Source organism: Bubalus kerabau, chromosome 18 (genome assembly GCF_029407905.1).
Source record: "Bubalus kerabau isolate K-KA32 ecotype Philippines breed swamp buffalo chromosome 18, PCC_UOA_SB_1v2, whole genome shotgun sequence".
Classification (NCBI taxonomy): Eukaryota; Metazoa; Chordata; class Mammalia; order Artiodactyla; family Bovidae; genus Bubalus; species Bubalus kerabau.
Window position 1 is genome coordinate 25,818,264 of NC_073641.1, and position 143,277 is coordinate 25,961,540.

A 143,277-nucleotide genomic window follows, 5' to 3' on the forward strand; every position below is an offset into this window, starting at 1 on the left:
TAAAAGAGGATCATGCCCTTTAAAAGAGGATCTTGCATTACTCCTGTGAGGTACACGACATCAACAAGGCACCCAATGGAGGGTCACAAAGATTTCAATTTCAGATGATTGTTCAAGTTGGATAGATGTAAGAGTGGTCCTGAGAGAGACCTCTCACCCAAGCAGCTGAAGATGCCCCTTCCTGAGAGAGGCTTCCAGCTTGGGAAAGAGGAGCCAAGACTCCCGCAGAGCGGTCGAAGCAGGTTGTACGGAAAGTGGCCAAATGCTTGGAGAGGTGGCTGGGGCTTCCGTGGGAGAGACCTGGGTTTTAGGGGATTTGGGGCTGTAGAGACATGCGACCCTCTGTTGTAAAGTCTATGTTCAGGTGCTGCTGCCTGAGAAAGTGCGGGGTACAGGTATGGAGAAGGGCTCTAGGCTTCAGACAAAGTGAAGTCAGCACCAAGACGGCTCTCCTCCAGCCCTTCCGTAATCTTGGGCTATTCTGGGGAGTCCCCGCTGGAATTCTACATCCCCACCAAATCCTACATACATGGCGGGGCAAATGCTGGGCTCTGGCTTTGGCGATGGACGCTCCAAGTTTGTTTCGTGCCTTGTGGCTGGGGGAGGAAGAAAATGAAATCAGAATTGTTAACTTTCCCATTCCCGCCGTCCGTAGGCGGGAAGGCTGTACCCAGCGTTAGGGACCAGTAGGGGATGTCCTCCCCTTCTCTCTTGTCTGGCGCGGCCGGGAGGCTGCGGCGCCAATGCCAGCCTAAAGGGCGCTCGCGGGCCTGGGCCCCGCGCTCCGGTTCCCGGGGGAAGCCGCGTTGCCAGGTTGGGTTTAACGCCTCCGCCAAAGTGCAGATTGTCCGGGGCTGAAGGCGCCACCTCTGGCGCTCCGGCGCGAGCCGCCCCTCCCGCGCGGCGTCCCCCTCTCTCCACCAGGCCCTCCCTCCTCACCTCGACTGTAGTTCCTTAGCCCCACCCCGACCACGCGCCTCCCCGACTTCTGGCCGGCCTCAGAGCCTCCCGAGCGCTGGGTGTAGAGTCGCCATCCCGGCCCGGGCCGCCGCCTCCGAGAAGTCGGCGCGGGGCTCCGGGCCTGAAGCGGACCGGGAGGCAGGATGCAGGAGTGTGGGGCGACCGCTGCGGGTCGCCGGGCCTTCGACAGCATTTGCCCCAACAGGATGCTGGATCCGCGAGGCCGGCCCATCAGCAAGCCCGGGAAGCCGGAGAGGAAGGTGGGGCCAACGGGCCGGGGCCGGGCGGGGTCTGCACGCTCCCGGCCCCAGGGCTGACCCGCGCTCACCGTTTCTGTGCCCGGCTAGTTCGCTCCTCCGCGGAAGTTCTTTCCCGGTAGCAGCGGCTGCAACCGGGTATCGGTGTACGAGGATCCCCCAGACGCCGAGACCCCTGCACTGCCAGGTGAGCACGGTTGTCCCCGCTCGACCCCTCGAGTTCCCCAAGTCGGGTGGGTGGGGCGCGCGAGGCTCAAAAGAACCTGGGATTTCGGAATGTCTGGCGGCGATGCCCGCGGCTAGCCCTTGCGGGGAGGCTCAGGGTCCGCCCGGCGCGTGTCTCGGGTTCTCGCCGCGCAGCGCTCACCACCATAGACCTGCAGGACCTCGCTGACTGCTCCTCGTTTCTTGGGTCCGACCCGCCGCCTGGTGGTGACTCAGCCGCCTCACAGGTACTTCCCTGGTGGAATGCCCCTGCCTCTCAGCCCAAAGTTCTATTTCCCGAGTTTCCTTAAAGAGCCGTTTGGGGAGGGGAGCACAGGAACACCTGGTTAGCAGGGAGAGATGTCCTGCAGGAATCCGAACCGCGAGAATAGGAACTTCCTCCTCCCTCCTAGTATGTTAATGGTGACTCCATTCTCAGAGCTGTTTTGACCAACTCTGCACAAGGAGGGCTCCCCTGCCAGACGGGTCTCCCGTTCTCCTCCCCATCTATTCCTTGGAGCTGCGATAGAGCAACTCGGAGGTTGCGCACCGAGAGATCAGGTGGGTGGGTGGGAGCACAGTTGCGCTCTGGGCACCAGATCAGCGCGTCCTCTCTGTCCTTCCAACATGCCTTTCCGGGTCATTCATTAACTATTTTCATTCCCTGGATGTCTAAGGAGTGTGGAGATTGGAGAATAACTTATCCATCAAGACCGGAAAAAACGAAGAGAATTTACATTTGGAGGAAGCCGGAAGAGTAACAAAGGATTTGAAGAAATCTGACTGAAAACGTTCTCTACAGAGATGGCCCTTCAGCAGATAGGCACTTTATAAAAGTCCTTTTCACCCTCTGCAAAGGCTACTGTCACTCCAATGGGGGAAAGAGGCATTTCCCCCAAGAAAACCTATCCTCTCACTTCCATCTCATTCCTACCACTCACCAGGGCTGAGACCAGAAGCCTGGCTCACTGATGGGATATGAAGTGCCCAGAAGGACAGGAGGTCCTAGCTAGATGGCATCTACAAAAAGAGCCAGTTTCAGGTTCCTGGCAGCAGGTGCTGGGGACATGACAGTATAGAACTCTCCAGAGGATATGACCACCTCCTAGAACTGTGATTGGGATGGTGGAACAAAGTGTCCCAGGGTCTAAGTGCCTCTTAGAATTGGGCCAGAGCCCAGGGAGACTTGGGGTAGGTGGCCACTGAGAGCAGAGACTAGGAAGGCAGGAAGAGTGGGCGTTGCCCTGCAGAAGCTATTTATTCTCTTGTTCTCTTAGAGTCTGGATGCTCAGATTAAAAAAAAAAAAAAAAAACAATACAGGAGCATCATTCAACTGACCCCGGGGGGTTACATAACTCCCTTACTCCAACATGTTTATTTTGCAAGAGAAAAAGCAGGCTTTTGCTGAATTTTGGCTTATATATACAGAACTTAAATTTGACATCATGTTCTGTTTTAGTTTTTTTTCCCCCTGCTGTTTGTGTTGGAGAAGTGCCAGGTTTTTATCTAATTGGGAAGATAGTAACAGAGTAACCACAGAAATATCATTGAACTACCTAGGATTGTGGCCCTAGTGGCAAAGAACCCGCCTGCCAATGCAGGAGACATAAGAGACTCAGGTTCAAACTCTGGGTCAGGAAGATCCCCTGGAGGAGGAAATGGCAACCTACTCCAGTATTCTTGCCTGGAGAATTCCATAGACAGAGGAGTCTGGCAAGCTACAGTCCCTAGTGTCACACAGAGTCAGGCACGACTAAAGCAATTTGGCACAGCATGCACCAAAGATTAAGCCCACAAACCAGAGCCCACGAACCGAACCAAAGTCAGCCCATGTCTCGAGTTTCAGAGAGTTTTAAGGGCAGAGCTCTTGCCAGATGGCCCAAGAGATCCAGCAGTTGTCCTGGGGAAGGCAGAGCTGGTGCAGAAGGAGATACATCCCCAGAGGAAGACTCTCCAGGGGAACCCTCTGGCCAGTACACACTCTGGTTATATTTCTCCTTCCTGTTGGGGAAAGTGGACACAAAGAGGAAGTGCTCTAGAAGTGTTTGGGGTCCAGAATGGGCCAAGACCTGGGATAGCACAGGAGAAAGCATTTCCTGGGCACCATTCCCTTAGATGGCCTCCAGTCTTCTTGTGGTAAGAGCTTTTCTCTACTAAGAGGGAGACATTTTAGCCCTTGGAAAATGCCTCATTTCTGACTTTTTCAACCAGGGAAGAATCTGTGCTTCAGGATCTATCTGGGGCCCTCAGTTCTTCCTTGCTAAGCTGCCTTCCCTTTACAACGTCAGATTTCAATTGGTGCTAGACTTCTTCTCCCTGAAGGAAATGGATAACGTGTACATTCTTTGAAGTTAGAGTCAGATTAAGATCTGACTTATTCTGGCCTGGAGAATTCCATGGACTGTGTAGTCCATGGAATTGCAAAGAGCGGGACACAACTGAGTGACTTTCACTTTCACACTTCAACTTCAGATTAAGCTCCTCTTCTCAGAAGTATCTGAATGGTTAAGATGGGCTTTTGGGAGACGAGTAAGATTAACCCAGAGGAATTAAAAAAAAAAAAAAGATGATAGAACAAAGATCATTAGAACAGATATTTCTGGTGGGCGTATTAGACGCATCTCAGATCATGCCCCTTGAGGGACCTCTTTCCCCTTCCCCGAGCTCTTCATTGGAAGCCAGGCTTTCCTAAAAAAAAAAATAAATAAAAAAATAAATAAAAGCTAGAGGCAACGAAGGGTAGAGGAAAGAGGATTTGAAATAGGCACCAGCATTCTGGAGCAGAAGCTCCAGTTTCACTATTTCAAAGTTGGGTGCTTGGGCAACTGGATTTCTCTGAGTTCAGTTTCTCCATCAGGGGAGGAATCACTTCTTGATCTCTGCCAGCTTCCTGAACTGCTGTGAGAATTAACAGAAAAAATCAACGTAAAAGAGTTTTGTCAGCTCTGTCCTCGAATTAAGGGAATAAGAAATTTCCTGGGAAAAAAAAAAAAAAGAAATTTCCTGGCAGCCAGCATTTACCATACACGTCCGTTTCACTCACCCAGGCACATTGCAGGAACCCAGGAGAGCGTCCAGTCCACAATGTTAGAGGTGCATCACGCTGGATGGGAAAAGTCAACTCCAACTTTTTGAGAAACAAAACAGCAATAGGGACCACGCCGGCTGCGTGCTGAACAGAAGCACTTTCCACATAGCATCCTTAGCCCATCATATCTTAGCCGACCTTTTCCCTTTCTTGGTGGGGACGGGTGGTTTAGTTGTGATTGAGCCTTCTCGGGTTATGTGGCCTGGAGTTACTGCATTGGATGCTCCTGCACGCCTGCAGATCTTGGGAGCAAGGACGGAGTGTTTGCACACCGTGCTCCCAGCTCTTAGAGCTGTGGCCCCTTGGCCTGTGAGAGGTAAGTCTGAGCTGGAGGTCTGAGGCCCGACTAGGAACGCGTAGGGTTGGCTGGTAAATGGGTGATGAGGCTGCGCGGGACGGTGCCGGCTGCCGGAGGCCAGGCGCGAGGCGGCGGAGGTGAGCTGAACGCAGTTTCAGCGCCGGGCAGGACCCTCGCAGCAGGGTCCCCACTTCGTGCGTCCCTCTCCCGACCATGGCGGTGCAAGCCTCCTGGATTCCGCGCATCGGGCGGGGCTTTGATTTTCAGGTATAAGTTTCCATTGTGAACGCGTTTGCGCGTAGACCTGCCACCGAGTCCGGGAGGTTAGCTGACCATCTAGGAAGTGTTCGAGACCCGCCAGGCTTAACATTAACTAGTTTTCACCTCTGGTTTATTTCAGAGCCATTCCCTGCAAACGGCAACGGACTTCGATCTGCAGGATTTCAGAGACACCGTGGATAATCTCATTGCAGGCAAGTGCAGTTTCTGCAGTGAAATTAAAGCGGGGGTGTCCTCCACCCTTCAAATCCTACAAGTTCGAATTTCTAAACTGTGTACCTATTAACAACTCGCCAGCAACTCGTCAAAGTGTCAGGCTCTTCCATATTTAGGGGATCCCCCTCCCTTTTCCTTATGGAGAAGATGAATCGCTGGATCGCTATAGATAGCCTTTTCTCTGCTTGCCAGTGCAACTTCTGGAAGAGAGCCCAGTCTTAAGCTGTGACGTGGCTAGGAAGAGCCTGAGTGACAGGAGTGTGCGGAGTAGTGGATTTGTGTGACTTCAGACAAGTTTGCCCCTGCCACTGTGGAGGTTCAGTGTAGAGCGTCTCAACAGGCATTTATTGAGCGCCTGCTGAGAGTGTACAGGATATCAGGAAGGGCCTGGGAATCGTGGGGATTGCAGAGTGAGGGTTGATTTATCAATAAAGAAAAATCTCTATATAAACCCTACAGCCATCGTGACATTTTGTCCCTGTAGTTAGCCAGGCGCGAGTCTGAGGCTGCAAACCCAGCTCCCTCTCTTCCTTTTCATCAGACTCATCCTCTTTGATGTCGCCTTCCCTGGCGGGCGGAGATTTCCCGTTCTCTCCTAGCGACATCTTGCCGTTTGGTCCCTGTCTCTCCCCGCCGCTGAGCCCGCCAGAAGTGCCCCCGCCAGAGCAGTACTGGAAGGAGGTGGCCGACCAGAACCAGAGGGCATTGGGGGACGCGCTCATCGAGAATAATCAAGTAGGGACACTGGGCTGGCGTTCAGGAATCCTGGGTCAGGGGCAGGGCATGGTGCTCGGGGACGAAGTGGAGGCTGCAGGTGCAGAAATGTGCCCCATTGGCACGTAGAACCAGTGGATCAGTCCAAGTAGCTGCTATTCCTCCACTGGCTCAGTTTACAACGTCCCTAAGTGGGAAAAATCCTACCCACCGGATTTTTATTAGGGCCACCAATATTTATTGAGGGCTATATGCCTAGTATTGCGCTTACCCATTTACTTTTCCTTATTTAATACCCACAGACATTGAGCTAGATACTCTTACCAGCCTCACTTTGCAAATAAGGAAACTGAGGTACAAGAAGATTGAACTTCGGAGGCAGAATCTGTATCTGCCTGTGGCCCAAGTCAGCACTCCTCATCACTATACTGAGGATTCACTGAGAAACATTCTAAGTGCTTTGTAATAAAAACTGATTATTCTCACCAGTGTAAACGTTCTTGGGCCCCCAAGTTTCTGATTAGACGTGAGGATCTGGGTTCAGTTCATGCCGAGTGTACAGAGGAGAGAGAGCACGGGAGCCTACAGCTCAATGTTTGGGTCCCTTCCTGCAGCTGCACGCGACGCTGACCCAGAAACAGGAGGAAATCGCCTCCCTGAAGGAGCGCAATGTGCAACTGAAGGAACTAGCCAGTCGGACCCGGCACCTGGCCTCGGTGCTGGATGTAAGTGGGGCGCGGGCGTGTAGAACACTGCATAAGTCGGAAATACTCCTGTGTACCCTTCACCCCCACCCTGCTCCCAGTGTTGGGACTCGGAGAGGGTCGAGGGAAGGAGAGGACCGCTGGCAGCTCGCTGAGTCACTTGCAGGGGTCTGCCGAGTCGCGCTGTTGGAAGTTAGCCCAGGCCTCCTTCGAGAGCCAATCAGAGGCGAGTCTGGCTGGCCCCCAGGGCGGCGCTCCTCCTCATCTCTTGTAGAAGCTGATGATCACCCATTCCCGGGATCCCGGGGCTGCAGCCGAGCCCTTCCTGCTCAAGGCGACGGCCAAAAGGAGCCTGGAGGAGTTGTTCAGCGCTGCGGGACAGGATTGCGCGGAAGTGGACGCCGTTCTGAGGGAGATTTCCGAGCGCTGCGATGAAGCTCTGCAGAGCCGCGATCCCAAGAGGCTCCGGCTGCAGCCCGAGCCCCAGAGCCTGGACCGCAGGCCCGGGAACCTGCACGGCGCCTTCCCTGGACTGCGCACAGACTGCAGCCGGAGCACGCTGAACCTGAGCCACAGTGAGCTAGAGGAGGGCGGCTCCTTTAGCACCCCCATCCGCAGCCACAGCACCATCCGCACCCTTGCTTTCCCCCAGGGCAATGCCTTCACCATCCGGACCGCCAACGGGGGTTACAAATTCCGCTGGATCCCCAGTTGAGCTGGTATGAGGTCCTCCGAAACACTGCCTCTATGCAGATTGAAGCGCCTGGAAGCTAAACTCGGGTAGCTGAAACCTGGTTTCTCAGAACTCCCCCTGCAGGATCGATACCACCCTGAAACTTTTTTTTTTTTTTCAGGAACAAGAACGTAAAACGTTTTGATACTGATGCACTGTAAAGTTCTGTAAAATACTGTGTAGTCCCTCCCCTTTTCACAGCGAAACCGTGTGTGTGTGTGTGTGTGTGCATATATCAGTCAATTTTAAAGTATTTATTTTTAGCAGCTTTAAATTCTGTACTTTTCAGAGCTGGAAGGGGACCTAAAAACCACTTCAGTTTAGTTCAGTCACTCAGTCGTGTCCGACTCTTTGCGACCCCATGAATCGCAGCACGCCAGGCCTCTCTGTCCATCACCATCTCCCGGAGTTCACTCAAACTCACGTCCATCACGTCGGTGATGCCATCCAGCCATCTCATCCTCTGTCGTCCCCTTTTCCTCCTGCCCGCAATCCCTCCCAGCATCAGAGTCTTTTCCAATGAGTCAACTCTTCGCATGAGGTGGCCAAAGTACTGGAGTTTCAGCTTTAGCATCATTCCTTCCAAGGAACACCCAGGCCTGATCTCCTTCAGAATGGACTGGCTGGATCTCCTTGCAGTCCAAGGGACTCTCAAGAGTCTTCTCCAACACCACAGTTCAAAAGTGTCAATTCTTCGGTGCTCAGCTTTCTACACAGTCCAACTCGCACATCCATACAAACCATAGCTTTGACTAGACGAACCTTTGTTGGCAAAGTAATGTCTCTGCTTTTGAATATACTATCTAGGTTGGTCATAACTTTTCTTCCAAGGAGTAAGCATCTTTTAATTTCATGGCTGCAGTCACGATCTTAGCTGTTTTTAATTACATAATGCCCTACTTCTGCAGGAAGCAAAAGGAGATTGGAAGAAATTAAGTAATTTTCTACAATCACAGGCGTCATGGGAACCTTCTGAGTGTTCTCACTACTTTTTTCAAAGATTGTAGGTCCTGAAGCCAGGTCTTTGGGTGAACAGTTTCAATACATCACTCACTTCCCTTGATCCATGAAGAACATTTAATTTTGTTACTATTGAAACTTTTCATTGTAGCTGAAGGAATAAAAAATTAGGAGAGGTTAGGATTAAGAATTTCTAATCACTTGTCTCAGGGCAAGCAATAGAACAGGAAAGTGCAGATTCTGAGTCAATGGGTTTTGGCAAAAACAGGTGCTAAACACATTTGTTTGTAATGATCATTCTTATAATTTTGTAAGATTTATGATAAATATTTATATGAATAATATAGTTTTATTTGTCTAAAAAGAATAACCACAGAAAAAGCAAGCTTTCTTAGTAAAAAACATTTAAAGAAAATGGCATATCCCATGTGAAAAAGAATGTATTTTAACGTGTCATTTTTATTTTTTTTGGTAGAAACCAAGTGTGGAAATCTTGGTAAAAGTATTTATTTGAAATCCATGGATAAAACTAGGGTACACATTCATGTTTCATATTTCTTGGCTTCATCTTCTAAGAAAAATGGGGGTGTTACCTGATGCCTTCACTTTGCCTTTTGTTTATTCCCTTTTGAGTGCCATTCCTTTTCCTATTCTGTTGTGAAATTTTGTGAGTGGAGTATGTCAAGCAGTGATTTGTCCCCACCTCCACAGTCCTCATCATGAGGGCTACTTCTTGTCTTTGGGGGCTCAGCCTGGGCATGTTTCCAACCCTGTTACACCACATAGCTGGTTCTGCCACCTGAATGCTATTCTGAATGGAGTGATCAGGTAACAAACAGGTGAGCTGGGCGGGGTGGCAGAACCTGCTTCTCCAGTTTATCCTGTGTACTGTTATCTACACTGAAATGGCCATTTGGAAAACAAACAAAAAGGTGATAGAGCACATTTCCTCATACTTTGTCTAATAAACGGACTCAAAAAAATATACTGGATGGTTCAGAATTCTTTGTATCAGCTTAAATATGAAGTCACTGCAGTTCAGCATCAGAGGAAACAGAAAACAAAAACAAAACCCTTTAACTTGTTTCGAGAAACAGTCAGCTTGTTAAAAGTTCTTTTCCTCTCCACTCCTCAATTAGTATTTTCATAATGCATTAGCTTCAATGACAGAAAAGTTAAAAAACTATATGTATTTTTCTACTTGTCTTATGCCTCAAATTTAAAAAATTATAAGGCTTATCAAGAATTCCGTGTAAGGTGGTCGGTGGTTTGGGGCCCTTTCCTGCGCTGAATGAGCCCACACACCACAGCTTCCTTGACCTGGGGTTTTCCTTACTTCTTTGGGACGTTAACCACCCAATGACTGAGTGCTTATATTAGCAATGAAGGGAGCTGTGCCCACTAATATATGTCCTTATGTTCCTTCCATGGTATGAATTCTTGTTACTGCTTGTTGCTGGTTTAGTAGAAAACATCAGTGAGGACAGCTTTGAACCAAATCTTAGCCATTTTCTCCATGATTCTTTGAGCTTATATTCATCTGTGATCTAGCCTAGATCATGAAGACATGTTAGCCTGAAATTATCACAATAATTTCATTTCAAATAGGACCAGACACCATTCAAGATCTTGGGGAGTCAATCATGAACAAAACCAAGACCTTGTTATACAGAAAATAAAGCAGGGTTTAGGGATAGGATGTAACCAGAATCATTATTTTAGATAACATGGTTGGGGTGTTTCTCGAACACTTTCTATAGCAGCACAATCAGTTTAAAAAAAGAGGCACACACACTTTAGCTAAATTATTTTTAAGGAAATGACTTCATATTTGCAACAGTTAGATGTTGTTGTAAAGTAGTGGTTCTTAAACTGTAGCATGTATCAGAATCAGCTATGCTGCTGCATGCTAAGTCGCTTCAGTCCTGTCCAACTCTTTGCGACCCTATGGACTGTAGCCCATCAGGCTCCTCTGTCCTTGGGATTTCCAAGGCAAGAACACTGGAGTAGGTTTCCATTCCCTTTTCCACAGAATCACTTACAGGGCTTATTAAAACCCAGTTTGCTGGGACCTCCCCAGAGTTTCTGATTTAGTGAATCTGGGTAAAGTCTGAGAATGTCAGTTTCTTACAAGTTGCAAGGTGATGTTGATGCTTGGATCTAGGGCCACTGTTGTAAAGAAATTTTTTAAAGATCACTTTCAAAAAGATTAAAACAAACAAAAACCAGCTGACCTGATGGCATGCAAATAATTCTTGTGATTTAGGATTAAGTTTTTAATAATAAAAATCTTATCTTACATTCAAAAAAGGGCTATATTTCAAAAAGTTGGAAGTGACAATAATGTACTTTGAAAAATGATATTAAGTAACACAGAAGGTAGCTTCAGTGATGAATTAAATACCTTGAATGAAGGACTTGATGTTGAAAATAAGCATGAAGAGTCTGAATAAAATTATTTATGAAATGTGTTAAAGAAGCTCAATTCAACTGACCCTTAAATGTGCGCAGAGGGATCAGGACCTAGTCCTAATTCTTCTAATTAACTCAAAGTTCACATAGAAGAATAATATGTAACACTTCCAGTTGAAGGATTATAATGTCATTAATTTATAATATTAACTAATGATATTTTTGTGTCTATATATAACCTAAAGGATAAATAGATAGTACAATGATACTTAAAGACTTTAAAATTATTTGGAGTAATGATATGACCAATAAGGAATTAATATCCAATGTATATAAACAGCTCATATAACTCAACATCAAAAAAAAACAAGCAACCTGATTAAAAAATGGGTAGGAATGTGTTATGTTACTTCTATGGTAATAAAATAAGAAATTAGGAAGAAAAAATGAGCAGAAGAACTGAATATATTGTGCATTTTCCAAAGAGGAAATGTAGACAACCAATATGAACATTAGAAGATGCTTAACATCACTAATCAACAGAGAAATGGAAATCAGAACCATAATGAGATATTACCTCACTCCTGTCAGAATGGCTATCATCAAAAAGAACACAAATAACAAATCTGGGAGGATGTGGAGAAAAGAGAATCCTTGTGTTCTGTTAGTGGGAATGTAAATTCCCACTGTTAGTGGGAATGTAAAACAATCACTATGGAAACCCCTGGAGAAGGAAATGGCAACCCACTTCGGTATACTTGCCTGGAGAATTCCATGGACAGAAGAGCCTGGTGGGCTACAGACCATGGGGTCACAAACAGTCAGACACATCTGAGTGACTAACTCACACACTATGGAAACCAGTATGGAAGTTTCTCAGAAACTACAAATAGAACTACCATGTGACCCAGCCACTCTTGAATATGCTTTTAAAACCCCAAAACACTAACTGAAAAGGATTCATGCACCCAATTTTTCATAGCAGCATTATTTACAGTTGGCAAGACATGGAAACAACGTAAGTGTTGGAGAGAGAAACTGTGAGAGTGTGTATACAATGGAATACTCGGTTGTGTCTGACTCTTTGCAACCCTATGGACTGTAGCCTGCCAGGCTCCTCTGTCCATGGAATTCTCCAGGCAAGAATACTGGAGTGGGTTGCCATTTCCTTCTCTAGGGGATCGTCCCGACCCAGGGATTGAACCCAGGTCTTCTGCATTACAGGCATATTCTTCACCATCTGAGCCACTAGGGAAGCCCCTAATGGAACACTGCTGCTGCTGCTGCTAAGTCGCTTCAGTCGTGTCTGACTCTGTGTGACCCCATAGGCGGCCTCCTACCAGGCTCCCCCATCTCTTGGATTCTCCAGGCAAGAACACTGGAGTGGGTTGCCATTTCCTTCTCCAATGCATCAAAGTGAAAAGTGAAAGTGAAGTCGCTCAGTCGTGTCCGACTCCTAGCGACTTCATGGACTGCAGCCTACCAGGCTCCTCGGTCCATGGGATTTTCCAGGCAAGAGTACTGGAGTGGGGTGCCATTGCCTTCTCCAAATGGAGCACTATTCAGCCATTAAAAAGAATGAAGTTTTGCCATCTGCAACAGCATGGATGGACTCGGAGGGCATTATGCTAAGTGAAACAGATCAGACAGAGAAAGACAAATATTGTATGATATCACTTACATGTGGAATCTAAAAAATACAACAAACTAATGAATACAACAATAAAGAAGCAGACTTACAGATATAGAGACAAACTAGTAGGAGAGAGGGAATAAAGAGGTGGGGGGAGGGGAGCTACAAACTATCGGGTGTAAGACAGCCTCAAGGATTATACAACACTAAGAATAAAGTCAATCTTTTGTAATATTGGTAAATGGAAAATAACTTTGAAAAATTGTATAAAAATAGTTGAAAGAACAAGAGACTAAATTTCAATAACAAAGATTCAAATGCATAAAAATAGTTCATGTGCAAGCCACAATGTTTGCTTAACAAATGAAAATCAATATACCTTGCAGTTCACACTGATTTTCACTGTTTAAAATTTAAAGCAATATGTGAAAATTCCAACTGGCCACTTAACATGACATAATAGAAATAAGTTACATTTCTTTGCTTGCTCACTGTGCCAGTGTTCAATTTTAATCTCCTGTTGAAATGCAACAAAATGATACATCACAGGAATGAGTGACATAAACTCTGACTAACACAAGTTCACAAAGCTTAAAACATGAGAAACTTTCTCTCTCAAAGACATGTAGTTAAGACCCTGTTTGTTGAGGACTGACTGTATAATGGAGATTTTTCCCAACTATCAATGTTTCTAAGAGAATAAGAAATAAAAGTGTGTTGATTTGAAGCTTCCATCTGTAGTATTAAAATTCAACAATGATCATAGATTGTAGAACTTAGACCAACCAACAAAAGCTTTTTTCAGATAGGAATATTTTATCCCATTTATTTAGAATTACTCATCTGACATAACAGACAATTTACATAATAGACTTGTAATTGGTTTTATTTTGTTAAAGTGTCCAGACAATGTATCTTCTTAGTCCTGACACTTCAAGTAGACAGACTACTCCCATGGGCTTTAGTTTGCTACAGGAATAAAATGGCATTCCATTTTATCAGTTATTCATGAAAAAATTTATTTGAATCAAAACATAAGTAGAATCACTGGCTGGATGATTCTGTAGGTCACATGACTGAATTTAAATGTCAATCTTACTGTCTCCTCCTTAAAATAGATGCTGTGGGCTGTAATCTGTGTCATAAGTGATAAGCATGATATCTCGGTTTCAGCATAGGATTTTATGGGACAGGACAAAATTAGGGACATGAAGCAATCTATATGTGGAAAACACAAACAGATTTTCCGCAATTACTTCTTTCTCCTCCCCTCTCCCAGTTTTCTCTCTCATTTCTGCATCTAACAGAAAAGAGCACCAGTACTCCAATGTCTGCAGCAGGCAGTTGAGATAAGAATGGAGGTAATCACATTTGAGTTTTAAGGTAAGGGTTTGTTTTTTCACACATAATCGGGTGAGACAGGAGTTGCTAACATCTGCTAATGATGCTATCAACAAACCAGACTTTATGGTTTATGCTCCACTAATTTATTAGACTTCATGTTTGTCTTCATGTTTGTCTTCATGTTTGATGTTTCATGATCACAAGATTGTTGCTGTAGCTCCAGGCATCTTGTCTGCATTAAAGATAAAAAGAAAGGAGGGGTAGAAAGCTTCACAGATTGCTTCTGTCTCTTTGTTTAAGGAAGCAAAAAAGCATTTCCCAGGAAACTCCCAGGTGGGTTTTCACTCGAGTCTCAAAATCAGACCTGAGGCACACAGTTACCCTTACTTGCAAGGGAGGCTGGGGAATCTAGTTTCTCATTCTCCTAGCCACTATAGTGACAGGTAGGCAAGGGAGAAAGGAGTTGGGGAAAGCTCTTATACTATCTAACAGGATCTGTCACAGAGGTTTGATTGGTGTCACTAATGTAGAGAAACCTGAAGAGAAAAGACAGGAGAAATGTGTCCTTTAGACTCTGACACCAGAGCTCGGGCTCCCTAGCAGGGAGTGAGATGGGCTTCCATCCTCAGAGAGGATCCACGATAGTTCTTGGCCTTCCTTTGGGGACCTGGGAGCCTGAAAGTGACGGAAGCACTTGGAGGGCTGCAGCTAGAGCCCGAGACCTGGGTATGTGATGAGTCTTTAAGTGTGGGAGTCTCTGGGAATAAGATGAAAGAAATGATTGGTATTCAGGTCGGATTCTCCTTAATAAATTTTCACCTTCATCTTTTAACTAAAAAAAAGGAAATAAAAATTTTATGCAAGTAGAATATGCTCATTGTAAAGTAATTCAGATAAACAGGAAACCATAATGAAGTAAGAAGTGATAATCCTACCATCTAAAGATACAATTCTGAATATTTTGGTATATTTTCTTTCAGAAATTTTTAATATATATACATATGTGAATGTATAAGTATGTTTGTGTGTATTTAAAACTTGGATCCTCTATATATATGATTATTGAATAGCAGCAGTGGACCATTGTATAGAAATGGTCAAAGGTTCTGCAGTCACATAGAGATGGTTGATTCCTATTATGGTCCTGAGGGGACTGGTCAGCTCGGTGACTTGGGTCTTATTGCTCAATTTTGAAACCAGGACAATAGACATTGTGAGACTGATCGAGGTGATGCATCTCAAATGCTTGACACAGTGCCTGTTACCTGACAAACACTATAGTTATCTGTTTGTATTAGTTATCTATGGCTGCTGTAACAAATTGCCATAAAGTTAGTGCTTAAAACAACACAAACTTACTATCTCATAGTTCTGTAGATCAGAGATGGCTAAGCTGGGTTCTCTACTCTGGATTTCTTGGAAATCAAGGTGTTGGCTGGATTCTTATTTAGAGACTCTGGGAGGATTCCATTTCCAAACTCAGTCTGATTGTTGGCAGAATCCAGTTCCTTATGATGGCAGGGCCAAGGTCTGTATTGCCTGGCTTGCTGCAAACTGGGGACTTGTCTTTACTCCTAGAGCTGTCATTCTGGCCCTTGCATGTGGGCCCCTAAATCTCAAAGCCAGCAAGGTGTATAAAACCCTTCTCACTGGAATCTAACTCCTCCTTCTCTCTTGCTTCCAACTGGAGAAAACTGCCCATGAAGTAAAAATATAGGTATGCGTTAATGTCGAAAATGTGGGCATAGATTGCATTTGGAGAGCAAATGTGGTGTCCTTGCTCACGGCTGAATTCTGGAGCCTACTTGTCAAATGTAGGGATCTAGAGAGCAATTTTATTGAGTGCTGGAGACATTCACAACAGTTTCTTAACTCTTCTAGGCAATCCTGGAGAGGAAATCCAGAAACAGTAAATTGAATCCAATTCTTCCTTCCTAGTGGAATTCCCTGCCTCAAGGTATCTCAGATTGAGTTATAGAAGGAAACTTGCCCAGGTCCTGGAGGCATCTTAGTCCCTTGGGAAAAGATGCATTGATTTAAAAAGAGAGAACATTTTATGCATATCTCAATGTCCCACAATTCTGAAAAGCTTAAAAATGTATTGTCATGTGACCACAAGTCCTATTAAAAATGTTATTTAAAAGTTCTACATTTTTATTCTAACTCACTGGGTTAACTGAGTTTTTCTTGCCATCCCAAGTACCTAACAGATCTTTCTTTGAAAAAAATATATTCTCGTATTAACGAATCCATCTTCATCTAGTACCTCTTTCTTTCTGGAGTGAACTTTGATTCACTCATTTATGAGGTCCTGTGTATTATTTTCATCTAGTTGTTCATATTTTATTGCCACTTACATCTAGAATTAATCTGAGACCATTTGTAATGAAAACTTACATGAAATAGGATGGTTAAAACTGAGTACCATTGGGAATTCCTTGGTGGTCCATTCGTTAAGACTTTCACTGTGTGGAACCAGGGTTTAGTCCCTGGTCAGTGATCCCCAGGAGCTGCAAGGTGTGGCAACAAAACAAACAAACAAAGAAAATTGAGTATCATTCAATGTAAGGAAATCTGCATACTTGTGATAGTAATTTGCTTTGATTCAGTTAGCCCTGCACTTTAAGATCTATAGCCTTCCTTTAGGCAAACACCTGTTCAAACTTGCATGGTGGTGGTGGTGGTTTAGTCGCTAAGTCGTGTCTGACTCTTGCGACCCCATGGACTGTAGCCTGCCAGGCTCCTCTGTCCATGGGATTCTTCAGGCAAGAATACTAGAGTGGGTTGCCATTTCCTTCTATTTTCAATATTTACTTTTAGCTGCTTAACAAAACACAAGGTAAATCAGACATAACAATTATTTACATTTATTCATATTGTACTGATGCAAGGGAAAAGAAACACCACAGATTTACTTAGGATTTATATGGATAGCCAAGTAATAATTAGAAATTGCATTTAGGTATAGGATGTGGAAAATTCAATTATTTTTAAGTCATGCCATGGTTTAAAGCAAATACAGATACACTGTTCTGTGAGGGATAATAATGGTTTTGAGCACTTTCATAAGATCATGCCTAACCCTCAAGGTTTCAGGATTTCTCTTTCATTTATTTCTTTATAACAGAAATTCCTAATGTAGAAGATACCTCTTAGGGTTGCTTCCAAGCACATCATGACTCCCCTTTTCTGGGAAGAGATCTAAGGACACAGGACTGGTTCTGTTTGGTTTAGGCTATCACCCAACTCTCGCCCTTATCATCCACATCACCAACAATAGCTGATTGAACCAAGAGATTCTTTTTTTTTCAACAGAATTATTGTAATACATTTTACATACTATGTAATTCACTGATTTGAAATGTGCAACTTAACATTTTTTAGTGTATTCAAGGGTTTTGCCACCATCTCCACAGTTCAATCCAGCTCAGTCACTCAATCGTGTCCGATTCTTTGCATCCCCATGGTCTGAAGCACGCCAGGCTTCCCTGTCCACCACCAACTCCTGGAGCTTGCTCAAACTCATGTCCATCAAGTTGGTGATGTCATCCAACCATCCCATCCTCTGTCGTCCCCTTCTCCTCCTGCTCTCAATCTTTCCCAGCATCAGGATCTTTTCAAATGAGTCAGTTCTTCACATCAGGTGGACAAAGTATTGGAGTTTCAGCTTCAGCATCAGTCCTTCCAATGAATATTCAGGACTGATTTCCTTTAGGATGGACTGGTTGGATCTCCTTGCAGTCCAAGGGACTCTCAAGAGTCTTCTCCAACACCACAGTTTAAAAGCATCAATTTTTCGGCTCTCAGCTTTCCTTTTAGACCCAACTCTCACATCCATACACAACTATGGGAAAAACCATAGCTTTGACTAGACAGACTTTTGTTGGCAAAGTAATGTCTCTGCTTTTTAATATGCTGTCTAGGTTGGACATTGCTTTTCTTCCAAGGAGCAAGCATCTTTTTATTTCATGGCTGCAGTCACCATCTGCAGTGATTTTGGAACCCAGAAAAATAAAATCTCTCACTGTTTCCATTGTTTTCCCATCTATTTGCCATGAAGTGATGAGACCAGATGCCATGATCTTTGCTTTTTGAATGTTGAGTTTTAAGCCAGCTTTTTCACTCTCCTCTTTCACTTTCATCATGAGGCTCTTTAGTTCTTCTTCACTTTCTGCCATAAGAGTGGTGTCATCTGTGTATCTGAGGTTATTGATATTTCTCCTGGAAATCTTGATTCCAGCTTGTGCTTCATCCAGCCCAGCATTTCACATGATGTACTCTGCATAGAAGTTAAATAAGCAGGATGTCAATATACAGCCTTGACGTACTCCTTTCCTGATTTGGAACCAGTCTGTTGTTCCATGTCCCATTCTAACTGTTGCTTCTTGACTTGCATACAGATTTCTCAGGAGGCAGGTAAGGTGGTCTTGTATTCCGATCTCTTGAAGAATTTTCCAGTTTGTTATGATCCACACAGTCAGAGGCTTTGGCATAGTCAATAAAGCAGAAGCAGACATTTTTCTGGAATTCTCTTGCTTTTTCTATGACCCAACAGATGTTGGCAATTTGATCTCTGGTTCCTCTGCCTTTTATAAATCCAGCTTGAACATCTGGTAGTTTATGGTTCACGTACTGTTGAAGCCTGACTTGGAGAATTTTGAGCATTACTTTACTAACATGTGAGATGAGTGCAATTGTGTGGTAGTTTGAACATTCTTTGGCATTGCCTTTCTTTGGGATTGGAACGAAAACTGACCTTTTCCAGTCCTGTGGCCACTGCTGAGTTTTCCAAATTTGCTGACATATTGAGTGCAGCACTTTGACAGCATCATCTTTTAGGATTTGAAATAGCTCAACTGGAATTCCATCACCTCCACTAGCTTTGTTTGCAGTGATGCTTCCTAAAGCCCACTTGACTTCACATTCTAGGATGTCTGGCTCTAGGTGAGTGATCACACCACTGTGGTTATTTGGGTCATGAAGATCTTTTTTGTATAGTTCTGTGTATTCTTGCCACTGCCTCTTAATATCATCTGCTTCTGTTAGGTCCATACTTTGTCCACCTGATGTGAAGAACTGACTCATTGGAAAAGACCCTGATGCTGGTTAAGACTGAAGGCAGGAGGAGAAGGGGATGACAGAGGATGAGATAGTTGGATGGCATCACTGACTCAATGAACATGAGTTTGAACAAGCTCTGGGAGTTGCTGATGAACAGGGAAGCTTGGTGTGCTGCACACCATGGGGTTGCAAAGAATAGGACATGACTGAGCGACTGAACTGAATGGCAGTGATGATTCTTTCATGATTTTCATCTCTGAAACATTTTAATGACTTCACTTCATTATATATATGTGGAATAGCTTATTTAATCAACACCCTGTGGCTGGATATTTAAAAATATATATGAGATTATGCTCATTTCTATAATTCTCTCAAAAGTGAACAAAATGGTAGGAAATCAAGGAAAGTAAGGCATTTCTTCCAAAATTCAGATTTTCTGGCCTTTATAATGGTGGGACAGTTTTGAGTTCTATAATCTAAGATAAATATTGAAACCCGAGGCTTCAGAATAGCACAGTAAACAAAGCACTGAGAAATAGGAATTGAAATCATTTAATCTTAGGAAGCTTACAGACGACAATATATTTATATAAATGAATATCCCACAACACCTTGCATTTTCATGTGTCCCCTCTTGCAGACTGTCAATATTGAAACTATTACTGTGCTTGTTTCCTCTTCACTTTTAGTCCAAGAGCTCTCCGAGGGCAGAAATGAACTCAATTCTCTGTTTACCCTGTAGTGTGTGCTGTCTATTGAACAGGAGTTGAACATAATCATGATCTCTCAGAGAACTACAGAGCAGCCAGAGTTTAGTCCTGCCTACAGTATCTATGCTGATTTTCATCAGTGTCTAAAGGAATTGCCAGCCATGAGACTCTGTATGCTACTGTGTGTTTCCTAGTCCCGTGAAGAAGAATTTAAGAAGCTTTTCCTCTGCCTTACTCTAGTAAATCAGGTCATTGTGTATAGTATTACTGAAATGTAAACATTATTGTGTTGAAATTATGACCAAGTTGCTAATTTGAACTTTTTGAAATGTTAACTAAATGCTTCTGTATTTACACAGGTATATTTACTCATTGGATAAGTATAGTTGGAAGTGTTTCATTTAAGTGTGATGGTCTAACAGTCTTGTGCTTCAGCTGAGGGACAAGTTTTCCATAATAGTGAGACAATTCAAGTTTTCTGAGCAATTTGAAAAACTAATATCTAGGAGATAAAGCTATGAAACCTCAAGAAAAATTAAGAATGGTAGCCCCTGTGGCACACAGCCAATCCATGTACTCAAATTATGCTCTCAAACTTTGAAGGTTGTTCTAAAATTGTACTAGCTTCTTGGCAGTAAGGTAACAGTAAACTTTTAGGTTTTAGGACTCACACCTTCCTACACTGGACGACAAAATAATTTAGGTGGTTTGTACCTTGCTATAAAGTAGGTCTGATTCTGGTACATGTCAACTGGTGTTTAACAACAGGAAACAGAAAATGTCCTTGATGAGATCTTCACTTTTATTTGGCAGCAGGTAACAAAGTAAAGGCTCTTTTTTAGTCAAATCTCCTGTTAATAAAGACAAACATCCTACCTCGTCTCCTTACGTGTTGTCCCGGGGCGGGAGGCGGTAAGCAGAGAAACAAGTTTATAAATGCCTCAATTCCCTAGCAAAATCAAGTAGGTTGGAGCTGTGTGAGTTAAATATTACTTTAGAAGAGCTCCTGGGACTTCCCTGGTGGTCCAGTGGTTAAGACTCTAGGTTCCCCCAGCAAGGAAGCACAGGTTCGATCCCTAGTGGGGGAACCAAGATCCCACATGCTGCGTGGTACAGACCACACCAAACCAAAACCTCCTTCCTTTAATTCACTGCTGAGGTTTGTAGTACAGTGGCTGAATATAGTTAGCATTCAATAAATTTCAGCTATTAGTTGTTTTTTTATTAAGGAAATATCAATTTAAAAACTTACTCAAAAAGCTAATGGGTACACCTACAAATAACAATGAATTTAAAGAATCAAAGTGAAAAGAAAATGGCAAGTAAGAAGTCAAAGGTACCAGGATGCATATTATGTTGCTTTTTTTTTTTTAACCTAATAAGATAGTCCTGTAGTCCTGAAAAATTTAGTGGATTTATTACTTTTCCTTGTTCACAGTGCCACCTTCAGGAAAAAATTTCATTTTAATTTGGTGCAAATGCATTCTTATTGATTTGAGCTAGGTCAAATATCTGATGATTAGGCATAATAAAGACAATGTTAGTTTTAATTTAATCCATTATCATGAGAATGTCTGATTTTTTTCTGCCTGGCTGTGTTCAACGCAGAGTTTTAAAATTTTGATGTGGGGCATTTAAAAAATTGATTAGAAAGGGAATGTGAATGTTTCTAACTTATTTTCTTTCAGAACATCATACTTAGATCATAATATATAAATTATTATAAAGAAGAGGGTGGTATTGGAACCAAGGTGACTCCAGAGTCCAGTTTCTTAATATCTACATTATACTACCTCCTGGAATAACCTTTACTTGGAATCATAGAAATCAGAGCTATGTACCTAAGGTAGAGGCTTTAATTTAAACTTTGCTTTATATTTGGGAAAATTGAAGCCGAGATCTTGTTCAAAGTCTCCTGGACAAGAGAAATTAAATAAGAGATCTTGTCCAAGATCTCCTGTAGCTGAATCTCATATATTTACTACTTCCTTTGAAGTGGGGTGAATTATGATAAATCCTAATCAGAAGAAGAAGAGGGTGCTCTGGCATCAAAAATTAGGGGCTGGGATATGATTCAAAAAGTTAAGAAAGGAAGTTATGTTTGAACTCTGGAATCAGGGAAGAGATTAACTGGGTTGAGGAGGAGGGGCATTCAGTTCAGTTCAGTCGCCAGTCCTGTCCGACTCTTTGCGACCCCATGAATCACAGCACGCCAGGCCTCCCTGTCCATCACCAACTCCCGGAGTTCACCCAGACTCACGTCCATCGAGTCAGCGATGCCATCCAGCCATCTCATCCTCTGTTGTCCCCTTCTCCTCCTGCCCCCAATCCCTCCCAGCATCAGAGTCTTTTCCAATGAGTCAACTTTTCCCATGAGGTGGCCAAAGTACTGGAGTTTCAGCTTTAGCATCATTCCTTCCAAAGAAATCCCAGGGCTGATCTCCTTCAGAATGGACTGGTTGGCTCTCCTTGCAGTCCAAGGGACTCTCAAAAGTCTTCTCCAACACCACAGTTCAAAAGCATTAATTCTTCGGCGCTCAGCCTTCTTCACAGTCCAACTCTCACATCCATACATGACCACAGGAAAAACCATAGCCTTGACTAGACAGACCTTTGTTGGCAAAGTGATGTCTCTGCTTTTGAATATGCTATCTAGGTTGCTCATAACTTTCCTTCCAAGGAGTAAGCATCTTTTAATTTCATGGCTGCAGTCACCATCTGCAGTGATTTTGGAGCCCCCAGAAAATAAAGTCTGACACTGTTTCCACTGTTTCCCCATCTGTTTCCCATGAAGTGATGGGACCGGATGCCATGATCTTCGTTTTCTGAATGTTCAGCTTTAAGCCAACTTTTTCACTCTCCACTTTCACTTTCATCAAGAGGCTTTTCATGTGTTTGTTAGCCATCTGTATGTCTTCTTTGGAGAAATGTCTATTTAGTTCTTCGGCCCATTTTTTGATTGGGTCATTTATTTTTCTGGAGTTGAGCTGTAGGAGTTGCTTGTATATTCTCGAGATTAGTTGTTTGTCAGTTGCTTCATTTGCTATTATCTTCTCCCATTCTGAAGGCTGCCTTTTCACCTTGCTAATAGTTTCCTTTGATGTGCAGAAGCTTTTAAGGTTAATTAGGTCCCATTTGTTTATTTTTGCTTTTATTTCCAATATTCTGGGAGGCGGGTCATAGAGGATCCTGCTGTGATGTATGTCAGAGAGTGTTTTGCCTATGTTCTCCTCTAGGAGTTTTATAGTTTCTGGTCTTACGTTTAGATCTTTAATCCATTTTGAGTTTATTTTTGTGTATGGTGTTAGAAAGTGTTCTAGTTTCATTCTTTTACAAGTGGTTGACCAGATTTCCCAGCACCACTTGTTAAAGAGATTGTCTTTAATCCATTGTATATTCTTGCCTCCTTTGTCAAAGATAAGGTGTCCATATGTGCGTGGATTTATCTCTGGGCTTTCTATTTTGTTCCATTGATCTATATTTCTGTCTTTGTGCCAGTACCATACTGTCTTGATAACTGTGGCTTTGTAGTAGAGCCTGAAGTCAGGTAGGTTGATTCCTCCAGTTCCATTCTTCTTTCTCAAGATCGCTTTGGCTATTCGAGGTTTTTTGTCTTTCCATACAAATTTTGAAATTATTTGTTCTAGCTCTGTGAAGAATGCTGTTGGTAGCTTGATAGGGATTGCATTGAATCTATAGATTGCTTTGGGTAGTATACTCATTTTCACTATATTGATTCTTCCAATCCATGAACATGGTATATTTCTCCATCTGTTAGTGTCCTCTTTGATTTCTTTCACCAGTGTTTTATAGTTTTCTATAAGAAGACATACAGATGGCTAACAAACACATGAAAAGATGCTCAACATCACTCATTATCAGAGAAATGCAAATCAAAACCACTATGAGGTACCATTTCACACCAGTCAGAATGGCTGCGATCCAAAAGTCTACAAGCAATAAATGCTGGAGAGGGTGTGGAGAAAAGGGAACCCTCTTGCACTGTTGGTGGGAATGCAAACTAGTACAGCCACTATGGAGAACAGTGTGGAGATTCCTTAAAAAACTGGAAATAGAATTGCCTTATGATCCAGCAATCCCACTGCTGGGCATACACACTGAGGAAACCAGAAGGGAAAGAGACACGTGTACCCCAATGTTCATCGCAGCACTGTTTATAATAGCCAGGACATGGAAGCAACCTAGATGTCCATCAGCAGATGAATGGATAAGAAAGCAGTGGTACATATACACAATGGAGTATTACTCAGCCATTAAAAAGAATACATTTGAACCAGTTCTAATGAGGTGGATGAAACTGGAGCCTATTATACAGAGTGAAGTAAGCCAGAAAGAAAAACACCAATACAGTATACTAACGCATATATATGGAATTTAGAAAGATGGTAACAATAACCCTGTGTACGAGACAGCAAAAGAGACACTGATGTATAGAACAGTCTTATGGACTCTGTGAGAGAGGGAGAGGGTGGGAAGATTTGGGAGAATGGCATTGAAACATGTAAAATATCATGTATGAAACGAGTTGCAGGTCCAGGTTCGATGCACGATACTGGATGCTTGGGGCTGGTGCACTGGGACGACCCAGAGGGATGGAATGGGGAGGGAAGAGGGAGGAGGGTTCAGGATGGGGAACACATGTATACCTGTGGCAGATTCATTTTGATATTTGGCAAAACTAATACAATTATGTAAAGTTTAAAAATAAAATAAAATTAAAAAAAAAAAAAAGAGGCTTTTGAGTTCCTCTTCACTTTCTGCCATAAGGGTGGTGTCATCTGCATATCTGAGGTTATTGATATTTCTCCTGGCAATCTTGATTCCAGCTTGTGCTTCTTCCAGCCCAGCGTTTCTCATGATGTACTCTGCATATAAGTTAGATAAGCAGGGTGACAATATACAGCCTTGACGAACTCCTTTTCCTATTTGGAATCAGTCTGTTGTTCCATGTCCAGTTCTAACTGTTGCTTCCTGACCTGCATATAGGTTTCTCAAGAGGCAGGTCAGGTGGTCTGGTATTCCCACCTCTTGAAGAATTTTCCACAGTTTATTGTGATCAACACAGTCAAAGGCTTTGCATAGTCAATAAAGCAGAAATAGATGTTTTTCTGGACCTCTTTTGCTTTTTCCACGATCCAGTGGATGTTGGCAATTTGATCTCTGGTTCCTCTGCCTTTTCTAAAACCAGCTTGAACATCAGGAAGTTCACGGTTCACATATTGCTGAAGCCTGGCTTGGAGAATTTTGAGCATTACTTTACTAGCGTGTGAGATGAGTGCAATTGTGCAGTAGTTTGAGCATTCTTTGGCATTGCCTTTCTTTGGGATTGGAATGAAAACTGACCTTTTCCAGTCCTGTGGCCACTGCTGAGTTTTCCAAATTTGCTGGCACATTGAGTGCAGCAATTTCACAGCATCATCTTTCAGGATTTGAAATAGCTCAACTGGAATTCCATCACCTCCACTAGCTTTGTTCATAGTGATGCTTTCTAAGGCCCACTTGACTTCACATTCCAGGATGTCTGGCTCTAGGTGAGTGATCACACCATCGTGATTAACTATAGTTATTAAGAATTACATTTATGTACATATATACATATGTACATAATGCCTAGGGGCATTAGGAGGAATGAAATATATGAAAATCTCAAGATGAAAGGAATATGGTTTCTTTAAAAGGAAAGTTTACTGCAAATACAATGCAAAGGGGTGTATGGTTCCAGGTGAGGCTGGAGAGAAAAGGAGAGGCCAGATCATAGAAGAACTTTTGGCCTTGTGAAGATTCTGGTCTTAGGAAGACTTAAGCAGAGGAGTGACATGATCTCTCCTTAAAAGGGATCACTCTGACTTTACTATAACAAAAAATGGGTTAGAGAAGAAGAAAGGATATGGGAGAATAGCCAGACAGTCATGGCTATTGTTAGGGCCAGAGGTATTATCACTTATGGCTGCATCTCTACAGATTTGTAGCAAGAGCTTGGTCAGAGGAAGATGCTCACACACTTTGCTGAAGACATCTCAGAATGATGGGTTCTTGTCATAGTCTCATAACAGATTTGAACCACAGGACTTCAAATCCCAGACTTTCATCCCTTCCTTTGGAAACCTTTAGCCTTTTTCTCTCATCTTCTATGTCCTGTATTCTGGCCTGGAGAATTCCATGGACCATATAGTACATGGGGGTTGTAAAGAGTTGGACACGACTGAGCAACATTCACTTCTATGTCCCAGGTTTCACTTTGTTAGGTTGCAGATGATCCATAAATTGCTTTATTCATTTCTTGATATTAGCAGAACAAGACCTCTTAAAACTTACATGTGCTTTTTCTAAGAGAATGAATGAAAAGGATCATTTAAAGATTAAAATTCCAAACTATCTGTATGTTTTCAATGCGAATACATCCAGTTAGGGAAAGAGCATAAAATTCATTGTAATTTTTAAGCCTTTTTTCACATTTAGTTTACTCTTGTGATTTTATCATCTTTTTTTTTTTCAATTAAAAAAAGAATTTATGGTACCTCAGACTAAGAAGATGGTTGTGAAAAGTGAGTAAAACTTAGGAGGTAAAATTGACTGGATCTGGTAGTGGATAAAACAAGGAAAAGGAATGAGATATCAAGGATGCTGGCTTATATCACTGGATGGATTACAGCACATTCACTGAGTTAGTGAATATTGGAGGAGGCCAAGATTTTGGGGGAAGGTCTTTAGTCTGCTCTTAGTAAAAGTCTGTGGTGCTTGTGAGGCTTGTTTGTCTGGATTAGGTATAGGTAACTGACACCATGAACAAGGTTGAGATTACCTGTGGACAGTAGGTATAGTGTTAAGAGGAAACCCCCCCAGTGGTGGGCTGGAGCTGATCTGCAGTGCCCTCCTCTTCCCATTGCTGCATGTCATGTTGGTAACCTGAAAGAGGCAATGGTGGAAATATTTACAACACAGAAATTGGCAAAAACTTCAAATTTTAGGTCTTGCCCTGCCTCTCAACTGATTATCAGCATGCTATTTAAACCTTTCAAAAGCTTACTAAGAATGAACCAATAGTAGCTACTAAGAAAAAGGAAAACCAAGAAGACAAAGGAAGACCAAGCTTTAGTCTCTGGAAATGCCTTAATTTGTTAAGTAGAACAATACAGAATTTTAAACAAAAATAAATCAAGTAGAATGCTTTTGTTGAGTGTAACCTACTTCATTCTTACTAAAATGTATGTAATAAATAAAATTAAAAACTTAAATCAGAAGATTTAGAGTATAATAGGCCAGGTTGGTCCTTTAAACACATTATTTTAATTAGGATTATAAGAGGATATAATGGCTTAGCTGGAATTACATTGAAAATTTTAACCATAGAACAAGTTTCATCTATTTAGAATGCAAATTTTTAATGCACTGTATTGTTGAGCCTTTAAAATTCTTATCTGTCACATTTGTGTTAACTGACTTCTAATGTAGGTATCTAAATACTTATAAAATTAAAAAATAAATCTAGTAAACTAAATAAATTGTGCAGAGATTGAAATAATAATTTTGATCTTGTTAGTACACCATGGGCTAACTAAATTTCTCTAACATCTAAGTTTCCAGCCATCTGCAGATGTCTTGAACTCAGACTATGAAAATGACACAGAAGAGCAAACATAAAAAATCTATGGTTATATGAAACTTGGTTTTCCACTCTCATATTAACTTATCACTTAAGGGTATAGGTCTTCAATTTTATTTTATCCTATTTAAATCTGATAAATTAGCCTATTACTGTTGCATGGGTGCTGGCAGAGACAAAAGATTTTGTTTTTAATTAAAAATATTTTTGTTGAAGTATAACTGACATATAACATTATATTAGCTTCAGGTGTACAACATGATTTGGTATTTGTATATGTTGGGAGATGAGCACCACAATAAATCTAGTTAACATCTGTCACCATGCTATGCTGTGTGTGCTTAGTCACTAAGTCGTATCTGACTCTTTGCAACCTCATGGACTGTATCCCGCCAGGCTCCTCTGTCCATGGGGATTCTCCAGGCAAGAACACTGGAGTGGGTTGCCATGCCCTCCTCCAGGGGATCTTCCCAACCCAGGGATCGAATCCAGATCTCCGGCATTGCAGGCAGATTCTTTACCAGCTGAGCTACCAGGGAAGCCCCATCTATTGCCACACATAGCTATAATTTTTTCTTAAGAACAAAGGACTTTGTTATTCACAACACAGCAAGAGGCATGAACATCATATTTACATCAATTCACCTTGTCCCCAAATCCCACAGGGATGACGTGAAGGGTCCAAATAGATGCCTTTCCCCACAGTAGGTTGCATTAGAGAAGAGGGAAACTTAGTTGGGGAATCTATTTCTTTTACAGTGAGCAGAAGAAAGCCTGTTCTTTGTTCCAGATGGAGAGGTTACCCCATACCTCAAGACTGCTTGTTGCAAATTATGAGAAATGGTTTACCAGTCATTCATTCAGACTTTGCATCCCATCCTTAGCATATTCAACAAGACATGCAGGAATGTAAGAGACCCATGGGGGAATGTCTTCCAAGATAAATGTTAGGGTTTCTAGTCCTAATCAGTTTATTGGCATTTGAGTTGCATGGTCAGAGACAGCGAGATGATGACTCAGCTCAGTTCAGCTGCTCAGCCTTGTCAGACTCTTTTCGATCCCATGGACTGCAGCAGGCCAGGCTTCCCTGTCCACCACCAACTCCCAGAGAGTTGGTAATGCCATCCAACCATCTCATCTCATCCTCTGTCATCCCCTTCGCTTCCTGCCTTTAGTCTTACCCAGCATCAGGGTCTTTTCAAATGAGTCAGTTCTTCACATCAGGTGGCCAAAGTATTGAAATTTCAGCTTTAGCATCAGTCCCTCCAATGAATATTCAGGACTGATTTCCTTTAGGATTGACTGGTTGGGTCTCCTTGCAGTCCAAGGGATTCTCAAGAGTCTTCTCCAACACCACAGTTCAAAAGCATCAATTCTTCGGTGCTCAGCTTTCTTTATAGTTGAACTCTCACATCCGTACTTGACTACTGGAAAAACCATAACTTTGACTAGATGGACCTTTGTTGGCAAAGTAATGTCTCTGCTCTAGTTGTGACTTAAAGCAGAGTATTACCAAGTTGTTAGTGCCTACTTTAGTTGTTAATTGGTGAACAGTATGATACAGAGTACATCAAGGCTGTATATTGTCACCCTGCTTATTTAACTTCTATGCAGAGTACATCATGAGAAACACTGGGCTGGAAGAAACACAAGCTGGAATCAAGATTGCTGGGAGAAATATCAATAACCTCAGATATGCAGATGACACCACCCTTATGGCAGAAAGTGAAGAGGAACTCAAAAGCCTCTTGATGAAAGTGAAAGTGGAGAGTGAAAAAGTTGGCTTAAAGCTGAACATTCAGAAAACGAAGATCATGGCATCCGGTCCCATCACTTCATGGGAAACAGATGGGGAAACAGTGGAAACAGTGTCAGACTTTATTTTCTGGGGGCTCCAAAATCACTGCAGATGGTGACTGCAGCCATGAAATTAAAAGATGCTTACTCCTTGGAAGGAAAGTTATGAGCAACCTAGATAGCATATTCAAAAGCAGAGACATTACTTTGCCAACAAAGGTTCGTCTAGTCAAGACTATGGTTTTTCCTGTGGTCATGTATGGATGTGAGAGTTGGACTGTGAAGAAGGCTGAGCGCCGAAGAATTGATGCTTTTGAACTGTGATGTTGGAGAAGACTCTTGAGAGTCCCTTGGACTGCAAGGAGATCCAACCAGTCCATTCTGAAGGAAATCAGCCCTGGGATTTCTTTGGAAGGAATGCTAAAGCTGAAACTACAGTACTTTGGCCACCTCATGCGAGGAGTTGACTCATTGGAAAAGACTCTGATGCTGGGAGGGATTGGGGGCAGGAGGAGAAGAGGACGACAGAGGATGAGATGGCTGGATGGCATCACTGACTCGATGGACGTGAGTCTGAGTGAACTCTGGGAGTTGGTGATGGACAGGGAGGCCTGGCGTGCTGTGATTCATGGGGTCGCAAAGACTCGGACAGGACTGAGCGACTGATCTGATCTGATCTGATGATACAGAGGTGGAAAGAATATTAGAACTCCTAATTTTATAAGTAATCAGACTTTTGGGAGAGGAGTAACTTGGCTAAAATCACACTGCAAGTTAATGGCAGGACAAGAGTGTCTAGCTTGCACTAGAAGTCCACTGTTCTTTCACCCATCCAGTTTCTATTCTACTTCTCCAGAAATGTTCTCAATTCAGAACAATTATGGGGTACTAATTTACATTACCCCAGCTCAAATCTGGAGGATAAATCAGAATTCAGTTCATTTCCAATTGTAGATATGTAACTGTCTAGAGTAGGGCAGGTCCCTGTCAGGGGTAGTTTTTCTCAAACTTAAGTCTTAAATCAAAAGGTTGCATGGTGAGCACAGAATTGGAATATATGAGTATTCTAATGATATAATCATCAAACCAGAGAAGCCACATGGATTCCTTTTGATTTAGGATATTTCTATTTAGATAATGAGGTTGGAATTTTAGAATGTATTCACTCACATAATATTTACTGACCATCTGCTATGTGTCAGACATCTATTACGTGTAGGCTCTGGGCCCAAGGATAGTCTTCTCTTGACAAGTGCTTTATAGAGATGTATTATTCAAACACTCTTTTAAGTTAGACAGCTAAGTGCCATTACTTTATCTAAAAAGAAAAAAATTATCTTAGAGGCCTTATATGATTTCTCTTCATTCTCATCATAAATCTGTACAGTAGAAAATAATTATCACATTTTGCAAATGAGGAACTTGAGACTTACAGGGGCCAAATAACATTTTCAAGTCACACAATTAGCAAGTAGTAGGAAGGTCTTTAGGAGAAGGCAGTGGCAACCCACTCCAGTACTCTTGCCTGGAAAATCCCGTGGACAGAGGACCAGAGAAAATCCCATGGGGTCGCACAGAGTCAGACATGACTGAAGCAACTTAGCAGCAGCAGCAGCAGGAAGGTCTTTCTTTTGTGGCTCTATTGTCCTAGTTCCCAGGTGACTCAGTGGTAAAGAATCTGCCTGCCAAGCAGGTAACTGGTGTTCAATCCCTGGGTTGGGAAGATCCCCTGGAGAAGGAGATAGCAACACCCTCCAGTATTTTTGCCTGGGAAATCCCATGGGCGCAAAAGAGCCTGGGTTACAGTCCATGGGGCAACAAAGAGTCAGACATGACTTATGGACTAAACAACAAGAAATCCTAGTTCCATGATTTGGGAAAGATCCTAATCTCAAATCTGCAAATCAATTCAGCAAACATTTACTGAATGACAACGATGTACAAAGTTTACTATGTGCAAGGCAGTGAGCTATTCTCTAAAGAGGACACAGAGATGACAAAGCAAGATTCTTGAATACTTGAAGGTTACAATACAGTGGAGAACACACACACATACTCATATGTAAAAGCTGGAATTAAGTAGACAAGCAGTACAAAAGATATGCTATGGGAACATAAGGAGGAGAAAAAATTCCAACTAAGAAGATCTGAGAAGGCTTTTGGGAAATGGCAACTGAAATTTTATGATCAGATTGCCAGAAGAAGATAGGGAAAAAGAGCTCTAAGGTGAGGCTCCCTCAGCAAAGGCCTGAAGGCAGGACAGTGCTGGGCCTTAACCACAGCATGGAGGACTAGAGGTATTTTGGTGGGATTGTGGGAGATGATGCAAGAAAGGTAAAGAGATGTTAAAATCACAGAGGACTTGTATTTGAGCTAGAAAATTTAGAGCTTAATTCTGTGTGTAAAGAAGATCCTTTCAGGGATTTGGGGCAAGGGAGAAATATGATTAGCTCAAGATGATGCTTACTGCCTTTAAAAGCTTTGTCACTGGGTCTCCACTGCTTTGCCTAGTGCATGGTACTTGCTGGGTACAAATAAACATGTGACATGAAGGGAGGTGGAGTAGACTAGAGGTTGAATTATCAGTTAGGTTCTTGTAATCTTCAAAAAGAGGACAGATGGAATCAACACTACAGAGGAAAAAACTGTCTTTGATAGCAGATTTTAGTACATGATAAAGGGAGAGTTAAGGGTGACTTTGACTTTGCTCCACAAGGAAGATAGCAATATTGGGAACAAGGTGCAAACAAAAAGAACAGGTCATTTGGGGAGGATGGGAATAGGGAAAGATTCTCAATTCTGTTTTGGATTATGTTGTATTTGAAGTGCTGGTAGGATATCCAATAAAAGAATTTTCAGGTCTAGAGCCTTTAATGAGCCCTCTTTTCTTTGAGGGGGTATCATGTTCATATGCCTGACTTCATCTGTTGTGTTTTATACAGATTTGTTCTCATTTTGGTTTGATAGTTAACTTTACATCCCTTAAATTCGTGGGGAAATAACTTAATACCCTATGCAAGAGCTACCCTGCCGAGAAAGAGAAGGGGGAAATGAGTTAAGTGGTTGGAGGGGAAAGGATATGATTTTTATGCTTTCAGCTGCCGACTTTACTCTCCATCGTCATTAACTGGGGTATGGATGGCGAAAAACATTTTAAAGGGACAGACTGTTAAGAAATCATTCAGTAACGGGACAACATGCATGTACTTTTACTGCTAATTGAAAAATGTCGTGTAACCAGAGGTGACGGACTCTACTGGCTACTCTTCTGATTGACGCTTTTACAGAGCTAGAAGCTTCACAGGTTACGTTTTTAGAGTCCTACTGATAGTCTGAATTATAAGGGGATACACTGATTTCTTCCTCCGCCCTATTTTGAGCTATGTATTTTGGGAAGAAAGCACTCTCCGAGAGTTTATTAGTTCCCTCCCTTTCCCCTCACTCCTCCTCCGTAATGGAGAGAGCTGAAGTCCGTCTTCATTCAGTCTCGCACCCGCACACCCACCGCCCCCCTCCTCTCCGGCCCCACGCAGGCTTTCCCCTCACCCGGCGTGGCTCGTGTCCCCGGACCGTTGGCGCAAACACCAACCGTCCCTCCTGTACCGTAAGGCGCGCGCCGCGCGCACGGCGTGTGGGGCGGGCGCGCGGGCGCTGGAGCGCGAGCTGGGCTGTGGATGCGCTACCAGCCTCCAGCCGCGCGGGTGGAGCCGCGGTCCGAGCGCCGCGCCAACAGACCGTTGGAATTGGGGCGGGGGAGCTCTCCGGTTTGCGTTTCTGGGAAAGCAGTTGAAATCAGTGAAGTAGAAAAAGCAAGTTGCGAAACAGATAAGCATAGTAAGATCCCATCTATGTAGAAAGCTTCACAGAGCCGGATTATTTATGTTTAAGTCTGTAAATACGTTGGAAAAGGTCTGACGATGCTGAGGAAAGGAATAGTAGCTTGGGAGAGCGGGTGAAGGGAGCTTACTTTGTATATTGTACATTTCTGAGATAGTGAAAGTTGTTATTATTTAGAGTGAAAATGTGAAAAAAAAAAAAAAGAAGAAAATGTGATCATGTAATTAACAAAACCTGCTGCGTTTGGGAAGCTTGGATATCCTTTTCTTTCCCATCGGTAGAGCCCTGCTTAGACTCAGAGCACCAGCAAGAGATGAGCCCGGAAAAGCTTCTTCCCTCTCGCCCTTCTCTGTGCCTCTCTAAACCGCCTGTTTCCCCTTCACCTTCTTATTCCAAATCCTTCGAGGTGGACTCTGGCCTTTGCCAAGGGATCTTCCTCACAGCCTTTCTTATTATTACAAATCTATCTTCAAAATCCACTCCCAAAGATATTTTGAGGATAGTAAATTACACAGGCGCTGAACATTTGAATTAGCCCGTTATTCGTAAAACATATTTGACAAAAAGTTAAGATAAAATGTTTATAGAGTATGTATATATAGATATATATTTCCTAAACAGTTGCACCATAGTTTTTTTCTATTTGTATAACCACATGATGTTTAATTAAAAAAAATTTTAAGGTTTCATTTTGAACTAATTTGGCTTAGAAAAAGTTACAAAAATGGTGGATAGTATCCCATTATATCCTTCACTCAACTTCCCTAAATATTAACATTAAACATACCAATAATAAATGATTATAGCCAGGAAATTAACATTGCTATTATTCTATTAACTAATCAACAAGAAATTCACATTTCCACAAGTATCCAACAAATGTCCTTTCGTCACCAGCCACCGCCCCCCCCCACCCTCCCCTTCCCCGCCGACTAGATTTCAATCCAGGATCTCATAATGCATTTAATTGTCATGTCTAATTAGTTTCTTCTGACCTGTGGCAGTTTCTCAGTCTTTCTACCTGTTTGACACTTTTGAAGAGTACTACTGGCCAATTATTTTGAAATGTCCTTCAATTTGGGTTTATTTAGTATTTTCTCATTATTGAAGTTACAATTTTGGGGGGCAAGAATATCACAGAAGTAATGTCCCCTTCCAAGTACACAATATCAAGAGGCACATGAGGTTTATGTGTCATTAATGGTGAGATTACTTAGTGAAGGTAGTGTCTGCCAGGTTTGTCCAATGAAAAGTCATAATTTTTCTTTTTGTATTTAATCATAGGAGGCAAACATCCTAATCATATTCACACCAATTTTAGCATTCATGGTTTCTGACTGGGATAGTGTGTGATATTTGCCAAATGGTGATTTTTCTGTTTCCATTATCCTGAAGTTAAATTTCAATCTGAATATTTAAAATGCACAATAGCTTTTAAAAGGAAAATTTTGACTAATATTTTTCTACTTTACATTAGGGGGAAAAGGTATTTGGAGGCTGTGAGATATACCATGGAATTAGTGGCTACAGTGGAATTTATAAAGGTATTACTCATAGAAAACTGAATTCTAAATAATTTGCTATCCTTAGTACTTGTAAAAAACATGGGGTCTAAAATCGCAATTTATATGTATGTATAAGCTCATTAACTGAATTGGTTGTTACTCCCAAGTTTGTACCCATTCTTATAAATGGGAAAATGTAAAATGGTATTTAAAATAGACCAAAGATAAAAAGCCTTTAATACTATTACTATTTTTAGTTGGTATTGAAAACTAATCTTTTAAATCCACAGTACATCTGACTCTTATCCAATGATATTTCACTTTATTTAGCCTCCATGTTTGCTGAAAGGATTTACTGGAAGTTGGAATGAGTATCCTTTGAATGCACTGAAAGGAAAGTAGAATTCTTGTGGGTGAAGTTTAGAGATCTTTTAATCCAAGGGTTATTTGACTAGCAAGAATTTTGATGAATCTCATTTGAAGATTGTTACCCTGTGGAGCATTTCCCCTAACCTTTATCATTGTGGATAGAAAATTGTCTTAAGATTGGGTCTTAGCCTTGGTGCTGTTTCTCTTGCTTTCAGTGTGGAGGAAAGCAGGAGACTGAGTTTAGATTTTTTTAAAAAATCACTGACCTTTTTGACTATCATCATATCTGTTAACTCTCCCCACCCCCTCAAATGGATAAACTCATATGTTGTATTAGAGGGAAAAGATCCCCTGGAGAAGGGAATGGCAAGCCACTCCAGTATGCTTGCCTGGAGAATTCCATGGACAGAGGAGCTTGGTCGACTACAGTCCATGGGGTCACAAAGAGTCTGACACAACTGAGTGACTACACTTTCAATCCATTGTCAGTTGGGTGGAGGGGCAGGGAGGAGGTAGGTGATAAGGGGAGTGGGGAGCAGGCTTTCAGACTGTCAGAGGTTTCCCAGACGGTTTCCCCTCCTGCCATATGGACAGCTCTCCTCTCCTGGCAGCCTGGCAGCTCAGGTGTGGCAGCTGAGGCTGCACAGCCCATCTGGCTCCTTTTCGTTTTTCCCCAAGCCCCTCCTTCAACCCCCAATATCATTCTCTTCTTTATCACATATTCCCTAGTCTCCTCAGCTCTCTTGCTGGGTCTTCACTCCTTATCAGGTCACAGGCTCTTTCACCAACTCAATAACCGTTGTTTGGGAAGAAAGCTCATAAGATCAAGTGAGAGAAGCTGACCACTTAGAGCAAAGGAGAATTTCTTGAATAAATACGTCAGTGCTCCCCCCTTTCTTGTCAGCATAGAAATCTTGCCACATTTTCCAGTCAGTTTGAATAAGGAGGGAGAGCTGATGAACACGTTGGGGGAACACGCCTAAACTCAGTTGCTTACACAACGGTGATTATCGCCAAAACAGAGGCGGCCAGAGTTACTGTACCCCTCCGATGCCTCAAAGGCAGCATGATGGGGCTGGAGAATGAGAAGTGGGGGCAGAGGAAAAGGGTGCAGGGCCCGTTATTACGAAACATTTTTGTTTCTAGTATGGAAAGAACGTTAATTCACAGAACCCGCTTCTTTGCCCGCCAACCCCCTCGCCTCCTGCGGCTCTCCAGCCCTCCGCGCCCGCCGCAGCTCAGACCCGCCACTGCTCGCGGCAAAGCTTGGCGCTTCGGAGCGCGCCTCCGCGGACAAAGAGCTGGAGGCTGCGGGGCGGGGCCGTGGCCGGGAGGGAGGGAGGACCCAGGCGCGCGCAGGGGGAATCCCTCCCGGAGTCTGACGTCACCGCAGTTCTGGCCAATGAGAAGTCGGGTAGGGGAATTCCCGCTCCGGCGGCCGCCCAGCAGGCTTTTTAAACGGTACTCTGGGGACCAAGCTCTAAGAGAGGTGGGAGGAGTGGGAGGAAAATGGAGGTTAGGAGTGAAATATGATCGTCCTAGGGGACAAGACTCCAGAGATTTGACGATTAAGGGTCAAGACTGGCTTAGACTTGGGGTTTGACGATTAAGCGTCAAGACTGGCTTATTCTTGGGGGACAAAACCAAAAGCGGTCGAGGAGAGGCTACACTCGAGCCAGTAGGACAAACGCCTCCAGAGATGGAGTGGAAACTGGAGCGCGCCGCCCGGAGGAGGGTCCGCACTGAAGAAGAGATTCTGTGGGTGAGTAACGCCCCTCTGTTTCTTCGCCCCAACTTCCTAAAGGGGTTTCTTGTCGAAGTCACTGTTTGTAATACCTGTCTAGGACCAAGAGGTGGTTGAGAACTCTAAATCTAATATTGAATTGTGTAATTTATATTCTGGAGATGGTTGTTTGCTTTAAAAGTGAATGTAATTTGACAAGTGGAGGCTCTAGAAACATTCACACCTAATATTATGATTTTTCTAAATAGTTTGTATTCCAATATGTTGCCTATATTTTCAAAGGAGGATGTCATGCGGGTGCTCGACAAAGACATGAAGCAGAGGAGAGGTCAAGTTTCTCCCAAGGTGAGTGTCCAGTGCTTAATCGAGCTCTCTGTCTTAAATATGACTTTGAACAAACTAATTCTTGCTAAAGAAGATATTTGTTGGACGTATGAAATGATCTGAAAATGTAGAAAATTTGTACGTCTCATATCATCACTAACCTCAGAGTCTATATCTAAAACATTTTTGTAAGAAATTGAATATATCTGCCAAATAACGGTAATCATTTGTATCTAAATGGTACTTTCCAGTTTTTGCCTCTACAGAAAAAAAAAAATGAAGCTTGAATGTGTCAGGTAGGCAGTGCATCTCTAGCTGGCTGTTAAAATTTCTTTTTAACAGTTGCTAGTTGCACTCCCCTCTGTTGCATTCATAATCTTGCCTTCCAAAGAACCGGAAATGGTGCCATCTTGTGGTCAAGAGGAGAAGTGCATAAATTCACCGTCCTACTACTGCTACTGCTAAGTCGCTTCAGTCGTGTCCTACTCTGTGCGACCCCATAGACGGCAGCCCACCAGGCTCCCCCGTCCCTGGGATTCTCCAGCCAAGAACATTGGAGTGAGTTGCCATTTCCTTCTCCAATGCATGAAAGTGAAAAGTGAAAGTGAAGTCGCTCAGTCGTGTCCGACCCTCAGCGACCCCATGGACTGCAGCCTTCCAGGCTCCTCCATCCATGGGATTTTCCAGGCAAGAGTACTGGAGTGGGGTGCCATTGCCTTCACCGTCCTAGCTTAGTAATTTAACTGTTGATCCAGTTAAATTTCACCTTGAAAGTCTGAACGCAAAGGTTTTCAGCTTCTCTTGCAATCAGTGTGAAAATAAAACAAATCCAAAGATTTTCATCTTAACTTTAACACACAAATAGCTCTTTTACTTTATGGATCCCAGGTGGCATTAGAGGTAAAGTGCAGGAGACTAGAGGTAAAAAGACGCGGATTCGATTCCTAGGTTGGGAAGATCCGGTGGAGAAGGAAATGGCAACCCACTCCAGTGTTTTTGCCTGGAGAATTCCATGGTCAGAAGTGCCTGGTGGGCTGCAGTCCATAGGGTCGCACAGAGTCAGACACGACTGAAACAACTTAGCACACATGCATATGATTTAGATTTTAGATTCCTCCTTATCAGGATTCACTTTTTTTCTCTCTAAATAGTTCACATTCCTTTAGTCTTTACGCATCGATTCTAGTTTTAAATCCACCAGTTTTAGGGTTTTCTAGACCTTCACATTTTTCTGTATTTCATTGGTCACACAATAAATCCAACACATAACTTTCAGAATGCACTTTCAGAATGTAATGACTAATATCCTTTGTATCAGAAAACAAATGGCATTTAATTCCTTAAATTCCCTGAATACTTCATATATTTGTTTTTCCTGAATGTAGCTGAAGATTTGTCTTATGCCCAGATTTTGGATAACCATGACTCCTAGGTATTTTACTATTTAATACAAACGACTGGCCTTTTGGTCTGTGAATAAAAGTCATTGGAAAAACTGTAGTTAATTATAACTTTCTTAATTCACTTGTAAGCCATAACATATTTTCATATCTGAGCCTTAGTTTATAAACCTAAGTGGAAGTATTTTGAAAATTTTCGTTTTTTAAGTTTTTGAATAGATGAAAAAATATTGATTTTATTTCTTATAATATTTTTGGAGAAACAGGTTTTGTCTATAAGTTTTTAAAAATCTGACTTTTAAGATGAAAGTTCTGCCACTGTTTCATGTTACAAATTTAGCCTCAGTGACTTCATGGGCCATGATGAGCAGCAGTGACCTGAATCAGGTAGGCAGTGTATTGTTAGCTGGCTGCTTTGGGTCAATTCAGCAGCCACAACTGCCCTGCCACTTGCTTCTGGATAAATTCTTCTTGTTAACGAAGTACACCGGTGACCTATGTGTGATGGGTTGGCAGTGTATTGTTAGCTGGTTGAATATGTGAGTGCCATCAGCTAACATGCAACTGCTATCTTATTGCATGTATAATGAGCATCAGTAATGGGTATAATTAAATCTAAGTAATATGTGTGTGTGTATACTTTTTGCCATGAGCCAGGGCCTTCTTTACATAATGCTTATTATGACTTTTCAGTTATAATACAATGAACAGTTTATAATGATGAAGGAACTACTCGATAATAATCAACTATTACTTAATTATGTTAAAAATTTCAGATAATATTCTGGAGTCTGCATACTTGTAGACAGTATTAAAGTATTTGAGAAATTATATATTTTAAGTATAAAATTTAGAATATAATGACAATTTGGAATGGAAAAACTAAAATGTTTCCTCCAATTTTCAACTGAGTCTTCAATATTCCTTTCGAATGATTAGTTTCTTAATTTGACGTTAGAGTAGGTCTCAGTTACCATATGTGTATACAGCTAAAGGAAGAATTTAGGTAACTTGCCAAATGAGTCTGTCAACTAAAACATTTTCACTTGAATATGAAGAAAATTGGGGATTTAGGGGGGCTGGGGATGGGGTGAATTGTTTAGAAGACTTGTCTCCAGTCTTCATTTTCTGTAAAATCACAGACTCATACAGTGTGTAGAAAAGAGCATGAGATTTAGTTTGTGAAGGGGGAGAACTGACCATTAAATATAATTTTAAATATTTTCTCATTCCCTTGGAGCACATTTTGACCCATGGAGCAGTTTCAGGTTTGTGCTGGGTCCCAGACACACTGTGGTCGTGTAGACATTTGCAGCAAGTTCATGGAACTGACTTTGCTGGTTTGGTCAATTATTGTCACCCTAAATGAGATGTGAGAAATACATCACATTCTTTACTGCATTGGATTATAAGTTATTGGTAAAATAATTTAAATTCTTATTTAAATGTAAATGTTTTTAGAACCATGGGCTAAATAGATAACCTATGATTTGACTCTTAAGTGTTTTGCTACGTTCAAATCTTATCTCTTTGTTGTTGTTGCCTTGTATCATTCCATTTTCAGCATCTTTGTATTTAAGTGTCCTTTACATGTAAATATTGTTTTCATCTTGTTTTTTTAAGGTTAAATTTCAATATGTTATTTTCTATAGACAATCACTGATCTGTTGATAAAAAATAAAACCTACTAAATTTAGGAGGCTGGTCCTTTGTGTTTCGCTTTTTAAAAATTTTTGTAAAGAGCAAGACATAAAATGCCAACATTGATACTGAATAAACAGAAGACATAGTTGTTCTTATTACTGAGACCATGAGAAAGAAGAAAGAATGGAGTGCAGTAAAAATAAATGAGATCAGTGGGTAAGGAGGTGATTGTATGTATAAATTCAAAAAGAAAACGTTGCCATAGAAGTGAGAAGAAAGAGAGGGGTCACACTTGGGATGTCAAAGGAAGAGAATGGAAAGAGGGTTGAAAAAGAAGAGGGAGGCAGGCAACACTGGTTCAAAGTATTTTTTCTTGGGTGTTTTCTCTTGTGGCTGGGGTTGTAATTGCTTCCCATCACTCCCTCTGGAAAATGTCCTAGCTCCTCACTACTCTTTACTTGCCCTCCCCCAGCAGCCCCTGCCCCCAAAAGAGAAGGCTTCCCTCAGCAAAGTGTGGCCTTAACTATTCAGAGGGAAAAGGGTATGTGGAGAATGGAAAGAAGTGTGATGTATTATTTTCTTGGTGTAACAGTTAGGATTTTATTGTTCCCTGGGGAAGATGAAGTCAAGCTGAGGCATAAATATAGAGTGTCACCATATTAGCTTCACCCAAACCTGACATTTTTCTTTCAAAGGGAAATGTTGTCAGGACTACACGTGATTTTGTACAGGGATCACTCAGGATTTTCCAGCTCATGATGGGCAGTCTTGAAACAGCCATAAAGAAAATAGACAAGTAGTTTTTGTTTTCCTTCTTAGATTTTGTATATATATATATTTTTTCTTATTTTTTACTGGAGTGTTTTCCTACTTGAAATTACCTGCAGTCCAGTTAGGTCATTATAGTGTGAGTATACACTATATACTAAAGTTAGCAGCTTTTCATAATTCAGTAACTGCATATACATCCACATTTATATATAACCTGTCAAAATAGTATATTTGTGATAACAAGGAGTATATATGTTATGTTTTTGCTTCAGATTTTTCTCTTTGGAGATTCTTCTGATACCCTGATTGAGTCTGATTTAAATCTTTTTGTGCTAGAGCCAGCTTGTCCTAGTTGGTGAGAATCGATTGCTAAATTTTCAGAAATTTTACAAGCCAGTTACGAAACAATTAGTAGATTAAAATTGACTGTGTGCAAGTGTTCACACCATAGAAATTGGAAATGCCGAAACCTGGAACTCCTCCACTAGGGATTTGGTTGTTAAGCCTTCATGAGTCACCACTGTATGTTTGTTACATGGTGGTGGTTTAGTCACTAAGTCCTGTCTGACTCTTGTGACCCAATAGACTGTAGCCCACCAGGGTCCTCTGTCCATGGGATTTCCCAGGCAAGAATACTGGAGTGGGTAGCCATTCCCTTCTCCAGAGGATCTTCCTGACCCAAGGATTGAACCTGGGTCTCCTGCATTGCAGGTGGATTCTTTACTGAGTACCAGGGAAGCCCATATATACTATCAGTTCAGTTCAGTTCAGTCGCTCAGTCGTGTCCCACTCTTTGTGACCCCATGAATCACAGCACACCAGGCCTCCCTATCCATCACCAACTCCCGGAGTTCACTCAAATTCATGTCTATCGAGTCGGTGATGCCATCCAACCATTTCATCCTCTGTAGTCCCTTTCTCCTTCTGCTCCCAATCCCTCCCAGCATCAGAGTCTTTTCCAATAAGTCAACTCTTCCCATGAGGTGGCAAAAGTATTGGAGTTTCAGCTTTAGCATCAGTCCTTCCAATGAACACCCAGGACTGATCTCCTTTAGAATGGACTGGTTGGATCTCCTTGCAGTCCAAGGGACTCTCAAGAGTCTTCTCCAACACCACAGTTCAAAAGCATCAATTCTTTGGTGCTCAGCTTTCTTCACAGTCCAACTCTCACATCCATACATGACCACAGGAAAAAACCATAGCCTTGACTAGACGGACCTTTGTTGGCAAAGTAATGTCTCTGCTTTTCAATATGCTATCTAGGTTGGTCATAACTTTCCTTCCAAGGAGTAAGCGTCTTTTAATTTCATGGCTGCAGTCACCATCTGCAGTGATTTTGGAGACCCCCAAAATAAAGTCTGACACTGTCTCCACTGTTTCCCCATCTATTTGCCATGAAGTGATGGGACCAGATGCCATGATCTTCGTTTTCTGAATGTTGAGCTTTAAGCCAACTTTTTCACTCTCCTCTCACTTTCATCAAGAGGCTTTTGAGTTCCTCTTCACTTTCTGCCATAAGGGTGGTGTCATCTGCATATCTGAGGTTATTGATATTTCTCCCGGCAATCTTGATTCCATCTTGTGCTTCTTCCAGTCCAGCGTTTCTCATGATGGACTCTGCATATAAGTTAAACAAGCAGGGTAAAAACAAGCAGGGTGACAATATACAGCCTTGACTGGTTCCTATTTGGAACCAGTCTGTTGTTCCATGTCCAGTTCTAACTGTTGCTTCCTGACCTGCATATAGGTTTCTCAAGAGGCAGGTCAGGTAGTCTGGTATTCCCACCTCTTGAAGAATTTTCCACAGTTTATTGTGATCAACACAGTCAAAGGCTTTGGCATAGTCAATAAAGCAGAAATAGATGTTTTTCAGGAACTCTCTTGCTTTTTCCATGATCCAGCGGATGTTGGCAATTTGATCTCTGGTTCCTCTGCCTTTTCTAAAACCAGCTTGAACATCAGGAAGTTCACGGTTCACATATTGCTGAAGCCTGGCTTGGAGAATTTTGAGCATTACTTTACTAGCATGTGAGATGAGTGCAATTATGTGGTAGTTTGAGCATTCTTTGGCATTGCCTTTCTTTGGGATTGGAATGAAAACTGACCTTTTCCAGTCCTGTGGCCACTGCTGAGTTTTCCAAATTTGCTGGCATATTGAGTGCAGCACTTTCACAGCATCATCTTTCAGGATTTGAAATAGCTCCACTGGAATACCATCACCTCCACCAGTTTTGTTCATAGTGATGCTTTCTAAGGCCCACTTGACTTCACATTCCAGAATGTCTGGCTCTAGGTGAGTGATCACACCATTGTGATTAACTATAGTTATTAAGAATTACATTTATATACATATATACATGCTATAGGTACACTATGATTAGTATAAAATTTCAAAAATGAAATACAACTTCTAGGGAATATTTCTGGCCAATTCATATTTATTCAAATCTCCAGCACACTCTGCTATATGTAAAAGCACACTCTGCTGCTATTAGATGAAGATCAGGAGTTAGTAGGAAGTACTCCTCTCCACTTCCCAAACAAACTGAAACTAACTTCAAGTCATTGAATTATTAACCACTAAAAGTAAAATAGATTTTGTCTGTGTCAGAAGGGCAGCTACTGAATACTCTTTTACCTACTATTTTTCTGTTATCCTTCTCAGCCAGGCAGCCCGTAGCAGTTTATGTCCCAGACTTTTTGACGCTGAGATAGAGCTTATGCTCAATTCAGGAAAGATGCATTTTTTTTTTTTCTCTGTGTGTTTGCTGGCAGTGTTCATGAGACATTTAAGGTCTGGGAAGCAACACATGAGCAAATGGCTCTCCTCCCTTTTACCACATGTAGCCTGGTTGGACAGGCTTCCCGGGTGACTCAGTGGGTAAAGAACCCACCTGCAATGCAGGAGATGCCAGAGATGTGGGTTTGATTTCTGGGTCGGGAAGATCCCCTGGAGGAGAGCACGGCAACCCATTCCAGTATTCTTGCCTGAAGAGTCCTGTGGACAGAGGAGCCTGGCAGCCTACCGTCCATAGGTCACATCAAGTCAGACACAACTGAAGTGACTGAGCACACAGCACGGCCTGGTTGGATGCCATAACCCTGAATGGACACCCATATGTCACACATTCAAACCCCCACCTGCCCTCCCTGCATCCTCAGAGTGGTGAGAGGAGAGAATCAAGTCCAATCTAGTGGAGATTGCCGACTGAATAAGGCAAGCAAGTCAGGAGATACATAAGTGAAAAACCCACTTTATATGCCTTTGGAGAGAACTAGTGGTTTGGGGCAGGATGGACATCTGAATTGTGTTCTCCGGGACAGTTCTGGTCTGTCTGGCAGTGGGGTGTCGGTGTAGCCTCTGCACTGCTGCACATACCCTGATGTGAGCACATAAACACCCCAGCAGTCCCGCAGCACTGCTGTGAACTCATGGAAGTCATAAGTGGGAGTATGTGGCAAGGATGTTCTGGAAGCAGCACTTGAGGGCTAAACAAAGTTTTGCTTAGAGGCCCAGAATTCAAATTGCTTAAAGGCTTTTGGTGGCACACTTGCAAAGGATGGATAGACTGGTTAGGTGGTTTCCATTTCTTCAACAATAGGTTAGTATTGATTTCTGATTACTTGACACACCTTGGTAACTTGGAAGGGGCTTTTTGTTCAGTTTGACTCCCCCCACCCCCACTATAACCAATTTACAGGTGAGAAAACTGAAAAGCAGTGCCCTGGCTGAAGGCCCTGCTGCTGGTGAGAGGGAGAAGCAGGCTTGCTTACACACTGCCATTCTTTAGGTGCTCCGGCAGATCCCCTTGACCTGAGGGGAACCACACTCCACCCCTACCTGAGAGCTTACTAAATCCATTCAGAGCTGGGGGTTGGACATATATGTTGAAGCAGAAGGTATTCCAGGATATATTTGGTTTAAGAACTTGTAAGTGCTGTAGCAGAATTGTATACTCAGGTGGGCATTGCTGATTTCATCATGAAAAAGAATCTTCACTTTCACTGATCATCAGGTCAGAATTGGAGAGTCAAATCAGTTATTTAGATTGGGTCTTCCTTCTTAGCCAAATTTTTTCACATTGTTTTGCCCCCACTCAGTTCAGTTCAGTTGCTCAGTCGTGTCCGACTCTTTGTGACCTCATGAATCGCAGCACGCCAGGCCTCCCTGTCCATCACCAACTCCCGGAGTTTACTCAGACTCACATCCATTGAGTCAGTGATGCCATCCAGCCATCTCATCCTCTGTCGTCCCCTTCTCCTCCTGCCCTCAGCATCAGAGTCTTTTCCAATGAGTCAACTCTTCGCATGAGGTGGCCAAAGTACTGGAGTTTCAGCTTTAGCATCATTCCTTCCAAAGAAATCCCAGGGCTGATCTCCTTCAGAATGGACTGGTTGGATCTCCTTGCAGCCCAAGGGACTCTCAAGAGTCTTCTCCAACACCACAGTTCAAACGCATCAATTCTTCTGCACTCAGCTTTGTTCACAGTCCAATTCTCACATTCATACTGATAACTGGAAAAACCATAGCCTTGACTAGACGGACCTTTGTTGGCAAAGTAATGTCTCTGCTTTTGAATATGCTACCTAGGTTGTTCATAACTTTCCTTCCAAGGGGTAAGCGTCTTTTAATTTCATGGCTGCAGTCACCATCTGCAGTGATTCACTATTCCTGTTTAATTCCTTTATGAAATGAAGATATATTTCATGGAGCGAAGGTTGCTTTGTTAGTAATTAGAAGGCTGACAAAACATAAAGATCAGGACTTCGGGAGAAAAGATATGTTGTGATTCTCAACAGACTCAGTGATTGCTGATGTTTCTCCTATAATTACACTCACTCCTTTTTTACATTAACCATTTTGACTGTTTGGAGTTGATTCTTCTTCTTATAGCCATAAGAATGATGTACCATTGAATTTTTTCCAAATGGCTAATCTAGTTTGACCAGATTAGCAGCCAAAATTAACCTGTAAGGAATTAACCAAAATTAACCTGAAGGAATCAAGCTGAATGATCATATACTTATGGCTTTTTTCTTACACTTGGAATTTTCACTCAGAAATACAGATTGACTCAAGTGTTAATATTTTAATTGTGGAATTTGAGTTGCTTCTGGAAAATAAGAAATACTGAAAATGATCAAGCCTTTTTCAAATGTTATGTCATTTATATTGACATTAAATGATAATGTCATTAATAAACAACTATGCAGAGTACATCATGAGAAATGCTGGGCTGGATGAAGCACAAGCTGGAATCAAGATTGCCGGGAGAAATACCGATAACCTCAGACATGCAGATGACACCACCCTTATGGCAGAAAGTGAAGAGGAACTAAAGAGCCTCTTGATGAAAGAAGGGAGTGAAAAAGCTGGCTTAAAACAACATTCAGAAAACTAAGATCATGGCATCTGGTCCTATCACTTTATGGCAAATAGATGGGGAAACAGTGCAAACAGTGACAGACTATATCTTTTGGGGCTCCAAAATCACTGCAGATTGTGACTGCAGCCATGAAATTAAAAGATGCTTGCTCCTTGGAAGAAAAGTTATGACCAACTTAGCATATTAAAAAGTGGAGACATTACTTTGCCAACAAAGTTCCATCTAGTCAAAGCTATGGTTTTTCCAGTAGTCATGTATGGATGTGAGAGTTGGAATGTAAAGAAAGCTGAGCACCAAAGAATTGATGCTTTTGAACTGTGGTGTTAGAGAAGACTCTTGAGAGTCCCTTGGACTGCAACAAAATCCAACCAGGCCATCCTAAAGGAAATCAGTCCTGAATATTTGTTGGAAGGACTGATGCTGAGGCTGAAACTCCAATACTTTGTCCACCTAATGTAAAGAACTGACTCATTTGAAAAGACCCTGTTGCTGGGAAAGATTGAAGGTGGGAGGAGAAAGGGGCGACAGAGGATGAGATGGTTGGATGGCAACACCAACTCAATGGACATGAGTTTGAGTAAACTCTGGTAATTGGTGATGGGTAGGGAGGCCTGGTGTGCTGCAGTCCTTGGGGTCGTAAAGAGTCGGACACGACTTAGTGACTGAACTGAACTGAACTGAACTGATCTGGCTGGATTGGAGAGTGGCAACCCACTCCAGTATTATTGCCTGGAAAATCCCATGGACAGAGGAGCCTGGTGGGCTACAGTCCATGGGGTAGCAAAGAGTCAGACATGAATCTTGTGACTAAATGACATTGATCTGGCTGGATATAGTAAAACATACCATGACCCTGTACTTAACAAACAAAATTCTGTACATGAAATAAAAAACATAAGGATTAGAATCTATGTATATTTCACATTTTCAATGTTTATTTTGCCTTTCATTACATAAAAATATCATTTACAGTTACTCTGGAAATGTCACACAGTATCTTGAATTCAAACAGTGGTCTAGTGTGTTGACATTTCCATCAAGTACAATCCTAGAAAATGTCAAGTGAAACAATAGGATACTGAAGCACATTGGTATTCTGAATTATTTAGTGTGGTTGGATGAAGTATTTAATATATTTCATTTAGAGTCATTGGCTGCTGTTTATTTTTGCTTTAGGTAACATCTGTACTGTGGACATTCATTACCACTCACTAACAAGATAACATAAAAGGAAAGTTATCCTTCAGTGCCATATTTAATTGTCAGAGTTAATTTAAAAGGGGACCAAACCCTCATGGAGACATTTTTGTATTCTGACTATTGCCATATAATGGTTCAATGGCATTTTCATAGATCCTCTTTCTTTTTTATAATCATTTGTCTAATCAGAGCTGCTATCTCAGGCCTGATGACTTCAATGGGTTCCTCTGGCCTCCAGGTCTTCACAACTTGACCTTCAGGGTTGACCAGATACTTCCAAAAGTTCCACCTTGGTTCCCTCTTTGAAGAATCTAAAATATCAGAATATATTTTCATGAGTAAAATTTTATTCTTTGTCAAGATTTTCATTTCTATTAGTATTTGAATAAATTACAACTTTAGAATCCAGTTCTAGAATTGTCATCATTTCAAAAACCAAACTAAACAAAAAGCAAAACACCCAAACAAACTCAAAGTCTGTGTAATCAGATGTCTATATACTTGGTGATTTCACTGAAGATTGTACTGAACTAGAATCATGAAATGAAATCAGCTAGATTTGTTGATCTGAACCACTAAAAAATTTACCTTGTCACTAGCTGAAACTTTCAGTTGCTTAACATTTTTTCTTAAGATAAAGTGATGCTCTATGGTCTTTGGTAACATGAATGTATGGATTATTTTTCATAGTAAGTGTATGTTTTTGATATTGTTATATATTACTTAGTAAGGAATGCTAAATAACTGTAGACATCCTTTTGATACATATTAATTTAGGCAAGAAATGTAGAACTTTTTTCTATTTATATCATACAGGATTTGTGTGCATTATTATTGACTAGTACGAAGGAAAAAAAGGGGCTTCCCTTGTGGCTCAGCTGGTGAAGAATCTGCCTGCAGTGTGGGAGACCTGGGTTTGATCCCTGGGTTGGAAAGATTCCCTGGAGAAGGGAAAGGCTACCCACTCCACTATTCTGGCCTGGAGAATTCCATGGACTGTATAGTCCACGCAGTTGCAAAGAGTTGGACATGACTGAGTGACTTCACTTCACTTCATGAGAAAAATATAAATAATTATTATATACCTAGTAATGTATGCTTAGTGCTTTAAATGGACCTCTCATTTAATCTGTATAGCAACCCTGTAAAGCTTGGCTATTATTATTATCCCCATTTTGCAGATGAGAAAAATGGAGGTCTAGACTCATGGTCGCATAGCTAGTGAATGGTAGAGTCCGGATTGATATCCAGTCCTTTCTATTAGAAGAGCTCATGCTCTTAAAATAGGGGACAAGGCAAAGTAAGTAGATGTTAGGAGGAAGACGACAAGTTCATTTTTGTACATGAGGGGATTCAGGTTATGTGGGACACCCCATAAGAGGAGGCTTTGGAGCTTAGGAGCTAGAGCTCACCCAGGGAAAGGGGACAGAGTAAGGAGAGCCCAGGTGGATGTGGCAGAATCCTGAGGATCAGTAGAGGTAAGGGTGGAAGGAATAAAGGAACCTGGAAAGAAGAGAAGGAGCTGGAGTAGAAGTCATAGGCACTGAGACCCACTAGGTTCAGGAGGGTCGTTGGAATGAGAGATCAAACACGGTGCTCTAAGAAGGAAGCAGAGACAGGGAGGCAGAGAAACCAAATGTTAACTATTCTTTCAAAGATGTTAGTGATGAGGTAGGTAGAAGGAACATACTGCTTAGAGTTTTTAAAGGTGGGCGATCCTTTGTTTATGCTGGGGAAAGAACCAATACGGGAGCATAGGTTAAAAAAAATAAAAAAGTAGCCTAATGTTTACTTATGTGTGCTATACTTTGCATACTGTGCCAAGCATTTACACTGATTATTTCATTATTAGGAGTATTGCTGATTAGCTCAAACATCATTGACTTGGTAGGAGCATCATATTATTGGTTAAAGTCTTCTTATAATCATTCTGAACAATAGACATTTTCTATAAAGGAAAATGTATTTTAAAAGATAACATTCATCAGAGCAGGGCTCTCTCTAGCCAGCATCTTTGTGTGAATTAGAAAAAGATACCCTTCTAGGTGGGAACAGTCCCTAGGCACATACGGTTCATTTGCCTGGGTTTCAGCCTCCATGTGACCCCTTATTCCTGTTCAGTGAACAACCTGCACACCTGTACAGAGCCATCTTGTTTGTGATCACATCTATTTTGGCCAACTTAAAAAGATCTAATTTTCATTTAGCCATCATTTCATAGTCTTTGCCTTTGGAGCTTCATCTAACTTTAGTGAAACCTTAAATCACTGTTACCTTTTTGATTACACAGGGTAAGTGGAGTTTCTTTTTTAGTGACAAAGGGGAAGAACCTAGGAGCTATTGGGCTCAAGTATTTGGCTGTTATAATTGAGAGATAACTACACGGACACATGCTCTGGCTTTTCTTCATCTCAGTGTATCCTGGAAATAAAAGGAATAAAGACCTCACTTTCATTGTTATTGATGGTGTTAGGCATTATGCTGACTTTCCCTAGAAATTTGAATACCATGTTTTTGGAAGATTCTGCTTTCATACTTAAATATTATAGAATATCATTAGCCAGTTTGTTGGATTGGAAGATTGATTGCCTGGCTAAGGTCATGATTTTAGCAAAATTCAAATTACCTGCAGTGGAAACGACTGAGGCAATCATCCACATAAGTTAGATGAGAGGACATGAGCTGAATGTCCTTTAGAATAGGGTCTGGCACAGTGGAAGCTCTGTAAGTAAGTGCTTTATTTTTATTATTAACACACTTAACCCTGCAAACAATCTTAAGGGGTAGATACTATTGATGTCATTTTACAAAGGAGGAAACAGACACAGAGAAGTTAAGTTACATGCCTGGAGTCACACAGCAAAGGCAACAGAGCAGGGATTTCAACCCAGGTATGCTGGGGCTAAAGCTTAGCCCTTAGTCACAATACTGCACTCCCTTTATGCTGAAAAAAATCTTTAAATAGACTTCCATAATTAGCTTAATTACAGAGGTAGCCTTACACTACCCTCCTCCAAAAAAAATCAGGATATGTTATTTTGAATTTTACCAAAAACCACCTGGCAAACTGAGATGTTATTCACCCTTGAGGATAATATCTCAGATAAGACAACATAAAATTAACCAGAAAGATTAGTTTAACTAATAATGCTCAGCAATATTGATAAGAGATGTGTAGCCAGCTTAAAGTATATTCTTTGGGAAAATAATAAGGAACAAAATACACTGTAGTAGATTTATTTTGCCATCCAAGAAGTTAAAACATTGATTTTAGGAAAGCATAACTTCTAGAAAGTTACAGAGGATGAGAATCTAGCTCTTTGATAGTTTTATAAAACTTTCCCACTAAAACATTTAAAATGAAATAGGAAAGTATGGTCCTGGTACATTTGTTTTAAAAATGAAAGCAACTAAAGACATTAAATTGGTGAGGCAAGGTAGATATTTACCAACAAGAAATCTAAATGCAGGTTCTGCTTCGGATCCTAGAATCTTAATCTTGTGGAAGATGGGGAATGTTACTCCGAAGTTATTTCTTGCAAAAGATACTACTTCCTTGCTCGGGCGGGGCTCCGATTCTCCAAACTGATTGCATGGAAAAGCCAAGACGCTGAAGTGGAATGGTCCAAACTCTTTGTGCAGTTCCTGCAGTGCTAAGTAATTTCTGTCTGTGAGTTGGCAGTCACTAGCCACGTTTACAACTAGTGCAACCTCCCGGAAAAAGAAAAAAATCCAACCGGAAAGTGAAGCAAATAAAAGATTAAAAAAAAATTCTGCAAGTAGTTAAAACCCTAAACCATTTTGGAGGAATACAACCTTTGATAGATGGTTATTTCATATTTTTATGAAATTTATTCGATACAGTAGATGTCCCCAATTCTACTGAAAATCATAACCCGAATGCCTGAGTTAAAACTCTGAAAGATCACAACCATTAATAAAGCCCTAGGTACTCATGAAAGTTTTTTTTTAAATAAAAGATAAAATATGATTATTGATAGGGTGCTTTTTAATGCTGTTAGATTGTGGAGTTAATACTTTCATATTCACATTATATGGCATACTCCATAATCACATTACTATTAGAATTTCCTAAATAATATAAAGTATTAATCCAGCACTTAAAACATCTTAAAGCAAATAGTTAAGATAATCAGTTATCAATTAGCATATAAACTATGAGAGCACTGATGGCTAAAGTGATATACTAATTTCTCTGAGGACTAAATTATAACATGAACATATAATAGTAAAAAATGGACTGTTAAGACAATAAGCAGAGAACATGGACAAACAACAGAAAAATCAGAAGGTGCAACTTACTTTGCCTTTAAACTTTTCCAGAGAAACCGCCCTTCCATTTGCATCTTTCACTTCAAAGGTATAAAAGCTGTTGATTTTAGGCTTTAGGAATTTGAGTTGTAGGAGGAATAGCATTACTGTGCACAGAACCATAGACAGCAAGACTGCAAATGCCTTTGCTTTGGGCCCTGAACATCTCAAAGGGTAGGCTGTGAGAGGCTCCATTTTGGATGATTCTAGAGGAAAGTCTCAGCAAGCTGGAATTTAAGGAGGAGCTGAAACTTGAAACCAGCTCCGCTTAACGGAAAGTTAGGAAGGACAGACTAGCTCCTGTCACTGCTGGGGAATAGAAAGCGCCTTCTCAGAGATGGAGCAAACTCCTAAATTAAGTAAAAAGCTCTAAAAGTATCAATGTATATACGATGTCAGTTGTAATTTTTGCTCGAAAAATGACATTTTTGGTAGCTCTTTCATATCTGCCCAACAAAGAAAATATTTCACCAGAAGATGGTGCCCTTGTATCTTAAAAGCTGTAAAGTGCTTCCAGCAGTTGGCTTGAATGTAGCAGATTGGGTGTATAATACCTAGTAGTTCAGAGTGGCAATTAAATTGGTCTATTGGTATGTCACCTAATCAGTAGGAATTTGATATTTATATGTATATAAAGTCATATGGCTTAAGCATACTGTAAGTTCAAGGAATTTATAGTGGAAAAGGCAGTGAAATATCTGAAAAAGCTACTTGCTCCGACTTCATCCAGCTAAGGCAGAGCCAGGTGAATATAGTAAAAATAAACAGATGAAAAACAATGATGTCTTTAAAAAACCCACCTGTATCGTAGAACAAACTATAGTTCAGTGAGTTTTCAAATTTTTGGTTATGGTGCATAGTAAGAAATGCACTTTATGGTATAACTCAGTACATACACAGACAGGTGTAACTGAGAAGTTTTATTAAATGAGGTTTCCCCTTTGAACTGCAGCACATCCTGGTCTATTGTGTTTTTAAAACAGCCTGCTTTTGATTTCAAAATGATTTTAAGGTTCACCAATGGGCTGCAAACTCTAGATGGGGAAAAACTTAACTCTATAATAACGCCGGACTTTAACAATTAAATAAGATGGTGGTGGTGGTGATTTAGTCGCTAAGTCATGCCCGACTCTTGTGACCCCATGGACTTTAGCCCACCAGGCTCCTCTGTCCATAGAATTTTTCAGGCAAGAATACTGGAGTGGGTTGCCATTTCCTTCTCCAGGGGATCTTCCTAACCCAGGGATCAAACCCAGGTCTCGGGCACTACTGGTGGTCTCCTTCATTGCAGGCAGATTCTTAACCAACTGAGCTACCAGGGAAGATATTTCTATACAAAAGGCAAACACTGCTCCCCCAACCCCCCGCCCCCCACCTTTCTACTTGGGTGTATCATCTAGTTGTTTCATCTTTTGTCTTCATTTTTTTCTGTGGCTGCCACCTTCTATGGGAAGCCTAACTTTGTTGAAAATTTTAGGCGCAAATATGGAAAGGGAATTGAAGGCTGCGTATCCCGAAAGCCGTGGTTCCTTTAGCCATTTTAAAAAATGCCCTGTTTAGGACACATAGCAAGTTTTGAATGAAGTTGCTTTGTTCCACCAGGGCCTGACTGTTGATGATGTGGTGAATTTGCAGAAAGTGCTAGGAAAGTGCATGGAATGATTTAGAAGCTTGTGAGAGTCCCTTCCCATTGCTGTTAGATCTCTGGAGATTTAGAGGAAATGCTAAAGTGGCTGCCAGCCCTGATCCTGGGCTGTGTGTGTTTGGAGGCAGCTGAGCAATGCCCACAGCTGAGGCACCTAAACCTTCTGAGACCATAAACCACTTCACTCCCACTCTTGGCCCCTGATAAGAATGAATACAAAAGAAAACTAATCTCTTGTAAATAAAATTTCTAGTAAAAACTAAAAATGTACACAAAAAGTATTCTATCACTTAACTGTGATAATATTATTTTGGTGTTTTCCAGCTGAGTCATTGAAAAAGATAAAGCCCCTGTGTTTATATTACATCTGAACACTGCTATCTATAGCTTAAATTCTCTGGTTTTCCTCCTCCAACTCTGGTCCTTGTTTGTAGCACTGCCGTCACCTGGGTGCTTGTTTCAGGTTTCATCCCAGCCTGTTTTGAATCAGGGTCTGTGTTTTTACAAGATCTCCTCATGACTCAAGAGCACATTTAAGTCTGAGACACATTAGACCTTAATCTTTTTCTGGTTTACAGAGCAACAAGCTTCTTTCATTTCCCTTTATCTTCCACACTAAACGTATTTCATGTCTCTGTGTCTACAGCAGCTACGTTAACTCCTCAGACTATTTAAGCAAATAGTTTTAAAATTTAATTCACAGAACCTGATATAATTTGAATCATGTAAATCCATCCCATTATAACTGTGCTTTGAGACGGGGGACAGAGGGAGAACTCTGGAAAGGATGTTGACTGACCATCTCCCAGCCAGGACCCCAAAGGGTGATGTAATTTTAATAAAATCATTATGATAGCTTCTAGTCCATTGTTTTCTGAGAATCTCCCATTGAGTGATCCGAAGCTGAAAGGACTTGAGAAGGCCAATATTATGCTGTATGAACTTGCAAGAAATTGCTGTAGAAGCCACCATGCTAGTTTTTACAACCAGAAATATAACAATTGTGCAGACCTGATGTTTTATGTTAGTTTGACCAGAAAATTCACTCTATACGGAAAGAACTTTGAAAGCTTAAGTAAGTCTCTTGTCATGGACAAAATCAGATCAGAGTAGATTTGTTAATTTTATGATTCTTAAGGCTTGGGAGCATGATATATACATATATAGATATATACTTATGATATATAAGTATTCATACAGGCCCATTAACCAAACATTCAAGACAACAGTTCGGAGAATTTCCACTCTAGACAGTGGTGAACACAGATTCTGGATCTTAACAATTTCTCCTTTTTTCATTTGGCAGAGTCTTTCTCTGTATATATTTGATTTCATCATCTCTTAGCTTTCTGGGGATCTGTCATCATTGCTTACATGTTCTATCCATACTGAGACCATCTTCAGATTATAGATAAATCTGCATTTTAAATTTCTCTTCATAGGGATCATATGTTAGAAAACCCACCAAAATTCTTTCAGAAGATCTAGGAAGGCTTCCAAAAGGAGGAGAAGAGATTGATGAGGTTGAAGGTCAAGGTTAAAGGAAGCTACTGGGTTAAGAATGGGCTAAAGCAGTTGATTCAGTTAATTAATCAACTCAGGCACTGTAGAAGATACCATAAAGTGTAAGTGACGCAGGCAGCTTCACACAAGTATGGAATCAAGTTTGGACACAAAACACATGGAACAACTAGGGAATGATTATAAGGAAGCAAATAACCAAGTGCTGAGGAAATGACTTACGTTTGTAAGAGCTTTATACTACACATGATTCCAATAACACTTGTAGAAAGCAATTTTTTATGTCAGATATGCAGATGACACCACCCTTATGGCAGAAAGTGAAGAGGAACTCAAAAGCCTCTTGATGAAAGTGAAAGAGGAGAGTGAAAAAGTTGGCTTAAAGCTCAACATTCAGAAAACGAAGATCATGGCATCTGGTCCCATCACTTCATGGGAAATAGATGGGGAAACAGTGGAAACAGTGTCAGACTTTATTTTTCTGGGCTCCAAAATCACTGCAGATGGTGACTGCAGCCATGAAATTAAAAGACGCTTACTCCTTGGAAGGAAAGTTATGACCAGCCTAGATAGCATATTGAAAAGCAGAGACATTACTTTGCCAACAAAGATCCATCTAGTCAAGGCTATGGTTTTTCCTGTGGTCATGTATGGATGTGAGAGTTGGACTGTGAAGAAGGCCAAGCGCCGAAGAATTGATGCTTTTGAACTGTGGTGTTGGAGAAGACTCTTGAGAGTCCCTTGGACTGCAAGGAGATCCAACCAGTCCATTGTGAAGGAGATCAGCCCTGGGATTTCTTTGGAAGGAATGATGCTAAAGCTGAAACTCCAGTACTTTGGCCACCTCATGCGAAGAGTTGACTCATTGGAAAAGAGCCTGATGCTGGGAGGGTTTGGGGGCAGGAGGAGAAGGGGACGACAGAGGATGAGATGGCTGGATGGCGTCACTGGCTCTATGGACGTGAGTCTGAGTGAATTCTGGGAGTTGGTGATGGACAGGGAGGCCTGGCGTGCTGCGATTCATGGGGTCGCAAAGAGTCGGACACGACTGAGCGACTGATCTGATCTGATCTGATGTATATAGTTATGTTAAAGGGAATCATGTGTTGTATAAAGATCTTTACAGACCTTATGTAATAATATTTTGAAATATGAAAAAGTTAATAGCTCCCTCATTATCACAGAACTAGTAAGAGGGACAGCTAAAATTAGAATTTAGGACTTTCAACTTCATAAGCAAAACTATTTTAAAGGCGTTAAACTACTTTTTTTTTTGTAATAGACAAAATATGCTTACTTAGGAGAAAACGTGAAATGTCAGACTGCTGGTGAATATGACAGTACTACCCCTCTGGTGAAGGGGTTTTATTCATCAGGAGACATTTAGTTTTATAAGAAATCACTGTAAGGGTCTGAAGAGGGGAGGGAGTGGAGAAGAACAGCTGAAACCTTGGCCATGTGTACTGAAGTTCTCTGGAAGGGGTCAGAGTCTGCAGAGCAACAAGTCAAACAGAGACTATAACTTATTAAGAAAGGCAACCTTGGTCAGGGACATAGAAAGGAAGGCATAGATGCTAAAGACACTCTGGAGCCCCTAGTGGCAGGTGTTGGCAAGACAGAATTAAGGATGTCTCATCTTGACAGTCTTTGCTTGGGTAGTGTTGCTCCCTAGGACAAGGAGGCATTGGATGTTAAAGAAGGAGAAGATAAACATTTTGGTCTTCACGACTAAACTGAAATAGTATTGAGGACCTGAATTTGAAATGTCTTGTGGACTGCTGTGTTGAGCTTGTGGTGGTGAGGGTGGTGGTAGGGGCGGACATTCAGAGGCTAAGAAAGGCTGGTTGGGGGGATATGTTGGAGAGTTGCTGGGCCATCTTTGCTACTTTTGTCTCTGCCACTGGGTTCTAGAAAGATCCTGACATCACCAGCATGTCTTTCCTTGGGATGGCTAAGTTTTTCCCGCCCACTGAATATTTGTGTGTCAGATTATTTATCACTAGATATGTATTTGTTTCTATTTTCCTAGTTGTTTCATTTTGTTACTTCCTGACCTTATTTTTAACCTCTCTATCCTATTTATTTTTTGGCCTTGGTGCCCTGCATTCCTCCCGATTTAGTGTCAATATGATGTGAACTCTAAAGGTAAACAAGCCACACTGATGTGCTTGGACTATCAAGTCATTCATCCCTTTTCCCTTCTTTGTCTTATTTTTCTTATCTTCCTCTTCCTCTCTATTAATAAATACTTGAGTCATTTAAAACTATGCGACAGGCATTTCCTCAGCAGGAGATAGATCCTGAAACAAAAGTTTAAAAACATTGAAGATGAAATACCACAGTCTACAGCAGTGTTTCTTAAGCTATAGTTATTTGCATACCATCTGATTTTTGCCCTGTCTGCATACTATTTGTTAATGACTTAATTTTTTTTTTGGTTCAAATCGTCATTTATTTTACTCGAATTAATTTTCATAAGGGAAAACTTTCTATCAACTTTGAAAAATTTAAAACATTAAAAAACACACATTAAAATACATAACTCTTAAAAAATGTTCATCTGTGCCCTTAAAAACCACATGTCCTTCCTTCATGGAGGGGCTGCCTGAGAACTATATATTCAAAATGTTACCAGTGATTGAGTTCTAACTCTTTGAATGGTCATTTGTGTGGATACAGATTTGCCTCCTCCCATGCATCAGGGGTCAGTCCTAGTTTCACGGGGTCGGTCCTCGTTTTGTCACAGGAGAGCAATATAAAAATACGTGTTTTCTTTTATTTCATAAATTGCTTCCCTTTAAAGAAGACAGTTCCAGGACTTTCCAATGCAGGGATGCGGGTTCGAATCCTGGTGGGGAAATTAAGATCCCACCAGCTGTGTGGCACAACCGATAAAAAATAAAGAATACAGTTCCTTTTGGGCCTCCTTTCCTCTGGACGAGGTATCCCAGGTGCCTTCACCCCATTCGTGTGTTGCTCTGTTACTGTGTTTTCCCTGATCTCCTATTATTGTGGTCTCTTTCCTCCAAATAAAATCAAATTTTGAATCCTGGCTTGTCCATCTCCTTTTAAAAGAATGGTTCTGAGACTGGCTGCAGTTCTCCAGATGAGTTCTGACTCGTGCAGAGATAATCAGATCTTGCCTGCTTTTTTCCTGGACGCTGTTTTTCCTTTACTAAGAGCTAAAATTGCACTACTTAAGCAAAGTAATGGCGTTATGCTGTTGTCTCATATTCTGGAGGTGGTAGTTTAAAACTGCCTGTCATTTTCACTTCTTATCAGTTCTTTCCCACGTTAGGCCTGTGCAGTGAAAACAATCTAAATGGGAAGATTTTTCACATATTCTTATTGAATGGAGTTTTGCTGACTTTGGTCTTTGTCCCAGGTTTTATATTTTTAATATTTTAACTTTCTTCTCAACTTGGGAAAAATAGTTTTGATAAATTCCCATTCAAACCACTAATAACAAATTGAACAGTGTTAGGCCAGGGACAGCCCCCCTGTAGTATATTGCAGGGGGATTCATTCAGGCTCACATGGATCCAATAAGACTTGTGCCTTCCAGACTGCTGTCTGCAAGCTACTTATTTCTAGTGACTTATTCCTCCTATTGGAAAACCATGAAAAACATTTGTCTATCTAAATTTGGGGGGCATTTTCTCATTTGTCATCATAGATCACTAATCAGTGTCCATTCTGGAAGTGTTGCCAGTGTTATGAGGTTTCATTTATCTGGTCCCAGAGATTGAACTTATTTAAAATGCTCAGATGAGTACTTACTGCTTAATTTATCTCACTCTCCAGTTTCTGCAGAAATGTTTATTATATGCTGTCCAATTTGAAAATCATTCTTAATGGAAAAGAAAGAAAGAAGATAGCTTATTTCCCTGCCTCTAGATTCTTTCTTAAATCCCTTGTGCCTTTTCAGGATTAATTGCCTCAGAGGAAAGAGATTCATTCATTTGTTCATGCACTCCTAGATGCCAATAAATATCCTGTAATCTGAGGCTAGTAAGAGAAAAGACAGAGTCTCTGGTCTTCAGGAACTGCTGATATAGTAGGAGGACATAAAAATAATCAGGAAAGTGAAATATGAGCTGTCTTAGTCTGTGTGGGCTGCTGTAACAAAACACCACAGACTGGGCAGCTTATAAACAATAGGATTTTATTTCTCACAGTTTTGGAGGCTGGAAGTCTGAGGTCAGGGTCCCAGTGTGGCCAGCTGAAGGCTGTCTGGTGGGCCGCAGACTTCTTGCTGTGCCCTCCCGTAGTGGAAGCAGCTGGATAGCTCTGTGGGGCCTCTTTTCTAAGGGCATGAATCCCATTCTTTACCATCTGAGCTTCCCTGGTGGTTCAGATGGTAGACTCTGTCTCCAGTATAGGAGACCTGGGTTCGATCCCTGGGTTGGGAAGATCCCCTGGAGAAGGGCATGGCAACGCACTCCTGTATTCCCACCTGGAAAATCCCATGGACAGAGGAGCCTGGTGGGCTACACCCCATGGAGTTGCCAAGAGTTGGACATGACTGAGCGACTAACTTTGCTTTCACTTTGCCCTCATGACCTATTCACTTCCTAAAGGCCTCACCTACTGACACCAACCATTAGGGGTTAGGATTTCAATATGATTTTGTGGAGGAAGAGGGGAGAGACACAAACACTGAGACTACAGCATGAGCAGAGATGTTAAAAGCACGGGGACTGAAGACGGAATGGCTTTGTGAGTTGAAACCGCAGGTTGCCCTGGTCGGTTATGAGGTTGTGCACTGCATGCTGCGGCGGCTGTCGTGTTGGGTACAATTGCGGTGGCCTGAATCCTGGATCTCCTACTTGTCAGCGCTGTGTCTTTGCTCAAGTTATCTTGTTCAAGCCTGTTAACCTTCACTTTCCAGCTCTGGAGAATGGGGGAAATAATTGTACCTATCTCATTGCGTTGTGATGAAGTTTTAAAGAAAAATCCTTTAATGCATTTATCTCAGTGCTTGGCACATACTGAGCACTCAATGAATGCTGTTATTATTCATAAAATGTGGCTTGGCTCTATCGGAAGCACACACAGTGAGCCACGGAAGCATAAGGAGTGCTAAGTATTAGTTTCTAATGACTGATGTAATAAATTACCACAAATTCTGTGGCTTAAAACAGCACACATGTGTTCTCTAACAGTTATGGAAGCTAGAGGTCCAGAGTCAGTTTCGCTGGCAGAAGCCAAGGAGTCAGCAGGGCCTTGCTTCTTCCAGAGGCACTAGGGGAGGAGCTGTTCCTTGCCTCTTCCAGTTTCTGGTGAGCCAGCATTTCTTGGTTGAGCAATGCTCCAGCCTCTGCCTCTGTGGTCGCATTGCCTTCTCCTCCTCTGTGTGTGGTCAAGTCTCCCTCTGCCTCCTTCTAGAGGGAGGGGTGACCCACATAATCCAAGATGATCTCCCCATCTCAAGGTCCTGACCTTGATAAACACGTCTGCAAAACCTCTTTGTCATAGGAGGGAACATTCAGAGGTTCTAGGGATTAGGACCTGCATATCTTGCTGCTGCTGCTGCTAAGTCGCTTCAGTCGTGTCCAACTCTGTGCGACCCCATAGAAGGCAGCCCACCAGGCTCCCCCGTCCCTGGGATTCTCCAGGCAAGAACACTGGAGTGGGTTGCCATTTCCTTCTCCATTGCATGAAAGTGAAAAGTGAAAGCGAAGTCGCTCAGTCGTGTCTGACTCGTAGCAACCCCATGAACTGCAGCCTACCAGGCTCCTCCATCCATGGGATCTTCCAGGCAAGAGTACTGGAGTGGGGTGCCATTGCCTTCTCCGCCTGCATATCTTAGGGCGCCACTATTGTATCAGGATTCTCTAGAGAAACAGAATCAACAGGATATATTACAGAGACATAGACATAGACATTGACATAGACACAGACACCAATAGAGATATAGATAAGAAATTCATGAGGTTATGGGAGCTAAACCCCACAACCTTGCCATGTGCAAGCTGGAGAACCAGGAAAGCTGGTGGTATAATTCATTGCAAGTCCAAAGGCCTGAGAACTAGGGAACTGCTGATATAAGTCAAGGAATCTGAAGGTCTAAGAACCAGGAGCTCTGATATCTGAGGGCAGGAAAAGATGGACATCTCAGTTCAAGAAGCAAGAGAATTTGCCCTTCCTTTGTCTTTTTGCTCCATTTGGGCCCCTGGTGGATTGGATGGTGCCCATCCATTTTGGTGAGGGTGGATCTCTTGACTCAGTCTACTGAATCAACACTTTCGGGAAGGAGTTCTGGCTGACCCCAGCTACAAGGCTAGAAATTGCTCCTGCAGAGAACAGTTGAAAAGCATCCCAGATGGGGAAACTGTATGGTGAGAGTAACAGTGGACAAGTCAGAGAAACATGGCTCAGTGTCAGTGTCAGTGTGAAATTTCTTAATCATTTTTCTTAGCTGACATATTCTTTTCATATTCATATGACATATATTCAATTCATATTCAATTTGACATATTCAAATTCTTCTTTATTTTCCCTCTTCTAAACTCAGGATTATTTTGTTTTGATATATTTAAATTGGGGCTCCAAGAAAACCTTGGATCAAGAGCATCATGTTTGGTGCAAATTAATCTTCAAATGTGGTGGCTGCTCTCTTTCTTGCCACCAAGAAGGGAGAGGGTGGCTTGGCTGGTGTTTGCAGAGGTTGCAGACCTAACCCACAGCCTGAATGGGGCCCACAGGCTTGCTTTCCCATGGCATTTGAAAACTTTTAATCATTTGAAGACTTTAAGAAATAGGGAAATTGATGAAAAGTCTCAATTTCTGTTAAAACAGGGACAACGTGCCCCTCTGACTTTCTTCTTTTTTAAAAAACAATTATTTAATTATTCATTTTTGGCTGTGCTGGGTCTTCACTGCCGCACGGGCTTTTCTCCAGTTACAGTGACCAGGGGCTACTCTCTAGTTGCCATGTGCGGACTTCTCATTTGCGGACTTCTTTTTTTTTTTTTTAATTTTATTTTATTTTTAAACTTTACATAATGACTTCTCATCGTAGTGCCTTCTCTTGTTTCAGAGCACGGACTCTAAGGTGAGCGGGCTCCAACAGTTGCAGCTCCCCCCAGGTTCTAGAGCACAGGCTCAGTAGTTGTGGTGCATGGGTTTAGCTGCTTTGCGGTATGTGGGCTCTTCCTGGAGCAGAGATCTGACCGTGTTTCCTGCATTGGCTGGAGGATTCTTGACCACTGAGCCGCCAGGGAAGCCCCCTGTCTTTCTTGGCTGAGACACGAGCCTTACAGTCGGAGAGAGATTCCCACCACCCAGTCTCCCTGTGCCTGCGGCTGAGCCTCTCCAGTCGTTGAGTTGACTCTGTGGTTTCCTTGGAGGACAGTAACACAGAAGTAGGAAGAGGAAAATCTGAGTGGGCCACGTTTCTCCTTGGGGGTCTGCTCCTGCCAGTTCCTTCCCTGTTGCCCCCTTGTCTAGACTTCTGAGTGGGAGACGCCTGATTTATGTTTCCCGGGCTCCCTCCTTCCTGCTTTTCAGCTTTCCTGTTCCTATTAAAAAACAATTACAAGGGTAGAACAATTGAAAGGCAAAAAAAATCGACCCCAAGCGACACTGTTCCTAGACACTGTTCAGAGCAGCAGAGGCCTCAGGCTCCCGACTTCTCTTTTTCTGGGGAAGGTGTCCTTTTGATGCCTTGGGGAGAGAATTCTTCTTGCCAGAAGAATCGACTGCCTGTCTGCAGTTGGGAAGGACGATCACTTTCACACATACTCACTAAAAAAAGCAAACAAAACCAATATTCCCTGCCTTAAATGTTCTCGCATGTTTTCTTTCTTCCTATCTTTCTTTTATAAATAGGAAGTGGGACCATATTGGAATACTCTTGTATAGTGTCCTTTTTTCACTTGTTAGTAGAGTGTAAGCATTTTCATGTTTTATTGAATTTTATTCTACTTGAAAGGTTTTTAAAATTGAAGTGAAATCATAAAATATAAAAACATAAAAATAAACATTTTCAAATGAAAAATTCAGTGGCCTTTAGTACATTCACAGTGTTGTACAACCGCCACCTCTATCTTCTTCCAAAATTCATCATCACAAAAGATGACTCAAAAAAAGAAAAAAGAAGACTCCATAACCATTAGGCAGTTTCTCCCCATTTCCTCCTTCCCCCAACACATGGAAACTACTGATCTGTGTTCTGTTTCTGTGGGGTTTACCTATTTTGGATATTTCACATACATGGAATCATACAATATGTTTCTGGCTTTTTTCACTTATAGTATTTTCAAGGTTTATCCACATTGTAGCATTTTATGAGTACTTCATTTCTTTTTATATGAGTAATATTCATATATATATGTTATATAGGAATATGTATGTATTCCATTGCACACATACTTCTGCCCTCAATTTTTTATCCATTTCAACCTTCTGGCTATTATGAATAATACAGCGGTGCAGGGAGGAAGCCATTTTTGACCCTATGATGACATTGTTTCTCTAACTTGCTTTTCTTTGCTTTTGCTATTATTCAGTTCAGTTTAGTTGCTAAGTTGTGTCTGACTTTGCGACCCCATGGACTGCAATTATATCGTACAGAATGGTTTGCCTCAGAATCCTGCCCCTCTGCCTGGCTGTTAAACTAACGTGTGCCTTTGTTCAGAACCCTGTCCACCCGTGGATGGCAGGAAGGGAGAAATTAACACATCCCTTGCCTGAGGCTTGCCATTCTAGGAGATGTTTGCAAGATTAATGGCTTTTTTACTTTGCTTCCTCACCTCCCCCTATCTCTGATCTATAAAAGAACCTGGCTTCCAGAACATGATAAGATGGTTATTTTGAGGCGCTAGCCTGTCATCTTCTTGGTCTGCTGGCTCCCTGATTAAAGTCTCTTCCTTTCCTCAACACCTCGTCTCTCAGATTCATTGGCCTGTCGTTTGGCAGCGAGCAGAGTGAGCTTGGAGTTGGTAACACTACTATGAACATCTGTACATTTGTATTTGAGTACCTGTTTTCATTTCTTTTGGGTATATACCTAGGAGTGGAATGCTGGTCATATGGTGATTCTCGGTTTAGCTTTTTGAGGAACTGCCAAACTTTTCCCACAGCAGCTGTACTGTTTCGCAATCCCATAAGGAATGTACAAAGATTCTAATTTCTCTACATACTCACCAACAATTATAGATAGATAAATTTATTGATTATAGTAGTGAGTGTGAAGTGGTGCTTCACTGCAGTTTTGATTTGCATTGCCCTAATGTGTGTCATTGTTTCTAATGACTGCAGAGCATTCCCTTCTATGGATGCCACAGTTCACCTGATCAGTTCTCCCCTGGTGAACACTGAGTCCCCTCATCTTTTTCCCTTATATACTGCATTACACATCCTCGTGTTCTCAGTTGAAAGTGTGGACTGTGGAGTCAGACAGAGAAGGTTAGGGTATAGCATCTCCATTTACTCACTGTGTGGTCTTAGGCAATTCACTTAAATTCTGAACCTCAGTTTCATCATTGGTAAGATGGGAATAAGTAACAGACTTGCTTTACCAAGTCTTCTGAGGATTATATATAAATGTGCATAAAGCTCTTAACACATGGGTTTGTATTGAGTGGTAAGCACTCAATAGATGCTGCAATCTTTGGTTTCTTCCTTGAATTCTTTGAGGTGACATTGCTAGGTCAGTAGAGGTTACGCACATAATAAAGGGCTTTTAACACACATTGCCAAATTGTCCTTTCCAAATACTAATTGACACTCCACCAGTACTACATGCCAGTGCTTGTTTCTAGAACCTTCAACATTAGGAAATATCATTTAAAAAAATTGCTAACATCTCATTATTGTTTTAAATTTGCATTTTTTGATTACAAATGAGCTTGAATATTTTGGGAGCATTTACATCTCTTTTGTGAACTGCTTTTTTATGTCTCATGCTCGTTTTTCCCATGGGATGGCAAATTTTCTAAATTTCTGTAAGAGCCCTTTATAGAAGGATATTAACCTAATATGGGCTTCCGTTTTAGCTCAGCTGATAAAGAATGCACCTGCAATGCAGGAGATCCCGATTCGATACCTGAGTTGGGAAGATCCCCTGGAGAAGGCTATCCATTCCAGGATTCTTGGGCTTCCCTGGTGGCTCAGACAGTAAGAATCTGCCTGCAATGTGGGAGACCTGGGTTCGATCCCTGGGTTGGGAAGATCCCCTGGAGGAGGGCATGGCGACCCACTCCAGTATCCTTTCCTGGAGAATCCCCATGGATAAAGGAGCCTGGTGGGCTACAGTCCATGGAGTCATAAAGAGTTGGACAGGACTGAGCAACTAAGCACAGCATATTAACCTAACATGGGGCTTCCCAGGTGGCTCTAGTGGTAAAGAACCTGCCTGCCAATGCAAGAGACTTGAGACACAGGTTCCATCCTGAGTCAGGAAAATCTCCTGGAGGGGGCATGGCAACCTATTTCAGTATTCTTGCCTGGAAAATCCCATGGACAGGGGAACCTGGGGCCTATAGTCAATAGGGTTGCAAAGAGTTAGACACGACCGAAACAACTTAGCAGGCACAACCTAATATGCCTGTCATTTTGTTAAAAAATGATTCATTTTCATTTTAATTCCACATAGCTCCAGGGCATGGCTCACCACTAAAGGATCTGTAACTACCAAACTCCTGCTGTTTCTCAGAAAGGATGGGCAGAAGTTGCGCAAGTTAGGCCTCAGTTTTCTTATCTGTGAAATGGATTGGACTAGAAAACTGCTGTTTATTTTCAGATTTTATGAAATTTTATGATTTTATGTAAGCATCTTATATGCTCAGTATATAGTGTTATTCATATTTTATATTTGTATGTAATAGGAATAAACATAAGCATAATCACTCCCTCAATTGCTTTGGTGTGTCTTGAGACCCTCAGCAGAGGCTCTGAGTATGTGTGTGTGTCTATGTTAAAATATGTAATCATATGTTTATTTTATATGCATATGTAAAATAACATTTTCCCAGGTCACAAAAATTAAAAATTTCGTGTATATGTATCAACATACACATTTTGTGTTGTACTAGATGAGTTGTTTATAATTCTCTTTTAAGGAATCTTAATGATTGTATCATTGAGGGTACTGTAAATCATGGATCTTTTTGTTATTAAATAGGTATTTAATGTAGTTAACACTACATACTCTAACTTCACCAGCAACTTGGCAAAGAGACTATCAGCTGAAGCTCCTGTTGCCAGTAGCCCGATTACCACAAGATGGCGGCAGAGCCAAGCTGGGGATGTGACAGCCCTTTCCTTTGGGGAAGAGCATTCAACTGCTGACCTCCCAGAAACTGTGCTGAAGATGACTCCTGAGAAAGAGACCTTGACTCCAGGTGAGGTAATAGAAATGCCACAAACCAGTTTTGAAATCTTAAAAAAAGATATATTTCTGAGAGAATCTGTCTTACAGAAATACCTAGTGTTGTATTTAGTCAACTGCTTTCTGTTTTTCTCCTTTTGAATAAGAAATTTCCAAGGGAGCAGGGGAAGGGGAGGGCTGAAACAAAACCAAAAGAAAGTATGTTGTATTTTAAATATGACATTACATTAGACACAATGAGGCACCATAGTCCTGAAGATTGAGAAGGAGCCCAAATCTTTTTTAAATCAATGAAATTCTCATGTAATAGTAAGTACCGATACTGAAAATAGCTGGCTGAAGCAACAGGAGATACAGGGTTGGAGGAAGGTCATCCTAATGGCTATCTTCTGAAAGATATTTTAAACTGAGGGGTGATTTTAATGCTGTTTCAGAGGAATTTCTGGCTAATTGTTTCAGAGGAATTTCTGACTAAAGTGGCTCCCTTTTCTTTCATAGGTCCTTAATTAATTAGTTATTTTCAAATAAGGCATTGCATGAGAAATTTAGAATTCTAAGAGATAATCAGACAAAATAATTTTATAATAAAGTCTATTTTATTTTCTATTTAAGTTTATACTACATATTAATAATAAAAAACATTGTTTTCTTGCTGTTTTGCTGGTGGGATTTCTTTCTTTTTGTTCCAGAACGGTGAACACTGAGGACCTTCCCATCCTAAAAGGGATGTTTGTAGAGAGGTTCATTTGCTGTCATGCTTTGTGGACAAAATCTGAGAGGTCCAGGATTCCTTAGGCTAGTGGACGTGAACCCTTTGTTGATAACTGGGATGATTGTCAGTACTAGCATTCAACTGCAACATTTTCTTTCTCATTTGAGGTTCAGAGAGCCTGCTTCTTCTCTTTCAGTTCTGTTTCAGTTCAGCTGCTCAGTCGTGCCTGACTCTTTGCGACCCCATGAACCGCAGCATGCCAGGCCTCCCTGTTCATCACCAACTCCCAGAGTCCACCCAAACCCATGTCCACTGAGTTGGTGATGCCATTCAACCATCTCATCCTCTGTCATCCCCTTCTCCTCCTGCCCTCAATCTTTCCCAGCATCAGGGTCTTTTCAAATGAGTCAGCTCTTCGCATCAGGTGGCCAAAGTATTGGAGTTTCAGCTTCAACATCAGTCCTACCAATGAACACGCAGGACTGATCTTTAGGATGGACTGGTTGGATCTCCTTGCAGTCCAAGAGACTCTCAAGAGTCTTCTCCAACACCACAGTTCAAAAGCATCAGTTCTTCGGTGCTCAGCTTTCTTTATAGTCCAACTCTTACATCCATACATGACCACTGGAAAAACCATAGCCTTGACTGGACGGACCTTTGTTGACAAAGTAATGTCTCTGCTTTTCAATATGCTATCTAGGTTGGTCATAACTTTCCTTCCAAGGAGTAAGCGTCTTTTAATTTCATGGCTGCAGTCACCATCTGCAGTGATTTTGGAGCCCAGAAAAATAAAGTCAGCCACTGTTCCCACTGTTTTCCCATCTATTTCCCATGAAGTGATGGGACCAGATGCCATGATCTTCGTTTTCTGAATGTTGAGCTTTAAGCCAAATTTTTCACTCTCCTCTTTCACTTTCATCAAGAGGCTCTTTAGTTTTTCTTCACTTTCTGCCATAAGGGTGGTGTAATTTGCATATCTGAGGTTCTTGATATTTCTCCCAGCACTCTTGATTCCAGCTTGTGCTTCCTCCAACCCAGCGTTTCTCATGATGTACTCTGCATATAAGTTAAACAAGCAGGGTGACAATATACAGCCTTGATGTACTCCTTTTCCTATTTGGAACCAGTCTGTTGTTCTATTTGCAGAACATTTCTGCAAAGTTGAAATTAGATTTTGGATTCCTCCTTCTTCTTAGATTTTGGATAGCCCAGAACTTGAGGGGTTGGGGTCTAGGAACATGAGTGACAGCTTATCCAGCACATGTTTGTCCGAATGAGAAGAGATTGTCACATGGCAAAAGGCCAAAATACTTAATCCAGTTGTCTCTTGGTTCCTCTGATGAACAAGTGATATAGCAGATTTTTAACTTAAGAAGATGACTTGTCAAGGTTTTCATTGCAGTTAAAAGTCTGGTAAAGGGCTTTCTCAGTCTTGAGAAGAGAATAGACATGGATAATAACAAGGTAAACAACATTGGCTCTTCCATGACAGTAACTTAGGAAGTATTTTACTAAAGTCACCTTGTCAAACTAGTTTTATATCTTTGTGTGCTAGGAAGAGGGAGAGGCGAAGTGTTTCGCTATAATCATGTAGTGAACATCAGTGACTGAAAGGCAAGCATCCCGTAGTGACTTCCTGGCAGGATGTTCACCGCCTGTGCAAACCAGCTACTCTTCTCATCATCATTTTAAGCTTTGAACTGTTTGTATCCATTCTTCAAATATGCAAATGTGTTCTTTCCACGCAGAGTTGAAGTGTTTCTGTTGCTGCTGCTGCTGCTGCTGCAGTTGGAGTCAGGTCTTTAATCTTGACATTTCCTCCTGGTTCTGAGGCCACAGAGGGAATTTCTCACCCAGTGTTCATTCATGAACCCAGTACCCTTGACCCTGTGCCGCCCCTCCACCCCACCCCGCCTAGGACTTTGGAGAGATGAGGGCCTACATATTCCCATTCTGTTCTATACATGCCAAAGGCTGACCTCCCACCAAAGGTTTAAGAGATTATGGTGGTGGTTTAGTCTCTAAGTTGTGTCCAACTCTTGCGACCCCATGGACTGTATGTAGCCTGCCAGGCTCCTCTATCCATGGGATTCTCCAGACAAGAATACTGGAGTAGGTTGCCATTTCCTTCTCCAGGGCATTTCCCCAACCCAGGAATCGAACCCAGGTCTCCTGCATTGCAGGCAGATTTTTTTTACCAACTGAGCTATTACTTTAAAAACCAAATTCAAAGCTAAATGTTTTCTGGCAGGATCCTACAAGGAACCACTAAAGACCCCCAACAAAGGAAGTTCTGGAACAAATAACTCTGCTTTCCAGTTTGGCAAGGCCCCTCATGCACTGAACAGAGGCTGGAAGGATAAAGTTGCTTCAAAAGATCTGGTGGGTGAAGAGAGAAAACCAAAGATTTCTTATCTTGAGAAGCTCAAATAGCTGAGTCCCAAACGTGAGATAAAAGCTGGCTTAGCTGCTCTTACAAATCAATAAGGAAAGGATGGATTCCTGATAGGAAAAATGAGTGTATGAAGGACACTTCCAAAAAGAAACAGGGTTGTTAATTAACACACAAAAATTGTTTAATTAGCATCAATCAAAAAAGTGAAAATGAGACTAACCATCCAAAAGGTAAAGATTAAAAACAGAGGGACTTCCCCAGTGGTCCAGTGGTTAAAAGTCCCTGCGTCCAATGCTGGGGGTGTGGGTTTGATCCCTGGCCTGGGAACTAAGATTTTGCATGCCAAGCAGTGTGGTTAAAAAAAAAAAAAAAAGAATAAAATTATGCATACTATGTATCCTCTCGGTGCAAAGTTGTGTTGTGTGGTCTTTTCCCAACTCTTTGGAAAGTGTGTGGTAAATGGTCTGCCCTTTGCCAGGTCGATTTGACTCCTCCTCTATAAGATGGTCTTTTCAAAATTTCCCTTAAGTCCTTGTGGTTTTTTTTTTTTTAATTTCTCTACGAAGTTAACTTAATTATTTTAAGGATCTTATTGATTATGATTCTAATATCATAGTCCACCCTAAATCCTTTGGGCACATTAAATATCAACAGCATGATTTTAGGTTTATCAAATCCAGTGAAGAGCCTCTGAAGGAATCAATGTTTCATTTAGAAAACTGAACTAGGAATGTCGTAAATTCTCAATTTAGGCAAAGTTAAAGTCATTTGGTGTGTGCTTCCTGTGTTCGGCATATGTGTTTTGCTGGAGGAACAATAAAATATTGTGAATGTGAAATTTAATTATTTGAATTCATATGCAGTTGCAAACAATTGTATTAGAGCAAGTCTTCTGCTAGGTGCTTTGCTGCTGGGTGGGGCTTCCCTGGTGGCTCAGATGGTAAAGAGTCTGCTTGCAGTGTGGGAGACCCGGCTTTGATCCGCGGGTCGGGAAGATCCCCTGGAGGAGGAAATGGCAAATCACTTCAATATTCTTGCCTGGAAAATCCCATGGGTGGAGGAGCCTGGCACGCTACAGTCCATGAGGTCGCAAAGAGTCGGACACGACTGAGTGACTTCACTTGTTACTTGCTTGTTGCTGGGTAAGGGTAAGACGGCCAGGGAGTTACGTTGAGGGAACCATGTGTGCTGTTGAACTCATGCCCAGGCCAGGCTATTAGCACTGTCCTTTCCACCCTCTACTGGTGACTGGAGTTTTTACTGCCCTGACTTCCAGGACTTCCCTTCTCCTTCCCCTTGTGCTGTCTGGTAACTGGTAGCAGCAAAGTTGGTGGCTCTGTTGGCGGGGTCACGATAGTGTGGGCAAGCTACCATCACTACAGCGATTGCTATCCAGCCTGAGCATCATCCCAGTTTCACTGGAGAACCTGGGCAGGGGATAATGGAAGCTGTTTTACTACTTTATGTAGAGCATTTATTGTCATGACTAATTGGGAGTCCAATAGCAGCAAAAACGGTGCAGATGTAAAGCGAGGTCTTTCATCTTGGCGGTGAACAGGTGTCTTCCTGTGGTCCTCAGAGGTCATCCAGAGGGTATTTCCATAGAGAGAGCTGAATAGCTATGGAGATGTTCAGAATTCTCATACCCAGCCAGCTGTATGCCAAGTTGCTCATTAAAGTAATAGTAGATCTCACCCAGCGAAGGGTATCCTGGGTGCATGAAGCACAAGCACACTATCTGGGAAGTGCCTTGGTCAGCTTTGTTGTCTCTACGGGATTCTGAAGATGATTCATTTTGATATTTGGCAAAACTAATACAATTATGTAAAGTTTAAAAATAAAATAAAATTAAAAAAAATAAAATAAAATAAAATTAAAAAAAAAAAAAAAGAATGAATCTGTGAAGAGTTGCACTGAGCTACTGGCCAGCAGGGCATTTAGAAATGGTATTTTATACCAGTTCTTCTCAAACAGGGGTGATTTTGCTCCCCACAGAGCATCTGACATGTCTGAAGATAGTTTTGATGATCAGAAGCCAGGGGGAAGGTATTTGGTAGACCACAACAATGCATTATTTGCCCATATTTTTGCAGTTGTGAAACTCTACTTTATATTTAATTTTTCTACTTTGAATACCTAAACATCCGTTGCCTATTATATGACGTAATATCTGGGAAGAAAGCCAAAATATCAAAGTGATGCTTGATGGAGAGACTTCTGTCTGAATTATAGTGATCCAGTGATTAAATGTATCATTGAGAAGGAGAAAAAAAGAATCTTCTTTGTTTTGACTATTCACTATTATATTTCTAGAATAAATTCTTTTCTTTCCCCTTTTTACTAATTTGCCTCTTTTTTTTTTTTTTTTTAATTTTTTTGCCTCTGTTTTTGATCAAAGTTAGATGTAAGAAAGGGGCTTCCCAGGTGACTCTAGTGGTAAAGAACTCGCCAGCCAATGCAGGTAGATGTACGGACACAGGTTAAATCCCTGGGTCAGAAAGATCTCTGGGATGAGGGCACGGCAACTTACTCCAGAATTCTTGCCTGGAGAATCTCCATGGACAGAGAAGCCTGTCAGGCTGCAGTCTATAGGGTTGCACAGAGTTGGACAGGACTGAAGCAACTTAGCACACACGCACAGATATAAGAATGTCAGGAGGGCTCATTGTATACTTGCCCAGAGAAATAGCAACTTGATTTTTGTGCTCATGTAAATTTAGACAATTGACTTAACCTCTCTGCGAGTTGATGTTCCCATTTCTCATGGGAAAAGGAGTTAGTGGAAAAGGACCTTTAAGATAACTAGTTTAATACCACCCCCCGCAAAGAAACTAATACAACACTATAAAGCTATTTTGTTGTTTAGTCTCTCAGTCGTGTCTGACTCTTTGCGACCCTATGGACTGTAGCCCACCAGGCTCCTCTGTCCATGAAATTCTCCAAGCAAGAATACTGGAGTGGGTTGCCAATTCCTTCCCCTGGGGATCTTTCTTATCCAGGGATCGAATGTATGTCTCTTGCGTCTCCTGAACTGGCAGGCAAATTCTTTACCACTGTGCCACCAGGGAAGCCCATAAAGCAACTATACTTAAATAAAAATTAATTAAAAAAAGAAATAATATATTAGTAAAATGTTCAGTACTCTGTTCATTACACAGTGGTTATTTAATAAATAATGGCAACTATTGTAGTGTTGGTCTGACGGTGTGTAGTCTTTAACTTTCCAGTGAATTATCAGTTTTACTTCTACACCATGTAACACACCTGAGATGTACACAAATATTTCTGAATAAGTATTCTCTTTGTGTTTGTTTTCAGAAATGCTTAAATCAGCTACTTTCAACCCAGAATGTGGCTCAGCAGGTTAATGGGAGCATGCAGTTCTGTGAGCGATCCCAATGCACTTGGAAAGGTGTGGGCCAAAGACTTCCCATCTGTCCTGCGTTCCCACCCTCCTCTCTCCCCTCATCCTTCATTTCTTCCTTATCTTAAAATATATTATTTCTACATTAGAACAAAAATCAGCATAATTATAAAGTTTGGATAATTCTCATAATCCTCTGTCTTAACTATCCCGACCTCTATACCCCATTTCCTAGAGGCAACCACCTTAGCTCTGCCAGCTATGCCCCTGGGTATTTACATCTAATTTCTGAATAATATTTGTAAACTATTAATTTATTTTTTTATAATTTTAGACTTAATTACAACTTTCTAGCATAGTAAGAACTTAGTTCTCCTCCTGTTTCATTCACTTCTCTCGGTCTATTTGTGTTACACTTTAACAAAGTAAAATTAGTATTTAATATTTATATCATATTACTATACAATTATTATTTGCTGACAAGCCAAATAGTGTACTCTAACTGTACCTCTTTTCTAGTTTAACTCTTTGTTTTTCCTGGAATTAAAAAGTTGCTTTCTCTTTTCATTTATTAGATACCTATGATATTATGACTGTGTTCCCTAAATGCTCTCATGCTTTGTTCCAGCCATCAATAACCTTTCCCATGTACCTGCCCACATGGGTCCTTGTTTTCCTTGGCGGCCTCCTACCCAGAACCTGCTGAAGAGGCCACTGTCTTGGTCAGTGCCACGGCTGTAATTCTGGGACTTCTCCTCTCCGATGCTAGAGCCACTGTTCCCTGGCAGCCATGTTGTGCTCTTTCTGGGTTTGCTGGTCTGAAAGTGTGCTTATTCCACTCTTACACTTGATTCATAGTTTGGCTGGCTACAGATGCTAGTCTTACTCAGAACTTTGTGGAAAAGGTATTGCTTTATTTTTTCCCAGCACCTGTTGTTGCTGCTGAGCCAGTCATATATTGCTGTGACTTCCTATCCTTTCTATGCCACCTGCTTTTTCTCTCTGAATACATATAGAAAAAAATTTATTGTTACTGTTTTAAAATTTCATGATGATAAAGGTTCGTGTATATTAAAAGTAAAGCCTCACTGTAAACGACAAACTCTAGTGGATCTTTCAGTCTTGGACACCTGTATCTTTTAATTCTTGGAAAGCTTCTTGAATTATTCTTTAGTAATTTCTTCATCTTTGTTTCTTTCTTTCTGAAATGTTGGCTGTAATTGTTGTTCCTTGTGGATTAATTCTCTTATTTTTTTCTATTCTATTTTTCATCTCATTTTCTTTCCTTCTACTTCTAGGTGGTTCCCTCACTCTGTGTACTAGCCTTGCCATTTAAATTTATTTTGGCTATCCTAGGAGAAGGCAATGGCACCCCACTCCAGTACTCTTGCCTGGAAAATCCCATGGACGGAGGAGCCTGGTAGGCTGCAGTCCATGGGGTCGCTAAGAGTCGGACACGGCTGAGCGACTTCACTTTCATGCATTGGAGAAGGGAATGGCAACCCACTCCAGTGTTCTTGCCTGGAGAATCCCAGGGATGGTGGAGCCTGATGGGCTGCCGTCTGTGGGGTCACACAGAGTCGGACATGACTGAAGCGACTTAGCAGCAGCAGCAGTTTTAATTTTAGAGTTTCTTGGACATCGTCAGGCCTCTCTCCTTCCCCTCACCTTCCTCCCTCTGCCTCCTCCCTCTCTCCCTCCCTCATTTCTTTCCTGTCTGTCCTCCCTTCCCCCTTCTTTCCTTCCTTCCTTCTTTCTTTCCAGCATCCTGCTCATGCTTCATTCATGTACATACTATTTTCTCTTATTTCTCTGAAAAGTTTCATATAAAGCTTTAAAAGTATTGCTGTTCTTCCTGAATTGTCTTTCTTTGGTTAGCTCTTCCCCCAGTAGTTTTGGTTTCACTCTTTCAGAGTTAAAGCTTTCTGAAGTGTGTGGTGTTCTGGAAATAGAACTAAAGAATTGTGGGCTACTAAAATCAGTATAACAGTTTTCACACAATCTATCTTTGCTCATGCTCTTGAGTTAAGAGGTTGTAATTTTTTGTTTATTCAGAGAATAAACACCTGGTTTCTTTTGACCTGTGCACATGTGTGTATGGGTGTGTGTACAGGGTGTGTGTGTGTGTGTGTGTGTGTGTGAACTTGACATCTTTCAACCAACTCATCTCTTTCTAAACTTTTGCTATGTCTCTGAGCCCTGACCCCTTGTGGGGTTTCTGCAAGACAAATCAGCTTGCTTTTCTTTACCATGGCCCCTCTATAGGCATTCGAGTTTCATTTTTCATGTTTCTCCTGGTCAGTTATCAAACCTTTACCCATTTTGCAGAAAATTATTGCAATCTCTTCTTGCTGCTCTATTCACTCCCATACTCTTTGTTCTTATATCTCCACACCTTAAGAAGTCATTAGCTGTCATTCTGGTGAGGTTGAAAATAGAAGGCAGAGGAAGTACACCTATGTGACCCTTCCTCTGACTTGACTGCAAATCTGTTGCTCTGCTTTAGAGAGATCATTGGTGGTGACACTGAAGAAGATTTGAAAGGGAGAGCTGTTGGAAGCAGAGACTAACTGAAAGGAACATTCTATGTAGGACTCTATTCTTAATTCTCTCAAGGAGATTTAAAATGTGAAATGCATTCCACATAGGCCAGATAACTAATTTTAGGAAAATGGATCACTGGGATAAATTTTATCCAGATACTGTGCATGTAAAGTATTTCTTTATGCCTTGTCTATATTTGATAAAACTCTGAAACCTCACAGTGGACACCTCCTGTGACTTGTAAGTATACCTATTGAACCTAGTGGACACCTCTTGTGACTTGTAAATATACCTATTGGACCCAAAGCTGGTACAGATCTTTGGGTGGTGATGTCATGAGTGTGTCAGGGCAGGTCTGCAGCCATGCAGTGGAGAGATATTGCTCCTGTGGCAGTTTCTAGAAGGTCTTCCTTCCATTCTGCATTTCATGCTCCCAATGTTATTTACCCTGCATTCCACGTGTTCTCCTTCTTACTTCCCCTTTCCATCTTGGAAGTCTTTTTGTCATTCATGATATTGTTATCATCGTTGGAAAATAATTGATTAAGAGTCTAGCTCTGTGAGAGAAACTTAAGAGAACCCGTGGTTCAATTAATTCATAAATGCCAAGGAGACTTGCCTGTTACATTTCCCTCTGGGAGAAGATAACTTTGTGCATGCGTGCTTTTCATTCCTCTGTTTCCCAGCAGTACAAAGGGGACAAACAGTTAGATCATAAAAATAGGCACAAAAGTTGAAGGCTGGCTGAATATTCTTTTGGGTGGTTTGGGAATATACAGTTGGAAGAATGAGTGAATCATATCCTTTCCTTCTTTATTCTTTTCCTTATAATTGTGTTTTCTTAAAAGCAGAATATCTGGGGCCATGTCTTACCATAGCTCTCCCACTTTCTTCTGATCTGATCAGTAACAAGTTCGTGTTTCTGTAACATGCTGAATATTTGACGTAGAATAGAAATATGATATGATGCGTGTGCTTATTTGCCCAGTCGTGTCCAACTCTTTGTGACCTCTTCAACTGTAGCCTACCAGGCTCCTCTGTCCATGGGATTCTCCAGGCAAGAATACTGGAGTGGGTAGCCATTCCCTTCTCCAGAGGATCTTCCTGACCCAAGGATCGAACGTGGGTCTCTTGCATTGCAGGCATATTCTTTACCACTTGTACCACCTACATTCTATAAAAGCAGAGAGAATATACCTTTATTATTTTGATATCCTAGGAGATCTATCTACCTCTGTGTATGTATGTGTGTATTAATCTCTCTATCCATCCTATTTTTTTAGAGAAGTTTTGAATTCACAGCAAAATTGAACATAAAATAACAGGGTTCTTGTATATACTTGCCCTAACATATGCACAGCTTTCCCCACTATCACCATCCCACACTGGATTAGTACATTTGTTATCATTGATGAACCTCATTGACACTATTATTATCATCCAAAGTCCATCGTTTACACTAGGGCTCACTCTTGGTGGTGTATATTCTATGGATTTTGACAAATGTGTAATGATACGTATCCACCATTATAACAGCAGATAGAAGAGACTTACTGTTCTAAAAATCTTTTATACTTCACCTATTCATCTCTCTCTCTTCCTCTAACCCTGGCAAACTTTTTGCTGTCTCCATAGTTTTACTTTTCCTAGAATGTCATTTAGTTGGAATCATACAGTATGTAGCCTTTTCATATAGGATTCTTTCACTTAGTAGTATGCATTTAAGCTTCCTCCGTGTCTTCTTATGGCTTGACAGCTCATTTCTTTCTAGCACTAAATGATATTCTATTGTCTGGATGTACCACAGTTTATTTATGCATTCACCTATTCGAAGACATCTTGGTTGCTTCCAAGTTTTGGCAATTATGAATAAAGCTGCTATAAATATCTGTGTAAAGGTTTCTCTGTCGACATAAGCTTTCTACTCACTTGAGTAAATATCAAAGTGTGCAGTTGCTGGATTATATGATAAGAGCATATTTAGTTTCATATGAAACTGCCCAACTATCTTCCAAAGTGGCTGTATCATTTTGCTTTCCCACCAGCAATGAATAAAAGCTCCTGTTGTTCCACATCCTTGCCAGAATTTGGTGGTGGTCAGTGTTTCAGATTTTGGCTGTTCTAACAGATGTGTGGTGGTATCTCATTGTTTTAACTTGCAATTCTCTAATGAAATATAATGAAAAAGATGTTGAACATCTTTTCTTATGCTTATTTACCGTCTTTCTTGGTGAGGTGTTCAGCTATTTTGCCCATTTTTAAATTGAAATTTTTGTTTTGTTGTTGTTGAGGTTTAAGAGTTTCTTTGTATATTTTGGGTAAGAGTCCTTTATCACATATGTCTTTTGCAAATATTTTTCTCAGTCTGTGGTTTATCTTCTCACTCTTTAGGCATGTCTTGTGGAGAGCAGAAGTTTCTAATTTTAATGAAATCCAGCATATCAGTGATTTCCTTCATGGATCATGCTTTTCGTATTATATTTAAAAAGTCACTGCCAGAGAATTCCCTGGTAGTCCAGTGGGTAGGACTCAGCACTTGCACTGCCATGGACCTGAGTTCAATCCCTGGTTGGGGACCTAAGATCCTGTAAGCTGTGCAGCATGGCAAAAGAAAAAACGTCATTTCCAAAACTGAGGAGATCTAGATTTTTTCCTGTATTACTTTCTAGGAATTTTATAGCTTTGTGTTTTACTTTTAGGTCTACAATCCATTTTGAGTTAATTTTTGAGTTCTGTGTTTTTTTTTTTAAACTTTTTATTTTGTATTGGCATACAGTTGATTAACAGTGTTGTGATAGTATCAGGTGGACCACAAGGAACTCAGTGATACATATGGATATACATGTATCCATTCTCCCCCAATAGGTCTGTGTTTAGATACATTTTTTTAAAAATTGAGGCATAGTTGACTTCCAACTTTATGTTAGTTTCAGGTGTACAGCAAAGTGATTCAGTTATTTTTTTCCAGATTGTCTGTGGATATTCGGTTTTTCCAACACCATTTGTTGAAAAAACTAATTTTCTCGATTTTATTGCCTTTCCTCCTTCGTCAGAGATCAGTTGACTCTATTTTTGTGGGTCTATTTGTGGGATCTCTATTCTCTTCCACGGATATATTTGTTGTTTTGCAAATACTACACTATCTTTTTTGCTGTTATTCAGTCGCCAGGTCGTGTCCAACTCTTCATGACCCCATGGACTGCAGCATACCAGGCTTCCCTGTTCCTCATCATCTCCTGGGGTTTGCCCAAGTTCATGTCCATTGAATCAGTGATGCCTTGATTACTGTAGCTTTTTAGTGAGTCTTAAAGTCAGATAGTGGAGGTCCTTATTGTGTTGACTTTTTTCCACATACACTTTACAACCAGCTTGGCAATGTTTACACAGTAACTTGCTGGGATTTTAACTTGTAGAGCATAGTAGCTATAACTCAAGGTGGGAAGAGCTAATGTTAATAATATTTAGTCTTGTTATCCATGTACATGAAATACCTCTTCATTTATTTAGCTTTTTTTTGATTAGTGTTTTGTAGTTTTCCCTTATACAGACCTTGTACATATTTTGTTGGATTTATATTTAAGTATTTAATTTGGGGGGACTTATGTAAATGGTATTGTGCTTTTAAAGTTCCAGTAGCTTGTTGCTAGTATATAGGAAAGTAATTGACTTTTGTATATTAATCTTATATCTTTTTATAATCACCCATTAGTTCCAGAAGTTTTTTGTTGGTTCTTTGGGTATTACTTTAAAAAAAATATAGAATGTTATATTAGCTTCAGGTATGCAACATTAATGATATATTTGTATATATTACAAATGATCACCACAATAAATCTAGTTTACAACTGTCACCAGATATAGTGACAGAATTTTTTTCTTGTGATGATAACTTTTAAGATCTACTTTTTAAGCACTTTCAACATGCTGTACATTAGAGTTTCATGATTTATTTCTTTTGTAACTAACAGTTTGTACTTGATTTTTTTGAACCATTATTGGCAGTGCTTGGGTATATATTTCTAGTAACCTTGTAATTCTCACAACTGCAGGTTTTCATAGTTAGCACTGAGTCTATGAGTAACTATGTGGCTTCTTGGTGTGGCATTGTGAAGCTCTCTTTCATTTATCAGAAGCTATGTGGTCATAGGGACCACAAGTCACCTGGGTGGGCTCATTTCCTGTTGATCACGTCATTGTCAGTTTGATGCAAGCCAGGTGGTTGGAAAGATGAAAAGACAGTGGCTTGTGGTTTAGACTTAGTGGGGTCTTTTGATGAGAAGTAAAACTGAGTACAAGATATAACCTTAAATTCACATAGTCATGGGTAACACTAGCCTAAAGTAACTCTGCATGCTGTGGTACAAAAACGGTGAGAAAAAGAGTAAAATCAATGAATCAACAGTTTTATTGACAAAGACTCAGAGCAGAGCTTAGGTCTATTAGAGAATTTTTGATATTATAGACACATGGATACATGACCATTACTTTGGTCTTAAAATCTCAAGTGACAGAACAAATATTCAAAGCATGATGTAGTGTCTCTGTGTGCTCCCCACAAGCTCTGTCATTACATTTAGGTCTGGTACTCATGTGCTTTTTATTAGAAATGTCATTGAATATTTTTTTTAAAGTGTTTAAATAAATACTGAAGTCTGTTTCTTCCTTTCCTCCCCCTGCAGCTTGTAATTCAGTTTTATCATGATGACCACGTTCTTGTTCACTCCAATATCTCTTAATACTTGCAAGGATTAATATTTTGTTTTCAGGATTATAGTGCAGAACTGTTTGTTTCTTGCAGGCTGCAGAGATGGAGTCAGAGATGGATACTTCCAAAGATTCAGTGATACAAACTATTCTATACTCCAACCAGAGGTGAAGATTCATCTTACAGGACTTCCAAATGACTATTGTATGTTATTGTTTAGCTCATGAATTAAAACACTGAAATGACAGAATGTATCCCATGCTGTAGCATAAACTTGAAATTTGATTCTGGAAGAAGCAAATGGCCTTGTGCCTCATGCTTTAATGGTGTACCATCCAAATATGTTTACTATCGTGAGTTTTTCATTGTAGAATTTTCATATTCAGGAATAGGCATTGTTTGTCTTGGTGGGGCACAAGAGGCACACATTTTGTTTTACTGTAATAGAATGAACTATATAGATGATGACCTACTCTTATGCTTATATTTTAAACATGGATAAATCTTACCAGTCAAACAACTGTATAGGCTGTTTGTCCCTAGTTTCTTCTTATGTCTCTAGCTTGTGATCTGGTTGGGAAAATGAGACTAACCCACACTGAACTGCTACCAACATGCCAGTGTAAAGTATAAATAATACATTGTGGGGTATAACAAGCTGTAAGACTGTATATAGTTTGGTGATCTTTGTAGTTGTCTGGAAAGACTTTGTGGAGCTACTAAGACTTGAGATGTGTCTTAAAAAGATGGGTAGGCTTGGAGGAGTGGAAAAGAGAAGACAGAGCATTTTCAGCAATGTTAGCAACATGAACAAAAGCAGGACGTTGGTAATTAATAATAATCAGTGGCAATGAGGAGGATACTTTAGGGAGTGGGGAATAGCGGGTGGATGCAGATTATAGAGAAATTTCAAAGTCTGAAGCAGATTTTTAGATTTGTGGTGCAAATTCTCAACTAGGTGAAACATCAAAGGAAAATTCATGGCAGAGTATGCAGAATGCATTTTGTAGGAGAGTTAACAAAATGTAAGGGACTGTTTTCTCTGCATGAGGAAAAATATATGGGATGAGGGATAAATTTAAGATTATTCCAAGTTTTGAAGCAGGAGAAGGATGGTGTCACTGAAAAGACAAGTTAGCAGGAAAAATGGTATGAGGAGGGAAGACTTTTCTTGCAGTATTACATTTAAGGGAACAGTGAGACATTTAAGAGTTTCTGGGAAATCATTATAAATGAGGTTGGTGAAAGAGAGGAAAGGCTGGAGTATAGGTCAGATGACTATGTTTGAAGCTGACAGCTAGGGTGAGCTCTTCTGGTGAGGAAGAAAGAGCAGAGGGATGAGGTTTGGTTCTAGGGCACGTTCATAGAGAGGAATAAGCAGGAAAAACATAAAATCATTAAAGGGAACAGTTCCCCCATCATTCTTCTCCTATACCTTCTTCTCTAAGAGAATTTATTGCCATGACTAATGAAAACTGAAGAATTCATTTCAAGAGATGTTTAAAAAGCACACCACTCATATTAAAAAACAAACAAAAACCTTTTTTCCCCCTCTTCCCCTTCAGGCCATTACCCCTTTTGTCTCCCTTTGACAGCGAAAACTGTCAAAAGATGTCCATAATTCACAGTTTGTTATTTTCTCTCCCATTTTGTTTTTAAGCCTTGCTAGTCAGTTCTTAAATCTCCCCATTCCATTGAAACTGCTCTTTGTAACATCACCCAAAATTCTTCACTGCTAAATCTAACAATCACTTTTTGGAGCTCATTTACATAACTCTGTCAACCACAGTTGAGACAATTGGTCACTCACTTCTCCTTGATATTCCATTGTCTTTGTTTGCCTCCTAGTTTTCTGTTAACTCTTTCTTGGTCTTTTTGTTTTTCTTTTGCTGATCGCCCTCCTCTTCTGTCTCTTGGCCTCTTAAATTTCAAAGTGCACCAAGTCTCATTCCTTGGATATCTTTTCTTTCTGACTTCTACGTTAGTTGATCTGTTGGCTTTCTGGCTATATCTCCTTGTATTATGTTTTTAGTTATTGCTTTAGGGACTGCAATGCAGTCTAAATTTTCTCAGTCTACCTAGAATTACTGCTGCATATTTTACACAATATGTAAAAATCTTGCAGTCATGTGTTTCCCCAACTCTCAGCTTTTTTTGGAGAATTACTTTTGTTGTCTATGTTTTAAATCTATGTGCATTGACAACTTCACCATTGTTAAAAGTTTTAGTTTAAAAATCCATACATATTTGTGTGAGGGAAAAATGGTCCTTATATTTTCCCAAATATTTACCAATTATAACATTCCCCTCCATTCCCAAAGAGCCAAATGTCCCTCTTATATAACTTACTTTCAGTCAAAAACCTTCTGTTAGTATTCGCAGATCAGGTCTCTTATTGAAGGCTTCTCTTACCCTTATTGTGAAATATTTGCTTGATACAGAATTCTGGCTTGCCAGATATATTTTCAGCATTTTAAAGATGTTGCACTGACTTTTGGCCTCTATGGTTTCTGGTGAGCACTCATTTGAAACCTTGTTCTCTTATTTCCAAGACCTGACTCCAGTTACATATACATTAGATATGTTGTTGTCTGCCTACAATGTGGGAAACATGGGTTCAATCCCTGGGTCAGGAAGATCTCCTAGAGAAGGCAATGGCACCCCACTCCAGTATTCTTGCCTAGAAAATCCCATGGATGGAGGAGCCTGGCAGGCTACAGTCCATGGGGTTGCAAAGAGAGGGACACGACTGAACGACTTCACTTTCACTTTTAAATCTGTGGATATTATTCCACCAATCCCTAAGGTTCTGTCCATTTCTTCAAAAAATTTTTCCTCCATGTTTTTTAGATTGGATAATACAACTTTTCCTTGTACTTACACACTTTCAAGTTAGGCTGAGGTGTGTGTGGGTTCATACACTCACAATTAGAGGATGCCTTTCTGTGGTCCTCTCCCTTCCCAGGCTTTCTCCTCATACTTTGGCCATCTCGAGCTCCTTTCTCTGATTTCTTTGACCAGAAACAAGGTAGGCTTTCTATTGGAGTTTGAACTGCTGCTGCTATTCTATGATTGGCCTCCCCACCACCATCAGTGTAAAGCTGTGTAAGGAGAAAAGTGGAAAACTCCCCCCTGGGTGGATTGCCTCCCCAAGTTTTCACTTCCTTAACTTGATTTACCTGCTTTTGCTTATTTTCCAGAGTTCTCAGGTGTTTGTTTGTTTTTCAAATTTTGTTTAGAGTTTGTAGTTTGCATCGGTGGGAGGGATGAGCTATAGGGAGCTTAGACTGCTCTGGTGGAACTGGTGAGCTTCATAGTTTCATACTGATGTGTGTCAATCAGGATAGGAGTTTCTGTCTTATAAGAAATAAGATCAGATATGGCTTAGTATGTGGTCATACAAATACGGTTTCTCTGAGCACTCATGTAATTCTTAGAGTGTAAGATAGAGAATACTAAGAACTTCCAGGTATCATAAATAAGCCAGAGATCACCTCTTCTAGATTTACTGTAGTTAGGTTGTCTTTTGATTAGAAATGATGGTGGCAACTCTCATCTGTATATTCTAGGTCCAAGGATGTTTCCATAAGAATTATGTGCTTTTAAACTTTAATGATCTGTTAGATGAAATCCATGTATTACTTATAATGGTAGATGAAACTGACAAGTTTTTAAATGCCTCTAAATAAATATATATGAGCATAAATGATAAACATTATTGCTTATCTTGATACAAGCGTTATTGTGTATCTTGATATAAGATTCTATTCCAGCTTTCATTTTTGAACTTCTAATGATCTGATTGGATCCATGATTCTGTTTTTCAGCTGACTGTGGGGAAATCATTAATCTTTCTCCTCTACCTATAAGTAAAGTTGTTTATTTGAAAATAATTTTATTTGGCTGTATAATCACCCCAATCTGAAATGCTCTCTTATAGATCTGAATATCCTGGACTGGAATTTTCAAAATCTTATTGCCATAGCCCTTGGATCTTCTGTATACGTCTGGAATGGGGATAATCACAACAGAATTGAAAATATGTACTTCAGTCTCCCTTGTAAATACGTGTCTTCTGTGTCCTGGATGACAGAGGGGACCTGCCTGGCCGTTGGTACCAGCGAGGGAGAAATACAAGTACTGGGCAGCGTTTCTGTCTCCCAGCGTGTTCTCTATAGTGGCGGGATAACCAAGGTTGACTTTTTTAAAGCTTTTTTTTTTTATATGGACCATTTTAAAAATCTTTATTGAATTTGGTACAGCATTGCTTCTGTTTTATGTTCTGTTTCTTTGGCTGCAAGGCATGTAGGATCTTAGCCCCCTGACCAGGGATCAAGCCCATACCTTCTGCATTGGAAGGCAAAGTCTTGACCACTGGACCACCAGGGAAGTCCCTAAGATTGACTTTTAATAACAGATTGACTATTTAATAAAATAAAGAAACTTATAGTAGATGTGGTACTTGAAGCTATGGGGCGTAAGAGGATATGCCATTCTGGGGTCTTCCCTGAATGCTATTTAATGAGGATGTAGGCATACTCTGCTTTGTTTTTTCACACAATCTTTCTTTGTGTCACATTTCCTTTTATCCCCTCACTTTTTTCTCTCAAACTAAAGTTGGGCTTATGAGATCCCCAGTTTTTAGAACTTTGAAGATAAGTCCTAAAACTGAAATAGATAGCCTTCCAGTCCTCCTTTCTTACCTAAAGCCAAAATCAGAAGTAGAGTTACTTAAAAGTAGTGAATTTTTTTCTAATAGGCTCTCTAAAATGGAAGCTTAGCAAGTTTCATCAATCTATCTAATTTCTCATGTATTATTATTATTGTTTATTAGCAACAGATAAACAATATTGCTTGGGTGCCCAATGACTTTGGAGGGCCACAGATGGCTCTACTGTTTTTTCATCTCTGTAATGGCCTATGAGGGTCATGTCATGATTTCTTCTTATGCCAAAGTTTTCATTCTTAATATGGGTTAGAATATCATTTTTAGCTGGCAGGAAAGGAGTCTCTTGGCAGTAAATGGAATTCCTGACCCTAGAAATTGTGTAGGCACTCAAATTTTATTTGTTGTTAACTGTAGGTGGATTTCCAGCTTTGGAATTCCCATAGTTTGAAGGAACTAGAAGTGTCAAATAGTGATTCTCAACCTTTTGCAGTTGACTGAATTCACCTAAGAAACTTTAAAATAAATGCCGAATGCCCAGGATCTTACTCCCACCATTGAATCAGAATGTCTAGCACCCAAACTCTGCTCCCTAGATGATCCAAATATGCAGACAGCATTGAAAACTGCTTTAGGGTTAGAGGTGCTGAACTTTCACTTAGCACGAGGGCTGGCTGTATCAAGACTAACTGCCTATTAGCCCTTTGAGAAGATTGTGGGTTGTGAAAATGCTAATTAATCATGCTTTTTCATTTTTTTTCAGTTATGGGATGTGGTCACTAAAAAGCGACTGAGAAATATGCTTGGCCATTTGTCAGTAGTTGGGGCTCTAAGCTGGAATCACTATATCCTCAGCAGGTGAGAAGCATCTTATTGGAACTGATTATGTTTGCATCACCAATTGATTACAGGTGAACAGAACTATAAAATTTGAAACCAAAGTAAAACCAAACAGACATGATTAGTAACAGTCATGATCCTACCATAACTGTCAGCTGTTCAGACCTTCTGATGCTATAAGTGGTCCAGTGGCCACGTGTACCATGGTGGCTCTGTGTCTGCAGCGTGTACTCGTACTGGGATTGTGAGGTTCAAAATCACAGGTGAAATGATTGTTAAAGTAAAATGTAAAACTCTGTTTAAGCTGAAATTTGCTCTATACACTTGCTAGAGGGATATTTTGTTGAAATCAGTATTTATTGCTGTCAGTATCACTAATGTGAAATATGTTAAGCTTTCTGGGGGCATAATTCCAATTCACAAACACACAGAGGTTAGAGCTGGAAGGAACCTCATAGAATAACCAGTTCAGTGATTCTCAAACTTGACCCTGTGTCAGAATGGCCTGGAATGCTCCTCAAAACCCAGATTGCTGCCCTTTCTCTGAGAATTTGAGATCCAGTAGGTCTGATGTTGGGCTGATAATATGCATTTCTAATTTCGCAAGTGATGTTGATGCTTCCTCACTTTTGAGAACTACTGATTTAGTTGTCTAACTGCTTCTTTTTGACTAGAAAAGTTAAATGACTTGTCCCTGTGAGCCTACATAATCAGTCTAAATATTTATTTAATAAGTCATTCATCTTCATACTGTATTTCTTAAATAAAACTCAGAGCCTTCTATAATTTCTTTCAGTAGCTCAGATGTAAATTGAGATTTCAAAACTTTGTGATTATAGCCAAACTTAAAACTGCTGCTGCTGCTGCTAAGTCGCTTAACTTAAAACTACTTACGCAAAATGCCCTTGTAAAGGAATAAATACTTACCCTGAGGCGTTGTTGCAGCCAAATCAATTCTATACTTGGGTTCCTTTTACAATCTACACTGTGTAAGTTTAGTTTCATTATCCATGAGGAATATGAGCAAAATATTTTCTTAAAATAATAGCAGCTAAAGCGTCTGCCTGTAATGCGGGAGACCTGGGTTTGATCCCTGGATTGGGAAGATCCTCTGGAGAAGGAAATGGCAACCCACTCCAGTACTCTTGCCTGGAAAATCCCATGGATGGAGGAGCTTGGTAGGCTGCAGCCTATGGGTTTGCAAAGAGTTGGACACGAGTAAGCGACTTCACTTTCAAAATGTTTGGAGTACTCTGTGCCAGGAACTGTGCTAATACTTGTTGTGTATAACTGTGTTTTAATCCCTGCAACAATACTACAAAGTGGTTTATATCCCCCACATCCTCTTTTTTTGAGGAGTAAACTGAGACAGCAGCCTTAAGTCACGTGGTTAGCATAAGGGGAAGAGTCAGGCTTTGAACCAAGTGTTCTGGCTACAGAGTCTATACAGTTCATCAGAATGCTATTCAGGGCTGAGCCTAAGTAGTTTTTTAAAAATCTGACACTGGATTTTGAGAAATTTCAAGAAATAATTGTAGGCACTTATTTATTTTCTCCTTGGGGAAAACTAGTGCAGAAATTATCAGTATCACTCATTATCTTTGAGTGATAGGACCTTTATCATCATTTGGATCCAAATTTGGATCCAGTGATTTTGAATCATATTGCAGTTTGTTGTGACTTGCAGATAGTTTTATAATCTTTTTAGATGATAGTAGAATGAACAAGTAGATCTGCAGATTAATAGAAAAAGGAAATAGTACATTTCTATGTCTAACATATATATGGTATATGCACCATTTCATTGAGATAATATGAAGTATTGAATTCCAGAAAAGTAATATTTCCTGTGTCCAATACATAAACTACTATCTGGGAAAATATGATAATCTTCTAAATTTATTTTTTCCATGTGTGTCTGTATCATATTAAAGCCACTGGAGATATCTATCAAAGGATATATTTTTAATATCCAGATTTGAAACTGTCAGACAAATCTACTTAACTTGTGAGAAGAATACTCCATCCTTATTAAGTCAAGAAATGTCTATGTTTTGAATCTATCCTAAGGGGTTTTTCAAGAGTATGAACAGTATTTCATGTTATGCTTATACAGCAGTAGGGCTCAAGTTCTCTGTCCTAACCTGCCCCTTTACCTCTTGGCAGTGGATCGAGACTGGGCCGTGTTTACCATCACGACGTTCGGGTAGCCCAACACCATGTTGGAACTCTTCAACACAAACAAGCTGTGTGTGGTGTGAAGTGGGCGCCGGGTGGCAGGCTGCTTTCCAGTGGCTGTAGTGATGGACTGCTAACTATATGGCCCTATGATCCAGGTGCAAATGCACAGGGTCCCCCAGTAAAAGTCATACATCAATCTACAGCAGTCAAGGTAAGAAATTCAACAGTTTTGAAAGGTACGCTTGGGGTGGTGGTTAAGCATGGGATCATCTGGTGTAAAGGTTAGTTAAAATATAGCTTTGCTAAAGTGACAAGGCAAAAGCTCTCTTGCAGAGAGCTGCTTCCTGCAAGGAGCTGCTTATATTCTTAGATGTCTTATTAGAAATACAGTGAATTGAACTAAGATATTGTCGACTACAAATTGGCACTTGCCATTGGCTCTTGCCCTCTGCCTCTATAAGAATTAAATCATGTACTGCTGCAGCTGCTAATTTTCAATACCCCCTGAAGGATTTCTCTGGTGGCTCAGATGGTGAAGAATCTGCCTGCAATGTAGGAGACCCAGGTTTGATCCCTACGTCAGGAAGATCCCCTGAAGAAGGGAATGCCTACCCACTCCAGTATTCTTGCCTGGAGAATCCCATGGACAGAGGAGCCTGGCAGGCTACAGTCCACGGGATCACAGTCGGACATGACTGAAGTGACTTAGTGTAGTGTCAAAGGAGTTCAGGGCAAAGAACACAAATGAAACAGTGTTCTTGGGGAAAACAGGCAGAACAGGTCTTCAGAGAGTTCAGGAGCCGATTTTTTGAGCTCAATTCTTATATCTCCCACATCTAGAAAAGCACTAAAATCCTTCATGGTCACGACTGCTCCTTGTGACTAGCAGAAACTTTCTGCAGAAAATAGGTGCTTGAGTGCATGTACTCACCAAGATCACATATATACTGACCTTCCTTCTACCTCTTTGAAGGAGTTTCTCAGAGGTATTTGAGCTGCTGTCTCCTGGGTTATCGTCCTCATTTTGCCCCACGTAAAACTTACTCATGACTCTTCCTGCTGTGCATTTTTTTTAAGTTGACAATAGAGTTTCTGGAAACCTGAACAAGTCAGGCCTTGTGGCATCTACTACCCGGGGAATCATAAAAACAGTCACTGGTGTAAATGTTCTCACATGCGCTGCAGACTAGCCAATTGCAACGAGCAGACTTCAGATGTTGACATCTGTGTGATTCTGCCCATGATGGAGCTTCTAGTTTTGCCAAAACAGCTTGGTTGTAGTAAAAGCTAATTAGAAATAGGGTACTGAAGAGAACGATTACTAATAAATATAAAAAATACTAATATTCATCCTGTGATAAAACTGAGGTTCCTAGGCTCAAGAGAATTTCTCAGCCTCTTCAAACTAGATGCAAAATTTTGTGTTTATTGAAATAGCTCTCTTATTCAGCCCAGTAAGGGGTGTAATAGAATGGTCATTTGAAAAAGACAATTAAGGCAGGTAACCATAAGATATAGAACATATATAGTAAATATTTAATTTCAATTTATTTTATTCAACAAATATTTTATTTCAATTCAATTTTAATTTCAAAATTAAATTGTACATTTATTCATAATACAAGGCCAAGGTCTTTAGTTTGAATGAAGTTTGGCTGGTTAGAGTTCTTCACTGTCTTTCTTGTATGAACTACAATCATATTTCATTGTCTGTGGTTTCTAATTATGTTTATTCTGATACCTATTATTATGTAACAAATTACCCTGAGTCCTAGTGGCTGGCTTAGCATAATTATTTTATTATCTTTTATGGTTTCTGTGGGTCAGACTTTGGGAAGGGCTCTTCTGAGCAGTTCTGGCTCAGGGCCTCTCATGAGGTTGCAGTCAGACAGTGACTGAAGCTGGAAGTGCTAGGACCTGGGGCAGTGTTGGCTGGCCAGTCATCCTTCCCTCTTCATGTGGTCTCAAAGCTTCTCTACATCGTTTGGGCTAGTCTTACCACGTGGGGAGGTGGACTTCGTGGTTCAGGGCAACAGGGCCAGTGCTTCTGAGAGCAAGGTGCAAGTGGCCTCCTTAGGGGAAGCACACTGACTGAAACCACCCACCCTGCCCAGGCACCATAGTAACTGTTTGCATGAGTTGTTTTAGGACAGGAGGTCCTGGTAAGGAACACGGAACTAATAAGCTACCACCAACTGGAAGAGTTCAGGAAAGGTCAAAAGGAGACACCACAGGTCTGACTACCTCCCAGAATCATCCTCTCTGGCATCCATCTTGGCTGAACAAGGTGTGCACCACCAGCAAGGACTCTGAGTCAGAACGATTGGCTAAAGACAACCCGGAAACTAATCCCCTCACCATAAAAACAGAGACTATGAGCCACTGGCAGAGATGTGCTCCTGGCTTCCCTTACCCTACTGCTCTCCACCCGGGTGCCCTTTCCCAATAAAATCTCTGTTTTGTCAGCACATGTGTCTCCTCGGACAATGCATTTCTGAGTGTTAGATAAGAGCCCAGTTTCAGGCCCTGGAAGGGTTCCCCCTTCCAGCAACAGCATCACCTTTTATGACCCAATTCCAGAAGCCATGTAGTGACACTTTGGTGCATTCGGTTGTTTGCAAGCCACTCCCAAGCCCTCCCAGATTCAAAGGGAGGAGAATGAGATTCTACATATTGATGGAGGATGTTGGCAAAGTTCTAGATGGGCAAGTGGGATGGGAGATTAATTTTTAATGATAAATGAGCTTAAACTGAGGATGAGATTAGTATACTCATCTGATCCTGGTGTTGTAAAAAGTTACTACTATTTGGAAAAAATTATGTCAGCACTTCTGAAGCTTGGAATTTACCTAAAAAATAATATATTGGAAACAAAGACATATGCCAGAATATATTCATTAGAGTATTGTTTATAAAAACAAACAATACAACCCCCTCCCCTCCCGCCCCACAACTTTCTCCAAAAAGCTCAACCCAACCCAGTGCAAACCAAATGAAAATAAGATGAAGATCAGGGAATTCCTTGGTGGTATGGTGGTTAGGACTCTGCGCTTCTACTGCTGGGGACCCGGGTTTGATCCCTTGTTGGCAAACTAAGATCCCACAAGCTGCATATGGTGCAGCCAAAAAAATATTGCCATTTGGAACAAAAAACAAGTGAAAAAAATCAACCTGAGTGTAGCATTAGAACAAACATTAATTAGAGTATAATAACATGATAGAATATTGTGGGATAATTAAAAATTATAATTTTGAAAAATATGTTAAACATGGGAAACTATAAGTGAAAACATCAGAATTAGCAATAGTAATTTATAACTAAAGAATAGGCAATTTTATTTTCTAAACTGTATTAGTGAAAGGGTTAACAGCCTTGGTAGGAAGGCCAGAGGTCCCCAGGTGGCAGGAGGAAATAAACTGCAAGTGGCAGAAGTTTTTTTGTTTTTTTTTTTTTCTTTTCTCTTCTAATCCTGTCTTGTCATGGCAACACCTGGTTCAACCTGAACTTAACTTTTCTCAAGCCTTGAGCTAAACAATGTGATTTTTCTTATGGAAATGTTAACATAGCTTTTCTTAAGCTATGTTAATGAAACTATGTATTTGTCTTGGAATCTGCCTTTCTTCAAATTGGTTCGCCTAAGACTCAAACCTTGAACAGTTAGTAGATCAACAAACCAGTACATCTTACTCATGGAAATAGTCTCTTAAGCTATGTTAAGGAAACTATGTATTGGCTTGGAAATCTGCCTTTCTTCAAGACTCATGTCAATTGCTTCATGACTGGGGATGACTCACTTTGTGCAGTGCTATCTCAAGTGCATGTTGTGGGAGAGGGGCCTGGTGCAGCTCTCTGTTTTGAGGTGTCCCTTTATCCAATTAGCAAGTTGCTAACAGGTACAAAGTGCCTTGCTAGCAAGGGGGCACTGTTTCTGTCCCCTTCTGATGTTTATATCAGAAGCTTTCTCTATTTTATACTTCAATAAACCTTTGCTACACAAAAGCTCTGAGTGATCAAGCCTTGTCTCTGGCCCTGGATTGAATCCCTCTCTTCCAGAAGACACAAATCCTGGTATCGTTCACAGCTCGTAGCAGCAACCTTTCATTAGGATTTGAAACATAAGATTTTTTGTGTTGCGAGCAAGCAGGTATAGCTCTCCGTTCCCTTCTGTTCCCTTCTCTGACCTAGAACCTAAGGACACAGGTAGACAAACCAGAGGACTGCATTTTGTAATCAGATTCTAGAGGTACATGTCAAATATTTTAGCAGCAGATTTTTTGCCCCAGAGGATATGTTGAATGTAGCTTTTCAAACATATCATTGTGTAATTTTTCTGTTTGAAATACTTGCACATGTTACCTACATTTGAAGAAGACGACAATAGGTGATTTCTAGTCCATGAGAAGTAATCTCTGGAGAGGGCAGTAGCTCTCGCCTTTGGATCAGAGGTTCTGGAGATCTGCCATGGGGGCAGACCTCTGGAACTTCTGGTTATATGTGTGCATCTCATTCATGAGTTCACCTCCAAAGCTGACCTGCCTGTGTGATTATTTGGAACTTTAAAGGCCATTGATTGGTGTCCCTGGCAGACTGAAGTCCTCGCTGTTGGAGGAGGAATGAAGGATGGATGCTTACACATCCTGGACATAAATACTGGGCAGAGCATCCAGACCCCAAGCACAGACTCACAGGTAAATGTCTTTCCTGGAGTTCACCTTCATTCTGATCTTCTAGAATCTTGTGAAACTGATATATGATAGAGCATAGGACCCAAACACACCTCTCTTTAGCTGCTGAGTCTATAGGAGTTTCAGCTCCTAAGAGTTTCCTTCTGTAAAACCCTTTTCACCTGTGAGTTGCAAGTTAATTTAACTTGTGTATCTTTTTTTTTTTTTTTTTTTTCCATTTTCTTTCTCAGGTCTGCTTTAACTGTGAAAATTGGGAGCAGTCTGACTGGACAGTGATCATGCTGTTGTTGTTCAGTCACTAAGTTGTGTCCAACTCTGCAACCCCATGGACCACAGCACACCAGACTTCCCTGTCCATCACTAACTCCCTGAGTTTCCTCAAACTCATGTCCTTTGAGTTGATTATGCCATCCAACCATCTCATCCTCTGTCATCCCCTTCTCCTCCTGCCTCAGTCTTTCCCAGCATCAGGGTCTTTTCTAATGAGTCAGTTCTTTTTATCAGGTGGCCAAAGTATTGGAGCTTCAGCTTCAGCATCAGTCCTTCTAATGAATATTCAGGGTTGATTTCCTTTAGGATTGACTGGTTTAATCTCCTTGCAGTCCAAGGGTCTCTTAAAAGTCTTCTCCAGCACCACAATTCGAAAACATCAATTCTTCGATGTTCAGCCTTCTTTATGGTCAACTGTCACATCCACACATGACTACTGGATAAACCATAGGTTTGACTATATGAACCTTTGTCGGCAAAGTGATGTCTCTGCCTTTTAACACACTGTCTTGTTTTGTCATAGCTTTACTTCCAAGGAGAATGTGTCTTTTCATTTAATGGCTTCAGTCACTGGCTGCAGTGACTTTGGAGCTCAAGAAAATAAAATAATCATAGTCCACTTCAATTCATAGGTTCATCGTGCCTAAGTCTCCTTGTATATTTAGTTTTTTGTTGCTTTGGGATAAACTTACCTGGAACTAACGTAATTCCTCTAATAGCCTAACCCTATATGTAGACTGGAAGTAGATGTGGACAGAACATACTGCCTAAACTTAGTTTAAAATGCATTCAATGAATCAGAAATTGCCATAATTCTATATTTTGGGGATCATTATTACAGATTTGTTCCCTAACCTGGCTACCTAAGACAAAGGAGATCGCAACTGGCCAAGGTTCTCCCAAGAATGATGTGACTGTGTGGACCTGTCCTGGTCTGGCCAGGTCATGTGGATTTTTTGGTAAGTATATAGGTAGGTAAAATGACATGTACCTATTGCAAGGTGAGCTGTTATTGGTGGAAAAAGCCATGAATGGAAGATTTTCTTCTTCTGGTTCTTTGAAGTATATATTTTATTAGGGGAGAAAACCCTACTTACCACATCTCAGGGATAGATGAGTGTTTCTGAATTTGACTAAGATTGTTCATCACTTATAATGGTCATTTTTTTTGCATACGTGTAGGGATAATGAAGTGATAATTGTGGGCAGTTTTCAAACTGTGTTTCTGAACTCTGGAGTTAGCGTTGTAACTCACTGTACCCTATTTGGAAGAAGAACCAGCAGTGCTAAAATGTGTGGAAGATAAGAAAATATGCCAAGGGTGAGACATTATTCTGTGCGGGGAGACCATTCCAGAGCATGAGATTCTGGGGGAGCCTCTGCCCTTTCAAGACAGACTGATGTTGTTTCCTGGTGTGGTTCTGTAAACACTTACTGGCTACTTCTTGAGAGCAAGACCCCATGATGGAGAACAAGACTCGGGCCTTGTTCTCAAGAGTCTTAAACTATCTTTGGGTGCAATCTGAAATATTAAGGGCGGCTGAGGAAAATAGAAGTGTTTGTTGTTGAAGGAACAGGGCACTGACATCCAGTCTCTTGTAGACCTCTGATTATATATTCTGTCTTCTTCCTCTTGCCACTCATTTTCTTATCATCCCTGAAATGTATTTATTCAACATTTACTTATTAATATTAAGCATCTATTATGTACCAGGCAATTTTGATGGTGCTGGGCATACACAGGTGAGCCAGACAGACAATATCCTTGCCCTCATGGAGCCTATACTTCTGTGGGAGAAGTTAAACAAAAGTCAAATATATACGATATTAGGTGGTGATGATGCCATGACTCTCTGGAAATTCTGGGAATGTTATTTGGCAATGACAAAACACCTCAACAGAGAGTCTTCCTGCTTTTGCTGCTCAGCCTGGCTGGAGCTCTGGTTAGCCTCAAAATAACTTTCTATCCTTCAGCTGTTATACTGTGTGACTTGGTGAATAAAAATACAGACAGCTCTTGACAGAGCCACTTCAGTGCCAGAATGGGTGTAGGAGAAGCATGAGGTGGTCCTTGGCATATAGTGATTACGATTAACCAGACCTTTTTAGTTTAGGGAAACATATTAAATCAAGCCTTAAAACTTAGGTGGGAGTACTGATAGATAACTTTTGCATGAATTTGCTGATGCTCAGAATAAATAAGGTATTAGTGCTTTTATTATTTTTTCATTTATCTGGTCATAATAAGTTATACTTTTTAGTTTTAATGATTTGTGAATTTTTTTTTTATATTGGACAGCAGAGAGTATATTTAACTCTTCCTCCTTCCTGCAAAATGTTTTTGGTTAGAGAAGATGCAGTTAATTTTGAACTTTTAGACACTAATTTTCATCTCTAACTCAGTAGTTTCTTCTATGTACAATATTTCCCCAAAGTATTTAGCAGGAAGATTGTTTTACAAATGCACATCATATGGTCAGATAAATTTGGAAATTCTGAGTTAAATAAGAACAGTTTTTCTTTCTTAATTATGTCTCAAAGCCTTTGATACATTATGTGTGTTGGGAATCTCCAAGAGGAATCATTTGGTGTTTCCAAGCCAGGCTTCAGCAGTACGTGAACCGTGAACTTCCAGATGTTCAAGCCGGTTTTAGAAAAGGCAGAGGAACCAGAGATCAAATTGCCAACATCCGCTGGATCATCAAAAAAGCAAGAGAGCTCCAGAAAAACATCTATTTCTGCTTTATTGACTATGCCAAAGCCTTTGACTGTGTGGATCTTCTGAAAGAGATGGGAATACCAGATCACCTGACCTGCCTCTTGAGAAACCTATATGCAGGTCAGGAAGCAACAGTTAGAACTGGACATGGAAAAACAGACTGGTTCCAAATAGGAAAAGGAGTACGTCAAGGCTGTATATTGTCACCCTGCTTATTTAACTTATATGCAGAGTCCATCATGAGAAACGCTGGGCTGGAAGAAGCACAAGCTGGAATCAAGATTACCGGGAGAAATATCAATAACCTCAGATATGCAGATGACACCACCCTTATGGCAGAAAGTGAAGAGGAACTAAAAAGCCTCTTGATGAAAGTAAAAGAGGTGAGTGAAAAAGTTGGCTTAAAGCTCAACATTCAGAAAACTAAGGTCACAGCATCTGGTCCCATCACTTCATGGGAAATAGATGGGGAAACAGTGGAAATAGTGTCAGACTTTATTTTTTGGGGCTCCAAAATCACTGCAGATGGTGATTGCAGCCATGAAATTAAAAGACGCTTACTCCTTGGAAGGAAAGTTATGACCAACCTAGATAGCATATTGGAGAAGGCAATGGCACCCCACTCCAGTACTCTTGCCTGGAAAACCCCATGGACAGAGGAGCCTGGTAGGCTGCAGTCCATGAGGTTGCTAAGAGTCGGACACAACTGAGCGACTTTACTTTCACTTTTCACTTTCATGCATTGGAGAAGGAAATGGCAACCCACTCCAGTGTTCTTGCCTGGAGAATCCCAGGGACAAGGGAGCCTGGTGGGCTGCCGTCTATGGGGTCACACAGAGTCAGACACGACTGAAGTGACTTAGCAGCAGCAGCAGCAGCAGATAGCATATTAAAAAGCAGAGATATTACTTTGCCAACCAAGGTCTGTCTAGTTAAGGCTATGGTTTTTCCAGTGGTCATGTATGGATGTGAGAGTTGGACTGTGAAGAAAGCTGAGCACTGAAGAATTGATGCTTTTGAACTATGGTGTTGGAGAAGACTGTTGAGAATCCCTTGGACTGCAAGGAGATCCAACTAGTCCATCCTAAAGAAGACCAGTCCTGGGTGTTCATTGGAAAGACTGATGCTGAGGCTGAAACTCCAATGCTTTGGTCACCTCATGCAAAGAGTTGACTCATTGGAAAAGACCCTGATGCTGGGAGGGATTGGTGGCATGAGGAGAAGGGGACGACAGAGGATGAGATGGCTGAATGGCATCACCAACTTGATGCACATGAGTTTGGGTAAACTCTGGGAGTGGTGATGGACAGGGAGGCCTGGCGTGCTGAGATTCATGGGGTCGCAAAGAGTCAGACAAGACTGAGTGACTGAACTGAACTGAACTGAAGTGAAGTTCTTTGGGAAATCTTTGTATGGGAACATCTCAAGATCTTGCTTCATGAACACCCTTCAGTGGGCAATGCCACATGGTGTGGGGCTGCTGAGGTCTTCAGCTTCTATGTGTTTTTACTGTGAGTCAGTGTTTCCATCATGGGTCAAGATCAGCATTGAATTAAAAATAGAATGGTATAGAATGGAAAAATGGAAAAGTAGGTTTTATTTTTTGAAACTTTTGTCATTGTTATCAGTACATTTGCATGTCTATGTATGGGGTCACCACATAACATGTAGTTTTGACAATGAATTGTGGTCAAAAAGCTGGAAAGAAGCTATTTTCAATTATGGTCATGCTTTTAGTAATTCTCATCTTGTTACCCACAGTCATAATTCTCTGGAGGAAAATTTTAGTTAAAGAGGTCCTCATCCACCTGACTATAGAAGAAAGATGCCTTATAATTTCCCCTCCAACCCTCCCCCCACCCCCCTCCCCACCTCCGCCCCACCAAGGCTATAATTTCTAAGCTTTGAAACAGTGGTAGCTGACTTTCTGGCTTATAAGTGAGATCTGGCCTTTGACTAAGTTCTGTCAGTCCATCACACATGCGTCAGTGCATGGGCTCATTTACGGCTGTTGCTGCATAAAGAAAACCAACCTTTCCATGCTTGCAGTGACAGTACTCTTGGAACGTGGGGATGGAAATTCTGAAGAACTTGATCTGAAATAAGGTGGCACTTCCCTCTGTCTAGTAAACTAAGATTGTTGTGAATGTGAAAGAAGTATTTCAAGAACGCTTTTGTTTCTATCCAAAGGCCATTTTCCTAACAAGTTCTGGAAGTAGCTGTCCATCTTTTAAGTCAAGATATTGTGCAAAGTCTGTTCTATAAAAGATTTGGGACTTTCCCCCTGTTATCCCTTTTTCCACTTTCTCTCCCTCCTTCCTTTTCATCTTAATGCACATAATAAAGAATGCATGAGTATTTATCACTGATTATATTTATTGAATACAGTTTTCTTTTTAGGTTTAATTTTAAAGCATTCGTATAATGATCTATATTTTCCTAACTAAATTAAGTTGTTTTTCATTTATATGGCTTGTGTGTGTGTGTGTGTGTGTGTGTGCATGTGCGTGCACATGTACTCAGTCCTGTCTGACTCTTTGCAGCCCCATGGGCTGCAGCATGCCAGGTTCCTCTGTCTTTTACTATCTCCCAGAGTTTGCTCAGATTCATGTCCATTGAGACAGTGATGACATCTAACCATCTCATCCTCTTCCACCCCTTCTCCTTTGGTCTTCAATCTTTCCCAGCATAATAATGGATACTGGCCTTTAGTAGAAAAAGAATCTCTTCTTTGTGCTGGGTTTGGAGCATGGTAAACAGTTAAAGCTTTGAACTGGATTCCAGTTCTGGCTCTGTCATTAACCGGCTGTGTGACCTTGAACAAAGCGTTTGATATTCTTAAAGTTTTTCTTTAACTCTAAATTAAAAGGATGGCATTATATCAATGAATTTAAACATTTTTTATGCACCAACATGCCTAGGGCCAATCCCATGTGTCCTTGGGGACATGTCTCTGTGTGTGTTGTGTGTGTCTGTATATGCATGAAGGAGAGCGCTGGGAGTTCTGTGTGTAGGTGGAAAAAGCCCTAAGTATCTAAGAAATGTCTCCTTTAGGAGTGGAAAGTGTAGCTACACTCTTTGCTCTTGAGAATCTTGTGTCAGAGAACAAGATTATTTCTGAAATTCCAGCTCTCAATTGAGTTGTAAGCTGTACTGCTCTATGAGAGGGTGACCACCCATCTCATTTGATTTTATTTGTGCCCCCAAATACCTACCTATTCAGAAACATATCCCCCTCCTTCTTTCCTACTTTGTCCTAGTCCCAGCTTTCTTTCATGGAGTCAGCTTTGTCTATTTTGGTGTAAAGATTTGATCATGAATTGTTGGATTAGGATAGGTTTTGCAAAATATTTTCTGAGGAACATTAGTCCTTTAAGATGCTCAAGTCAAAAGGACCAAATAAGTTTCAGAAATGCTGTCTATTATAGCCTCTTCTCCCAAATATTTATAATGCATATGAAAGTGTTAGTCTCTCAGTTGTGTCCAACTCTTTACAACCCTATGGACTGTAACTCACCAGCCTCCTCTGTCCATGAAATTCTCCAGGCAAGAATACTGGAGTGGATTCCCATTTCCTCCTTCAGGGGATCGTCCCGACCCAGGGATCAAACCTGAGTCTCCTGCATTACAGACAGATTCTTTACCTACTGAGCCACTAGGGAAGCCCTATAATGCATATAGCAGTTTTGAAATAAGGAATCCTGTTTAATTTCCTTAACTTGGAGCTCTCAAATTAACATGATTATTAAAGACTCTTTTCATTTTTAAATACCTAACAACCTCATATAAAACTATTGTCCCACAGAATGTTCTTTGAGAAATGGTAAGTTGGAAAGAGGGGTATTGTCCTCAGAATTTCACACAAAGACTTATGTTTGCTTTGTGGGACAGATTTTTGTGTCCTTTTCCATGAAGCTGCATGAGTTTATTTGATTAGCTTCTTGAAACCAACATCCTAAAGGGATTACTTTCAGGGGAGGATAAGAAGAGGGATGGGGTGTGTGGTAGGAACATGGCCAAGGGAATTCCTGGGAGTTGGTGGAGTAGAGAAGATAGAACTAATAATGGTAGAAGGCATGAGGTTGTGGGGAACTAAAAGCTGGTCCCCTCAGAGCTATCCAAGTCAAGTCCCTGGAACCTGGGAATGGAACTTTATTTTGTGAAAGGGTCTTTGCAGGTGTAATTAAGTTGAGGATTTTGAGATGAGATCATTCTGGATTATCCGGATGGGCCCTAAATGTAACAGCAAGTGTCTTATAAGAGGCACACAGTGGAGAACAGACACACAGAAGTGGAGGCGACTTGACCATGGAAGCAGAGACTGGAGTGATGTGGCCACCATTCTGGGATGGTCAACGGCTGCCAGAGCTAGAAGAGTCAGGGAATGGAGTCTCCAGAGGAAGCCGGCCCTGCCAACCCCTTGATTTGGGACTTCTGGCCTGTGAGAGAATATATTTCCATTGTCTTAAGCCATGCAGCTTGTGGTAATTTATTACAGCAGCCCTAGGGATCTAATACAAGGGGAAACACCCTGAAGGGGCAACAGTGAAGCAGAACTTGGCCACTTTAAGGTGTTCCCCAGAGCCCACGCTGACTGTTTTCTTGGCAAAGGTGCAGTGGGAGCGCCAGCCCTGAATGTGGCAGATGTTTGGAGAAGCCCTTTATCCTGGGATGGGATTCATGGCCCCCAGCTTAGGTTGCTTCCCAGTCCTAGGCAACAGCCCTTGACACGTGGAACACGAGCTGTCTGTCTGTCTTCCCACAGACCACCGAGGCCGAGTGCTACACCTGGCTTTGAGTCCAGACCAGACGCGAGTCTTTTCTGCTGCAGCGGATGGCACAGCCTGCATATGGAATTGCTGCTAGTCACTCAGCCCCTCCCGGCTTCAGCTTCCTCATTTTGACACAAGAATAATGATATTGGCCTTGCCTTCTCCACGGCATTGTCATGAGGCTCAAACAAGATGGTGCTTTTCCTGAGGTGAATGCCTGTTCCCCTGACCTTTTTCTCAGGTTACTTTACTTGCTCTGTTTGATCCCACCACAACTTCCAGACGTTGTCTCTCATTCTGTGCTTCTCTTTCTGCTTTCCTCCTCCCCTTTTCTTCTTCTTTCTGTCTCCTCCGTGTTAGAGATGCATTTTCACTGCTATAGTCACAAGAATATCTACTGCAACGATTTGTAAACTCTTCTTTCCCCCTTCACTTTTCTCCCAAGCTCCAGCCTTATACTTAGATCTCTGGAGATATATATATATATATATATATTTTTTTTTTTTTTTTTTTTTTCTATTTTGGCTGTGTGATATGGCATGCATGGGTCTTAGTTCCCTGACCAGGGATCAAACCCATGCCCTTGCAGTGGGAACTTGAAGTCGTAACCACTGGACCACCAGGGAAGTCCCTTGGTTATTTCTTCATTGAGATCCTTTTCTGTCTTTAGCTCAAACTCAATACATTAAAAACACAACTTATTCACTTGAATAAGCACAACTTACTCATTTAAATACTGATTAAAGTGCTCCTCTGTGTTAAGCATAAGGCTTCCCTGGTGGCTCAGTTGGTAGAGAGTCTGCCTGCAGTGTGGGAGACCTGGGTTCAATACCTGAGCTGGGAAGATCTCCTGGAGAAGGAAATGGCAACTCACTCCAGTATTCTTGCCTGGAGAATTCCATGGACAGAGGAACCTGGTGGGCTATAGTCCATAGGGTCACAAAGAGTCGGACATAACTGAGTAACTAACTTTAATATGGATTAAGCATATGGATTATTTCCTCTCAGACAAGGACTTCCTTGGGACTCCCTTTTCTCTCTTCATGATCTCATCTTACCCTAGTCATCCCATTACTCAGGGAGCCTCCTGATTATTCAGTTTACTCCTTGTTCTCTATCTTTTGTTTCACCCAAGGAACATCCTCGGAGAAGGCAATGGCACCCCACTCCAGTACTCTTGCCTGGAAAATCCCATGGACGGAGGAGCCTGGTGGGCTGCAGTCCATGGGGTCGCTAGGAATCAGACACGACTGAGTGACTTCACTTTCACTTTTCACTTTCATGCATTGGAGAAGGAAATGGCAACCCACTCCAGTGTTCTTGCCTGGAGAATCCCAGGGACGGGGGAGCCTGGTGGGCTGCCATCTATGGGGTTGCACAGCGTCGGACGCAACTGAAGTGACTTAGCAGCAGCAGCAGCAGCAGTAACGTCGTACGCACCTGATGACCAATTTGTGGCAATTGCCTTCTATCTGTTTCCTGTCTTTATTCTTAGTGGGTTTCCACATCACTGTTAGGTTTAATTTCTAAAAGCACTGTGCTGATCCTCCCAGTACCCTGCTCATAAACTCTCAGTGACTCCCCATTATCTAACCCACCTTGGACCCCTCCAACCTCAACCTTGGAGTCCTGAGCCCAGAATCTGAAGTTAGGGGATCTATACTTAACTAGGCTCTGCCATAAACTTACTGAGTGACCTTGGGTATGCCACTACATTTGCAAATAGGGCTTTGGATTTGATAACTGCTAAGGTTTCTTCAAGCTCCATCAAGCCACTGTTCTTTTTAATGTTAACCCTCACTTACCTCCTGTGTTATCTCTGGGCTGTCATGATTTCCTGCCTTATGCCTTTGTTGGAGCTCTCATCTAGTCTGGAATTCCTGCACCTCAGTTCCTTTGCTCTGTACCTTCACTTAAGTCCTATCTTCTCCAGGAAGTGTTTTTGAAATAATGTTACCTGGCTTTGAACTCTTGGTATCTATCAGCCTGTGTCACCTACTTTGTGTTAATATAACTATTCTAGTTGTTTTAAAAAATCTTTTATTAGTATGGGAATCTTTGTTTATTTAAGCTTTAGCATGCTTATTTCTTTCACAAAATTATATTGAGGAGTTGAGGGAGCACATGTTATATTTTTTTAGTGTCCTCTGGAATGCTTTGCGTGTGTCAACTAACATATGTTGATTAATTTATTTACTTTATCATAAATGGCTTTTACCAATATACACACACTCCTTTAATACCTCTATTCAAAAAAGTAATACCCAGTAAAAGCCTTGATAATTGAAAAGTGGAATAGTAAATACAAGGAGTGTTAGGACTCTCCTGACAAACTGACAACGTATTCTGTTCTTTACCCTGTTTTTAAACTCAGAAAATCTGCTTGGTAGTGCTAGTAATTCTTACCTTACAAAATTTTAGGTCACCAAAAAGTGCAAATATGATACATCCCTGTAATGCACAGTCTTCTTTTTTAAGATAATGGCTTTCATTTGATCTTATTTAGCCAAGTATAAACTATTAGAAAAAGTTTAGCAGGGAAAGGAGCAAAATGGTGAGACCATTTCCAGTGTCCCCCACCATTCTGATATGGTTACATCTCTCTTAAAAATCTCATGAGACTATGACATGACCAAAGGACCAAAGATTACTTCTCTCAATTAATACTGGTGTGTAAACAAGGTTCTCATTTAAGAAAAACAGTGATATATCTTTTACCGCTCTTAGTTTTATGGAAGTCTGGAATGTGGTTTCAGTAAAGAAAAAAAATGAACTCAGACAATACACAAAACAAAAGCTTTAGCTACAAAAATTGTGTTGTATAAAATTTTTATTGAGTAATAATTCACATAAAGCATATAAATCTTAAGTGTATAGCTCAATGTATTTAATTTATGAACAGATTAAGATCAAGATCTATGAGTAAATCATCCAGATCAAGATGGGAACATTTCTTTTACCCCAGAAGATTCTTTGTGTCACTTAGTCAACACCCCTCCATTATTTCAACCTTGGCTACCATGAATTAGTTTTTTTTTCTGCCAATCTTCAGATAAATGTAATAATACAGTAAATATTCTTTTATGTGGAGTCTGGTTTCTTTTACTCAACATTAAATTTGTGGGAGTAGTTACTGTTGCTGCATGTAACTATAGTTTGGTCTTTTAATTGCTGTATAATATCCCATTGTATATACAACAGTTGTTTTTCTATTATAGATGGACATTTATTTTTAATTTTAACTTTCAAGGATAAAGTTGCTATGGACATTCTCAAACATGTATATGGTGGGGAAAAGCCCTCATTTCTGTTTGGTCTATACGCAAGAGTAAGAATTGTTAAGTCATAGCATATGTGTTTATTCAGTTTTAATAGACATTGTCACTTTTCCTAAGAAACTCTACCAATTTACACTTCCACCAGCAATGAACAAGAGTTTCACACAACTATTTTTAAGCAAACTTCAGAATCTGTAATAAACGTTGCCAGTAGAGAATATTCCATCCGTCTTCTTATTGCTATTAAAATCCTAATTATGGCTTATAGCAGGCATCTAAAATATCATCCTAGTGACTCTCTTATCTCTTTTAGATATCAGCATGAGATTTCATTTCTAATATAAGGGTTCTTATCACCAGCTGCATATTAAAATCATTGGGGAAACTTATAAAAAGAACACTTTGTCCTGGTTCTCATCAAATTAAAAAAAAATTTCTAAAAGTGAGGCATAGACATTGGTCATTTTAAAGAGCCTGTTAAGTCTAATGGGCAGCCATGGTTGAAAACCAGTGGGCCAGTATTTTGGTCAGTCTATAAGCTCTGTCCCCTTGTTTGTTTTAAGAAGCTGTCTCATAGTGTTGCTTTATGTTCTTAGTTTGGACATACCATGTGTTTATATGTATATGTTTACATATGTATACATACACACACATACGATTTATATTCCAAAACGAACTGATAGAAATCAAAGGAATCTGTTCATATAATCTTGATGCGGCTACTGGGCTGATGACTATCCACTATGCTCAGCATGCTGAATGAACATCTTGGTTTCTCTCCCAAAGGAAGCTTCCAGACCATGATTCAGCACTCACTCCCTAGTATGAGATGGCAGCCACCATAACCATGTTGATTGTACCTACCCAGGCTCAAGGACGAGGAGAATCAAGAAATTACCTAGCTAACCCAAGGCTTAAATTCAAACTACTGAAAAAGGAGGCTGACTTTCTCTGGCTAAGTGCCTTGTTAATATCCCCTAGAATTTTAATTTCCATTTCTTGCCTGCTTTGAGAAATACTCTAAGGCATTTCCTGTTTCTGCTTCTCCCAATGGACTCAGGTTCTTGTATATAAATCTGAGTAGCAGGTGTTGATGTGGAACAATGGCCTGTGAAGGGTGAATATTTCCTTTTAATCCAAATGCTCCAGACTGGCTGCTTCTGTTTCTTGCAGAATTGCTGGGCCCTCCCTTGACTGTATTTGTTACTAGACAGACTGACCTTGGTGTTCCTCCTGCTGGGCCCAGCTCATTGAATCAGTGAAGTGAATAATTCAAGTCAAATTTGCATGTCACTTGTCACATGGATGACAGAGGTGACCCTGGACCCTTGATCTGTCCCTTGCATTATCCACAAGGTCTCTATATTACTCTGTTCCACTTTGCTGGTGGATATCTGCCTGCTATATGTTATAGGAGGCAAGTACAGTGATAGAAGTTGATTTTATTTATAATGAAATTAAGAAATGACAGCACTGGGTGTATATCTGAAGAAAACCATAATTCAAAAAGATATATGCATCCCAATGTTCATTGCAGCACCACTTAACAATAACCAGGACATGGAAGCAACCTAAATGTCCAGAGGAATGGATAATAAAGATGTGGTACATATATATGATGGAATAGTACTCAGCCATAAAAAAGAACAAAGTAATGTCATTTGCAGCAATATGGATGGAGATTGTCATACTGAGTGAAGTAAGTCAGACACAGAAGGTCAAATATCATATGATATCACATGTATGTGGAATCGAAAAAAAAGGGTAAAATGAACTTATTGATGAAACAAAAGTAGAGTCACAGATGTAGAAAACAAACTTAAGGTTATCAGGGATGGGGGGAGTGATATATTGAGAGATTGGGACTGACATATACATGCTACTATCAATTTATTTAAAATAGGTAACTAATAAGAACCTGCTATATAGCACAGGGAACTCTATTTAATAGTCTGTAATGGCTTATATAGGAAAAGAATCTAAAAAAAGAGTGGATATATGTGTAACTCTGATTCACTTTGCTGTACACCTGAAACTAATACAACATTGTAAATCAACTATACTTCAAGACAATTTTTAAAAAAGTAACAGCAAATGAAATACAAGTATCTAAACTGCTTGCTTCATAGTCTTAACTATCCAGTTGAGGTGTTTCTTTGAGAGAAGTGTATAGACGCCGGGCCCTCGAGGGTCTCCGCATTTCCCCGGAATGCCAAAGGAAGTGATGCCTCTGAAGATGTCGTTACATATCAGAGGGCTTCCAGAATCTCCCTGGGGGAAAACAAGAGGAATGGTGGAGATCAGCATCAAGTGTGACCACTAGCAGCATGGAAGAAATGCCATTCAATGCGAAGCATTTAACGTGAAGTTAAGACCAACCTTGACTTACTTGATGATCAGTGCTTCAAAAACCAAAATGTTGAGGAATATTCAATGATATAGTCAATTTTTTTTCTTGATTTGTTTACAAAGCAGTGAAAATTGAAATGAAACTTGAATTATTATTTGTGGAATCCAGTGATTTTGAGACAAACTCTCTGCTTTAGAAACTCTCCTTTTTGTCATTTTCTCAAAATGCTGAGTAACTCAAGGCATAAAACAGTCAAATGCAGATGGGCCATTGAGGCAAAGAATAAAAGCTATGTTTTCTAGTTCTTCTGGGAGTTAATTGTCTTCTCAAAGGAACAAAACCAAAGCAACTTGTTCTTCACCTTCTCAAACAGAAATTGCTCCCTTGAATCTCTCTCTCTCTCTCTTTTTTTTTAATGAGAAACAAACATTTAATGAACGAAGTTATACCTCTTAAGAGCATATGGATGTGAAAGACTCAAACTTCATCAATTCATCAATACAGTAACCATTGAAGAGAAAATAACATGGTAAAACTTGTGTCTATCACCTTATCATAGGCTCAGTGAATATTAAAATTAGACCTTGGAGGTCCATTCCTTCAAACTCCCACAAATGCCATTCTTCTCTAGCAAACATTGTTCATTTAGTCAATATTCATGGAGTACCTACCAGGTGCTATGCAGTCTTCTAGACACTAGGACTAGATCAGTGAACAAAATAGACAAAAAGTACTACTCTTGTGGAATTTGCATTATTTTTCGCTCTTCCTCCTAAGTCTCTTGAGCATCTGATGCTAGATGGATGCTCCTGGAAGTCAGTGATTACACTTCAGAGCTGCCTGGTTCCACTAGGAGGGAGGCTTCAGTTAGCTGTAAGTCATGCTTTATTCTTGTGACTGCACTACCGGGTATGTGACCTTGCATTCTCTCAAGGAACTCTGTGTGACCCCATGGACTCTACAGTCCATGGAATTCTCTAGGTCAGAATACTGGAGTGGGTAGCCTTTCCCTTCTTCAGGGGATCTTCCCAACCCAGGGATCCAACCCAGGTCTCCTGCATTGCAGGTGGATTCTACACCAGCTGAGCCACAAAGGAAGCCCCAAGGAACTCTAGATCAGCATATTTAAAGATATTTAAAGTCTAGAGACCCGATTGGCTGTTTCCCTGCTGTGGCTTTAGGGATGACTGGTATTGCTGGATGAAGAGTCATTGAGGCTTGTACCTGGAGTTCTGCAAACGAAAGGTTCTGAAAGCGCAGTTCCATCCCAGTGAGGTGAGAAGGGACAAACCAGTGCTCAGGGCTTAAACCTTAGTCAAATGTTCTTCTACTCCTATCTTTAAGCAAAGACCTGTCCCAGCCCTTCTCAGGGCACACTGAGAGGGAGGCTTGCATGTTCTCTGGTATGGAGTGCTTGGAAGTTGTTTCCAAAGGTCGAGCTCAGCTCTAGGAAGCTATGCAGTTTACTCCAAGATCTTCAGTCAGTCTTGGGAATGCAGGCATTTCAGACTTACCTGGCTAAATGGCAGTGAAATTATTAGGGGGTGTTAAGATGGGGAAAGGTACTGAAGGCCTTAGATGTACCCTGACTTCAGCTCTCCTGAGTGTTACAAATTTTTTGTCAGTTTAGATCTGTATACATTAATATGAAAAATGATAAAAAATTGCTTCTTAGTGGTTTTTGATATAAAATCAAGAATATGCAAGTAGTTCAACCCAGGCACTAGCAGTGAACTTATTATTTTTGATGAACAACTCATCTGAGCTGAGAACATTAATTTATTTGACTGGAGTTTTATCAGACTTCTTTTAAAAAGCACTAGGACCCTGTAGAAGCCAATGCAAAGCATGACATCACATTCTCTATATCTGCATGACTTAACCCAACAGCTCAAGTTTGGGATCTTATTTTACTTACACGGCAGGAGTCTTTTCCACCTTGGGGGCTTCCAGCACAAATCATATTCAGTCCAATCACAGGATTATAATTATAGTGTGATTGATCATTGCAGATTTTTCTGTCTATGATGGTGACATTGACTTCTCTCAAAATCTTGGACACAGGGGAATTATTGTGAGACTGTCCCCACCCTGCAACTCGACATGCAGTTTCTGGATCCACATCTTTGCCCTCTTTTGGAAGCTGAAGGATAGCCACGTTTTTATTAAGTGTTGCTTTTTTTTTCAGCTGTTGGAAGGCAAGCAAAAAGAGTTAGCAGAACAAGATAATAAAAATGTCACTTTTTAAATTTAAGTTCTAGCCCAACTGCCAGGGACCCTCTTATACAGTTATCAGGCCACTAAAAAAGATTTCCATGTCAGAAGCCAGATTGTAGGAGCTTCTATGACTTTTGAATCAATCAAAAGTATAATCAAAGGTTTGTACCTTTAGAAGTTTAAGATCGCCTTCATGTGTGTCTGGGTCATAGCACGGATAGGGAAACTCTTTCTTAACGAACATGATCTGTTTTTCAGGCTCTTCCTTGTTTATTGAGTGAGCCCCAAGAATGATCTGGGATTTCCGGTTCCTGAAAACAGACACAATACTGTTAATTTGGTTTATTCTTTAAAACAGGAGCTAAGCATATTATGGGATGATCAATTTCATTGTCCCATCTATAAATGTGCTTGCTGTGGAAATACCTGTTTGTGACTCAGAAAAAAATGTACACTTTTAAGAATAAAAGTGAATTGTTTATGAATTTATCATTATCATTATCATCATGCTGACCTGCAGCTTATTTATAACAAGCTAAACTTGGTTCATTGAAAATCAAATGATAAGAGACTTCCATGGGGGACTTCCTCGATGGTCCCGTGGTTGGAGTCTGCCTGCCAGTGCAGTGGACGCGGATTTCATCCCTGGTCTGGGAGGATTCCACATGCCGCGGGGCAGCTGGGCCAGTGCACCATGACTACAGAAGTCTTTGGGCCCTGGAGCCTGTGCTCCACAGCAAGAGAAGCCAGTGCAGGGAGTAGCCCACACACAGCACTAGAGAGTAGCTCCTGCTTGCCGCAACTAGAGAAAGCCTGCTTGCAGCAACGGAGACCCAGCACAGCCAAAAATTAAATATGTAATAAGTATTAAAAAAAAGAGAGAATTCCATGGTAGCTAAGCCAAGTCTTGGGATCTTTGTTGGAGTTATACTGCTGTCCCCTCAACCTTCCTTTGGTTGTAATAGAGAATCCAGTTGCAGATGACTGGAAAACAGAAGTCTCAGTGGTCTAGCAACAAAAGCAAAAGACACTCAATAGTTGTAGAACTAATGCACTGAAGAAATCCTTGTAAGAGGACAACAAACTTATCTTAAATGGGCAAACTTTCAAAAATAGATTGCTTAATGATAGACCCTATGTGCATGGCACTGAGTACGTACATTTGAGGGAAAGGTGGTCTAAAGGGGGGCCCCTTCGGATCTTCCTTTTCTTACTCCATGCTGGAGATTCATTTTGGTTAATAAAATCAAGAAACTCTCTGATGTGTTAATGATGAAGGCCATTATCATTCATAACTTAGTATAAACTACACCAACAATATATTCACACTGCTGTTTTTCCATTACACAGTTGATATTAGTCTCACTTAGACCTTAGAACAGTGCTTTCAGTAGAGTATACTTTGACGATGAAATGTTCTATAAGTCCGCACTGTCCAATATGGAGCCCCAGGTAGGCTACCGAGGACTTGAAATGTGGCCAGTGAGACCAAGGATCTAAATTTGTCATTTGATTTAATTTTAGTGAATGCAAATGTATATAACTATAGATAACTCATGTAACCAACATGATAGTGGCTATCATAATGGACAGCCCAAGTTTAGAGGCTTGATTAGGGAGGGAAGAAAAGACCAGCCCTGAAAGAGGTTTGAAGGCTGTGGTTGATCATGGTTATGAAATGGCTGAAGGTGTGAGAAGTTTTAAGAAAACAGGAAGGTTTTCAAAAGAAGCCTTCTCTACTTGACAGAGGTGCTCAGGTCCCTGAGGGCACACTGAAAATTTTCGCCCTTCTGCACCATCATCAGGTCAAGACCAGAAGCCAAGACTTGCAGCCCTTGAGCCTGGTGGCTCCAAATGAGATCTTCCAAAAGTGGTCTGGATGCTGCTTCCTCTTTGGTCTGATTCTCTGGGGCTGAGTCTGGCCCCAACTCCCTTTTTAAAGCAAGCTGCCAAAGATGTAAATGCTGTGAAGATCCTGTGGCTTTAATGATATTTACTCTCTTTGTTTATATTCCTCCAAGTTAGACTGTCTCCACAAAAGTTTTTTTTTTTTTTTAAACCCAAGAACTTACAGGGGACAGTGAGCTGCAGTCAATACCCAGTCTTGGGCAATCAAAGCTCCGGCACAGATGTTTTCCCCATGAAGTAGCACCATGTAGGGTCTTGAATGAGGAGTCACTTGATTTCCTCCAATAATTTTTTCACAGAGATCTATTCAAAAGACAAAGACAAGTCATATCAGTGACCACCCTAAAGAGCTCTACTTATAATCACGTTTCTAAGGCTAGACATGCTTTTCCCACATAGAGAGAAGGAGGGATGAGAGCATACTCCACCCCTTCATGTCAATTTCAGATGTGGGCATGCTTGCTAAGTCTCTTCAGTCGTGTTCAACTCTTTGCAACCCTATGGACTGTAGCCTGCCAGGCTCTTTTGTCCACGGGATTCTCCAGGCAAGCATACTGGAGTGGGTTGCCATGCCTTCCTCCAGGGGATCTTCTCGACCCAGGGATCGAACCCATGTTGCCTGCAGCTTCTGCACTGCAGGCGGATTCTTTACCGTGGAGCCACCGGCAGAGCCCGGATCAGATACCTGAATGTAAATTCCATTCCTGTTGGAATCTGAGAAGTCTCGCTCTTTCACCCACAGAAGTCATGCCATTGGCAGGTCCAGGGATTATCAGGCTGGAAATCTGTCACAGCCACTAGCCTCAGGCCTCAGGACTTGCAAAGGGCAGACAACTGTGCATGAGTTTATACCTGTAACTGGTGCTACAGGAACTGCTGGTGTCTGCCCATCCCTCCCCTTTTCTGGCTAGGTATTAATCTGGGGGAAGCAGAGTTGCTTTTACAAGCACCCTTTTCACCCTGAGCTCTTGCAAAACACCACAGCTTACAAACTGACATTAGCACCTTTTAGCTGTGACCCTACCCATGAGTTTTTTGGTCATGAGTCTTTTCCTTATTGAAATTTGTACCCTTCTCATTCATAAATTGAGAGACTATCTTTTGCACCTGAAACTCTTCTTCAATCTCCAGACTGAACCACATGGTTTAATCTAAGCCATGAAGAGAAGTGAGAAGATGCTATAAGGAGAGAATTCTGCCTTAGCCAAATTTCCTTGGTGATAGACCAAGAGTAGAGACTTAATATTAGAGAAAAGTGAAATGGAAGCCCAAAATCACTGCAGATGGTGACTGCAGCCACGAAATTAAAAGACGCTTACTCCTTGGAAGGAAAGTTATGACCAACCTAGACAGCATATTAAAAAGCAGAGACATTACTGAGGGCAGGGGGAGAAAGGGACGACAGAGGATGAGATGGTTGGATGGCATCACCAACTCAATGGACATGGGTTTGGGTGAACTCTGGCAGTTGGTGATGGACAGGGAGGTCTGGCATGCTGCAGTTCATGTGGTCTCAGAGTCAGACACGACTGAACGACTGAACTGAACTGAGATGGAAGCACAAGGCAAACCATCCCTGTTGGTTGAAAGGTTGTTGTGCCCTCTTGATATACTCTCAGCGCCACCTTCCTACACCAGATGTTCTTGGATTCTTCTCAAGCATTGTTCCTGACCATTGACTAGGACTCATGGTTCTCTCAGTAGGGTACAGTGCCTGTTTCTCTATTAATAAAGCCAACTTATTGCCAGATTTACAATGAGATGTAAATGATGAGAGGGGCAGGGAAAATGGGTGTCCAGAGGGCTCTCATTTCCAGAAGGGAGTTGGGAAGGGGAAATCCTAGGCTCTAGAAGTAAAAGGATAAGGAACTTAGCGAAACAAATAGAACTTCACCTACATCTCAATTTTCCTGATCGATATCATGAAGAGATGGATTCCAAAGATGCATCTTTGAACTGTCTGAGCTGTAGAAATTGTACACTCAGTACAGTACTTCATTTTGCAGAGTCCTGTGATTGGTGAGCACAAAAAAAAGTCCCCATCTCCTGCAAACTAGGATTCGGGAAGAGGAATTAGAATAGGTGAAAAGCTTTAAAAACTAGCAATTCTTGGTCCCTACCTAGAATCAAATTAAAATCAGATAGGACCAGGGCTGAGATGTCAATATTGTTTCAAAGTCTCCAGAGGATTCTAATGTGTAGAAAGATTGAGACAACCTGTCTAGAGGATAAATCTTGCTTTGCTGTGTCTGTTCCATTTGGGAACGGATACTACTCTCTCTGACTGAAGGAAACAGAGTAATTTGTATTTGCTGTTTCCTTTGAAGAAAAGATATGATTGGATTTTTTTTTAATCTGCTTGGTTTCAGTGTTTCATAGGACACGGGCTTCCCCAGTGGGGGAAGCCCATCCGCTTGCATGCAGGAGACACAGATTCAATCCCTGGGTCAGGAAGATCCCCTGGAGAAGAAAATGGCATCCCACTCCAATATCCTTGCCTGGGAAACCCCATGGACAGAGGAGCCTGGTGGGCAACAGTCCATGGGTTCACAAAAGAGTTAGACATGACTTAGTGACTAAACAACAACAATAACATGCTCTAACATAGTCACTGGGACATGCTTATATTTTGCTGCTGCTTAGTCACTCATTCGTGTCCAACTCTTTGTGACCCCATGGTCTGTAGCCTGCCAGGCTCCTCTGTCCATGGGGATTCTTCAGGCAAGAATATCGGTGTAGATTGTCATGCCCTCCTTCAGGGGATCTTCCCAACCCAGGGATCGAACCCAGGTCTCCTGCACTGCAGGTGGATTCTTTAGCGTCCTAGCCACAAGGGAAGCCAAGCTTATATTAATAGTATTCTGTCCATTCTTCTGTTTCTAATGTCCTGCAACCTTATTATTTCTAAAATTTCTCCTTATTTTTAGATGCAAGATAAACCAGAGATCTTCCTCAGGAATTTTTGGTAAGATAGGTTCCATCAGCCCTTGTCTACCATTTCCACCTCCAAAAACTGCCAGACCGTGGAGAAAACGCAAGCTCTACACTTGTTGGCACAGTTCAGCCTAGCCCCAGAGTCATTATCAGTGCCTAGAAAGATTTTAAGGAATACCTAGAGCTACTCGGGGCTATTGTACCCTATTACCCTTCTAGAGATAATCCCATGACTTTTACAGCATTTTAAACTAATGACTGTGCAGCTCACATAAAATCAGGCTAGTTGGTTACTACTTAGTGCATCAAAGAATACACTTTATACAAAACACTGCAGCACTGCAAAGAGTCGATGGTCCCAGTGTCCTAATGTATTCCCAAGGACATACTCGCCTAGAGAAATAATGATGAATATTTGAATCATTTTGACTTGGGGGGTACATCTAGGTCAGGGTTTTTTTTTTTTCTTTTTTTTTAAATTTTATTTTATTTTTAAACTTTACATAATTGTATTAGTTTTGCCAAATATCAAAATGAATCCACCACAGGTATACATGTGCTCCCCATCCTGAACCCTCCTCCCTCCTCCCTCCCCATACCATCCCTCTGGGTCGTCCCAGTGCACCAGCCCCAAGCATCCAGTATCATGCATCGAACCTGGACTGGCAACTCGTTTCATACATGATATTTTACATGTTTCAATGCCATTCTCCCAAATCTTCCCACCCTCTCCCTCTCCCACAGAGTCCATAAGACTGTTCTATACATCAGTGTCTCTTTTGCTTTAGGTCAGGTTTTTTTTAAAGACTGATGGATTATTGAAGTACAGTTGGTTTTGTCATTAAAACTATCTATGCATTTTCTGCAGCAGGAAAGGCTGAGGTGTCACTATTCCTTTCCTGAAAGGTGCTATTTGTTTTCCTAATTTAAGAGCTTTATGTCTGTTTGATTACTTGTTTTTACAGAGTCCTGGGCAATTTTCAAGCCACACATTGGCAGCACTGGTGGTTCCATTATCTTTTATAAAGGAATTATAAGGAAGAAAGAAGGATTTTTCCTTCTCAAATAAAGATATATGTAGAGGGACTTCCCAGATGCCCCAGTGGTTAAGATTCTGTGCTCCCAATGCAGGGGCACAAGTTCAATCCCTGGTCTGGGAACTAAAATCCCACATGTTGCAACCAAGATCCAGTGCAACCTAGTAAATGAATGAATAAAATAATATATATATATATAATCCCAGGAAGAATGTTAGGACTTGCAGAAAAAAATCTCCTCTTAGAACACTTAGTTAATATTGCCAAAAAGTCTACTCCATTTTACTTAATTTATTATAGTGGAAATGACAAGGATCAGTCTTACCTTCAGGAATTAGGAGAAAAACGACAATCGAGAGAGTGGCTGCCAGAAAGGTAGAGGAGTTCCTCATTGTGGCTGGTGTCCCCACATCAATCAATGTGAAATGTGTTTTCAGTTCTTGACTAGCTCTTATTTATATACTAAGAGTACAAAGGATGTGGTTTCCTTTTTTTTCTTTCTTTCCCATTTCAAAGTTAGGCATTAGGGAAAGGAACCCCACAAGTGAGAATGGTGAGTAACCACTCCTCACCAGCGGGTGTGCCCCGCTCGGCGAGGACCTCTGTGGGGAGAGGGAGGCAGGGACTATGGGGCCTTGTTGCCATCAGAAGATAGTATACAAGAAGAGACCTCAAATGTTTCAGCTGAGATTTTGAGCATTCTAGTTTTAATCATCACCAACATTATCTTCTCTATCCATTATCTATCATAAATGAAAGCCCTTTATAGTCTTTAATCAGAGATTTAAAATCAGTCACCTAAAAATTGGTCACTAGCCAAATGTCTTTTTAGTTATCGCCTAGGATTTTGCAAGAATGAATTGGCCAAGGACACATGGAAATGTAGGAGGGAATCTTATTTATTCATAAGCTCCTGCCTGGATTTTCCTTCTCCACTTTGTGGAGGTAATTTGTTGTGCCCCTATCTGGAACCTGGCAGGTGGGGACAGAGGCTGGTGGGGTTAGGGAGCACTGGTTTTTTCCAGACCGGCCTCTGATTGTGCTTCCCCTGACGGTTTGATTTTACCACTTTAGACATGTGAGAGTATCTGAATTTCTCCTCCCTCCCTCCTTCCCTTCCTTTCTCCCTCCTTCCTTTCCTTCCTCCCTTCCTTCTTTCTGGATTTAGCTAAGAAAGGAAAATGGGAGTCAGACATCGCTATTTTGTTCCGATATTGGAGAACAACTCTAAGAAGGATCATTCTCAGTCTCTGAAGGAACAGTATTCGGTATGCTTTCTATTAGAAATGTCATTAGCTCTTTTTCTGAGCTGAGGATGTGGTCTTTATTATACTACATAAATAGTAATGTGTTTGATCAGGGTGTTGGCTGTTAACCAGCCATCCCCAACACCCTGAGGCTTTCAAACTCAGAGCTTGCTTTTTCAGAAATCACATGACCTTAGAAAGAAACCCCACTGAGACCCCTGTGTTTCCTTTTCTCAGCTATCACTGGTGCATCAAAGGTGAATCATTTTCAGTAAAATAGGGGGATACCCTGCTTCTGGTTTTGGTGAATATTTTAATGCAGACTAAAAAAGTCAACTTTTAATTGACTATAGCTACTGAAAATTTCCTAAAGGAAACATTGATAATTCTGTTTCTTTTAATGTGAATATGCTTACCCTCCCTCGACACACGGTAATGTTTAAAAAGATATTTATTTATTTTGTTTTTGACTGTGCTAGGGCTTTCTTGCTGCGTGTGGGCTTTCTCTAGTTGCAGTGAGTAGGGGCTACTCTGTAGTGCAGGAGCTTCTCTTTGCAGTGGCTTCTCTTGTGGAGCACAGGCCCTAGAGTGAAGGCACAGTAGCAATGGAGCACAGGCTTAGTCATCCTGTAGCATGTGGGATCTTCCCAGACCAGAGAGGAGCCCGTGCCCCCTGCATTGGCAGGTGGGGCTCTTAAGCACTGGACCACCCATGGAAATACCTCATGATGATTTTTAACAGCTTTTGAGATATAATTTACATACTATCAAGTTTACTCATTTGAAGTGTATCATTCACTGGCTTTCAAGCTATTTTGAGTTGTGCAACCATCACCATAATCTGATTCTAGAATGCTTATCATTCCCCAGGAAAGTCTCATAGCCATTAGCAGTCACTCTGAATTACCCTCCTTCCCCTGACTCCCCTGCCCTAGACAACCTCTAATCTAATTTCTGGCTTCTTAGACTTGCCTATTTTGGACTTTTCATATAAATGGAAATGCACAATATGTGGTCTTCTGTGATTGACTTCTTTCACTTAGCATGGTGTTTTTTATTCCTTTGTATTGTCAAATAATGTTCCATCACATGGAAATATATTTTATTTGCCAATTCAGCAGCTGATATACTTTTTGTTGTTTCTACTTTTTACCTATTATGAATAATGCTGCTGTGAGCATTTATGTACAAGTTTTTGTGAGGACATGTTTTCATTTTGGGGGTGGGGCATAAACCTAAGAGTGGGATGACTATGTCATATTTTAGCTGTGTTTAGCATCTTGAAGAACTTCTATTTTTTAAAGTGGCTGAATCATTTTATATTGCATTAACAATGTATGAAGATTCCAGGTTTCTAAACTATTGTCAATATTTGCTATTAGTATTATTTTTTACAATTGCTCTTCTAGTGAGTGTGAAGAAGTTTCTAATTGTGGTCTTGATTTGCATTTCTGTAATGACTAATGACTACTGTTGAGTTTCTTTTCATGTACCAGCCGGGGAGTGGCATAAGTATAAATTTTAAAAAAATTGTAAATTAAGGCTACCTATTTATACTCTTGGAAAAATGTTTAATTTATTCCAGTTATGAGTGAGCCTTTGCAATATTGTAAGCCAGTAGTTCTCAAAGTGTGGTTGGTGGACCCCTGGGTGTTCTTGAAACTTTTTCAGGGGTCTGTGAGATTAAAGTAATTTTCATAATAATGCTAAGATGTTCTTGTTTCTATACCTGTGTGTTAACATTTTCACTAATGTCATAAAGGCAATGATGGGGAAAACTGCTGGTGTCTTAGCACAAATCAATGCAGTAGCATCAGACTGTACCAATAGTCACTCTATTCATTGTCAGACACTCTCAGAAGAAAAGTGTCAGTTTCAATGAAGAATGTCTTTGATGAGACAGCAGAAACAGCAAAATTTAAAAAAAATTTAAAAAAAATTGACACATCTTTACCCTGTAGTAAATGTCTTCTTAATATTCTCTGTGATGTGGGAAGTATGCAATGTATGTATGAAGCATGTTGGTTGCACATTAAAGTCCTATGGTTGTTTTGATGAAAAACACTAGTGTAATTGTTTGAGTTGCTAATTGGTCTATCTCTTTCATGGAGTACTATTTTTATTTGAAAGAATGCTGATTCATTTTTGCTATGCAGTAGTGGCAACAGAGGATGAGATGGTTGGATGGCATCACTGACTCAATGGACGTGAGTGTGAGCAAACTCTGGGAGATAGTGAAGGACAGGGAAGCCTGGTGTGCTGCAGTCCACGGGGTCGCAGAGTCAGACATGACTGAGCGACTAAACAACAAGAAGCTAATACAACATTGTAAACCAACTATACTGCAGTAAAATTAAGAAAAAAAGAATGCTGACAGACAAAATATGATTATTCAGCCTTCGATATTTAATGACAATTTCTCAAATATGAATGAAGTGAAACTGTCACTTTAGAGAAAACAACTGACAATGTTTGTTGCTAACGATAAAATTAGAATTTTAGAAACACTTGTATCTGCTCTCACAAGCTTGACATCTTCCCAACACTTAAGGACTTGCCCAATCAGATGGTAGTGATATTAACAAATGTATTTTTAAAATATTGTGCAATGAATGTGTCAGAACTTGGAAAATCTACATAACTCAATGAATTAATATTTTCCAAAAGAGCAATGCATGCTATTATATGCATTTACATTTGAATTTGCTGTCCTCTTTTCATGGTCATAGAGAAGTGAATCAGCTATTGAGGACAAGGCCTGGAATCATATTAATTAATGCACTACATAAATATTAATTGAACACCTCTGAGGTGCCAGACACAGTGCTAAATGCTGGAGATAAGACATAAAGGTGAATAAATATTTAATCTTTGCCTTATGGAGCATAGAGTCTACTAAGAAAGAAATTTATAAACATATGAAATTATTTTAAATTGTTGTGTTCGTGACGGACAGGGAGGCCTGGTGTGCTGCGGTTCATGAGGTCGCAAAGAGTCAGACACGACTGAGGAACTAAACTGAACTGAAAGGAGCAAAACTGGGTTCTGAAGTGGAGAATCCTAAGAGAGGGTCTAACTCTGAGAGGATGAGCCGCCAACATTAAAGCCAACCTGAGAAAACCCAGTGGGGAGTGGGTGTGAGTTTAAGTGCCTGTGGGGGTGGGGACATTTGTGAGAGTGTATGTGAGGGCACAGATCCTGGTGTGTGTGTGTGTGTGACTGAGGAAAGAATCTTGGCATAGCCAGAGTGAAGTGAATACACAGACGCCAGCTTGTGCAGGGCCTTGTACACTGTGGTAAGTTCATTGTTCTTAATGTTTGTGCAAAGGCCTCCGTTAGAGGATATTTTATTTACACATTTTTGGATCTGGGTGATTATCGGCCACTCTGCTCATGACAAATTGAGGACCCTGGGGGCCAGAGAGCTTGAATGATTTCTTCAGAGTCCTGCGGTGAGTTAGAGGCAGAGTGGAGTTAGGGCCTCTGGCCCAGGTTCGTTGCTGTGGTTACTCCACAAATCAGCGCTGCAGATGAATTGCTTCTATAGTTGGGTTTCTGCTAAGGACAGTACAGTTCACTTTTGTACAAGTTGTCTCAGTGTTACCAGTAGGGAGGTTGCTTAGGACCAAGTGTCTTATAGGTATTTGGAATTTTCTCATTGGATACACAGAAATGTCTGTTTCTTTCTTTATTTGGCTATGCCGAGTCTTAGTTGCAGCATGTGAGATCTTGTTCCCTGACAAGGAATCAAACCTGGGCTCCCTGCATTGGGAGCTTGAATTCTTTGCCACTGAGCCACCAGTGAAGTCCCTCTACAGATTTTAAGTTTATAGTTGTGAAAATGGAGGCACAGACTCTGCTCAAGGTCTTACACTGTCTAGTGATGGAGCCGGTGTCCGACCTGTAGACCAGTGATCTTCCCACCAGATTGCTATGATGTCTGTGGCATTCTAGTCGGGAATCCAACATTTGTATTGGTCTGTCTAAACAGAGTGCAAATCTCAGGAGGTAGACTCTGAGAGATAATTGGGATGGCTTCTAGGAGTGTGAAATACTGTTTATCTTTCCCCCATCACTTCTCAACACAGTAGATAGCCTTACTCTGTTACGTGTTTTTTAGAACCCAAAGCAGATGTCCTCATTCTTATGGATTTCTCCTTGCTTCCTACTAGACTTCAAACATTTTGAAAGCAGTGGTCACGTCTTAATATTTATAAATCTGGACAGAATGCCTGGCACATGGTGGGCCCTCAGGAAATGTTTGAGGAATTAAATTGGATAAGTCAGCCAGAATTATTATAGAATGAGCATTTATAAGTTAGCTCTTTGGAGAAACAGTGCAACAAAAAGATGTGATTATAAATGGTAGGTAATAAAAAAGCCATCTTTATTTATTATATAGCACAGTCTATCAAGAATAACATAGAACTAAGCTTAGTGCTTGCATATATAAATTGTCTAGCTAAAGCAAAATACATACCAAAGTACTGGCTGGACTGCAGCCTACTCATCTATGTAATTTTAGTCTACTTGTAATTAATAAATGATGCAGTTTCCCTGAATTATCTCTAACCTCAAATTCTAAATTTTCCCACTATCTAAAACACACACTGAGTCTTTCCCACTGTATTCATAATTAAAATTTTGGTAAGAAGTTGAGCAATGCAGAAGCATATAGTAAGAAGCAAATAATCCCTCCTTATCTCTGTCTTTACTCTCACACTGAATACAATATCAGGCTCTGAATTTCTAAGAACAGAAACATTTTGGATCTTCATTTGGAAGAAAGGAGAATATTCTAAATTTCTCGAGATTGACTTCCTTTTAAGAATGAACTCAAAAGTGACAGTCCAAATTCTGAATAAAACAAAAAGTCACGGAATTGGAGAACTTTTTCTCAGGGGACGTCTCTCACCATGGATAGAGAACATGTGATGACTCAGTCTTTGCTGATCAGGGAAGAGTGACAGCAGGAGGTCATTTCTTTCATTGCTGAATTTATTTTAGACAGGCGGCATTTTGTATGTGAAGTTCAGAGGGCTGCAAGATGCTTCTTCGGATAGGTCAAGTTTAAAACCCTTTCACTTGGTTACTTCGATTTTCTACTTTGAAGTAGAAATGTTATATGGCTCCTGCAATGGTTTTCTTTATCCAGTTGAGGTGTTTTTTGGTAAGGAGGATGTAGATGCCAGGCTTCTGGGGGTTACCACACTTGCCAAAGGAAGTGACACCTCTGAAAACATTATCACATATCAGAGGACTTCCAGAATCCCCCTGAAACAGAAAGTTACATGATTTAGACAGGAATGCTTTCCAAGGATATTTAATCACCCTTTTAGTCAATTCATTTATTCACTCATTCACTCACACATTTTCTCTCTTTCCTTAAAGGCTAATTTATATCTCTCTTATTAATTGTCTGCCCTCAGCATCAATTACACAGATCTGTTAATATTTTCCAATCATTTCCCTTTTTGCAAAAGACAATTCTGGAGATGTGCAAAATTTATTTTCATCGGTAAAACAAAGACAGAGTAGCAAAGGAAGCCTTTAACAGTGAAAATAACTGTCTCCCTCAGTCGCCCTATATCCCCTTTTCTTGGTCAGTAGATGTTAGGGGAAGAGAATGGATGTTGGGACTGCCTGAGGCATGAGATGGGATTTGAATTATATCCTGTTTTAAAGAAGGACACAGGGTAAGCCATCTCAGACCAAGGAGTACTTGTGAGAGTTCAAACAAATTTTAGGGCTCTTTTCCAGGGTTCATCAGGTCTCATTTCATATTCTCTCTGACCCTGCAAACCACTTCCGGAACATGAGTTCTGAATAAGGCCGAACCCTACTTAAGCCCATTTTTGGCACATGGAGAGGCAGAACAACGCAAGAGTTGGGAGTCAGGTGGCCTGGGTTCAAGTCCAGGTCCACCCTACTAACTGCCGTTATCTAACTTGGGAAGTTAAGTAACTTTCTATGTCTTAATTTCCCCACCTGTAAAATTTGTTGTTTAGTCGCTAAGTTGTGTCTGACATTTTTTCGATCCCATAGACTGTAGCTTGTCAGGCTCCTCTGTCCATGGGATTTCCCAGGCAAAGATAGTGGAATGAGTTGCCTTGCCCTCCTCCAGGGAATCTTCCTGACCCAAGGCAGGAGGATTCTTTACCACTTTGCCACCAGGGAAGCCCCATCTATATAATAGGATTGATAATAATAGTGTCTATCCCATGGGGTTATTTGGGGATCAACTGGCATAGAGTATACAACTTAGTATAGTTCTTGGCATCTGATAAATGCCAGCTGTCATGATCAGCGGGACAGAATCCATGTGCTGTGCTACGCTCAGTTGCTTAATTGTGTCTAACTCTTTGCAACCCCATGGACTGTAGCCTGCCAGGCTCCTCTGTCCATGGGGATTCTCCAGGCAAGAATACTGGAGTGGGTTGTCATGCCCTCCCTCAGGGGATCTTCCTAATCTAGGGATCAAACCCAGGTCTCCTGCATTGCAGGCGGATTCTTTACCATCTGAGCCAGCAGGGAAGCTCACAGCACCATAAGTGGTGGTTAAATACGATCCTGATCATTGGTAATGAGAGGAGTTTCCCTGGATGGTAGGTTTCACTAACAACAGTCCACCTTGTTCTTCGTAGGCATGCTATTTAACCTGATTTCCCATTGCCCAAAATGGTTAAAATTTTAATCTACTTACTTCACATGAATCATCTTCACCTTTTCTACCACCAGCACAGATCATACTGAGATCAATAACTGGATTAAAATTATAGTGCTGGGCATCATTGCATATTTTCCTATCTATCACTGTAACGTTGGCTTCTCTCAAGGCATTAGACATTTGACATGCGTCTTTTTTGGTGCTTCCCCATCCTGCCACATGACACTTGGTGTGGGGTTTGACATCATCTTCTGTTCTTGGTAGCTGAAGTATTCCTACAGCTTTGGTCATAATTGCTTTACCTTCCAGCTAGAAAAGAGACAGAAGATGCAGTTTAAGGCAAGGACAACAATAACCAAGCCCAGAAAACAGCTCTCACTTAAATAGATAACTTGCTTCTTTAGCATGTTCTTATGAAGAATATAAATCAAAACATGTTCCAACCGAATTGACCATCAGTTATTGGTTTTTTAAAGTCACAGCACACCTTTTCAGGCATGTTTTGCTAGGATAGTCTAGTAAACTTCAGTTGACCCATCAATGATGAAATTTTATTGGTGGTGGCTGACAGTTCTGTGGCCGAAAAGCTGTGTTGGAGAGCTCAATCATTATTTTATTCAGATGATCTTAAGTTTGTGAACTGACTGATATTAAGACCAATGAAAGGAAACCAGAGCTCCAGGTGCAGTGGGGCAGGGTGGGAAAGGGGTCAGTGTCATTTTCCACTTCAGTGGAAACGTGACTTCCCCTCTTCTGAGCAAGCACAAACCACTTGCACTGCCTTCGAGGGTCACGCACACTTTGCCCTTTTCTTTCATTCGCCAAGCCCTCTTCTCGCCTCACTACCTTGCTTTCTCTCTTTTTCTTCTGAAAATTCAAGGTCAGGGGAGTCGGGAGAGTGATAGAAGTTGAGAAGAGAGTAGAGGAAGATATTTCTAGTTCTTTTCTTCTTGCCTCAAGTGGTAGGGAGTCCTAGTATTGCAGACCTTCTAAAAACGCAGGAGCACAGCAGCAGAGGCCACTGCCACACTCCTATCATTGCATTGCTTTCAGGCCCCACTTCCTGACATTAGACAGTCCCCACTTCCTCAGTGCCCCTCTGAGTCGATGATGTGCCCCCCCGCCCCATTAGAATTTAGAAAAAGAAATGGCCACCGCTTAAACTCTTTCCATAGAACTTCAAATGCCCATGTGCAACACCTGTCTTTCTGTCCTGCTCACACTCTCACAAGTCTTCATGCTTGTTATCTGGTTGGATTGACAAGGAGGCAGCAGAACCCCCAGAAAGGACTTCAGGTCTGAATGAATGGATCAGAATTGGAGTCAGGATGCATATACTTGTAGACAGCACTCCTGGGGTCAGGCACACAGACCAGCAACGGGCACATCAGTAGGTTTTCACACTGGAAGGTTAACCATGGAGAGGTCCTGACACCCTCTTTAAGATTTCTCCAGCAACCTCACCTTTTTGGCCACAGTGTCAGAGGCGAGAGGGGGTTTCCTGACTCTTCTTCGCACCCTTTACTCACCGCACACTTTTGTAAAGATATTTAAGTCCTAAAGGAGACTTGACCACTGCTACCACTTTCTTGAAACCTGAGTTCAGAATCTTTTCCCTTGATGGGTTTGCCACTGTCTGGCTTAATTCCATGCCTTATCCAAAATTATTTAGAAATGCTTATGGAAGGTCTACCGTGTACTAGGCACTATACTCCCTGGTATAGGGGAGACATAAAAAGATAAAAATATCTGTTCTTTGAGGTTGACATCGCACTGAGGGAGACAAACAATCTAAAGTATTTAATATATCAGAAATGCCCTGCGGTGGAGAAAAAGGCAGGAGGGCAGCAGGCCAGGTAGCGCCCTCTACTGGGCAGGGGAGGGAGTTACGTTGCCCAGTGCAGGAAACAGGATGGGAGCAAATTAGAGTATCAGGGAGGAGAGGAGACCTGAGAGAGGGGTAGGGCCCAGAGTCTCAAGGCAGAAAGTGTGAGGGTCACTGATAAGTACGGGGGGCAGGGAGTGTGGGGAGTTTGCCATAAGCATACAAAGCTCTAGGTCCTCTCTTTACTCCTGATATGGGAATGTGTGGATTCCTTGAGCTTCCTCTTAAGTCTTGCTGGGGAAATTTCTCCTCAACCCCCTTTGGAAGAGTGTAAATTGCACACTCTGCCCAATTCTGCCTCTTCTATCATACTTTCTGCATAGCAGTCAGGTAATCCTCCTAAAAACAAGTCTGATCATGTCACTGCCCTGCTTAAATTACTTTCCCATTTCCTTCCCCATAAAGTTCAAACTTCTTCCCATGGTTTACAATGTCTGGGTTCCCTCTTTCTTAAATTTCATGATAACTTCCCTTTCTTCCCTCTTCCTCCAAATGCATTTTCCATTAAAGACTCCTCTTATACTTCCTGCCTGGAAGGCCCTTTCCTCTTTTTTGCCTCCTGACTCCTGTACCTTCTTTAAGAAAGCTTCCCTGACTGCCTGGACATGGCCCGTGTTCCCTCAGAGCCCCCTTCTTACTCATCCTCTATCACTGATGAGTCACATACAGCCAGATCAGAACTGTTGATGTATTTGTCTGTCTCTCTCACTAGAAACTGTGAACACTTTGAGAACAGCATCTGTTTATCTTATGAAGAGAGAAAATCTTACTGGCACTTACAGCTGGGCCACAACTTTTCCTACTGATCATGAACACTTTTATAGACCACCAATATCAGATAGGACTTCCCTGGTGGCTCAGACAGTAAAGAATCTGCCTGCAATGCAAGAGACCTGGATTTGATCCCTGGGTTGGGAAGATCCCTTGAAGAAGGGAATGGGAATCCAGGATTCTTGTCTGGAGAATTCCGTGGACAGAGAAGCCTGGTGGGCTACACTACACGGGGTCACAAGAATCACAAGAATTGAACACGGCTGAGCAACTAATACTTTTGCTTTTAATATCAGACAAGGTGAGCCTAAAGAAAGGAGCAAGACTCCAGGCCACTTTGCGGTCATGTTTGAGTACAGGCAAAAGTAAGGTCATTGTGCCTACCACAAAAATGACCAAATGCCCCCTATTGGCTAAAATGAGTGGCCGCTGCTTCTTATCAATCACAGATTTAGCCTCCTAGGTAAGTAAGATTCACTGAGATGCTCCATCATAGAATTACCCCACTTCCTGACAATAGTCAGTTCAGAGCAAACTCCTACTTCCTAGAATACTCCTTCTCATCTGACATGAGCCCAAATCCTGGGATAAGTCCCATCTAACACTCTTACAAGCCACTCCATGATTCCTAATGGTGTACAGTCGCCCTTGCTGAGCAAGAGTCAACAAGTGCAACTTGGTTTGACTGTAATTGAGTTGCTGGTGGCATTATCACTTTGGATTGACAGGTCTTACCACAGTAGGACTTTTGTCAATATTTGTTAAATTGAACTGACTTCCAAGAAGGTGAACATTTGTGTAATTATGTTGGGTCCCCGCTGTGCTTCTTACCCCTACATCCTGGCATTAGCCAGTCTTGGCTCTGTGGCCGGTGTGTAAAACTGGTTTCAGGTTAAACTGGCCAAATTTCAAAATTTCGCAATTTCAAAATTGTTATTGAAAAAAAAAACCATGTTTACCTGAAGTAGTTGAAGATCCCCTTCAAATGTCTGTGGATCAAAGCATGGGTAGGGAATTGCCTTTTTAATGGAAAATACTTGGTCAAGTTTCTCTTTATGCGATGTAGAGTGGGCCCCAAGAATAACTTGAGGATTGCCCTTCCTGGAAAAAACAAGGATGATATAATTTATGTGACAGAACAGATGAAATTAAGTATGAATTTAATTTATTAAATCCGATCAGTTCTTTTAGATGGTTTTCTATATATAAATAAGCACAGCAAGTTAGGGGGCATTTATGAGGCTTTTTTCTTTAGGTGTTTTACCTAAAACTCCTATGACATGTGTTATCTTAGATGCTTCAACTTCAGGTCTTTTCAGGGAAGAAGCAACAGGAGGGGAATCCCAGGCTTTTTGGCAGGAGCAGGAGCATTGGGTTGGCAACGCCTGGAAGAGGTGTGCTTGGGTGCTGACCACATGGGCCGCTGTGGAAAGAAGAGCTGCCAGTTTCTCCATCTGCCTTGGATTTGTGGAATCAACACCTAATGGAAGAAACTCAACCCAAGAACTAGAGAGTAAACCAAAGAATGAGAGCAGAAGTAGCAGGTTTATTTCTTTGTGGGAGATAGTGTAACTTGCTTGTCCTCAAAGATGACAAAGATGGAAAAGAGCCCAGAACTGAATATGTAGAACTGAAGAAATGAATCTTGACATAATAGTGAAATTTTAAAGCTGAATCTAGGGGACTTCCCTGGTTGTCCAGTGGCTAAGAATCTGTCTTGCAGAACAGGAGATGCAGGTTCGATCCCTAGTTGGGAAACTAAGATCCCACATGCCTCGGAGCAACTAAGCCTGTGCCCTGCAACTACTGAGCCCATATGCCACAACTAGAGAGTCTGCGTGCCACAGTGAAAGACACTCTTTAATGCAGCAAAGATGCCATGCAGCCAAATAAAGAGCTAAAGCAAAAAACAAAACTTCAAGCTGGTTTTAGAAAAGGCAGAGGAGCCAGAGATCAAATTGCCAACATCCACTGCATCATCGAAAAAGCAAGAGAGCTCCAGAAAAACATCTATTTCTGCTTTACTGACTATGCCAAAGCCTTTGACTGTGTGGATCACAATAAACTGTGGAAGATTCTGAAAGAGATGGGAATACCAGATCACCTGACCTGCCTCTTGAGGAACCTGTATGAAGGTCAGGAAGCAACAGTTAGAACTGGACATGGAACAACAGACTGGTTCCAAATAGGAAAAGGAGGCTGTATATTATCACCCTGCTTATTTAACTTCTATGCAGAGTTCATCATGAGAAACGCTGGGCTGGAAGAAGCACAAGCTGGAATCAAGATTACTGGGAGAAATATCAATAACCTCAGATATGCAGATGACACCACCCTTATGGCAGAACATGAAGAGGAACTAAAAAGCCTCTTGATGAAAGTGAAAGTGGAGAGTGAAAAAGTTGGCTTAAAGCTCAACATTCAGAAAAGTAAGATCACGGCATTTGGTCCCATCACTTCATGGGAAATAGATGGGGAAACAGTGGAAACAGTGTCAGACTTTATTTTTTGGGGCTCCAAAATCACTGCAGATGGTGATTGCAGCCATGAAATTAAAAGACACTTACTCCTTGGAAGGAAAGTTATGACCAACCTAGATAGAATATTCAAAAGCAGAGACATTACTTTGCCAACAAAGGTTTTTCCTGTGGTCATGTATGGATGTGAGAGTTGGACTGTGAAGAAAGCTGAGCACCGAAGAATTGATGCTTTTGAACTGTGGTGTTGGAGAAGACTCTTGAGAGTCCCTTGGACTGCAAGGAGATCCAACCAGTCCATCCTAAAGGAGATCAGCCTTGGGATTTCTTTGGAGGGAATGATGCTGAAGCTGAAACTCCAGTACTTTGGCCACCTGATGCGAAGAGTTGACTCATTAGAAAAGACTGATGCTGGGAAGGATTGGGGGCAGGAGGAGAAGGGGACGACAGAGGATGAGATGGCTGGATGGCATCACCGACTCGATGGACGTGAGTTTGGGTGAACTCCAGGAGTTGGTGATGGACAGGGAGGCCTGGTGTGCTGCAGTTCATGGGGTCACAAAGAGTCAGACACGACTGAGTGACTGAACTGAACTGAACTGAATCTAAACACACACACAGAAGGAAATAAACTGCTAGCCCCCAAGTCTAGTTTGTGAACCTAATGATAGCTAATCTGGGAGGGACGGACACAAGCTTTTCCTGATTTGCGGGACAGACTTTGCACTGAGTGGGCCCATTAATCAAGCCAATGGTGATCTTTACAGTGTACACTGTGCTGAAGTTCCCTTGATAAATTCTCGTTTAACAAATAGAGTGCAGATCTCCTTGGATCTTCTTTGTGGGGGGCTAGTTTTTAAGTCTTTTCTTTTATTCATGCAATTTATGCTAAAGTGAGCAGGGAAATAGTAGGTGCCAGTTACCAACAACACGTACTGATGAAGAAAGCAGCAGCATATCCAGGTGATAAACATTATTCTGACGTTCAAATCACAATTAGGGAAAAATTAGTTTGAACCATAGGAAATGACTGTTTTGGAAAGTGAAGCAGTTAAATATCAGTAATATATGGTTCAATCTGATATTGAGCAACATGGGATAAGACTAACTAGGTCACAGTAAGTAAGTCACTTGTAATCATAGAGAACACTTAACTTGCTCGACTATGTAAAATACATTTGTGAAAAAAGCCTGAAATAAAATATAGCAAAATAGTAACAGTGATTATGTGAAGTTGTTAAGATTAGGAGTGCTGTTTTCCACCATTTTGATTTTCAAAATGTTAATAATATTGCTATTTATAGTTAAAAAAATACTATGAGAAAATAGTCATACACTTCAATTTTATTCTACAGGATCTGGCCTTTGCTTATAGAGATAAACATAATAATAGCACATAACACTGAATGTACTTGCACACTTTCTTCTCCATCCCTACCTAGTTTGGGTTTTGGACTTCAGAGTCATCTGACAGCCTCTGCCCCCGAGCTGCACCACCCCCCCCGCCCTGCCCCCGACTGTCTGGGAGTGAGAAGAGCTCAGAATTACTTACAGGTCACAGTGAGCGGCTGTCAACACCCAGTTTTCTTTGATCAAAGCCCCTGCACAGAGTTTCAGCCCTTTGATTAGAGCCATGTAGCGTCTTGCGTGAGGGGCCACTTCATTTCCTCCTATAATTCCCTCGCAGGATACTGGAAAAACTGTAAGAGTGATCCAAAGTGAAAACCTGTCTTACCGAGTTATGTGTCCCCCTGAGAAAGTTCTGATAATAATGAAAAGATCCAGAACGAGTGCTTAGACATGCACTTTGTGTCCAGGGAGAGAAGATCAAAGTGGTCCACGTGGTTCGGAGTTTTTACAATTTTCCATGATAGCTTCGGATAATAGTATCTTGAATTTAAATACTACTTCTCTTCCTCAAGAATTCAGATCACCTTTAACCTAGTATCCATCTCCTTCCTATCCCTGGGAGGCAGAAACTGTCAGGCAATAGAATCTCTTTTATTAACGCTCAAAAAGCAGAAAGATTAAAGACTTATCCAATATCATACAGTAAGAGCAGATGGGGGAGAAACCTGATTCTCCTTTTTCTGCCATTTCTCAGCGGTTCACTTCCTACTACAGGTTTCGTTGTCTCAGTTCGGGGTTGGACACTCTGTTATTGACCTTAAAAATCTCAGTGTTCCATGATGAGATTATTGTTGGGAATGATGGTTTGGTAAATTGTATTAAATTTGAAGAAAGAAGAACAACTATAGTAGCAATAATAGTGAAAGCATCTGTGATTTACCAGGCACTGGTAAGTTTCAGACTCTGGTTCTGATGTTTGCTGCAATGCAAGGTGGGTGTTATTATTCCCATGCAGAGATAAGGAACGTAAAGTTTAGACAGAGCAATTACCTTGCCCAAGTTCACACAACTAATAAATAGTAAAGCAGTCTTCTATTCCAGTTCCTCATCATGAAAAAAAATATACTCTATCCATTGTGAAGAGCTGTTTGTCTGAAGTACCTTTGTTATTTTTGAAATGTAGAGCCATTTGAGAATGTGAATAAAGTACAGACACACATATGCATGAAAATATTTGCATACAGTTTTGGGAGAGTCATGGGCTTCCCTGGTAGCTCAGAGGTTAAAGCCTCTGCCTGCAATGTGGGAGACCTGGGTTCGATCCCTGGGTCGGAAAGATCCCCTGGAGAAGGAAATGGCACCCCACTCCAATATTCTTGCCTGGGGAATCCCATGGATGGAGGAGCCTGGTAGGCTACAGTCCATGAGGTCGCAAAGAGTTGGACACAACTGAGCAACTTCACTTCACTTTCTTTCTTTCACTTTGGGAGAGTCACAGACTTCTTAGTGCCCATTCATGCCCTTGAAGGAGCTCATGGATCCCACATTAAGAATCCCAGCTCTGAAGGTATCACTGAGCTATAAGGTATCATAATGTGTGGTTAAGAACATGAACTCTGGGTTCAAATCCCAGACCTACTACTTACTAGCTGATGACTTTAGTAAATTGTCTTAACCTCTTTGTGCCTTAGTTTCCTTGTATGTAAATTGGGCTGATAACAATAATACATAAGAAGAGTGTATGTCAAACACTTAGAATATACTTAACTGTAAGTTTTATTAAATGTTGACACACATATATATATAGTTCACTGGATTATTTTACATTGATTTATTGCTTTACCATTCCCACTACTGGAAATAAACATAATTCATTCTGAAAACCAAAATTTTAAGATTTATCTGAGAGTTATGAGTTGTGTTAGTTGCTCTGTTGTGTCTGACTCTTCGCAACCCCATGGATTGTAGTTCACCAGGCTCCTCTGTCCATGGAATTCTCCAGGCAAGAATATTGGAGTGGGTTGCCATTTCCTTCTCCAGGGATCTTCCCAACCCAGGGATCGAACCCAGTCTCCTGCACTGCAGGTGGATTCTTTACTGTCTGAGCCACCAGACAGAGGGTAACTAAGCTCTCCAGTTGATAAATAATCTATCCATTCCAAGTTTAATGGCTTTGTTGGCTTTTCACTAGCCAGTTTTGCTCTATGGATCTGGCCTGAATTGTGAGACCCTCCAGATATAGTTATGCTTTTATATTTTTGCTGTAAACACAATAGGTTATGTTTTCATTTTAAAAAGCAATATGCCATTTCAATAGCAAAGACTAAAAGTAACATGAAATAGTATTAGAAATTAAGTTATGATTTCTTTTTTACTTTTACACAATATTGAACAAAAAGTAAACCAATATAAATTTCCATTTTCTTATAAGTAAAACTGAAAAGCATATGAAAATATGTCTTACCTCCAGGAATTAGAAGGAGACAAATGGCAGGAGGAAAAGAGAAAGGAAAAGGAATATTCATGGCTCCTGTTATTCACATATGGGGAGTATTTAGTTTCAGGTACTGATAGTAATATATAATGAAACACAAAGGATGTGGGTTTTTTCTTTTTTTCTTTCTCTGCTTTGTGGCTAAAGACTTTGGTGTTTTATAACTGGAAAACATAACTTTATTTTAGAGATGGTGTGGTTACTTACTTGTTCCACATTTCTTTCAGGGTTAGACCTTTCCTACCTTAAAGGGTAAATGTGAATCCATGAGACTGTGATACACAAATTGAGAACATTAAACAGAAAATTGCTATTTTGGGGCAACTTTTTCACTTTCAAATATAAGTTTATTTTAAAAAGCTGAGAATTCAAGTCTATATCAGCAATTGTTTTGAAATAGCATCTTTAAACTTACTCTGGTGGGTAAGTTGATCCTTTTGTTGTTGAGATTGCTGGGTAATCATTGAGGGGAAACTGAGTTATATTCTTAATGCACACTGTTCAGCTATAAAAGCACTAAGTGAAGATACAGATGAATATTTGTACATGTAGAAAGGAGAAAGAGATTTTGAGATATGACATCAAAGGCAGAAACTGTAAAAGTTTGATTTATGATATAAAAGTTGAACCTTCTGTGCCTTGACACATCAAGCATAAAGCCAAATTACAAACATTTCAACCTATGTGACACAAATGCCTATTTTTATAAAGCACTAAGAAAAGATGAATACCTGGAAAGGAAAATGGTCAGAGAATTTGAACAAGTAGTTTACAAAAGAAGAAATAAAAATGGCTGCTATATTCCTAATCTATGGAGGAATCAATAAACACATATCATAAGTAATCAATAATAAGAATGAATTTAAAATATTTAGGTACAAATTTTGCCTGTCAATTACTAAAAATTAGAAAGCAAAAATACTCTCTGGTTTTGGAAATTCTCTTTGTTGATGGCATTTAAAACCACTACTATCTTCCTGGAATGCAATACATATAAAGGCATTACTAAATTTTGCATGATCTTTGACCCAACAAGTCATACTTTAAAAAATTGTGGAGATGTATTAGTTTCTCATTGTTGCTGTAACAAATTACCACAAACCTAGTGACTTAAAACAATAGACATTTATTATTTTATAGTTCTGTAGGTCATAAGTCTGATGTGGCTCTCCCTGGGCTAAGGTGTCAACAGGACTGCGTTCTTTTTTGGACGCTCTAAGAAAATCCATTTCTCTGCCTTCTTCAGTTTCAAGAGGTTGCTTGCATTCCTTGGCTTGTGGCCCGCTTCCAGCTTCAAAGCCATCAGTGGTTGGTGGAGTCTTTCTCACATTGCATCACTCTGACACTGAGTCTTCTTCTGCCTCTGCTTCCACTTTTAAGGACCCCTGTGATTACCCTCGGCTTCCCAAGTGGCTTAGTGGTAAAGAATCTGCCTGCAATGCAGGAGATGTGGGTTTGATTTCCTGGGTAAGGAAGATCCCCTGGAGAAGGAAATGGCAACCTGTTCCAGTATTCTTGCCTGGGAAATCCATGGACAGAGGAGCCTAGTGGGCTACAGTCCATGGGGTCACAAAGGATCAGACACAACTTAGCGACTGAGCCAGCAAGCACGTGATTACATTGGGCCCACTCAGATAATCTCCCTATTTTAAGGTGGATTGATTAGCAATGTTAATTTTATCGAAAACCTCAATTCCCCTTTGCTTTGTAAACTCACATTCCCAGGCTTTAGGGATTAGCATGTGAGCATCCTTGAGTAGGTGGGGAGCATTATTTGACATATATTGTATGTTGGCTCTAATTAGAGTATGTAGGCTCTAATTTGGAGAAGGCAATGGCACCCCACTCCAGTACTCTTGCCTGGAAAATCCCATGGACAGAGGAGTGTAGTAGGCTGCAGTCCATGGGGTCGCTAAGAGTCGGACACAACTGAGCGACTTCACTTTTCACTTTTATGCATTGGAGAAGGAAATGGCAACCCACTCCAGTGTTCTTGCCTGGAGAATCCCAGGGATGGGGGAGCCTGGTGGGCTGCCGTCTATGGGGTCGCACAGAGTTGGACACGACTGAAGCGACTTAGCAGCAGGCTCTAATTAGAGTATGTTGGCTCTAATTAATCTGTACAACCATTCTGTGCAAAAATTAAATATTAATAACATGGAAAGTGATCACAAAAATATTGCCATATTAGACAATTCTTGTGTGTCTCCACAGATCCCCTTGACCTCATGTAATCCATGAACCTTGGCCACTTATTCTTCTCAGCTTACTCTGTGGAGACCAATTCTGCATGGCCTTGTACCACATCAGGCACCACCTGAAAACACCTTGCTTCATGCCTGCATGACACAGCTTTTGCCTCCTACCACTGGAATCCACTGCTGCTGCTGAGATCTAGGGCACGATGCAGAAGTGCAGGAGATTTCAAGTCTTTTAAGGAAATCTATTTATTAGTACGAGATGGAATCTAATGGATAAGTATTCTCTGAAGCACTAATTCTTATGGTTCTTGGAAGAGAGTCTGAGCAATCAGTTGTGCTTGATACCAAGTTTCCAGTCCAGCCATTCACCCTTGTATTGATGCTTCTCCTCAACATTCCTTTCCTCTCTTTCCACACCACCTGCTACCCCCTTCTCAAGTATTCTCATCTCTAAGAAAGTGGTAGCACATAACTTCTGCCTCTGGAAACACAAGCTGACAGTTGGGAGTGGCGCTAGGAGTTGGGAGTGGCCTTACAAATTAGATCCACAAAGTAGGATTTAGAGTTGCCTGAGACTCACTGATCTGAAACACTGGGGACCCCACTGGTGGCGATAAGTGGGCGCCTTTGCTTCTCCTACCCTATGGCGTGGGATCTGGGTAGCCTGTCCTTTGCCTCCCAGTACGGGACACGTGTGGGAGTGGGATTTCCCTGAAGTGGGACAGGTGCAAGAGGGTAATTGTAACTTATTCGATCATTTGAACTTTGGACTTAGAGTGAACCTTGAGGGAACTCTTAGGGTGAGAAGAGTCTTTTATGAGGTTCCCACCAAATCTTTCTAGTTGTAATTCGGTCATTTAGATGTGGTCTAGGGTCAGAGGTTTCTGTGTGGTAGGTTTTCTAGGTAATCAAGCTACAGATTATTTTCCTCCCCCTGCTTCCCCAACCGTCAGCTTTGCGTGTCATGTCACCCTACTGGACCACTCACCACCTCACAGTTGCTGTATCTACTGTGACCACAGGGACAAGCCCCCTTCACTTTGTTTCTTTTTTAAAGTCACTTTATTTAGATACAGTTTATATATCATGCAATTCACCCACTTAAAATATTACAATTCAATGGTTTTTAATATACAACTATTAATTTTTAAAATTGTGGTTATATATATATATGTATATATATACACATATATATAAAACCAATATATATACACCATAGAATTAGCCATTTTAACCATCTGAAATGACAATTCAGTGGCATTAATTATATTCACACTGTTGTGAACCTATTACCAGTATCTATTTCCAAACCTTTTTGGTCACCTTTAATAGAAACTGTAATCATTAAGTACTAACTCCCTATTTCTTCTCCTTCCAGCCTCCAGAAACTAATCTACTTTCTGTCTCTATTAAATTGCCTATCCTAGATATTTCATGTAAGGGGAATTATACAATATTTGTCCTTTTATTTGGCTTATTTCACTTAGCATGATGTCTTTAAGATTAGTTCAGTTGTAGTAAATATCAGAATTTCATTCTTTGTTATGGCTGAATACGTATATGCTACATATTGTTTATCCATTCACCTGTTGATGGTCAGGCTTCCTGGGTGGTGCAGTGGTAAAGCATCTGCTGCCAATGCAGGATCTGCAGGTTCAATCCCTGGGTCGGGACAATCTCCTGTAGTAGGAAATTTCAACCCACTCCAGTATTCTTTCTTGGAAAATTCCATGGGTAGAGAACCCTAGTGGACCACAGTCCACTTGATTCCAAAGAGTCAGACTCAACTGAAAGCGTGAGCCCATACACACTCACTGCTGATAAACGTTTGGGTTGTCTCCATCTTTTGGCTATTGTGCATACTGCTACAATGAACACTGATGTACAAGTATCTGTTTGAATCCTTGCATTTGGGTATATACCTAGGAGTGAAATTGCATAGTTGTATGGTAATCTGTGTTTAACTTTTTGAGAAAGTCCCTCATTTGGCAGTTTTCTTTCCTTTCTTTTTTCTATTCTAATTTATTTATTTGTTTGTTCATTTTTTACATTTGTTAAAAAAAGAAGTTCATTTTTTACATTTGTTAAACTGAAGTATAGTTGATTAAAATTTTTATTGGAGTGTAGTTGATTTACAGTGTGGTTAGTTTTAGGTGTACAGCAAAGTGAATCTGTTACACACCCACACTCTTTTTGATTCTTTTCCCATATAGGCCATTACAGAGTATTGAGTAGGGCTCCCTGTGCTAGACAGTAGGTCTTTATTAGTTATCTATTGTATATATATAGTAGTGTGTATAGATAAATCTCCCAGTTTATCTCTCCCTCCTTCACTGATCTGGATTACGTGGACATACAACTCTTATTCAATTTCTAGAACATGAAATATCCATTTAGTTATTCATGCAATTTAAGATACCTATAAAGTACCTGCCATGAGCTAGATCTGGGAATTACTGCCTGAATGGATCTTATGGCCTAAAGAAAGACTTAGAAACACTGATGTTCAGTGCTGTGGTCAGTGAGGACAGCAGGGTTTGGAAACAAGAGAGCCCTGCCTTTAAATCCCAGTTCTGCCATTTAACATCTACATCCTTTCTGAGCTCAGAGGTCCCTAGCTCATTGAACTGTTGGAAGGACTGCTGTGAAGTAACGGTTCTGGCTGAGATACTTAGTCTGGGGTGATCCCAGGTATTTCCCCCAAAGTTTCCCAGGTGATTATAAAGCGGCAGTCAGGACAGAAAAGTGCTGCGGTGAAGTGTTACCTGGCACATAGAGGGCACTCAGCAATGTTGCTGGACCTCCTGGGCTAACCTGGAATCATCTCCAGATCACACTCCTGGCCAGATGCCGCCTGGAGACTGGTTTCTTCTTTATTGAGACTGGCGTGGGGAATGGATGGAGTCAGGAGGAGGAGGGTCTGCTGCCAGTGAGTCAGAGATTGGCTGGGCTGAAGCTGCCTGAGACCTGTTTCCCAGGAACAAAGAGGGTTAGGACTTTATAACGCTCCTCCCTGGCCTCTCTAATCACTTGGAGACCAGGGATTTAGCTCAAGGCAACACACTTCATAGGTTTACTTTTCACCAGAGCACGTGTAGTGCCTTCCTATCCTTCTCTGAGATTTAATTCAGTCTTTCAGCTGCCCTAAAACAACCAGGTGCCTATTTTATTTTTTGTGAAAATGCATACTTTAGATGACATATAAGATGGTATAAATTTACCTTTCAAAGGTTTTTGAATTGGCAATATTTGATAATTAACTGGTGATGGGGACTGGGTGATAGATATATAGAGATTCATATATTATTCTTTATACTTTTGAACATTAAAAAAACAGAGACTTTGATGGTTTTCCTCTGCTTTCTGTATTATTTGAACCTTTGACAGAAGAGTGACCTTTTAGTATATTCTTGCCATTCATAAGGAGATGTATTGTTGAACTTTGCCAGTTTACCAAATATCCTGTATCACTAAGCAGAAAAGTTTGGCTAGTTACAATGAGCTATAACGTAAAAAAAACTTTAAACTCCATTTGACATGCTAAGTCCCTTCAGTCGTGTCGGACTCTTTGCAACCCCATAGACTGTAGCCCGCCAGACTCCTCTGTACATGGAATTCTCCAGGCAAGAATACAGGAGTCCATAGCCATTCCCTTCTTCAGGGGATCTTCCCCACTCAGGCATCAAACCCTGTGTCTCTTGCATCTCCCACAATGGCAGTTGGGTTCTTTACCGCTGGCACCACCTGGGAAACAAATGCTTATCTTGTTTTTATTTGCACTTAGATTTTTTTTTTTTAATTGATAGTCTGTGAGATGGCTGATTTTTTATTTTTGGTCTGGGTGAATTTGAAGAGATGTATACTATATTGACTTTTTATAGCTTCATTGAAAGCAATATAGACACAATTTTTATGACCATGAATTGAACCACTTGAAAGCACAGATGTTGGGCAGGGAGTTGTAGCTCCATGTTTGAGTTAGACATATCCCATCTTATTAAAGTAAGAATGTTTGAAGAATGAAACCATATTGATGCTTGGGAGAATAGAACTAATTATTGGGTATTGGTTATTGTTTCTGTTTTGGCCACCAGGCTACTTTATTAGATCAGATTCAGTTACCTCTGAAGAAGGTGTTTGAGGGTAAATGGAGACTGAGACCTCTTTATCTTCTTAATTGACATTTGGAAAGGGATGGGGTAGGGTCACACAGTGCCCTAGGCAGTGGGATGGGGGTGAGATGTAGGGGGATGGTGGTGTGGAGTGAAAGTTATATGTGTGTGCCATAAGTTGACTAATTATGAAAACAAAGGGCTGCATTAGGATGTCTTTTGTTAAAATGAAAAATCTCAACCAAGCTGAGAAAAGAGTGAATGAGGTAATTCTACCAGGATGTTAAACAGGAACATCTCCAGAGTGGCACCATTTGCTGTTATTGTTGTGAAAGAGAAATTGTGTATTCTCAATTTATGCATGAGGAAATTGAAACCTGGCTGGGTAAATAACTTGCCCAAAGGTGCATCACTAATAGTTGACAAGCCAGAATTTGAGCCCAAGACTGCCTGACCCCAGAACTGACCATTGCCCTCAAAGTCTGTGAGTCACTGGATCAGAGACTTGATAGAACATGTCCCCATCTAAGGACATGTTCCTAAACCATGCCTTCTGTCCATCTATGATCCCCTTTGTAAACAATATTACTGTTTTTGAAACCTCTAATGAAAGGGGCTTTTGGCCCCTGTGCCAGCCTGTGTCCTCCTGGAGACCACTCAGGTATGAGCTAAATTTCTGCCCATGTATGTGTAGGACTGGTCCAGCTGACCTGGAGCGCGGTGACTCCCCTAAGTCTTTGTCTGACAAACACGGGTTAAGAGAGGCTCCAGGCTCTGCTGATCCACCCCAGGCTTGGCTCTGACTCCTAAAGGGTTTAGTCACAGACTCTCCAGGCCAGATGCTTTTCCCAGGAGAGCCAGCTTCATCTCTAAGTTGCTGGCACCGTTTTTAAAGAGTAAGATGGAACAGCAGTTATCATATAGCTGAATTACAAGAAAGAACTAATTATCCTTAACTAATATATAAGCAGAAGTCTGCCACTGTGATTATTTCCTGCAGCTTTCTCAACTACCCTCTTTATACACTGATGCTTAGGGAGGTTAAATGACAGAGCTCATTGACTGCGCTCCTGGAATGCAGATCCAGGCCGACACCAGAGCCCATTCTCTTAATCACTGTGCGGTGTGCCGTATATACGACAGTGATACCTGAGTGATGGTGATGTTTGCCCAATGTCTAAACAACCGTGATATCTAAAACTAGCTCCCTAAAATGAGGGAGCTGGTCAATCCAGCTCAGTCTGAGTGTACAAAGGCTGGAGAACTGCAGAAAATCTGGATCTTGTCTTTGTTTCTCTCAGTGCCCTGTGGATATTGCTACTATTCAGTCGCTAAGTTGTGTCTGACTCTTTCATAACCCCCATGGACTGCCAGGCTCCTCTGTCTGTGAAATTTCCCAGGCATGAATACTAGAATGGGTTGCCATTTCCTTCTCCAGGGGATCTTCCCAACCCAGGGATTGAACCTGTGTCTCCGGTGTTGGCAGGCAGATTCTTTACCACTGAGTCACCAGGAAGCCCTCTCTGTGGATTGTCCCCACTCTAATCCATTTATTTACTTTGTGGCTACATTTTCTGTCTCTGTAGTGGGAGGACAGTTAGACATGAAGTCCTGGGAATGACTCAGAGACTAGAGGAGAATTTGCAAAATTAATTTTCAGAATGTCATCTTGGACAAATACATACCAATTTACAATTTCCTTGTGACTGTTTTTCCATGAAGTGTGGGAATCTATGAGGAAGTGTGGAGAGGACCCTGGGCTCAGGGGATAGGGGAAAACCTCTGGTGGTGACTGGCTGGGCAGCTGCCTGGGGGGCCTTTAAGAAGCCCGACTTTCTGCTTCTTGGGGTGACTGCCCAATAGTCTGGCATATAGGGGAGTTTCCATAGAGTGACTCCATTCCTGGGCCTAGTTACAACTGACTGACAGTGCTCTGGCAAAGACCACGGCTGCTTTAATCGCCGAAGCTTCTGACATAATTGCAGCAGTCCGTGTTTCAGGGTAAGGGAGACACCTACTGTTCATTTGGAGGAAGATACGGAGAAGGCAATGGCACCCCACTCCAGTACTCTTGCCTGGAAAATCCCATGGACGGAAGAGCCTGGTGGGCTGCAGTCCATGGGGTCGCTAAGAGTCAGACACAACTGAGCAACTTCACTTTCACTTTTCACTTTGATGCACTGGAGAAGGAAATGGCAGCCCACTCCAGTGTTCTTGCCTGGAGAATCCCAGGGATGGGGGAGCCTGGTGGGCTGCCGTCTCTGGGGTTGCACAGAGTTGGACATGACTGAAGCGACTTAGCAGCAGCAGCAGCAGCTAACTTTTGTCCTTTAAATTCAGGGCTGTGTGTGTGCTTGTGTGTGTGTGTTGTGGTTGTTGTTGAGTGGCTAATTGTGTCTGACTCTTTGCAACCCCATGGATGGCAGCATGGCAGGCTCTTCTGTCCTTCACTCTCTCTCAGATTTTTCTCAAACTCATGTTCATTGAGTTGGTGGTGCCATCCAACCATCTCATCTTCTGTAGTCCCTTCTCCTCCTGCCTGCAATCTCTCCCAGCATCAGGGTTTTTTTTCCAGTGAGATGGCTCTTCACATCAGGTGGCCAAAGCATTGGAGTTTTAGTTTCAGCATCTATGTGTGTGTTAATGGGAGGGATTTGTAATCACAATGCTTGGTGGGAGTAGTGAGGTGAATGCAGGGTTATTCAGAGAGTTCTAGGATGCCAAAGCTGCAAGAGTTCTTGGAGACCATGTTACAGAGCCGGGTTGTCCAATATGGTAGCCAGTAACCACATACAGCTGTGCAAATTAAGTGGACTAAAATTTAAAATCGTTTCTTGGTTTCAGTAGCCACGTTTTAGCTGCTCACTATTCACATACTGTTGGTGGTTGCAATATTGGACATCACGGATGTAGAACATTTCCATCCTCTTAGAAAATTCTATTGGACAGTACTGTTCTAGAGTCTTTGGGACCAATCCCCTTGTTTTTGTTTTAATTTTTTTTTTTTGAGCAAGACATTAACTTTTATTGTTTCATCCACAAGGCTTGAGAGCATTTGTTATTGCAGCATGACTTAGCCTAAGCTGGCTAAAACAGTTGAAAATTTTAATAATGAAATAAAAATAGATGTATCTAAAAGTACATGCAAATTCCTTTTTCAAACACTTCAAAGCACAACTCAATGTCTTAATATATATAAAAAAATGTTTTCTAACAAGCTGCCTTTGAGCCCTCGCCCCTGTGCACGGCACTGGCACCGGGAGTCAGGCTGCAGTGCCAGATCAAGTGCTTGGGCATAACCGGGTCGTCTGGGCCCACAGCATCGCCCTTTTAACCAGGAGCGCTGAGGGGCAGTGCCTGGGCTGCCAGTGGCTGAGGGGCTGAGGCCACTCAGGCTTCAGCCCTGAAAGCTAAGGCGGAAATTTCTTCAGAAAATGTTGAGGATCCTGCAGTCTCTGTTAGTGCCCCACAGGTCCTTGTCTTCCCTGTGAGTCAGAGTGTCATCTCCGCCAATTTCCTTTTTTAAAATGAGGAAACTGAAGCTCAGAGAAGGGACTTGCCTAACTGGTTTGTACTGAAGCTGAGCCCAGGGCCCAGGTTATTGGCACTTCTTGCCTGGTGCCCTTGAGGCACTTCCTAATTAATTTTATGGCACTGTGCCAGGTATGAGGGGTTAATGAGTGGTACCGTTCTGACCTCTTGCCCTTCTGCAAATCAAAGTCCAATCACATGGGCTATACCAGTGTTTTTCAGATATTTTTGAGCAGGGAAGCTTCTCTTCCCCATGGAATCTGTAAGTAGATGGAAACCAGAGCTGCTTTTGCTGAAGCACAATGTGAGCGTGTGTGTGTGTGTGTGTGTATGTGCGGTGGCGGGGGCGGGGGGGAGGGGGTGGGGTGCGGTGAGGTGGGTCCCAAGGCCTTGCTGTCCCAGTCTCCTCCTCATGATCCTGTCACCCTCTTGGGATGATAGAACTCCTGGAAACTTGTGGTCTACACTCAGGCTCCCTAACTGGAGGAATCTGGGCTCTCAGGTTTGAAGTGACTGTAAGGCATAGGGATGGAGATGTGCAGAGAGGGGTGATGGAGGTTATTGCTTGTCTAGTGTTTCAGAGGCTGAAGGGGGTATAGATAGAGGTTTGAAGATGATGACATGTCCTCTCATTATAGCCTCTGTTTCCTTCAAGGGTGGAGAGGGGCGGGGCAGGACAGAAATACAGACATTTGAAAACTAAACGGTTGGTGGCAGAGCTTTTCCCAGACTTGGTGGGCTTTTCTTGTAGGATTTCATGCATTCATTCATTCACTGGTTTATTCATTTATTTGTGAGATATTTACTGACTTCCTGTTATGGGAAAGAGGCTGAACTAACATTCTGAGTGGAGTGGGTGCTAAGGTAAATCAGATAGGGACCTTGTCTTAAAGGAAGTTAGAAGCCAGTAAGGGAGAAAAGATAGAAATACCATTACCTGAAATACAAGATGGGGCTTCCCAGGTGGCATTAAGGTAAAGAATCCGCCTATCAATGCAGGATACCCAGGAGATGGGATTCCATCCCTGGGTCAGGAAGATCCCCTGGAGAAGGAAATGGCAACCCACTCCAGTATTCTTGCCTGGAGAATTGCATGGGCAGAGGAGCCTGATGGGCTATAGTCTGTGGGGTTGCAAAGAAAAATACAAGATAGAAAATGCCAAATGCAAAAATCTCAGTATCGCCAAAGTATTACGGGATTGTAGAAGAGGAATAAATTACCTCTAACTTGTGACTGAGCAAGGGATCGTGGAGGAGAGGAGTGGATTTAGACCACTAGACCATTAGAGAGGGCGGAAGTGTGTCTCTCCTCATGCCTGGAGCTGGGAAAGTGGGACACAGCAAGCAGTTCAGTTTGGTGGGAGCAGGAGGTTATTAAAAGCAATTCGATGGTTTTTGTCTTACCCAGCACCTGCACCTTCGAGAACAAGCTACCATGTGGAAGAAAGTATCAGGCCCAAATCTTATTAGTGTGAATGAGAAAGGAGTTAGGGACAAAAGCTACCTCCAGTCTTGGAGCCTTCAGGATTCTGCTGAGGAGAGAAATCTGCCAAAAGATCAACTTGAAAACCTCCTTCCTTGCTGGCTTCCTCAGCAGATCCTGACACCCGTTTCAAGCAGGGGGGAGGGGGCAGGCAAATCAACTGTTCACACAAACACCACTGGTGGATCCCTGCTGCCAGCTCTTCCTGGGGATTGAAAGCTCCTGGTTTGGTGAGTTGGTTCCTTTGCACAAACCCTAGAAACACACAACTGTAAATGAACTGTATCTTGGAGAAAGAGCTGAAGCGAAACCATTCCAGTTTTTGGACCTAACACTGCCTCTGTTCTGGCCAGAGGAAGACCCTGGGTGTGCACACAGAGTGAGGATAGGAAGAACATGAGAGGGTCCTGAAGTGGCTTCTGCTAAAATATTTTCACAGGCTGTAGATGTTAATTCGGAGAAGGCAATGGCACCCCACTCCAGTACTCTTGCCTGGAAAATCCCATGGATGGAGGAGCCTGGTAGGCTGCAGTCTATGGGGTCGCTAAGAGTCGGACATGACTGAGCGACTTCACTTTCACTTTTCACTTTCATGCATTGGAGAAGGAAATGGCAACCCACTCCAGTGTTCTCGCCTGGAGAATCCCAGGGATGGGGGAGCCTGGTGGGCTGCCGTCTCTGGGGTCACACAGAGTCGGACATGACTGAAGTGACTTAGCAGCAGCAGATGTTAATTTCCAGAAACTAAGTATATACAGCTTGGAAGATGTTAAGAAAATTGATGAACATCTTGGAAAAATTTACCAATACTGCTGCATAGAATAGTAGTTAATTCTTTTATTTAGAAAAACTTAAAAATTTGCAAGATTTAAAAAAAATTGCAGTAAAATATAAATAAAATAACATTTACCATTATAACCATTTTATTTTTTTAATTTTTTTAAATTTTATTTTATTTTTAAATTTTACATAATTGTATTAGTTTTGCCATATATCAAAATGAATCCACCACAGGTATACATGTGTTCCCCATCCTGAACCCTCCTCCCTCTTCCTTCCCCATACCCTCCCTCTGGGTCGTCCCAGTGCACCAGCCCCAAGCATCCAGTATCATGCATCGAACCTGGACTGGTGACTCGTTTCATACATGATATTTTACATGTTTCAATGCTATTCTCCCAATTCTTCATTATAACCATTTTAAATGTACAGTTCAATGGTATAAGTGTGTTCACATTGTTGTGCAACCTCCAGCATCATCCACCTTCAGGACTTTTTCCGTCTTCCTAGATTGAAACACTATATCCATTAAACAGTCATTCCCCACTCCTCCTTCCCCCAGCCTCTGGAAACTACTGGTTTGCTTTCTGTCTTTATGAATTTGACTACTCTAGGTACCTCACATACTGTGACCCCATGGACTGTAGCCTGTCAGGTTCCTCTGTCCATGGAATTCTCCAGGCAAGAAT

General features: G+C 41.2%; 5 protein-coding genes, 1 long non-coding RNA gene and 1 other non-coding gene across 11 annotated transcripts; 3 read left to right on the top strand and 4 right to left on the bottom strand.

The window, feature by feature from the left end:
- The first annotated feature begins 945 nt into the window (after nt 1–945).
- MCIDAS (multiciliate differentiation and DNA synthesis associated cell cycle protein) lies at nt 946–8,087 on the top strand. Its single transcript, XM_055554554.1, has 7 exons — nt 946–1,220; nt 1,308–1,404; nt 1,578–1,669; nt 5,209–5,281; nt 5,845–6,038; nt 6,632–6,742; nt 6,996–8,087. The coding sequence occupies exons 1-7, from the start codon at nt 1,104–1,106 to the stop codon at nt 7,434–7,436; spliced, it is 1,125 nt and encodes a 374-aa protein (XP_055410529.1). The 5' UTR covers nt 946–1,103; the 3' UTR covers nt 7,437–8,087.
- Nucleotides 8,088–13,452: 5,365 nt separating this feature from the next.
- On the bottom strand, nt 13,453–32,975 carry LOC129632934 (uncharacterized). The gene is made up of 4 exons (XR_008704762.1): nt 32,545–32,975; nt 26,401–26,504; nt 16,201–16,313; nt 13,453–14,035 (listed from the first exon to the last, which is right to left on the bottom strand). It is a non-coding gene; the product is annotated as an uncharacterized LOC129632934 (long non-coding RNA).
- A 3,196-nt stretch (nt 32,976–36,171) lies between these two features.
- Nucleotides 36,172–103,362, top strand: CDC20B (cell division cycle 20B). 3 transcript variants are annotated; one of them, XM_055554480.1, is made up of 12 exons: nt 36,172–36,471; nt 36,736–36,798; nt 65,806–66,025; nt 68,976–69,106; nt 72,438–72,531; nt 79,826–79,936; nt 83,673–83,926; nt 85,162–85,256; nt 87,405–87,630; nt 91,983–92,108; nt 93,217–93,334; nt 99,860–103,362. In XM_055554480.1, the coding sequence occupies exons 1-12, from the start codon at nt 36,409–36,411 to the stop codon at nt 99,958–99,960; spliced, it is 1,602 nt and encodes a 533-aa protein (XP_055410455.1). In that variant the 5' UTR covers nt 36,172–36,408; the 3' UTR covers nt 99,961–103,362. The 3 variants fall into 3 exon arrangements, 2 of the variants coding, with proteins under 2 accessions (XP_055410455.1, XP_055410454.1); XR_008704666.1 differs by lacking the exons at nt 68,976–69,106; nt 72,438–72,531 and having other exon boundaries at nt 99,860–100,075; nt 102,769–103,362; XM_055554479.1 differs by lacking the exons at nt 68,976–69,106; nt 72,438–72,531.
- Nucleotides 46,881–52,635, bottom strand: GPX8 (glutathione peroxidase 8 (putative)). Of its 3 annotated transcripts, none has more exons than XM_055554483.1 (3): nt 51,503–52,269; nt 50,629–50,824; nt 46,881–47,490 (listed from the first exon to the last, which is right to left on the bottom strand). In XM_055554483.1, the coding sequence occupies exons 1-3, from the start codon at nt 51,704–51,706 to the stop codon at nt 47,327–47,329; spliced, it is 564 nt and encodes a 187-aa protein (XP_055410458.1). In that variant the 5' UTR covers nt 51,707–52,269; the 3' UTR covers nt 46,881–47,326. The 3 variants fall into 3 exon arrangements, with proteins under 3 accessions (XP_055410458.1, XP_055410457.1, XP_055410459.1); XM_055554482.1 differs by having other exon boundaries at nt 50,629–50,890; nt 51,503–52,256; XM_055554484.1 differs by lacking the exon at nt 50,629–50,824 and having other exon boundaries at nt 51,503–52,635.
- A 1,891-nt stretch (nt 103,363–105,253) lies between the features above and the next one.
- On the bottom strand, nt 105,254–113,982 carry GZMA (granzyme A). Its single transcript, XM_055554481.1, has 5 exons — nt 113,916–113,982; nt 109,784–109,922; nt 107,881–108,022; nt 107,413–107,682; nt 105,254–105,415 (listed from the first exon to the last, which is right to left on the bottom strand). The coding sequence occupies exons 1-5, from the start codon at nt 113,980–113,982 to the stop codon at nt 105,254–105,256; spliced, it is 780 nt and encodes a 259-aa protein (XP_055410456.1).
- A 5,913-nt stretch (nt 113,983–119,895) lies between these two features.
- Nucleotides 119,896–130,512, bottom strand: LOC129633210 (granzyme A). Its single transcript, XM_055555048.1, has 5 exons — nt 130,452–130,512; nt 128,190–128,337; nt 125,120–125,261; nt 121,541–121,813; nt 119,896–120,111 (listed from the first exon to the last, which is right to left on the bottom strand). Exons 1-5 carry the CDS (start codon nt 130,510–130,512, stop codon nt 119,959–119,961), a joined length of 777 nt encoding a protein of 258 aa, XP_055411023.1. The 3' UTR covers nt 119,896–119,958.
- Nucleotides 130,513–140,011: 9,499 nt separating this feature from the next.
- Nucleotides 140,012–140,143, top strand: LOC129633516 (small nucleolar RNA SNORA76). The gene has a single exon (XR_008705093.1). It is a non-coding gene; the product is annotated as a small nucleolar RNA SNORA76 (small nucleolar RNA).
- The last annotated feature ends 3,134 nt before the right edge of the window (nt 140,144–143,277 follow it).

Excerpts from the sequence above, each read along its gene's own strand:
- MCIDAS (XM_055554554.1), top strand. The coding sequence starts at position 1,104 with ATGCAGGAGTGTGGGGCGACCGCTGCGGGTCGCCGGGCCTTCGACAGC. Across the intron at positions 1,221-1,307 it reads CCGGGAAGCCGGAGAGGAAG|TTCGCTCCTCCGCGGAAGTT; the intron begins GTGGGGCCAACG and ends GTGCCCGGCTAG. Across the intron at positions 1,670-5,208 it reads GTGACTCAGCCGCCTCACAG|AGCCATTCCCTGCAAACGGC; the intron begins GTACTTCCCTGG and ends GGTTTATTTCAG.
- CDC20B (XM_055554480.1), top strand. The coding sequence starts at position 36,409 with ATGGAGTGGAAACTGGAGCGCGCCGCCCGGAGGAGGGTCCGCACTGAA. Across the intron at positions 87,631-91,982 it reads ATCAATCTACAGCAGTCAAG|GCCATTGATTGGTGTCCCTG; the intron begins GTAAGAAATTCA and ends GGAACTTTAAAG. Across the intron at positions 93,335-99,859 it reads CAGGTCATGTGGATTTTTTG|ACCACCGAGGCCGAGTGCTA; the intron begins GTAAGTATATAG and ends GTCTTCCCACAG.
- GPX8 (XM_055554482.1), bottom strand. The coding sequence starts at position 51,706 with ATGGAGCCTCTCACAGCCTACCCTTTGAGATGTTCAGGGCCCAAAGCA. Across the intron at positions 50,891-51,502 it reads TGGAAAAGTTTAAAGGCAAA|GTTGCACTAGTTGTAAACGT; the intron begins GTAAGTTGCACC and ends TTTTTCCGGGAG. Across the intron at positions 47,491-50,628 it reads TGCATTTAGATTTCTTGTTG|ATTCTTCAAAGAGGGAACCA; the intron begins GTAAATATCTAC and ends CTGATATTTTAG.
- GZMA (XM_055554481.1), bottom strand. The coding sequence starts at position 113,982 with ATGAGGAACTCCTCTACCTTTCTGGCAGCCACTCTCTCGATTGTCGTT. Across the intron at positions 108,023-109,783 it reads ACTGCAGCTCACTGTCCCCT|GAACCGGAAATCCCAGATCA; the intron begins GTAAGTTCTTGG and ends GTCTGTTTTCAG. Across the intron at positions 105,416-107,412 it reads GTGGAAAAGACTCCTGCCGT|GGAGATTCTGGAAGCCCTCT; the intron begins GTAAGTAAAATA and ends GTTTTCCCCCAG.
- LOC129633210 (XM_055555048.1), bottom strand. The coding sequence starts at position 130,512 with ATGAATATTCCTTTTCCTTTCTCTTTTCCTCCTGCCATTTGTCTCCTT. Across the intron at positions 125,262-128,189 it reads ACAGCCGCTCACTGTGACCT|GAAGGGCAATCCTCAAGTTA; the intron begins GTAAGTAATTCT and ends TGTTTTTTCCAG. Across the intron at positions 120,112-121,540 it reads GTGAAGATGATTCATGTGAA|GGGGATTCTGGAAGTCCTCT; the intron begins GTAAGTAGATTA and ends TTTCTGTTTCAG.